The sequence below is a fragment of the Heteronotia binoei genome, chromosome 21, assembly GCF_032191835.1.
Source record: "Heteronotia binoei isolate CCM8104 ecotype False Entrance Well chromosome 21, APGP_CSIRO_Hbin_v1, whole genome shotgun sequence".
Taxonomy (NCBI): Eukaryota; Metazoa; Chordata; class Lepidosauria; order Squamata; family Gekkonidae; genus Heteronotia; species Heteronotia binoei.
The window spans coordinates 84,455,928-84,576,752 of record NC_083243.1 but is presented as its reverse complement, the minus strand read 5'-3'; the positions used below and the strand labels follow the sequence as shown (position 1 = coordinate 84,576,752).

General features: G+C 41.4%; 3 protein-coding genes across 7 annotated transcripts; 2 read left to right on the top strand and 1 right to left on the bottom strand.

The window, feature by feature from the left end:
• The first annotated feature begins 9,211 nt into the window (after positions 1–9,211).
• Positions 9,212–33,021, top strand: DCAF4 (DDB1 and CUL4 associated factor 4). Its single transcript, XM_060262102.1, has 12 exons — positions 9,212–9,350; positions 11,902–12,059; positions 12,496–12,578; positions 12,950–13,052; positions 13,240–13,383; positions 16,281–16,330; positions 18,236–18,315; positions 20,386–20,481; positions 20,555–20,652; positions 31,284–31,460; positions 31,579–31,693; positions 32,361–33,021. The coding sequence occupies exons 1-12, from the start codon at positions 9,212–9,214 to the stop codon at positions 32,612–32,614; spliced, it is 1,497 nt and encodes a 498-aa protein (XP_060118085.1). The 3' UTR covers positions 32,615–33,021.
• A 2,407-nt stretch (positions 33,022–35,428) lies between these two features.
• Positions 35,429–73,985, bottom strand: ZFYVE1 (zinc finger FYVE-type containing 1). Of its 2 annotated transcripts, none has more exons than XM_060261962.1 (12): positions 73,224–73,985; positions 71,886–72,722; positions 66,476–66,980; positions 61,625–61,839; positions 59,107–59,213; positions 51,536–51,644; positions 51,014–51,111; positions 50,789–50,906; positions 48,398–48,568; positions 44,721–44,925; positions 43,118–43,231; positions 35,429–38,208 (listed from the first exon to the last, which is right to left on the bottom strand). In XM_060261962.1, the coding sequence occupies exons 2-12, from the start codon at positions 72,375–72,377 to the stop codon at positions 37,976–37,978; spliced, it is 2,367 nt and encodes a 788-aa protein (XP_060117945.1). In that variant the 5' UTR covers positions 72,378–72,722; positions 73,224–73,985; the 3' UTR covers positions 35,429–37,975. The 2 variants fall into 2 exon arrangements, with proteins under 2 accessions (XP_060117945.1, XP_060117946.1); XM_060261963.1 differs by having other exon boundaries at positions 44,745–44,925.
• A 3,687-nt stretch (positions 73,986–77,672) lies between these two features.
• On the top strand, positions 77,673–116,424 carry RBM25 (RNA binding motif protein 25). Of its 4 annotated transcripts, none has more exons than XM_060261959.1 (19): positions 77,673–77,927; positions 85,448–85,566; positions 85,809–85,858; positions 86,577–86,747; positions 89,078–89,135; positions 90,867–91,027; positions 97,362–97,544; positions 99,555–99,608; positions 99,870–99,953; positions 103,569–103,849; positions 104,551–104,761; positions 105,024–105,113; positions 108,047–108,120; positions 109,178–109,328; positions 109,695–110,013; positions 110,284–110,558; positions 112,994–113,092; positions 114,803–114,850; positions 115,010–116,424. In XM_060261959.1, exons 2-19 carry the CDS (start codon positions 85,461–85,463, stop codon positions 115,100–115,102), a joined length of 2,508 nt encoding a protein of 835 aa, XP_060117942.1. In that variant the 5' UTR covers positions 77,673–77,927; positions 85,448–85,460; the 3' UTR covers positions 115,103–116,424. The 4 variants fall into 4 exon arrangements, with proteins under 4 accessions (XP_060117942.1, XP_060117944.1, XP_060117941.1 ...); XM_060261958.1 differs by having other exon boundaries at positions 77,772–77,940; XM_060261961.1 differs by lacking the exon at positions 99,555–99,608.
• The last annotated feature ends 4,401 nt before the right edge of the window (positions 116,425–120,825 follow it).

The following is a 120,825-nucleotide window of genomic DNA, read 5'->3' as shown; positions in this document are numbered from 1 at the left end:
CAATAAATAAGGCACTTCAGGACAATCCATACCCCATTCCGGTGGTCAGCCACGTACTGGCAACACTAGTGGGCTCTAAGGTTTTTGGGAAAATGGACTTGGACCAGGCGTACCAGCAACTCCCGGTGGACTCCGAGACAGCAGAAGCCCAGATCATTGTGACCCACAGGGGAGCTTTTCGGGTGCGGTGGTGGCTCCGGGGATTTTTCAGAGCATAATGGAGTCTCTTCTCAAAGGGATCCCCGGGGTGCAACCGTTTTTCGATGATGTTTTGATCGCCGCCCGGACGCTGAGGAGTTCAGCAGCCGTCTGCGTGAGGTACTCCGCCGTTTTCAGGCAGCAGGACTGAAAGTAAAGTGGGAGAAGTGTTCCCTCAGGGTGTCGAGGGTGGAGTTCTTGGGGTTTGCAATAGACACCGCGGGCATCCACCTGACAGCCAACAAGACCAGGGCTATTGTCCATGCCCCGGCCGCCATGTGCAAGACGGAGTTACAAAGTTTCTTGGGATTATTAAATTTCTATCATTCATTTTTGCCCCACAAAGTGGCCATCGCAGAACCCCTTCATAGGCTCCTAGATAAAAACGCTCTGTGGGTCTGGGGAAAGAAGCAGGCCGCCACTTTTCAGGCAGTCAAGGACCTACTAGTTTCCAATGAGGTGCTCGACCATTTTGATGAATCCTTACCAGTGATTCTGGCTTGCGATGCTTCCCCATACGGAGTGGGCGCTGTCCTGGGGCACCAACTCCCAGATGGGAGGGAGGTTCCTGTGGCCTATTATTCGAGGACCCTGACCCCCACCGAGCGCAATTATGCTCAGATAGACAAGGAGGCCTTGGCGATCGTGGCAAGTGTGCATAAATTCAACGATTATCTGTACGGTAGGCGTTTCACGATCGCCACGGACCATAAGCCACTACTGGGCCTCCTTGCCCCAGACCACCAGATGCCGCAAATACACATATGCCCTGGTCCACCACCCTGGCAAAGCTATGGGACACGCTGACGCCCTCAGCTGCCTGCCGCTGCCCTCTATGGACCCGGCCCCGGCCCATCATGTGATGCTGATAGAGACTCTACCGGAGAGGTTCCTCCACGCCGCCGAGGTAGCTAAGGCCACGGGTAGAGACTGCATCCTCGCCCGTGTTTTAGACTGGGTGGGAAGGGGATGGCCCGCGGGCAAACAGGACGCAGAATTCGGGGCATTCGCATCACGCAGAGAAGAACTGTCCATGCACAAGGGGTGCTTTCTCTGGGGAAGCAGGGTGGTGGTTCCCCCCCCCCCCCCATTGCGGAAACAAGTGCTTGAAGCCCTACACGAAAGACATCCGGGAATAGTGCGGATGAAGGCCCTGGCACGTAGCTATGTGTGGTGGCTGGGAATGGATGACGAGATTGAAGGGTGGGTTCGAAGGTGCCAACCCTGCCAAGAGTCCTGGCCTGATCCACCCAGTGCCCCTGTCCACGGCTGGGAGTCCAATAGGAGGCCGTGGTCCCGGTTACACCTAGACTTTGTGGGGCCATACCAGGGCCAAATATTCTTTATTCTTGTAGATGCATACACCAAGTAGTTGGAAGTTATTCCCGTAGCTTCAACCTCCACTGCGGCGGCGGTCAGAGCCTTGCGTAGGGTCTTTTGCACGCATGGGATCCCGATCACAGACAATGGGACCACTTTCACCTCCCGGGAATTCCGGGAGTTCTTGAATAGATACCTCATACAACACATTCGATCCGCCCCCTTCCATCCAGCCACCAACGGCCAAGCAGAGTGCATGGTGCGCACCACTAAAGAGGCCCTGGGGCGCATTGTACAGGGAGATTGGGACCACTGCCTGGCAGCCTTCCTATTTGATAACAGAATCACCCCCAACCCCGTCACCGGGTTAAGCCCTGCCGAGTTACTAATGGGGAGGAAGTTGATCATGAGGCTAGACAGGTTGCATCCTGACTGGGCCACGGACCTCCGCAGTTCCCCTGAAACCAGGGAAGCCATTAGGGGGTTCTTTCCAGGGGATCCGGTGTTCACTAAGAACTTTGCAAGCAGCCCGGAATGGTTAGCCGCCCGGGTGACCGGGTCCCGCTCCTACGAGGTCTTTTTGGAGGGGGGCCAGATCCTAAGGAGGCATATCGACCAGCTGCACCGCCACACTCTGCCGGAGGAACCAACAGCAATCGGGGGAGGAGGGAGCAGGGGAGAACTGACAACAACACCCCTGGAAGCTACCCATCCCATGCCGGCTGCACCGACTATACAGGCGGAAGAGCACCACAGCGGTGGGAGAGACTCCTCCGGAGAGAGGATTCCGGAAGAACAACAAGCGGCGGACAGTCCTCTTCCGGCTTCACCCCAAAACGAGGAGCCAGCCATGGTGGCCGCTCCAACTCTCCAAATAACCCCGAGGAGGTCGACCAGGGAAAGCAGGGCGCCAGCCTACTTGAAAGACTTTGTGTCCTGAACTAGGGGGAAGGGAGCGTTATGTCTTGCATTCCAGTCTTGATGTTACAACACAGCGAACGCTACAGAGGCGACCAGTGGAAGCCCACTGGTCCCCGGATGTAGCTCGCTAATACGCCCCGCCAATCAAGGTCTGTGGCGGGAAGTTTAACTGGCTAGGATTGGACCTGGCCAGATGGAGGGTTGTTCCAGGGTATGTATATAACCGGGGCCCAGGCCCGCGTTTCCCTCTCTTGTGATGTACTCGCCAATAAAGTATGTTGCCTTCAACACGTCTCGTCACTCAGTATATTACACACACACACACAAAACAAGAATACCAAAAAAGATTTAGGGGATATAAGCTTTTGAGAGTTAACGCTCCCTTCATCACACATGGCCATGGAGATTTCTTGTATCCCAGTCAGAAGGTGGGAGAGTTGTTGCTAGGAAGGAACTCTGGATGCAAACGTACAATGTGCATATTAATTAGCTTAATTGGAACAGAGGGGAAATGCTTGGGGGCAGGAAATCCTATGTTCCTGTTCAGCTCTGGGTGGTCATAGGATTCTTATCTCACTACAGATGCTAATTTTCATTCACTATTAACAAAAAGCAACATCCAGTTCCATGTAGAGCCTGTATTGTGTAACCAGTACAATTAAAAAGGGGCAAATGTGCTCCTTTTTAGAAAGTAAGATAGAAAGCATTAATAAATGAAATACATCTAATAGCAACCAGGTATGTGTCAGTGGCAATGTTTTGACTTTGAACCATGTGACTGTGAAATTCATCATTGTAGCCACACTTCTGAAATTGAAAAATGAGGATGTTCATTAATGACCTCTTACCAAATTAAATTAAATTAAATTAAACTTTGTTGGTCCTAAAGATATTCTTCAATGGGAATTGATGGCTACCAGACGCTTATTTATATGAGCATCTGAGACTTGTGGTTACTAGCTATCAAACATCCTACCTGTTATGGGGGGATTGAAGGAAATAGTTTTAACAGATGGACCATAACCTATGCAAGAGAAAGAACTACAAGTTTTGAGGTTAGATAGACAGGAACTCAAGGGAAGGATGTGATTTGCTTTTGAGGAAGCTGATTAAAAACGGTCCATTTACATGCCTTCCTATTCCTCTATGCTTAATTTGTAAATTTAAAAATGATATTACAGAATACCAGAAGCACTCAGTCCCTCCTCTCCCAAGGAAACTGAACTGATCTTTTAAAACAAGGACCCTTTGAAACATGGGTGCTGTGGCGCTTGCCGACATCTTTTCTGGTACTCGGCAAGACTTTTTAGGAAGTGGGCAGGGCCAAGGAGGGCTTTTGCCCAGCAAGGCTTCCAACTGACAGGCTGTGCAGATTTTTTTCACTGTTACTTTGACTTCAGCTGCCACCACAGCACTGAAATGAAGCTGTAGTGATAATTTTGTGGCTGGCTCTGCCTCCTGTGGCAGCCGTTTTGTTGCTATGCCCATCACACGAGAATTCCAAATATGCCTGCAGACTCAAAAAGTTTGGGGATCCCTGCTGTAGAACAGACTCCCAAAACTATCTATTGCAAGGGCAGGGGCGGCACTGGAGTTTTTGCCGCCCCCCCCCCCGTCCCTGCCCTTTAGAAGGGGGGAGGTAGGGTTGCTTCTGCTGCCTCCCCCCTCCCATTTAGAGACCCCCACCAATCAGTGGGGGGTCTTTAAATTGTGCAGAGGGGGTCCTGAATGTTGGCATAACTAAAATGAACAAGGAACAGCCAGGGTTGATTTCCTTTAGGATTGACTGATTTGATCTCCTTGCCATCCAAGGGACTCTCAAGAGTTCAAAAGCATCTATTCTTTGGTGCTCAGCCTTCAGAATTCTACTCAAGGCTATTAAATGGGGTTTGCTCCTAGGAAAGTGTTATTTAAAAAGTGTAACCAGCATAGGACAAATCATGCTCACTACGGTAGCTTTTTAAAGAATGCAAAAATTAACCAGTGGAATCACAATTTCCCTTAACTTCGGTTCACAGCTTGACACAGTTTCAGTGAGTAATTACACGTTAAATAAGGCCCTCCTAAAGATGTAGGTCACTAAAGCTCAAACATCATGAGAATGGTGTTGATTGAGAGTGTGACATAAAATATATTAACTATTTTGTCCTTTTGTTGGTTCTTTCTAGCTGTCTTGCTGTGCAAGTCTTCCATTCAACAGCCACTTTGTGTGTATGTACAGAAAAGAAATAATAAAAAATAAACCAGAATGTGATCACTGCATTTACAGAACACCTCCTCCCATCTATCCAAAGTCTATAAGCTGTATGATTGAGCCTCACATGTTAATTATACATATCAACCATTTTTTACAACCCCGCTTTCAAGCCTAAGAGCTAGCTAAGCAAAATACAACACATATGTGAGATACTGCACTTTCTAACAACCACCTTTCCCTTCATGTTTCACTAGATCTTATCAGGGATAATAGGGTACTTCTGATCTAAAGGCACTGAAATAAAGAAGTCTGTCACTTTTGATTGAAAATATATTCACAAGCAAACCACTTTTCCATCAATAAGAGTACTATAGTTTGCATATCCTATCTTTACCAAAATTTAAACTGGTCTAATTCGTTTGCAGGGCTGAAGTTATATGATCTTATCACTAATAATAATGGAGTTAAAAACTTATGATGATATGGAATCCATACCTTACTGTCATTATCAACTCTAAAATTATCTTTAGTATAGTATTTCTTTTGTGATTTTTTTCTTCCACATCAAGGTTTCTCATAGTTATATTGTTTAAAGAAGACACGTTATATGCTGCGTATGGATTATAGGTGGTGGGTTTTTTCCTACCACCTTCCATACTTAACCTATGTTGTTTGAATGTTCATAAAATGTAGTACTGATTTTGTGGCTGCATTGTTGTTGGATATCCTCCACCTGGAAGTGGAGTAAAATCTGAAATACTTTTATAGGCTTGCACTGTAAAATTGAGAATACTGAGGTGTCGCAGTCAAAACTCTTGCATTAATACTGTAATAAGCAATGTCAACAGCAGATTGCAGGACTGAGCCCATGGAATTCTCTTGGTATTTCTGAAAAGGTAACTATGGATGGTTTGTTCAGAGTTTAGATGTTGGCATAACGAACATGAAATGATCTGTAGTTTTAGTAGCATAAATAATTGTACTAGTTCCAACATCAAAAAGTTCCAGACCAATATGCCATTTTCTGTGCATATCAGTTTTGTCCTGAAAGGATATTTACATTAATATGGAATATGTATTAATTGGACTATATATACACTTTTATGTACCAATAGCATTTTCAAAATATTCAATAGTCCATCTTTATTGTTAGTAGATTGCTACTTCATGGCAACCTGAAGCCTCACTAATCTCTTTAGCAACATAATTTTTGAAATAATGACCAGTATATGTTTTGTTGAAATGTGTATTACTATATTACATTCAGAAGAATTTTAATTTTTTTGCCGTCAAGTTATACCTGACTTGGGGATTTCAAGGCAAGAGATGTTTAGAGGTGGTTTGCCATAGCCTACCACAATGCCACAACCCTGATATTCCTTGTAGAGCTCCCTTCTAAAAACCAACCAGTGCCAGTCTTGCTTAGTTTCTGAGAATTTATGAGATTGGACTAGCTTGGGCTATCCAGATCCTGATTTTTATATCAAAACATAAATCTGAGTCATAGGAAACAATCTAGAATTTTGTTTAATCAGCTATTTGATAGTCATGTTTGCATGTGTTTTACATTCTAATGCTCCAAAGATAGTCTTCATAAATTTTCTCTTGTCTCTGATTGCTTCTTAAAGTTCTCAAAATTCTTGTGAGCCATTTATCTACTGCGATTTTACCAAATATTTGCAACATGTCTTATATAGAATCATAGAGTTGGAAAGGACCTCCAGGGTCATCTAGTCCAGCCCCTTCACAATGCAGGAAACGCACATTTCGTGTTGTTAGACAGGAGAGTAATTCTTTCTTCTCCCTCTAATTAAACCAATAATTCAGCAATATTTTGTCGTTATATCCTGCTTTTTTGTTAAATTATCTCCATGGTGATCCAATTTGAAATTACAATAAACCACATTAAAACTAGTATAAGAACACAAGTTATAGATAAGAATGGGTAACATTGTGGTATTTAAGCCAACAAGAAACACAAAGATATCCGTTGTTTTATCCACTTCCATTAAAAGCATTTTTAAAATTAACATTTTAATTTGTCACCTATAATCCATCCATGAAGCACCCAGGCAAAAATTACCACATAGTGACTGGGATCAAAACAATTAATTAGTCCAAGCCAAACTGCCCAGTGGGATTCTTGACTTTTTTTCCTACAGGACAACCCTTTGAAATTTTTCCTGGTTGGCATACTCTCTAATCTTTCATATAGTTTTAACTTTCCCCTATTAAAATATAAATGTTGTGAATACAAATATAATTGGAAAAATATTTTTCTATTCAACACAAGGTGTCTGCATTCAGGAAGTGGAAGTGCAAACAATAAACTGCACAGTTTTTAGGATCCTGGCTAATGTTTCTTATATTCTGAAACTGTAAGCAAAGCTTAAAGTAGTTGAATTATTAGGAACTATGTGCTGATCCCTTCAAAAAAGCTGCAAATCCTCTCATGCAATGTTGAGTAATGAACACTACCGGCCTTAGGGCGCAGGCCGTCCCCGCCCCCGTCCGCCTCCCTCCGTCCCTCCCTCCGTCCTCAGTGTCGCGCTCCGTGGCCCGCCCCCCTCGATTGATCAGAAGAGCGCGTCATGACCAGGCTCAGCCCTATCGGCTTCGACGCGGCCGGCATCTTGATCGTTCTTTGAAGAGACCGCTGAAGGAAGCTTCTCCCCCCTCCTTTCCGGAACCGGAAGTGAGGGGGAAGCGAAGCTTCTTACAAATGAAGAAAAACGGCTGGCAAAGAAGAGAAAATCATGCGCGGAGCAACCAAAGGCAAATTTACAATTCCAGGCCATATCGGATACACAACCACTTGCGCCATGCAGAAAGGCGAGTTTTTGACACAGTATTTTTTAACAGCTGAAACTTCCACCATTTATATTTTGCCATTGTGATCCAAATTTCACTATTAATGCTAAATGGGAACTCTGTGTAAGTTGCAAATACTTTTGTAGTATTTCATGTTTTAATTTAGTAACTACTAATGATAGGGAAGAATCATAAATTTGCAGAAAGGTTGGGGAACAGATTCTTGGCATCTGTAATTGTCCCCCTAACCACTGAAAATTGAACACAGGCCAGATGCTTGTCTAATGAGTCCTTGTTTAAGGAATTGGAGGAAATGTGGTTGTAATATAAAGTTTGACAGTAGACAATGGATTATGCAGTACACTCAGGGTGGTGACTAGAACCCTGTGAATATTTGTAGTAGTCAGTAAGTCTTATGTATATTCGATACATTTTGCAGTTGTTTTCTCTCTCATATGAGAGAATTTAAGAAGAAAATTGCTTGTGTTTTATAGATTACAGCAAAGCTTTTGGTTGTGTGAATTTGGATTATTGGGTTTAAAAGAAATGGGTGTGCCATCTGATTGTTTTGATGTGCAACCTGTACTCTGGACAAGAAGCTACTGTTAGGACAGAATATGAAGAAACAGAATAGTTTCCATTTGACAAAAGTGTCAGGGATGTATTTTATCTCCTATCTGTTCAACCTGTATGCAGAACATATCATAAGGAAAACTGGATTAGATTAAGATTACAGTGGAGTGAAAATTGGTGCAAGAAACATTAACAATTTGAGATGTTCAGATAACACCACATTAGTGGTGGAAAATACTGAGATTTGAAACAACTGCTGATGACAGTCAAAGCAGAAAGTGCCAAAGTGGGATTACAAGAAGGCAGAAGTCATGACTACTGGGGAATTACACAGCTTTAAAATTGACAGTGAAAAAATGGAAATTCTTCAAGATTTTCTATTTCTTGACTTCAACATCAACCAAAATGGAGACTGCAACCAAGAAATCAGAAAGAGATTGAGACTGTAATGGGCAGCCCTGAAGGAACTATAAAAATTCTTAAGTGTAAAGGTCAGTGTTCCCTCAAAACTGAGTCAGTGTGAGCTAGCTCACAATTTTTTAGCCTCTGGCTCACACATTTTTGTCTTAGCTCAGGAAGAATGGCCCCAGAGCAAACTAATTTATACCGTAGCTCACAACTTTAATGCCAGTAGCTCATGAAGTAGAATTTTTTCTTACAAGACTCCACAGTTTACTGGTAAGGATGTGCTACTGGCAACCAAGACCAAGATAATCCATTCCATAGTATTTCCCATTATTATGTATGAGTGTGAAAGCTGGACAATGAAGGAAACTGACAGGAAGAAAGTTGATTCATTTGAAATGTGGTGTGGGAGAAGGCTTTTATGGATACCATGGATCACCAAAAAGACAAATAAGTGGGTTCTAGATAAAATCAAGCCTGAACTCTCCCTAGAAGCTAAATGACTAAACTATTGCACTTTGGTCACATTCTGAAAAAATGAGTCACTGGAAAAGACAATAATGCTAGAGAAAACTGAAGGCAGCAAGACAGAGCAAAATTCAATATGAGATAGATTTATTCAATTCAGAAAGCTGTGGTCCTCAGTTTTCAAGCCCTGAGCAAGGCTGTTAACAATACGACGTAGGGTTGCCATCAGCGGGAAGCAACTTGTCAGCACTTAATGTGTACACACACACATACAAATGATAATTATGTATTCTGTTGTTCAGGTTATATATAGTTTGAATGTATGTTAATGTTGCTTCATTTTTGCCATTTTTAAGTAGGCATGAACAAGAATTGCAAACCTTACAGAATCCAGGTACAAGCCAAAATGAATATCCCTCTACATCTTCTGGCATGTGCCAGAGCAATCCAGTACCTGGTAAGGAATGATATGCCAAGAAACTCCACACTATTGTCATGACCTTTTATTTAACGTTTCAAAGAACATCTGCCCATCTGTGACAGAAAAGTGTTTAAACATGTTACCTTAAACTGGCAAGTTAAATTGACCAATAGAAGATACTGCATTGCTGTAGTTAATACTGTCCAGATTGTGCTAATAGATGAAAAATTGTTGAAATAACAAACTTACATAAATAACATTGTCCCCCTCCTGTTCTCATCTATCAAAGGGTCAAACTGGGTGTAATGATGGTCACACATCTCTATTCATCTTTTAAAGGCAAATTACAGTTATGCATGATCTCAGTTTGAATTGGGTCTTCATGGGGAAAGGAGAGGTGCTTAAACTTTGACCCATATAGTTTGTTAACTGAGACTAGGGCACTGGCACTGCACTTAAAATAAAAAAGATGTACTTATGTGGGGGTGGAAAATTTAAACTGCCTCTCTCTTCCTTTATAACCTCAAATTCAACTCAGTTGGCTCTCTAAGTGTATGTGGTGCTAGACACATTGCCATCTCCAGCAATGGAGAGTAAGGTTCCCTCTTCATCTGCATTCATAAGAACAGCCAAAGTGTTGACATGATTGACAGATAGTTTCATAACTAAATTCATTGTTTAATCTGCTGTTCTGAGAATTTGTGAGACTTTACAACACACAGGCAAAACTTCTATATATGTTTAGAATGTCATTTTTGGATGGAAAGCTAAAAACAATTGCTTACTTTGGAAAAAGTGTGACCTTCCTGAAAACTTTTTTCTTTTTTGCTGTATAATACACTAGACAACTAGACAATTTGTGTGCTAGGTTAACAATAGTAATCTTTAAGGTCTGGAATTACTTTGCCATCTAGTTGCTGACCTACATTTTCTTTTCCCTGCTCTTATCCCATCCCCACCCTACTAGTATTGAATGTATGTAATTCTTTCATTGAGTTCACTAGCAATGTTTGTAACAACAATGTCTTCTTTGAATTAAACTGAGATTATGAAAAGTGTATTTACTGTAAAAAGTCATTGTCTTCTTTATAGGGCTAATTCTGTTTCCAGCTAAGCATATGCAGGTCTAATAACTTCCTCTGTATGATCTTTGTCAAGCAATTAGTCTTGATTGTTACTGATATTTTTGCTGGTTGAGTAATTCAGAAGCTTGTTGTATAACATCCATGCTATTCTTAATTATGGCCTCAGTAGCAGTTCATAGGAGTAAGTCAGAGCTGAAAGGTCACACACAAAAGTGGTGATGAACAATTTCCTTTTGTATGTCTGAATGCAAACACCATTTTGGTCTGGATATTTAAAATTCTATTGAATTGTATACCGGGGTGGCCAACGGTAGCTCTCCAGATGTTTTTTGCCTACAACTCCCATCAGCCCCAGCCAGCATGGCCAATGGCTGGGACTGATGGAAGTTGTAGGCAAAAAAAATCTGGAGAACTACCACTGGCCACCCCTGTTGTATTCTATATTTTTACCCTAGTATTTAAAGGATTCTGCCCCTGTCCTGCTACTCCAGTGAGCAAAGTTTCAAGCTTTCCTCTGACTGAAGTGGGCCACTAGTTGGAGGAAGTTTCCTTAGGCTGGAGGAAGGCTTCTTGGGAGGATGGTTGGATCCACTACACTATTAACAGCAGCCATCTTGGATTTCAACAATCCTGAGTGGATGTTAAAAAAAAGTGTCCTCTGTAGACAAAAAGATCATTACTTCTGACCCCATGGGGACTCTGACGCTTGCAATATTCAGCCATGTGTCTGCAGCATAGGGTTGCCAGCCAGCAGCTGACAACTGGTTGGAATCTGGGGGGTGCTATCAGGTGTCATACTTGTCTAGACAAAACCATAATTCCCAGCAATTCCTAGAGTTGACTGTTGTCACTTCTAGTTTTTTCTGAAACTGGCATCATGCCATTGCCTAATGGCAATTTCCCCCATTATTTTTCTCCTGTTGGCCGTGAGAGCTGGGAACAGAGGATCAAATGGCAAGGTTGCTGGAGCAGGCCCTGCATGTGTATATTTTTCCATATGATTGGGAATGATGAAAATAACAGTGTTTCTAATTGTGACAGTGTTCCCTACATGATTTCCATTTTTGTTATGTGTACTAAGCCCTACATCATAAAAATGGAAGTCATGTAGAGAAAACTGTACTATGTTTAACATGGATGTTGGCAGGAAGGGCAGGGCTATTGAGCCAGTTCATACTCTCTTCTACATGTGCTGGGCAGGTATATGCACTTACTAAACATCTGCATAGAGCTGATGTCCTACTCAGATATTAGATAGAATTAAATATGGTTCATAACCTAAATATTAATAGGACATGAACAAATTACTCAAAATTCGGAGTTTTTATCTATCTGACCAGTAAACATGCCAAGCCACCAGAATGTTCTAAATATTATTTCCAGGGTCTTGTTTGAGTCTGGAATACCACAAACATTTATTTTTCAATTCTTCGTGGTTCAGAACATTAGAAGATAAGATACTTCTGCTAACAGAATCAAGTTGTATTTTATTTCTGTTTAAGAATTACCAGGTTTTTACTATGATCCTGAAAAGAACCGTTACTTCCGCTTGCTTCCTGGGCATAACAATTGCAACCCTCTCACCAAAGAAAGCATTCAGCACAGGGAGACAGAATGTCAAAGACTGAAACTCTTAGAAGAGGAAGAGAAACACATGAGGGTAAGATGCTACATTTAATGTCCCACTGAAACATGGAATAAAGTTTAGAACCACAGCCCAACACAAAGTTTGTTGTTGTTGTTGTTCAGTTGCACAGTCCAGCTCTTTGTGACCCCATAGACCCCATGGAGCCTTGCTGTCCTAACACAAAATTAGATGGAGTTAAACTAATTGATCACAATGGTGTAAGCATGCCTAAATTAAAGTGGTTTTGTGACCTTTGTTTTTTAACATTAATCTAAGCATCTCTTGTTCATAGATATGCAAGTCTTATTATTCAGTTAAAAACCGAAGTCTTAAATTATTTGATGATTATGCAGGAAGATGCTAGAGGTATGGGCAACCACACATTTGCTAGTAATTGTGCATGAAATGTTTCTGGACATCTTTTGGTTTAATCACAGAATATGACAGTATTCTTTTACTCTTTTAATAGAAAACATCCAGATTTGGACTGAACTCATCAATCATCTTACGTAAGAGGCAGTTAGGCTTGTTTAGTTCTCTTAGTTATTGCAGGTAAGATCATTTAAAATCCCTTTTTATGCTCAGAAATCTTCCACTGTATCATTACTCTTAACCTGTTGTCTCAGCCTTCAGTCAGGGAAGAGAACATATAGGATGCAAAATGTCACCAGGATGCCTATTTGATGAAGATGCATAGTTGCAGATCTGATTTTATACTATGCATACCATAGTGGATCTGCCCACTTTTGATTCATCTGTAGTCTACCCTTACCTCAAGCGTCATCTGTTTGACTTGAGGGAAGAGGTAGTTGCTGAAGCGTTTTGTTATCAGATTTTTATAATTCTCCAGCTTAATATGTTTTACAAAAAATACATAGTTGCTATCTTTGTTAGACAAATTTGTTTTCTTTCCTTATTGTTAGGCTGATCCATGAATTAAAGGTGAATTGCATGCAGAGAAGAAAAATAGAAATTGAAAGTCCAGATTCTTCAATTTCTGGGAGCAACAATTTTAAACTGATAGCGGTATGTTTTAAGGACTTATTTTATGGTAGAAAATTAATTTAGTATTATCTTTGAATAAGGGGTGTGATCTTATGTGAAAGATTGGGTTAGATCCAGTGATCTGCAAAAGCAAGAAGTATGGATCATTCTTGCTTCTCTCCTCAAACGTATACTATCTCAGAGCAATTCATCACTTTTGTTTTTATAGGCAGATGCAGCCTGTGAGAGGATATTCACTGTAAATGATGTAGACCATGGAGGGTGTAAATATGGAATTGTTGACCTCAGTGGCTTGGGAAAAGATTCTCTTACTGTGGAGATGTACGACAATCTCTACTTCACAAATCGCAAGGTACTGGTAATTCTGTCATTGAAAATTGGAAGTGATATAGACCATGGATTCCCAGTCTTTTTGAGCCTATGAGCACTTTTAGAATCCTGACATGGTGGTGTGGGAGAAATTTTCCCTTTTCCCACTTAGTACGCACTTTCCCAAACCACGATTCCCAAACAATATGGTGTTCCCATAGAACCAGTACATGAGACCCAATACCACTTTCATAAACAACTGATAAACTTTATTATACTGCAGATCTTCTCACAGAACAGCAGATCTGTACTATTAATAGGAAAGCAAGAACAGTTAGCAAACAAATCCACATTACACTTCCAGTTAGCACCAATACATCATTTTCAGTTAGGAGAAATTCTCATACAGGTAAATCCAGTTAATACAATTAAAAGACTTCCCGGTTTCAGTAGTTAGCAATTTCAGTAGTTAGACTCACTCTGTATTATAATATACTTTTTCTATAACTGTATACCTGCTATCTCTAAATTTTCTAGAAATTCTAAAAATGCTCAATATCTGTTAAAGATCTTTAACCCAGTATTGTGGCTGACTTGCTCAGAGACACCATTTTTGTTCTCTGACTCAAGCCGCGAGTTAGTGCGAGAATTCTAAACTTTATATAGTTTTCTAATCTGAGAATCTAAATTCTTAATCCCTAATAAAATCTTTCCCCATAGTCTGCTACCAGCGGGACACACACAGATGGTGCTGGCTCGTGCCCATGGACCCTCTTATCTATATTTCCATCAACTCCAACTCTGCAAAACCCTGTCCTGTAGTTACTTCTCTTCTACTGACGTAATTTTCTGTTTCAGCAGCTAAAATCTAGGCACTCCTAAGCATTAGTGCAGCTTCTAAATGTTCTAAACCAGGGTTTCCCAGACTTTTTCCCCCCATGGTCCAGTTATTTTTACACTTCTCCTTCATAGCCCACTAATATTCGGAGGTGGAGCCAGGAGACTTTGGGGGAGGAGCTGGGAGACAGGAATTATGTCATTTCCTGTGGGGTCACTTCCAGGTCAAGGGCCAAGTAATGTCACTTCCGGAACACTCCCCCAAACCTGCCTCTTCTTCTGTAGTAACTTCGTTTTTCAGAAAAATCTCTCTGAAACTCATGCTGAGTCAAAATGGGGGTGGAAAGTGGGCAGTCTGCAACTTTTTCATATATTCCCAGGGTCCGCTCTTTTCACCCTCACACCTGTATGCGCCTATCTGTTTGTGTTCTTCTCCAGCTTGCAAGCACTCCTAATGCCCGTGTTCAGTTGTCTGCACCACCTACACACCCCTTCCTCAACAGCACTGGCCACTGTATGCAGTTGGGAGTGCTGTTGCCATTGCCATCAGGAATGGCAGCACTGTGTACCACTCACACTGAGCCCTGGCAGCTGCTGTACCTCAAGATATGCTGACACATTTAGTAGGCCCTTCCTTCAGCTGCTACTACTGGAACCCTGTCTCAAGCTACAACCAAGTTTGCTTGGTTTCAAGAAAATCTTTTGACAGCTATTTTTCATACTTTTCCTTGGCTGAAACACTGGAAAATTGATGTGAAAGGTAGCAAAGAATTGTACTGCAATTAAGGAATTAATTTCAAGTTATATGAAGTTCATACAAGCTTTTCTGCAGTTATCCCAAAAAGGATATCTATGAGGGGCTTGCAGCTTTTTACTGGCTGTGTTTCCCATGCCTTTAAAAGCAGCCCAGCTCATCTCTGCACAACACAGAGAAGTTGGGGAATGGAAGGAAGGAAAACAGAGCTCAGGCTTTGCAGCCTGTGTCAGTCTTCAAGCGTAGCTTTTATCTGCACAACACAGACATTAGGTGGAAGGAAGGAAAATGGAGCTCAGACTTTGCAGCCTGTGTCAGTCTTCAAGCCTAGCTTTTCTCTGCACAACAGAGAGATGAGAAAGGAAGGAAACAGAGCAGAGCTCATGCTTTGCTGGGGTGGGGCTAGCTTTGGCTTTTCTTGTGACCCGGTAGTGAGGCTTCCGTGGCCCAGTACCGAGTCACGACCCTGCAAATGGGAAATGCTGTTCTAAACAATGTAAAGACATAAATTGTGAAATAAATGAACCAATTTCATTTTTTTCCGTGACAAAATGGCTGCAGAAGGAGCCAGAGTTTCATACACAAAGAAAGCCCAAGCACAAGAGAGAAGAGGAGTAGTTTAAAAGCATACAAGGAATGAGGGGTGAGAGAGAATAAAACAAACACCATGCTGGCTGCTGCCACTGAAACAATGTTATTTTAATTTGCATAGCAGATCAGATCTTCAGTGGCCTGCTGGTAACAGTGGCCCAGCTGACACCAGTAATATTCCAATTGAGGTTAACTAATGCACTATGCCTATTAAGTGATTCTACCCAGACAAAATATTCTTCTTACTTTTGATCATTACAAATAAGCTGTCTTAGTAGCAAGATTTCCTGTTGCTCATAGTAGAATGCTGCACATCTTGATTTTAAGAGTGTATTTTATTTATAAGATGTATATGTACCACTTTTCTTTGACAAATGCTTAGTGTGGCATATAAAAAATATAATTTTGGGTCAGAAAATACATTGTGCCTCTTCTAAAGCAGACAGTAATGTTAATATTGTACCTTGATAAAACTAGGCTCTCGGAAAGATTTAGGTCTTCTGTTCATCTAGTTTTTCCTTTCAAAAAAGCACTGAATGGAAAATGAGGCAAAATTCTGTAAGTTTCTACATATTTTTAGAAATGATAATGTAAGGCAAGGAAAATCTCATCCAAGTCTGAGAATTTAATGTTGTCACCTTTTTTGTTCAGGTGATTGTGTTATATACTGTTGTGTTATATATTGATTCTCTCACCCCTTCTTCAATAAATCTTCCTGGTGTAGATATATTATAATAGTCTGTGTTCTTGTTTTTAAGGTGAATTCTGTGTGCTGGGCTTCACTAAGTCATCCGGATTCTCATGTTTTATATCCTTTTTATTAAAATTGGAAGGAAACTCCTCAGGATAAGGAGCCTGTTACCCAGGGATAGATTACATGTAATTTTATGAAAATGAATTTATTTTCCTCTTTGGAAAATAATTATAATTATCCTCTATGCTAAGGCCTGCAGGAGGGTGGGGAATCTGACATTATGGTACAGATAATGTGATTCAAACAGGGGCGACCTGATGCCCCAAGGCGCCCTAGGCAGACTTGCTGCCTTGCGCACCCTGCGCCTTCTCCTCGCTGCACCTCCTCCCCTTCCCCACCCCATGTCGATATCAATGCCAGAACCAGCTCTAGGACTGGCTACAACAGGAGGTGTGGCCTAATATGCAAAGGAGTCCCCGTTACAAAAAAACCCCTGCTTTCCCTTAATACCAAACCCACATCTGACTGCAATGAACGGCCACGTTGATAAGTCATGAAGTTACCAGCAGTGACAAGAGAAAATGTTCAGTTCCAACCTGCCCGTCCTTTGGAAACATTGGGGGAGAGGGAAGAGAGGCCAGTCTAAGTTGGAAGCTGTCACTGACTTAGCCATAGGCCTGGCGGAACATCTCTGTCTTGCGGGCCCTGCGGAACTGCACCAAATCCTCAAGGCCTGGATTTTACTCAGCAGGCATTCCATCAAGTCAGAGCCAGGGCCAAAAAAACAACCCTGGTTCTGGTCAAGGACAGCTAGATGCTTTTCAGGCTGGGGATCACCTATAGGTTATTATCCATAGAGCATAAAGCTCTTTGGGGGGGTATACCAGGAGAAAGTTATTCCATAACTGTGCTATGACAGTCTCAAGCAAAGGAAACTCCCAGTAAATAGTACATTACAGTCTTCACTAACACTTTACCATGTAATCGTATCTAATAATATTAAACAGACATACAATATCAAAATAGTCAGTAAGCAATGAACTTTCAATAGTACAATTAGAAATTAGCCACAACAAAAATGTACAAACATACTCCCAAGTCCATACTTACATAAGTCAAAACTGCTCTCCAAAATGCTGTTACTAATTCTACAGGTAGCTACATGGAAATGTCTCTGATGGTGCTACTCATGGAGATAAAAATATCCATTCAGCTGATGGATCGATGCAAAAGGTCTGGTTTCAGAATCTTGAGCCACAGCTGAGCTTCTCTCACAGAGCAATATCCTCTTAAAGCATCGTTTTAAACAATCTCAACTCCTCTCTATTCTCAGAGAATAGAGCGCCCAGGCCTCAAGTTATTTTTAAATGACCATCCTATGTCTTTCTCAGCAGGCACAGCATTCATGTTATTGAACGTCCATCAAGACTGGAGAGCCAGTTTGGTGTAGTGGTTAAGTGTGCGGACTCTTATCTGAGAGAACCGGGTTTGATTCCCCACACCTCCACTTGCAGCTGCTGGAATGGCCTTGGGTCAGTCATAGCTCTTGCAGAGGTTGTCCTTGAAAGGGCAGCTTCTGGGAGAGCCCTCTTAGCCCCACCTACCTCACAGGGTGTCTGTTGTGGGGGAAGAAGATATAGAAGATTGTAAGCCGCTCTGAGTCTCTGATTCAGAGAGAAGGGCGGGGTATAAATCTGCAGTCTTATACTACTGTGTGTTTTGATACTTTTGATATTGTATGAGAGGTGTCTGTTTGATATTATTATATACTATTGCATGGTAAAGTATTAGTGAAGACTGTAATGTACTATTTACTGGGGGTTTCCTTTGCTTGACCTTGATTACCCCCAGGACCCTGTGTGTTTGCTTTTTTGTGCCATGACAGTGATCAAATGAGCCTTCACTGAGGCCAGCCATGTTTAGCAAGCTGATGGATTTGCTAGAGGGATTTCTCACCTGATCTGAGGTGACAAGCAGGTGTCTTTTTTCTTTTTTAACATCCTTAACGGCCTTTATCAAGCTGTGCCTCATGGGTGTTGCAGAAACTTTGGGCTGTGCTAGTCTACTCCCTGCTTACTTGTTTACCAGCTCTAACTCAGGTAGTGCACACCAGTTGGGTGAGTGGTTGTGCATACAGAGATCCTTTATGTGGGCATCTGTTTTCAGTTCCTCCAGTGGCTTTCTCTTAAGTGTAACAGGAAGAAATATTAATATTGCCTTACATCATGAAGGATTTGAAGAGAACATAGAACTGAGATTGGATAGTAGTTTTCATTTGTGATTGTTGTCAAGTCACAAATCTGGAACTTCTTTCCTATCAAAGGAATTTGGGGGTGGTGAGGGGATGTAAAAATACAGTATCTGTCTGGTTTGCCTTGTCCAGATTATTTGCAAGACTGATGTATGACAGTACAACCTGCCATATGTAACTTCTCTTTTGGCCTTAAGGTTGAGCTGTGAAATGCAGTAGAGCTTGTAACTTGTTTCTGTTTTATTGACTTAATCCTGTTTTATTTGAATGCTCTGCTGTTGAAAGAGGCAAAGGTGTTATTTGAATAATATGCAATGCTCTTAAGGAGTTATTCCCATCCATGGACTGTATTACTTAAAATAGGCACATAGAAACAAAAAAAATTCTTTGCCTGTTTTGAAGCAATGCATTAACTATTAGGCTGTATGAAGAACGGTCAGTTTCTTCAGTGATCATTTTGTGCACGTACCATTCATATGACTGTAGAAAAGTCAAGTTTATTTATTCCAAGTCTTGATTAAAACCTTGTATCCCAGCCACTGGTCACTCAGTGCTGTCTTTTAAGAACTTTATTTAAAATCTCTCTAGTTGCCCTTTAGCAAACAATAATCACAATTATACAAAAACACTAGAATATTTAAATAAGATTTTAAATAAAAACCATTTATGCCATCCTTTCTTCTACCTGTTCTGCATTTAAAAATGAAATGCATTTTCTGAAATTCTTACCAAGCCTTTTCAGAAAAGATAAGGAGTCTCACCACTACTGCGATTTGAGAGATATGGAGGGATTAGGGTGGAGCTATCTTATATAGACATAATTATGTGAGCCTCGTATAACTTTATTAAATTATCTAATTTGATTTCTCTAAAGGCATGATGCTAGACACTTCTGAGCATTCCAAAGGATCATTGTTACAAATTCTGTCCCACTTGTTCTAGTATTTATTCTGGGCACAAAGCCATTGATTCATGTTATTCTTTTCAAGGCTGACAACTGCAAGTTAGCTACCGTAGTGAAAAAATGCATGTTTGCAGATTTACACAAAAATCTTTCCTTTTAAAAGGAGAAAGTGAAAAAAAATATCCAAGCAGCTCAGTGCAGCTGAAGAAGAGGAGAGGAGAAAATTCTGGGGGAACTGTGAGCAAAACATAGAATCATAGAGTTGGAAGGGACCTCCAGGGTCATCTAGTCCAAACTCCTGCAGGAACTTCACAAATACCTTTCCCCATACCCCCTTTCTGACCTCATGAAGAGAAGAATCAGCATTGCTGTCAGATGGCCATCTAGCCTTTGCTTAAAAACCTCCAAGGAAGGGAGAGCCCACCACCTCCCAAGGAAGCCTGTTCCACTGAGGAACTCTGTCAGGACGTTCTTCCTGATGTTTAACTGAAAACTCTTCTGATTTAATTTCAACCCTTTGGTTCTGGTCTGGGCAACAGAATTCTACACCATTCTCTATTTGACAGCCCTTCAAGTACATCATTCTCAGCAGTATTCAGAGACAGTAAGGGAATTTGTTTAGGAATCCTGTTCGCAGGCTGGGCTGGATTCCTGGGTTGCAGAAACATACCCACCTGTTACTGGCTTGATATTATCAATCAAAGTAAATCTGATAGTAAAACTCCCATCCAGATGTTGAGTTGCAGGCTGCAGCTAAATGGGACTACTCTAGAGTAAATGAACTACAGTTTCAATTTTCTGCAGATGTTCATTAGGCTTTATATAGTAAGCAATGGAGCAAAAGTATGTGTGTGTTAGTAATTCAGTGTGTTAGAAGTAGTTCCACTTTCTATTTGCATTTGAATATCTTGAAGTGTGATTTTTGAATGGTGGGGGGGAACCACCCTACACATTTCTGGGAAGCCAGGTAGGAAGCATAATCTCCTATTTTGTATATGTCTTCTGTTCTCTCAGGAGACCAACCTGGAATGCTGTGCAGTTTCAAGATCTCCACTGCCTGGTCCTGTGCTTGGTGTTTGAATCCTCAGGCTGATAACTGCTTTAGCACAGGTAATACCTTTTCCGTCTGCATCTGTTATGGAACTTTATTATCCAATTGTCACTTGCTTTTTGCTCTCCTTAGGTTTAACCCACCGAGTTCTTGTGACCAATGCAATGACGGGTCATCGGCAGACATTTGGCACTAGCAGTGATGTGCTTGCACAGCAGTTTGCTGTCCAGGTAAGACTTGTGAAATAAGCAACACTTGATGAATGCAGTGCCTCTATGCAGGGATAGCTCTGAATCATCATGGCCAGTGTTGGTAACACACAATAGGAAGGGAATTAGAAAAGCTACAAGCGAATTTTGGGTTTGCTTTAAATTTTGTTCTGGATTATGGCACGTTATTCCAGACAAATACCATTATTTCAGTGAGCTCACAGTAACATAATGCCACCAGGTTTTTCAGAACATTTCATCTGGGTTTTTTTTGTCCCCCTCCCTTCCTCAAATGAGCTCGGAGGTCTGGTACATGTGGTTCAGATATATAGTTGTTCTCCTTCAGTGGAGGAAGACATCCAAACCGTTTAGGTCATGCCTCCTCTCAGTCCAGGCAGGGCTATGCAAATTTTTGTGTATTTATTGGACAAATCAATGGTGTCGTTCCAGTTTTGATAGCCCTTCTACCTCAGGAGGTTCTTAGAGCCTAGCTCTAGCCACCAGATCATCAGTTTAAAAAAAGGGGGGGAAGCCTTTCTAAAAGAAGCAGGAAGATTGAGGGAGACCTTCCTTTCCACATAAATGGAGTCAAAGTCCCACAAGAAGACTCCAGATCAGGAAGCCTTGGAATGGAAGGACCTGACCAAAGTAAACCCTACCTTCCCCAGGCCTTGGACAAAGGGGAAGGGCTGCAGGAGGCCACCGTGCCATATACACATTTGGAGACCAAGGCAGGCGACTTCAAGACTTGGGAAGCCTGCCTGGCCACGGCAGAGGGTTTGCCAACATCTTTGATGTCTCAAGTGGCTCTGAAGGCATCTATAAAGCTGCAGAGGAATGAGGAAGACAAACACTGCCTTCAAAGCAACCAAGCAACTCAGGGCACACACAATGCTGCTGCCAGCATCCAAGCTCATTGGGGTTATTTAACCTTGGTGTCCCCAGCAACCAGGCCCATCAAACCCCACCATCATCAGGATAAGACCCCAGGCTGATGGGTTACCCACTTTATGGGAACTCCTCCCCTACAGGCCCAACTGACATGGTGGCTCTGTCGGCAGTTCCAGGATCCAATATGGCAGCTACATCTATTTTCCCCACCTTTTATGGCCAACTCTTTGCTGACTGGGTCTTAAATCCTTGGAAGGTTGCTTGGTGTCCCCAGCTCTTCCAACTGGCCCTGGGGGAAGTCCTTCCAACAGCAGTCTGAGCAGTGGGAGGGAAACAGAAGGCTTCAAGGCAGCAGACCAGGCAGGAGAAAGCACTTCTTTTGTGGTGACTCCAGTGAATCACAACGTTCAAGGAGACACAGTCCCTCTCCAACTTCTGCCTCACCATCTCCATCATCCTCAAAGAAGGAGTGCCCTAGAATAAGAAAAAGACAGAAGCAAAAGAAGGATAGGTCTCAGCCTCAGCATCCCCTGCAAAGAAGCCCAGGACACAGCTTAGGAAGTCTGCTGAAAATCCTGGCTCAGATGTAGAAGGCAACTTTTCTACTGTTTCCTCTGTAGTAATTTGCTCAGACGAGGAGGGTGGGGAGAGGAGTCTGACACAAAGGAGAGCTCTACTAGACTTTTCCAACCTGACCACTTCCTGAGATTGCTTTAAAAGGTAGTTTCTGCTCTTAATGAGAGACAGTTTGGTGTAATGGTTAAGTGTGCGGACTCTCATCTGGGAGAACCTGGTTTGATTCCCCACTCCTCCACTTGCACCTGCTGGCATGGCCTTGGGTTAGCCATAGCTCTGGCAGAGCTTGTCCTTGAAAGGGCAGCTGCTGTGAGAGCCCTCTCAGCCCCCCCACCTCACAGGGTGTCTGTTGTGGAGGAGGGAGATAGAGGAGATTGTGAGCTGCTCTGAGACTCTTGAGTGGAGGGCGGAATATAAATCCAATGTCTTCTTAATGTACAGAAGACATCCAAAACTACTGCTAACCTAGACAGAGTTTTCACGAAACCAAGTAAAAAACTGTCTGGCTTTCCTTTTTGCTGAGAACTTGGAGGAAATGATCTGACCTGAGTGGGCGGTGCCAAGAGGGGGCACTAACTTGTAGAATATTACCAAGAAGTTCTGTGTACTCCCAGGTGAAACCATGGATGATCTGAAGGATCTTCATCGTGGTCTCTGTGCAGTCCCACACATGTGTCTTGCTCTCGGCAACGAATCCTAACTCGGAGACTCCAAAAGCTCGCTTGAGTGTTATTTTTGGCGTGCTTTCCGGCTCGCCCTGGGGAGCAGGCACCGACTGCGCATGCCTGGAGCGAGCGGAAGGCGCCCCTCCCACACAGTTTCTTCCTAACCACCACTTGGACAACACCTACCTCATTGTGTTCCCTCCTTAGCTCGTACTTCTCTTCATCTTTTTGTGTTCCTGTGGTATTGTATTCCTCCTTCTGTATTGTATTTCTTTCTCTAATATTTTCGTCCCTATCTGTTTAAAAAAAAAAAAAAAGAGGAGCCTTATTCTGCGCCTTTCTTTCCTTTCCCCTTCCCCTCCTCCTCCCTTGTCCGGAGCGTATGGAAGAGAAAACTACTTTTAAAAAGTGCTGCAGATGCGGAACTAAAATTCCGTCTACTGACGGTCATTCCCACTGTCTTTTTTGCCTGGGGGAAGCCCACAGAGTCAGCTCTTGCACCCACTGTGCTAGTTTCGGCAAGCAGGTGCAGAAGAACAAGGCTGCCAGACTTCAGAGCTTTCTACTTGAAAAGTCTCTGCGGTTATACCCACTTCCACCGCTTTCCCCACCTCGAGGGAGATTCGGCTGCATCAGCCGCTGTACCATCGCTACAGTCCGACAAATCTGCTTCCCGCCACTCCGAGTCCACTCACAAGTCTAAGAAGTCGAGCCGTCACTTGGAACCATCTGCTTTGGTGCCCAAGAAACATCGGGAATCTACAGTCAAAACCAGCAAGTCTGCTCCTTCGGCTTCGATGGCCTTAGCCTCGCTTTCCACCTTGACTCCGATGGCCTTGACTTCGTCGCAGCGTACCATCCCTACACTGTTGCCTGCAGAACTCACGGCTCCCACTGACATCATCACTGAAATGCCCCAGCTCGCTCGATCTGCAGATGTGATTCCAATCCCATCAAGATCCCCATCGCTCCACGGCTCCTTGCCTCTAGATATCCTGGAACCGGACCCTAGGCATCTTTTGGATCCGAACGCTTTCCGGGACATCGGGGTTTCTCCCCTGTATAGAGAACCGAGCACGTATCGAGATGTCGGGGTTTCTCCCCTGAATAGAGAACTTTGTGAGTCATCCAAGTCTCAACCCAGCTTTATCGAGAATCGTCAATTCAGTTCTCAGCTCGAGACTACAGGGCACCTCTCCACAGGGAATTCTCTCACCACCGCTCTTGTTCACCCATTCCCGCAGATATCTGCCATGACTACTGCTATGACTACTCCTCGGCCTCGAGATTGCCTTTACCTCGGTACCAAAGAGCTTACAGGTTCTCTAGATCTCCCTCACATGAGAGACTTCAGCGCTCTTGGTACCGTGATTACGCTGAGTTCAGGCATTCTCAGAGTCGACATGCTTCACCTGTATATGTTCCTCAACTCCAAGCCTTGGCCTCGACCTCCACCTCTGGTCCGGCTCCTAGGTCTCCGATCTGAGCTCCTCATTCACCGATCGCAACGACTTCCTCGGCTCCGATCCAAGCCTCTCGCTCACCAGTACTAACTATGTCTTCGGCTCCTATAACACATCCGACAGACACCAACAAAGGGCCGTCTTCTTTAACTTCCAACCAGCCTCTGCTACCTCCAGACGACTCCCAACTCCGAATCGATGAGTTCTAGGTCCTCTGGCTCCGATCAACCAGCTTCCTCCGGCTCTGACACGCCTTGCCCAGACCGCCTTTCTTCATCCGATGACTCTGAGGCTTATCTCAACCTAATTTGCACCATGGCGGAGGCTCTCAATGTCACTTTACCCTCTGACACGCCAGCGATCTCTGATGTGGTGCATGACTTAGTGCAATCCGACCTGCCTGCTGGATCTTTACTGCTAATGCTCTCGGTACATCTTGAGGGACTTAAGGAAGCCTGGGACAAGCCAGCCTCCATCACACCTACTCCTAGGAGAGTTGACTCCCTTTACTGGGTCCATGCCCTGGATCTTCTCCTCTCACCCTGCTCCCAATTCTGTTATTGTTCACTAGGCTTTGAAGGCAGAACACTCAGGCAGATTGGTTGGGTCAGGAAAATGGGGACCCAGCCGAATGGTCTCTGAACGGTCAAGTGCTTCTGGAGTTAACCTCATGGTTTGGGACTCCCCTGTTGGACTTTCTCGCTTCAAAGAAAAATTGAAAAGTTCCCAGGTTCTTCTCCAGGTTCACCAAAATGGAGGCGGAAAGCCTGGATACTCTTAACACATAATGGCTAAAGGGCCTATTTATGCACCTTTCCTCCACTCCCAATCATCAACAGTATTATGGAAAATTAGGGAGAAGGGCAAAGTAATTCTGCTAGCACCATATTGGCCAAGCAGAACCTGATTCTCAGAACTGATCCAGTTATCGGTGGGGAAGGTTGGAGGCTGCCAACCCAGAAGGATGTGCTTCATCAGGAACCATCCTCCATCAGTTCCAGGATGGGTGCAATTGACAGCATGGAATCTGAGAGGAAGGACCTATAAATTTCGGGGTTGCCAAGGGACATCTCAGACATTATGTTCCCAGGCACATTGTCTGGCCACAAGATGCATCTACAACTACACTTGGACCGCTTTCACCAATTGGGCAGCTGTCCAGGGGGTGGATCCCATGAAACCATCTGTTCCGGACATTATAGAAACAGTGAATGAACTTGAGGCTCCAAGCACGTCTCCTAGTCAAGTTTTGGATTATTTCACTCCACTCAGCTTGGAGGAAGTTGACAGGGTACTCTACACTGTACGCCCAACTACTTGTAGGTTGGACCCATGCTCCTCTTGGCTAATAAAAGCTGGCCGGGAGGGGCTATTGGTTCCCCTACAAAAAATTGTCAACAGGTCCCTTTTGCAAGGAACCTTTCCCCAGCCTCTTAAGGAGGCTGTGGTATGCCCCCTTTTAAAAAAGCCATCTCTGGACCCGGCTGAATTGGCAAATTACAGACTGGTGTCTAACTTGCCATTCTTAGGCAAAATTATTGAAAGGGCAGTGGCGGTGCAGCTTCAGAGTTTCCTGGATGACGCTTCCGTACTTAACCCACATCAATCCGGTTTTTGTCCGGGTCATGGGACGGAGACAGTTCTGGTTGCCCTCACAGATGACCTCCAAGGGACCTGGACAGAGGCGGCTCAGCGGTGCTATTGGACCTGTCGGTGGCATTCGACACAGTTGATCACCGGCTGCTGACCTGCCACCTCACCAATGCTGGGATTCAGGGGTTGGCCTTGCAGTGGCTTTCCTCCTTTCTCCAGGGTCGGGGACAGAGGGTGGTGGTTGGGGACGAACTATCCCGACGACACCCACTCGTGTGGTGTGCCGCAGGGAGCGGTTCTTTCTCCGATGTTATTTAACATCTTCATGCGCCCCCTCACCTGGGTTGGGGTCGTGGTAGATAATTCACTGAAAATGTCAAGACAGTGTGCGTTTGCAATAAAAAAGGCCAACGCCATGCTGGGAATTATTAGGAAGGGAATTGAAAACAAATCAGCCAGTATCATAATGCCCCTGTATAAATCGATGGTGCGGTCTCATTTGGAGTACTGTGTGCAGTTCTGGTCGCCGCACCTCAAAAAGGATATTATAGCATTGGAGAAAGTCCAGAAAAGGGCAACTAGAATGATTAAAGGGCTGGAACACTTTCCCTATGAAGAAAGGTTGAAACGCTTAGGGCTCTTTAGCTTGGAGAAACGTCGACTGCGGGGTGACATGATAGAGGTTTACAAGATAATGCATGGGATGGAGAAAGTAGAGAAAGAAATACTTTTCTCCCTTTCTCACAATACAAGAACTCGTGGGCATTCCATGAAATTGCTGAGCAGAAAGGTTAAAACGGATAAAAGGAAGTACTTCTTCACCCAAAGGGTGATTAACATGTGGAATTCACTGCCACAGGAGGTGGTGGCGGCCACAAGCATAGCCACCTTCAAGAGGAGGTTAGATAAAAATATGGAGCAGAGGTCCATCAGTGGCTATTAGCCACAGTGTGTGTGTGTGTGTATATATATATATTTGGCCGCTGTGTGACACAGAATGTTGGACTGGATGGGCCATTGGCCTGATCTAACATGGCTTCTCTTATGTTCTTATGTTGCTCAGAGGTATGGGCTGGGTTGTCACCAGTATGCAAATGACACCCAGCTCTATCTGTTGATGGGTGGCCAGTCTGACTCCACCCCAGATGATCTGTCCACGGCGCTACAAGCTGTGGGGGGGGTGGCTCAAGCTGAGTAGACTGAAATTAAATCCGACGAAGACAGAGGTCCTGTTTACCGACTCTTGATGGAGCACACCTCATGCCGGCACCCAAAGTCAAAAGCCTAGGGGTACTCTTGGATCCCTCTCTTACAGTGGAGGCCCAAGTAGCAGCCATTGCCAAGTCAGCTTTCCACCATCTACGGATGGTGAGGCAGTTGGTTCCCTTTCTCGAACACGACGACTTGGCAAGTGCGATCTATGCTATGGTCACCTTGAGGTTGGATTACTGTCATGCCCTGTACATGCGGCTGCCCTTGTCTCAAATCCGGCGTCTCCAGTTAGTGCAGAACGCTACCGCCAGGCTATTAATGGGAGTTCCTTTATGGGAACACATTCAGCCTGTGCTGAAAGCGCTGCTGGCTACCAATAATATACCGGATTCGCTTCAGGGTGCTGGTCTTAACCTTTAAGCCCTATATGGCCAAGGTCCTGCATACCTTAAGGACTGCCTTTCCCCATATATGCCCCAGTGAGCATTTCGGTCTGGATCGCAAAATCTGTTGGTAGTCCCCAGTGTCAAGGAAGTGAGGCTTCAGTCAACTAGAGCCAGGGCATTTTCCACGGCTGCACCTAGCTGGTGGAATGAGTTGCCGGAGAACGTTAGGGCCCTGAGAGAGCTCCCACAGTTCCACAGGGCCTGTAAAACAGCACTCTTCCACCTTCCTTTTCCATAAGGATAACTTACAGCAACGGACTACGCCCATAAATCGAATTTAACATCATTCTAGACTTCCCACCACACTATGGCGTTTTGGGGTCCTATGGAACATCTAACACTGACCACTGAAACTTAATTGCACAATAAACCATAGTACTAGCATCCATTGTTATATTGTTTTAACTGATATTTTAATATTGTTTTATGCTTTGTCTTATGCTTTATCAATGTTTTTATCTTGTTGGTCATAACTTGTGAGCCGGCCCTGAGCATGCTGGTGGGGAGGGCGGGATATAAATAAAATAAAATAAATAAATATAGCCTTCTTGCATGAAGATTGGAAAAGAGGTTTCCCTCCAAACACCCTAAAGAGACAGGTGGCAGCCTTAGCCACAGTTCTGGATAATAGGAGGTTGGGAAGGATTGCTTCTGACAAGCATGTTAAAAGGTATTTAAGAGGTGCCATGTAACCAGCTCCTGCAATCCACCATAAATTTCCAGTTTGGAGTTTATCTAAGGTATTACAAGCACTGACTGGTCATCCATTTGAGCCTCTACCTCCCATTGAATTCCTTCCAAGATACCTTCCAAGATAGATGTCTTTTCTGGTCACAATGACTTCAGCCAGGAGGGTCTTTGAGCTAGGGGTATTGTCTGTATGTAAAGAAATGTGTACCTTTTATGAGGATTCTGTGGTGTTATGGACAGACCCATCTCTTCTGTGCTGAAGATAAATTTGCATTCTTCTTAAATCAGCAGTTGATGTTACCCTCCTTCTGTCCACGTCCCAGGCATCCAAGAGAAGAAATGTGGCATAAGCTGGATGTTAGGAGGGCTCTCCTATGCTATATCTATAGCATTGTGGGTGAAACAGTGCATACGGGAAGCCTGTGAGGTGCAGGGACTGAGAGTTTCAGCAGGTTTTGCTGCCCATTCTACCAGAGCTGCTGCTATGTCAGCAGCTTTTTTGACCAGGGCTCTGGTTGCAGAGGTTTGCCAAGCAGCAACCTAGTCTACATATAAGACTTTTGTCAAGCACTACAAGATTGATAGGCAGTCTTCCATGGAGGCTGCTTTAGGGAGAAGGGCGCTCCAACAGGTGCTAGGTGAATAATTTTTTTGTACCCTCTCATTCTGATCTTTGCTACATAACCAGTTTGGATGCCTTCCTCCACTGAGGAGGAACGAAACATTGGACTTACCTGAAGATTTCTTCTCTTCAGTGCTGCAAAGGCATCCAAAAACTCTTCAGGCCCTCCACTGTTTTTTGTTGACATGAGCTACTGAATTATGTACCTTACTCTTACTGAAATGAAGTTACTTTGTAATGTTTTTTCTTCATGTTTGATATTAAACATTGTAGTTATCATACCTTTGGAGTAGTGTCATATTATTCAGCTAGGCTATGTTAAGTCTGGAAGGACACTCTTGCTCTGTCCAATGAGGCATACACAGAATTTTGCATAGCCCTGCCTTGAGCAAGAGGAGGCATGGCCTTAACTAGGTTAAGCAAAGCCTGAGCCCTGTTTTGCTTCCTTCCATTCCGCAACGTCTCTGTGTTGTGCAGAGAGGAGCTGGGCTGACTCTCCTTCCTTCTCCACTCTCCCAGTGTTTGAGAGAAAACCCGGAGTCCACTGGCACTTTAGACCCATGAAGTGTTCTTCAAGATATGAGCTTTCATGTGCCTTGCAGTATGTTCTTTTGGGGAGATTTCCCCAGGAGGCCTGGGTGGCAAAGAAGGGGAAGATGTTTTTTTCAGCCAGGAGGGGCGGGGAGTGGGCATTCCAGTAGCTATTTTTTTTTTTTTTACCAAATGACCCCTGGACAGAATTGTTGCTGGCTGGGGTCACCTGATGGTAAGGGGTTTTTTTTCTCCCCCCCCCTTCTTTCTTTCCCTGCAAGTGATGATCTGACTGTATTCTTGGTGCTGGGGGTGGGAAGCAACAGTGAGAGGGCTTCTAGTGCCCTGGCCCCACTGGTGGACATTATGGTGCTTTTTGGGCACTGTGTGAGAGAATTTTGAACTGGATGGTTCACTGGCCTGATCCAACATGGCTTCTCTTATGTTCTTGTGTTCTTTCTTTCCATGTCTTCCTTTCTTTCCTTCCATTTTTACTGGATGAAACATTTCTGTTCATCATACTGTTGCTGCAGACATAGGAGCTCTGCCAATGAAAAGTTGGCACCCCCAGTTGTAGTCAGCTGGCCTTTCTATGAGATTTCTGTGTGAATGAGTGAGAATGAGAAGTGTGGGGTAGAAAGAGATTATTGGAGATTACTGCTGTATATCTCAACAGCACTGGAAGTGATAGTACTATGAACTTGGCACCATTTTACTGGTCCTGCTTTTAACCGCTGTCTGACACCAAAATTAAACACCTCTTGTAGATATTAAAAAGGACAAAAGAAGTCCACTGACTAAATATCTGAAGAAGAGGTTGCTTTTAAAGGCATGGGAAACACAGCCAGTAAAAATCTGCAAGCTCCTCATAAATTTCCTTTTTGAGATAACTGCAGAAAAGCTTGTATGTACTTCATATACTGTAACTTGAAATTAATTCATTAATTGCAGTACAAATCTCTGCTACCTTTCACAGCAATTTCCCAGTGTCTCAGCCAAGGAAAAGTATGAAAAATAGCTGTCAAAAGATTTTCTTGAAACCAAGCAAGCTTGGTTGTAGCTTGAGGCAGGATTCCAGTGGTAGCAGCTGAAAGAAGGGCCTACTAAATGTGTCAGCGTATTTTGAGGTAGAGGAGCTGCCAGGGCCCAGTGAAGGTGGTACACAGCGCTGGCATTCCTGATGACAATGGCAGCAGCATTCCCAACTGCATACACTGGCCAATGCTGTTGAGGAAGGGGTGTGTAAGTAGTGCAGGCATTGAACATGGGCATTAGGAGCGCTTGCAAGCTGGGGAAGAACACACAAACAGATAGTTGCATGCAGGTGTGTGGGTGGAAAGAGAGGACCCTGGGAATGTATGAAAAAGTTGCAGAATGCCCACTTTCCACCCCCATTTTGGCTCAGCATGAGTTTCAGAGAGATTTTTCTGAAAACGAAGTTACTTCAGAAGAAGAGGCAGGTTTGGGGGAGTGCCCTGAAAGTGACTTCACAGGAAGAGGTGGAGTTTTGGTTCAGTGTGCCCCGGAAGTGACATTACTTGGCCCTTGATCTGGAAGTGACACCACAGGAAATGACAATTCCTGTCTCCGGGCTCCACCCCCAACATCTGGCTCCACCCCTGAATTTTAGTGGGCCACAAAGGAGCTGTAAAAATAACCGGGCCACGGGGGAAAAATGTTTGGGAAACCCTGCTGTATGGGATTCTGAGAAGTAGTCTTGGACTGCGATGGAGGGAATCTGGATCCAAATCTAGGTCTTGAAACTGACTTGGTTATCTTGGGCTATTACAGTTTCTTTACCTAGCCTACCTGACGGAGTTGTTACAGGAATAAAATGAGAGAGGGAATTATGTATACCAGTATGTCATAAATAAGAGAAAGAGTAGGGTATAATGGTGCTGAAGATTTTAAAAAATGCTGAGGAGATTGTGAAACCTATTCAGTTTCTTTTGTATTTTTCTAGACTCCAGTACTATATAATGGTTGTCGTTCAGGTGAGATTTTCAGCATTGACATCCGTCAGCGCAGCCATAAAGGTCAAGGTTGGAAAGCTGTCCGTCTCTTCCATGATTCAGCAATCACATCCGTTAACCTTCTGAAAACTGAGCAGTATCTCATGGCTGCTGATATGGCAGGACAGGTAGAGATGAGGCTTCTTTCAGAAAATATTTATTATAATATTTGTATTATTGCTTTATCTGTACGTGTCAAGCTTTTTCTTTCAACACAAAGTATTTGAGTGCTTTGTCCACTTGCAGATAAAACTGTGGGACCTGAGAAAACTGAGATGTGTGAAAGAGTATAGAGGCCATCACAATGAACATGCCATTCTCCCTTTGCATATAAACGAGGAAGAAGGGCTTCTTACAGCAGGTATCTCAATACTTGTATGTTTACAAAATTGTGTCAATCTATGGATGAACCAAAGGATGTGGAGTTTGATATTCTGCTCTTGTATCTAATAAGAATATAATGTGATGTAGTCATTCAATGAGCTGGATCCAGATTAATTTATCCACTATAAAAAATGTTATCGCATAAGCAGAATAGAACTTCGCTACCTCGGTCTCTCTTCTTGTACCTCATTGATCTCCCTGACCCTCATGAATGGAATGAAAGCCGATCAGGGATCTGAAGCAGGGAAGGGGAAATTTACAGAAATTTGACTTATTTTCATTGGGCTGAAATTCCTTGATCTTGTAATTAAGGATTATAGCCACTTGAGATATTTTTAAAGATAGATGTCCATCGTTGGCTATTAGTCACAAGGTTCATCAGTGGCTGTTAGCCACAGTCTATTGATTGAACTCTCTGTCTGGGGCAGTGATGCTCTGTATTCTTGGTGCTGGGGAGGCAACAGTGGGAGGGCTTCTAAGGCCCTGGCCCCACTGATGGACTTTCTGAAGACAACTGGGGTTTTTTTGGCCACTGTGTGACGGAGAGTTGGACTGGATGGGCCATTGGCCTGATCCAGCATGGGTTCTCTTATGTTATAAAGATAGAATTATTAGTTTCTTGACAATATTTTTTTTATTTTCAGTGGGTCAGGATTGCTACACCAGAATATGGAGTCTTCAAGATGCTCATTTGCTCAGGACTATCCCTTCTCCATATCCATCTTCCAAGGACTCCATCCCAAGTGTAGTGTTCTCATCACAGCTTGGAGGCACCCGAGGTGTTCCTGGGTTGCTGATGGCTGTCAGACAAGATCTCTATTATTTCTCTTATAAAACAGATGATCCATACTGCTTGGATACCAAAGACATGGTTCATCCCACTTTCATTAGTGACTAAGATGAAAAAAAATGCAATGCTTGCCTGTCCTGAAACTGTTGCACTGGCATGGATTTGGAGCTTTTCATCTTCTGCATTTCACCTGCATTTCTTCTTCTCAAGAACTCTGATGAGCTGATAATTTGGACTATTGAGTAGTTTGTGCTCTTTCCAATCAGTTAATTTATTTGTTTCGTATATATTGTCAATTGCAGATGTTTGAAACTACCAGAATATTTCTATATCCTCTGCACGCTACCCATATTGCGCTCTTGCTCTTTTAATCATGTAATGGGAAACTATATAGAACTTACCTAGATATTAAAACTGAAGTACGGGAGGTAGCATTTAAAGTAATGCATTTCACCATCAATGATAGCAACCTGTAAAAATGTTGTTTTCAATAAAGCAAGTGGTGGGCAGGAAAATGTTTATTGCATAGCTTTCTAATTTCTTAGAACGCTGCACTTAGTTTGCTTATAGAATTTGTTAGGAAGGCTTATTGTTTTTCACAGGCTATATTGCAGTTGAAAACGAAGGATAACCATGTTGTTGAGAAGCTGACTTTGCAACCATGCATTATAACCACTTGCCTTTGTTCTGGCTTCAGTATATTACCTCATCAGAATCTTAGACCAAAAACGTCAGTGTGTTCTGGGGAAATTGCCCATAGGCACTAGGGCAATTTTCTCCACTCTGCTAAGTTTGTGGACCATCAGTGGTAGCATGTAAAATATTTCAATTTCTGGGGAATGAAATATTTTGGTTAGACCCGAATTTTGTTGGAAGAGAAGAACTCTTTTCCCTTTGCTTTATAAGAGCAGGCCATAATAGACAGAATAAGCCAAAATAATTCCCGCAATGTGCTTGTCAGAAGAATCCATTCACCCACCCTCCCTCTGAAGAAGCATTCTTGCACAAAAAAGCTTATATGTGGAATAAAATCTTGTTGGTCTGCCATGGGTCTCTCTTCCTTCTCCTCCCTTTTTTCCCCAAAAGAGGAAGAACAGTCCCAGAGAAGGAAGCAGAAGCTGTGTGTATGTAAGAGAGACACTTGTCTTTATATCTCTCCCACACAAAGCAGGAAGCAGCCACGGAGCTCTCTGTATGCCTGTGTGTGAGAGAGAGGGAGTGAAGGGGAAGGAGGCAAGAGGTAGGAAGCAAAAAGCCACTGAGGGAGCTGGGGGGAAAAGCAACAGTGCAGCTGCAGTAGCAGCCCTGGGAAAGGAAGCAGAAGGAAGTTGCTCGGGGACCAGATTTGGGGTCAGATCCAATTTATGGGCCGCATGCTCAACACACCTGTGTATAGCTGTCCACTATAACCCCAAGATCTTTTTCAGCCTTAAGTCTCAACCAGTTATGACCCCCATATATTAAAAGTTCCCCCCCCACACCCTATGTGCATCTCCTCACACTTACCAGAACTGAACTTCATAGGCGTCCACCCGCCCAATTTTGAGAGATCCTTCTGTAGATCTTTACAGTTTGCCTTGGTTTTCACTGTGCAATAATTTCGTATCATTTGCAAACTCAGCCACTATATTGCTCATCCCCAATTCCAGATCACATACCAATAAGTTAAATAGCACTGGTCCTAAGACTGACTCACTTCCCTTCATTGTGAGAACTGCCCTTTTATTTCTACTACTTCCTGCTGTTCATCCAATTTTCAGTCCATAAAAGGAACTGTCCACTTATTCCATGACTACTAAGCTTACTCTAGAGTCTTTCATGAGATACCTTTTAAAAAGCCTTGCGGAGTACTAAGTATATGCCTGAATTGTATAGAGGTTGGACTAGATGGACCTGGAGATCCCTTCCAACTCTGATTTTATATCATGTCTACTAGATCATCCTTATCTATGTGCTTGTCAAACCTGCTCAAAGAATTCCAGAAGGTTGCTGAGACAGGACTTTCTTTTGCAGAACCTATGCTGATTTTCTCTCAGCAAGATATGCTTAATAATTGTATCTCTAATAACAGTTTTTACTCATTCACTGGAATAGATGTTAGCCTGACTTCTAATTCCCTGGATCCCTTTTTAAAAACGGTATGACATTTACCACTTTCCAGCCCCTTGCCATGGCAGTCAATTTCAGTGGCAAGCTGCTGGATCAACAGGTTCTTATTAGCATTCCTTAAGAACCCACAGGTGTATGCTATCTGGACCTGGAGATGTATTAGGACTAGCAATCTTGGATGGCCCAGGGTTGCTGATCTCATCAGATCTCAAGCTCAGCAGGGCCAGCCCTAGTTAATGTTTGGATGGGAAGTACAAGGTTTCTACTTAGAGGCAGGCAATGGCAAACGACCTCTGTTCATCTCTTGCCTTGAAAAGCCTACAAGGGTCACCATAAGTCAGCTGCAACTTGAGGGCACGCCACATGCAGAGAGAGTGAGTAGTCAGAACTTCATCTCTAGTTACCTCAATTGAACTAAGCAACCCAGCTCCTGCTGGCTTCCCCTCAGGCATTAGTTTAAAAGTGGCTGTGCCACCTTTTTGATATTAGGCACCAGAAGCCTGGTTCCCTTTAGGTTTAAGTAAAGGCTATCTTTAGTTCAGGTTCAGCTGGTCCCAGAAAAGGTCCCTAGTGTCTTTCTTCCCAGCACCTCTGTCTCAGCCACACATTGAAACTCCTATTGTGCCTGTCTAGCTGTCCCTGCACGTGGAACCAATAGCAATACTGAAAAATGCTACCTTGCAGGTCCTGGCAATTAACTTTCTGCCTAGTAACCTAAGGACCACACAGCCAATGTAGAAATTTATATCTCAAGAGGAATGAAGTAGGTTCTCAGGGTAGCAGGAAAGAATCAGACAAGTCAAGGACACAAGCTTACAAGTGAAGATTTTATACAAGGAATGTCAGGGATGGTTTCTGTATGTGCAATAACATGGTAGAATAGCTACATGCATGGAGAACACACAGCATGGACTACAGATTCCAATTGTATTTCCACAATATAGTCAAAAATAAACACTTAAAAGTGCAGTACCTAAATTGAAAAAAAATCTCTACAAGACTTTTAATTCCATATCTATTCCTTGAAAAAAAATTGTCAGTTTCTAGTTACAAAATACATATTCCTCACTGTGGAGATTAGATAGCAGGAATTTACTACTACATAATCCAGTTCTGTTTTGGCATGCAAGCCGAAAACTGCCACTTCTTTCCATAGGCAGAAAAAAGATTAGTTACATTGAAGTCAGCACACTTGTTCAGAAGGGACAGTCCTTTATATCACTTAATTTAATAATACAGTCCTAAAATAGGGTTTAATTAATCAAGGTATACAATGATATATTCTATAAGTGGGAGAAAGAGTGCCAGGATATCATGCCAAACTCCAGTAATGATGAGTGAAGACAGATCTCCACCAGGGGAATGTGCCATACTCATAGGAGCTAACAGGAGGAAAGGCTTTGTTCTTCAGTCTGATGGTATCTTGTTTGTTATTGCAGTAGCCAAGATCCACAGAAAAGTTGAACACTACAGTTTCACTCAGTAGTTTGATCATTCCCTCAGTGGTTCAATGCAGGGCTTGTTGAAAATAATGTTGTCCCAGTATCACCCACTCTTAAACTCATTCAGAGATTGCTGTTTTCAGATTGGTTTGATTCACACAGATCCCTTTAAGAATATATACGTAAGACTGTTTAAAGAAAACTAGTGTCCAAGATTGCTAAGCAAACACTAAACTGCAGGGTATGGAAGCTCATCCAATACTTACCTTTGCCATTAAGCCTGGAGAGTCAATAAAGAAAGTAGAGTCTATCAAATATATAGAAATGTGAGCATGAAATATCAGGCCTTACCACCCCAAAGTGCAACTGAACTAAGCTGCTGGTACACCAGCTTTAGGTTTTGTGACTCATCAGTTGATTTTGATTCAATTCCCACTAAATTTAGTGCAGTGCCCTTCCAAGACCTTAAAAACTATAATCTGTTCTGCAGCTGCACAGACTTTAAACAAGACCTGTATAACTTCAAAGAAAGAAAGTGAGGGAGCAGTCCTCTTTGTTACTCTGGCTGCTTTGAATGGTAAAGCCCTAGAAACAGAAAAATATTGTTCTACACTAGGACTTGCACAGTTGAACACATCTGCTGCATTCAGCTGCACACAAATTTGAAACAGTGGTTCCATATGGCACTTAATATTTAGTGATGGGTTCCCTATTTAAAAAACAAACCATTCTACAGGTAATTTCCTACTACATAGCCCCCTTCAGCAAAAGTTCCACTTCTCCCTACAATTCTCCTTTATTTTCAGCCTAATTAATTTCTTCCTTCTCTTTGGAGCTAGCCAGTTTTTTTAAAATAGTTACTCATCAAGTAGTCCCTACTTGGGAAGGAGAGGGGTTAAATACTACTTTTCTCTTTGTAGCCAATCGTCATTGCTTATAATATTTGCTTTACCTTCGGCATAAATTGGACTATTAAAACAATAAAAATACTAAAAAATTAGTAATGACTTTTGACTACAAATTGAAAAGTATCTGTCACATCCTCCTCTCTGAAAGATGAACTGATATGTTATAATAGACTTATGAATGCCGAGAGAAATTGGAAGTAGCCAATTAAGCTGGAAGGAGAAGGGACAGTAGCACTAAGAAACTGCAGTAATACTTTCTTTGTCCCTTTTGAACAGCATTTTAAGTTTAAAAAATTGCCAAACCCAAGGTCTTAAAAAGACAGAAAAATAAGACTGAAGGTACAAGAATGCAACAGGTTGCCCATGATCTTGTCTGGACTGTCTGTTAAAACTGGAAAAAAATGGCAATTCCAGCTAGATGGAACCATCCAAAAGCAGGCTGGAGTAAAACAAATATGAGTGATGAAACTGCAAGGGGACAAGGCCTGGGACTCCTATTCAAAAGCAGGGACCACCTCACTTTTCACAATATGAACTGTGAGAAACACAATGCTTCACACAAAGAATTTCAAAGGCACTCAAGAGGCTAGGTGTTTGACCCATTACACTTCATAAAATAGTTCCATTCACCTTTCTTCATTTAACTGTAAATAATCAATGCTTCATCAGCCAGCTGCATTCTCAGCATACTAAATTATATAATAGATATAGAGATACATACTTTTAACTGGTATATAATACACTGGATTTGGGATTCCTCATTTTACTGCAAGCTTCTCCACACTCACCCACCTTCAACTTTCAAATCAATTTGAAAACAAGCCGTGTTGGACCTGTTCAACTGAGCTATTCAGCAATCTTATTGAAAACAGCACATGAAAAGAGGCCAGAGTTCATCAACATGCACTCTGACTGTAAAAGGTTAAAAAACTGTTCTTTGTTGGTCATTGTTTTGTTTTTCTAACCCTGAGAAGCTAAGGTGTTATGGAGGACCAGAGAGGAAGCTGGGGTTAAAGGTCACCAGGCTTTTTATTGCAATTAAAGCAGACTCTGACAGGATGGTCCCAGCCACGGGAGGGGACTGCTCTGCGCTCATGGGAGCACTCGTCACAGAAACCCTGGCCACAAGCACGGCAGTGGTGTTTGGAGAGCTTGACGTTGAATTCCTTCCGGCAGTTGTGGCAGTGTAAGATTTCATGGTCAGGCACCCAGTAAGCAGGTCTGGCAGCATCCTTCACAAGCCCTGCAGAGTTATAAAAAATCCACCATGCTGTGACCATTATTAACAAAAAAGAACAAGGACTACAAAACCCATCTCTCCCTTTTCCAATACCCTACTAAAGAGACAGATTAAAATTATTATTATTATTTATTAATTTATATCCCGCCCTTCCCAACAAGTGGCTCAGGGCGGCTCACAGCATAGAATTCCACATAATAACATTTAAACATAAAACAGTTAAAATTAATTAATACATTTAAAATTATAAAATATTTAAAATTATAAGACATTTAAAACATTTAAAACATTAGGGACAGCAACCTCTAATATAACTACACCTGGATTTCTTGTATCAGCTAGTCATAGGCCAGCCGGAAGAGGGTTGTCTTACAGGCCCTGCGGAACTGAGCAAGGTCCCGCAGGGCCCTCACCTCCTCCGGCAACTGGTTCCACCAGGAGGGGGGCGCCACAGAAAAGGCCCAGTCCCTGGTGGATTTTAAGTGGGCTTCTTTTGGCCCGGGGATAACTAGGAGATTTCGAGTTCCCGATCTCAGTACTCTCTGGGGCACATGTGGGGAGAGACGGTCCTTCAGGTAGGCAGGTCCTAGGCCATATAGGGCTTTAAAGGTAATAACCAGCACCTTGTACCGGACTCGGTAAGCTATTGGCAGCCAGTGCAGATCCCGGAGCCTTGGCCGGATGTGCTCCCTTCTTGGGAGTCCTAACAACAGCCGGGCTGCGGCATTCTGCACTAGCTGTAGCCTTCGGGTTCAGCACAAAGGCAGCCCCATGTAGAGAGCATTGCAGTAGTCCAACCTCGAGGTGACTGTGGCATGGATCACTGTTGCTAGATCGTCGCGCTCCAGGAAAGGGGCCAACTGCCTTGCCCGCCTAAGATGAAAAAAGCGGACTTGGCAGTGGCTGCTATCTGAGCCTCCATCGTTAAGGAGGACTCCAATAGTACCCCCAGGCTTTTGACCCTGTCCGCCGCCGTCAGCGGCGCACCCTCAAAAGCTGGAAGGGGGACTTCCCTCCCCGGGCCCCAACGACCCAAGCAAAGGACCTCTGTCTTAGCTGGATTTAGCTTCAGCCCGCTCAGTCTGAGCCATCCAGCCACTTCCTGTAGTGCCCGGTCTAGATTTTCTGGGGCGGAGACCGGTCGGCGGTCCATAAGTAGATAGAGCTGGGTGTCATCAGCGTACTGGTGACAACCCAGCCCATACCTTCGGGCAATCTGGGCAAGGGGACGCATATAGATGTTAAATAACATCGGGGAGAGAACCACCCCCTGAGGCACTCCGCAATCAAGCGTGCGCCTCCGGGATAGTTCACCCCCAATCGCGACCCTTTGTCCCCAACCTTCGAGGAAAGAGGAAAGCCACTGTAAAGCTAACCCCTAAATCCCCGCGTCGGCGAGGCGGCGGGTCAGTAACTGATGGTCGACTGTGTCAAACGCAGCCGACAGATCCAACAACATCAGCACCGCCGAGCCGCCCCGATCCAGATGCCGTTGCAGGTCATCCACCAGGGCGACCAACACCATCTCCGTCCCATGACCCGGGCGAAAGCCGGACTGGAGTGGGTCAAGGACGGAAGCATCCTCCAGGAAAGTCTGTAACTGCATCGCCACTGCCCTCTCGATAAGCTTGCCCAAAAAGGGCAAGTTTGAGACCGGCCGATAATGCGCCAATTGGGCCGGGTCTAAGGTTGATTTTTTCAACAGGGGGCGGACCACTGCCTCTTTGAGCAGCGTTGGAAAATGCCCTTCCATCAGGGATCTATTTATGATATCCCGTACAGGATATCTAAGCTCCCTCTGGCAAGATTTAATAAGCCAGGAGGGGCAAGGGTCCAAATTGCAGGTTGTTGGGCGTGCAGATAAGAGAATCCTGTCAACTTCCTCCAGGCTGAGAGGACCAAAGCCATCCAGAACACAATCTGAAGACAGGCCCGGAGCCTCAGTTTCACTAACTGCCTCAAATATGGCGGGGGGGTCGGGGCGGAGTGACGCGATCTTATCCGCAAAAAATTTCGCAAAAGCCTCACAGCCAATCTCCAATTCAATAGAATTTGGTCTGCCTTGTGGCAGTGTCGTAAGATTCCGAATTATGTCGAACAATTGTGCCGGGCGCGAAGTTGCGGACGCAATCTTAGTCGCAAAGTATGTTTTCTTCGCGGCTTTGACTGCCATCTCATAGGATTTCAAACTCTCTCTATAGGATGTTCGAGTCACTTCGTCTCGAGTACGCCGCCATTGTCTCTCTAGTCATCTGAGTCCCCATTTTTGTTGCCGCAACTCCTGGTTAAACCAAGGTGACGGCTTCAAACGGGGGCGCAGAGGGCGCCTAGGTGCGACCTCCTCAATGGCCGTAGAGAGTCTGTCGTTCCAGGACTCTACCAGGCCATCCAGGGAGTCGCCAGTGGGCCAAGAATCCCGTAGAGCTGTTAGGAACCGTTCCGGGTCCATCAGGCTCCGCGGGCGAGCTAAAATACGCTCTCCGCCTAAACAGGCTTGGGGTGACACTTCTACACGAGCCTTGAGGGCATAGTGATCCGACCATGGCACTGCTATAGTAGCAATATCGTCCACTAAAACTCCCGTCGCGAAGACCAGGTCTAACATGTGTCCCGCCTGATGAGTGGGTGTTGTAACAACCTGGGAGAGTCCCAGTGTCGCCATGGATGACACTAGGTCCAATGCCTGAGTGGAAGCCGCGTCGTCGGCATGGACGTTGAAGTCACCCAAGACCAATAGCCTAGGGTACTCCAACGCCCAGCCCGCCGCAGCCTCCATCAGGGATGGTAAGGCGCTAGCTGGTGCGTTAGGCGGTCGGTACACCAGCCAGATTGCCAACCCCTCCCCAACATCCCACATCAGGCCGGCACATTCCACGCCTGGAATCTCCGGGGCCGGGAGAACGCTGGAGGAGTAAGCCTCTCGTATAAACCGCGCCACTCCTCCCCCCCCCGCCCGCTAGTCCGGGACTGGTGGAAGACCGAGTATCCTGGGGGGGTCATTTGGGAGAGAGCCACAGTCTCCCCATCCCGCACCCAGGTCTCGGTCACGCAAGCCAGGTCCACATCCTGCTCCAGCAGGAAATCCCGAAGGGTCATGGTTTTATTATTAATGGACCTGGCATTACATAACACCAGTGACGGAGGCGAGTACATTTGTCTGGCCACACTACCTGTCACTATCGGGATGGGACACAGGCTGGAAGGTGGCCGAGCACCACTACGTCTCAGTCCCCTTCGCCTATAAATCTGCCTGTTCCCACCGTCATACCTTCCCCTCCCCAGGAGTACCGGAATCCCCAGGCCAATCATCTACTCCTGGTGGGCACCAGTTCAACAGCTGGTGGTAAAGATACCTCTAACCTCTTTTAGTTCTTATATTCTAATTAATCACAAATGCCAACTACCAATCCATTTATTCTCTAATTTAATTTCAAATTTAAGTCCTTCAACCAACTCCCACTAACTCCTTAGCTAAGATTAATAAACCAATAAATCCCTTGGCTCCTTAATTAAAACCTCTACCCCTAATCCTCATCTATTAATTTGCCAGCAATATAACAACGTAGCTAATTAAAACTAGTTAAAAGACCAATAAATAATTAATTATCTAGTGTTACAGAATTGGTAACACTATCAAGTCTATAGGAAAGTTCACATAATTCTCATGGTGTGCTTTTATAAAGGATTAATGAACAAGTTGACATTAGGCATAAGCTTCCCGTAAGTCCACTTTAGGATGCAACCCAAAGCATATCATATCACACCAGACCCAGGAACAAGAAGATATACCATGTTGTGAGGCTTCTCATATGAGCACTTACCCTTCTGATACGAGGAAGAAGAGTTAGTTTTATACCTCACCCTTTCTGAGCAGCTTACAACCACCTTCCCTTCCTCTTCCGACAACAGACACCCTGTGTGTGGGGGGGGGGGGCTGAGAGAGTTCAAAGAGAACTGTGACTGACCCAAGGTCACCCAGCTGGCTTCATGTGGTGGAACGGGGAATCAAACCTGGTTCTCCTGATTAGAGTCCACCGCTCTTAACCACTACACCAAATGAGGAAGGCAGCACTCATGCTGATTTCCAACATCTGACCTCTCAACAGGTCAGGTCCAGTACTGTTTGACTTCATCGGAAACCCCACCCCCACAGACATCTCCATGGAAGTGTACAAAAGACCAACATCATAACCTCTTCCAATCAGAACAATAAAGAAGCAGAATTTCTGGTCTGTTGAGAAAACTTCGGCTTTTCTACAAATCTTCACTTTCCGAAACTATAAACTATGCTATGGATCTAGGCAAACTAGGCTTTGTCTTTTTCTTTGATTTCATGCATGGAATACGAACAAAAATACTGCCTTGCAAATTGGTTTTTTGTTATAGGTGGAACATCTCAAAACTGCTACTATCTTATCTTGACTGTAACCATCAACCACCAAATACAAAGCTGTTGGGAGATGCTTGCCAATGGTGCTCATTCCACATGGCTGGAATACCTCAATATTCCACTACCATGTTGTCAGACCAGTTTACATGAATCCATCTCACCCTACTTGCACCTTCCTTCTCAGAGAGTTACTGATTGGTACAAAAGGTCTATTTGACTAACCCTGCCCAAATAGATGAGCATTCACAGGACATATTACAATCCCATCTGCATGGGAAACAAGTTCCCATGCACCTGTGCGTAAAGGGGATCCGTGTTTAAGAACTACTATACACGCAAGATGCACATTTAGGACAACCTGAGCTGCCAACTGCAACTAGGAAGAAAAATCACAACACTCACAGAACCCTGACTGGAGTATTCCCTTACCTCACCAAATCCTACCTCTCTAAAAACCCAATTCTGCATCCACCTTTTGAACTGAGAAGGCAAAAAAGTTCTAAAGAGAGAAATAACACTTACCTAATGGGATGTCAATGGCAGTCACAACAGCTCCAAGAGTGTTCTGCACAGCCTCACCAACCTTCCTGGCAATCACTGTCCCCCCTTCCTCATCTGTTGGAGCTTCGGGCACATCTGTGTGACAGAAACTGCAGTTCAGAGTCGAAAGACACACATTCAGCCTGACTATTTCAAAGTTTATAAAGACACTGATGCCCCCTAATGAAAGTGCTAGTCACCAGCAGCCAGTGGTTAATATTGCAGAGGGATAATAATGTATAAATGCATAACTATAAAATAACTGCCCGGTTGAAATATAGGAGACTTCATCAGCTAGAAAACTCCCTGGGGCTGTTTTCATATAAACATTTTTCTCTGCTTTTGCTGTTGGTTTGTTTTCTTGAGCTTCCACACAATGTCATCCTCTCATGGTCCAATTTCCAGGTTTTCCCCAACCTGGGCATATTCTTGCTCAAACCTGCTTTACTTTTCAGAAAGAGCCCAGGCCAAATGCATTGACATCTGTCTGGATGAGGAGGTAGACATTTTCAGAGGCCCAATCCATACTTAAAATGCACTTTTACTTTCCTTGTCAGCCCCTAGAAATTCTTCATGAGTCTAAACTGTAGCCAAGTAGACAAGGCATATACCTAGGGTGGTATCCTCCCAGCAGTTTAATAAATATACATCTTGGATCTAAATCAAACTGCATGAATAGCAGATTGGTTGCCCTGAGGTATCTGCTTAGACATCTGGTTTGTACAAAATTTAGGTAAACGGAGGTTTAAGTGAGCCAAACGCACACAGGAGAATCCATCAAAATTAGAAGCTCTTGAATCACCTGTTTCATCTCAGAATAAGAAACTGTGTAAATAACAATTGACCCATTAATATTGGAAAAGGAAAGATGACTGCAGTATTATCTGTAAGACCACAGACAAATCAACTAAAGTATGTGGTTAGCACTCTTGAGATTTCTTGCACATTATGTTTGTGGATTCAGGATACCAGGATCAAGTGTTATTTCCTATTTTAAAAACAAGCCTTTATTATTTTCTTCTTCATCTTAATTCACATTCAAGCTTCTCTGACACACTTTGAAGTGCCATGTTACATAACTAGAACAATTTGCAGCCACAGTGAAAGCATCTGTAAATAATGGAGCAACTCAAGTACTAGAATGATGAGAAGTCATAAATGTTCTTCCTTAGCAGAAGGCACACACTATGTATATTATTCTTTAGGACCATTAAACATGAATGGTATGTTGTCTTACTACTGTTGCATAAATACATTTACTTTGGAATTAACTGGAGGAGATTAAGAAATCAGGATTTTGGCTGAATTCAATTTATATGTTGAGTAGTTTCCTCTGAGAAATAATATTTATATTCTAATACATTGAGAAATTTGGAAACCAAGTTATTCATAAAATCTTTGCAGTCCTGTGTTCTGCTTCTTTACTGTTTTGCTGTGCACTGTGCCCCTTCTTTGTGATTGCAGCCAAGAACACCTAGAGGACCAGTTTACAGTTTGTTCTCAGTGGGGAGATGACAACAGCCATCATTAAAAGCCTAACCAATACCCTAACTGAAAGCTGTAGGAGCCTCCTTGATTCACATACCTAATATGGTCATAACTGGATTACCTAATTGAACACCTCTGCTGTCATGGCAGTTGTCACATACTCGCACAGGTGTGGGTCCCCAGCCCCGCTCTGGAACAGGGCGGGTCTTGGATGAGCAACCATCGCAGAAACCTTCACCACATGACCGACAATGATGTTTAGTGTCATTATCTTTAAATGATATGCCACATTTTTTGCAGTTCTGAAAAAAACAAACAAAAAGGACCTGTTGGGTTATCTTCTTTGGTTTATATGATAAAACAAAGGAAGGATATGGGATATTTTCGGTCTCACAACGGACCAATCTAAATAGTGACACTATGATGTCTGTAGGACTACTGTGGAGAAACATCCCTCCCTAAAAGACAAATGATCTCATTCTGAAAATACCAATAACTTCGTCTCCTGAGAGAATTCAGGGGGATGTATACACATACGAATCAGCGATTAGCATTTACTGCAGTCCCAGATGTTACCTCTTTGAGTGCAAATGCATAAGGCTCAGAATGAGCAACTGTCTTGTAAGGGTCTACAATGCAGCTGCTGGCTCTGGGTTTAGCAATCAAGTCACATTGTACATGGCAGGGACCTGCACATTTTGCAAAACAGGAAGCTGAATGCAGCCACATATGGTGATTTACCTGAGATTCAATAAACCTCCTGGTTTTAGTGTCTCTCTGGGAGCTGAAAACCAGGAGATGGCCAAGCACTGACTAAGGCCCAGGGCATGGCTGGTGAGATGTTGTACAGGCCTGATACACAGTGCCAACTAGTGCCACAAATATAGAACAAATACACAAGCCCCACCACCAGATAGGTGCTCTTTTAGCCAGATGCCAGAATGCAATTCATTCCATGTGTGGGTACCTTTTAAAATCAAAACACAATAGCAGGAATAAAAATTTACACCTGCAGCTTTTCTAGTTGGTATGGTTGAGCTCGTAATTGTGTCACCTTAGTATTTCCAATCTACCCAGTTTCTAGCTCACTAAACCTGAACAGGAAGAGTCAGATTCACCATCACTGTCAACATGTAGAATCAGAGCCCAAGGGTTCAGATTGCCTATATACACCAATGCTGGATCATGGAAGCTAGTACTTCTAGCAAGTAGGTGGACCAGTCACTGGAAAGAGATAGACAATTCACGTAAAATACAGAAACAGCACACCAAAGAAAGGAGATCAAGACAGAGTGTTTCATGCTAAAGTCTCATAATTGTATTAAAGTGGTTTCTACAGAGACAGCAGTGGGTTATCATTTAACATGAGTCTTGTAATTAAGCAGGGCAATATTGGTCACCTATTATCTGATTCATTAGCATAAGATTCCGCAATATTCTCTCCCCCATTCACCCCAACATACTGCCTCTCCCCAGTCCCAGAATTCAAGAGGGAGTCAGAACTGTCTCAGCTCTGGAATATATACAGAGAGCCATGAGAGAGCTGGGCCTTTCCAGCTCAGGAATATGTACAGAGAGCCATGAGAGATGGACAGCTGACACTGATGCTGAGCTCTTTCTCCTGAGAAACACAACTGATTACTGTTCCCTTTCAGAGGTAAAGGAAACAGAAACTAGACCACCAGGAAGCATGAAGGAAACAGAAACCAGACCACCAGGAAGCATTAAGAACATACAAAAAGTCCTGCTGCATCAGACCAGTGGTCCATCTAGTCCAATATCCTGTCTCACATTGTGGCTGTGATGGACTGTCAAGGCTTAATGCCTAACAGAATCATAGAACCTTTGAGTGACAGGCTGTTCAGATGGAATTCTGTTGAGAGAGTCAGTTAAGAAATGACAGTTGCGAACTGACAGTTGAAGACGAGATAGTTAAGCAGCGACTGTGGACTGGGAAGGAGGCTAAGAGAGTAGATTGAGGAGGATTCTCATTCAAGCCAAAAGAGAAATTATTTTTAATAAAGAGAAGTGATCCCTGCCTAGTTAAGAATGGAAATAGCTTCCAAAAAAGAGGAATAATCCCTGATATGTGTATAAAGAAGGATTCTGGGAACTTGGTTGTATGTTCCTGCCTTCTATACATTACGTGTTGGTGAAACTCAGGAACCTATTTGTGAGTGTTTAAGCAGAAAAGAAAGCTTCTCACATAAAAGTTTTAAAGACCTTGTTGAACAGCAGAAACACTTACTTGTTGGCAACAAATTATCTGGCTACAAAGCTGCCTCAGTTTTATTATCTGTTCACCTCACACATCCTATACGTAATTCCACCTCATACATCCTACACCTGATTCCTGACTTTTAAAACATTTTGTTTATTTTGAATCCTCAAAAGCCTCTCATGCTATTTTAAAAACAGAATATAAGAAGGTGATTTTGTCTCTTCCCTCAGTTCCCTGGGCTGGGACAGAATCCATCCATCCATCTTGACTGGGTGGGACAGCCACAGACAAACAAATAAGAAGAAAACAGATAAAAGGGCTGTTCAGCAAGAATTAGAATGCATTTAACAGACCGCTGGTTTTTATGTCTTATGTTTTATTAATTTATTGTTTTAATCCTTACTATGTAAATGTTTTTAAGATAAACTTATGTAAGTTTATGTGTTGTGAGCCGCCCTGAGCCACTTCGGTGGGAAGGGCGGGATATAAGTCAAAATATAAATAAATAAATAAATAAATAAATAAATAAATAAATAAATAAATAAATAAATAAATAAATAAATAAAGAAGATAGAAGGGAAAATCCTGCACATGAGGGAGGGAAGAGGGCGAGATCATCATAGTGGCCATGGCCACCTAGTTCCTGCTATGAAGATACACCATGGGCTTTTATGCTCTCTTGCTAAAAAGGAAAAAGTGGCTAAATGGCTGGCTCAGTCCAGCTGAAGAACATAACAGGTCTGCCAGGAATAACACTGTCTTTCTGTCCCTCTCTCTTCAGCAGGGGGAGAGGGATAGGAAAACAAGCAGGCAACACTACGGGACTTAACCAGCTAGCAAATGCACCAAGCCTGGCAGGTCTCTCCTTTTATTTCTTTTTCTGTCCTACATAGGACAGAGCATTTGCTCCAGAGGTAGCAGTTCTCCGCCCCCCGCCCCTCCTGCTTATCCAAGGAGGAGGAAAGAGCCCACCATCATGTAGCTTTAGATATGGAATGCCTAGCTGTTTCTCTCACTCTTTGGGAAACAGGGGAAAAAGAATACTCATATGGGAGGCTGCATACAGGACTGCCTTGTCCGGGCGTATTTACTCTCCCCAGGCAAGCAGTTATCTGTAAGCCTACAAAACACTGAGGGCAACAGATTTTTAGAACACAAAATACGATCAAATCAAACCATAACTGTCATCATTTTGGGACATGGAGAAATTGTAGAAAATGAATATGCTATCATGTAAATAGGAGCAGGTTTCTTTATTTTTTTTGCTTTTTTGTATTTTTCATGTGTGTTTGTGTGTGTGTGTGCATGTGTCTGCATCTGAAAGTCGTGTCAACCTCAGGTAACTGACCCCGATTGGGGGTCTGGAGGATATTCAGGGAGGTGGCTAAATAAACCTGCCTCTGCCTCCCATCAGGCTCCCATCCAAGGACTAACCACTGTCACCCCTGCTTAGTTTCCCAAGATTTGACAAGATCAGCTTGCCTGGGCTATCTAGGTCAGGGCAATAGGGGCAGGTTTCTGATCAGCATGCAAGTATAGTGGCTGCTAGATACCAGAATCTGGGAATTGGGTTTCCAGTAGGCTGGAGCAATTTGATCTGTAAGCCAAGATGTCACAGCTTTTGTGGGTCCCAGGCTCAACTCTGACACTGACTGAGCCATGAAGTTCATCCCATCTATGAGGCGCTGGGCAGCATTGTTATTGTCCTTCAGAAATCCATCTGTCTGCAACAAAAATGAACACTTAGTACAATCTAATCATGCAAGCCTCCTTCTGATATGCCACACTCAATTAAAAAGCAAACATAGGAAGATGTATGCCATGCTGTGGAGACCAGGGATGGTTTTACTGGGGCAACTGGATTCAAGTGGAGTCCTTGTAAATAAGACTCATTGCTGACCATGACACTTCGCAACATGATGCAACTTTCTTTTGAGGACTTCAAAATAATGGCTCTAATTGAGGACATAAAAGGTTCCAACATATTTTGTGCTCCCTGAACTGGATTCTAACTTCCAAACTGCAGGAAGGGGCTCTTCCTCACTTTCCCAAAAATCCTGTTCAGAGGACTTGGGGACTCTTGAGAATAATATATCAAAGATTTCAGGTTTTCACAGCTGGTAACATCATTAGGGTTTGTAGAATCTTTTGGGCTCAAGTGCCGTGTTCTACTGGAGAAAGTTTTTCTTCCAGACGTTTTCTTCCAGACGCCACTGAGGATGTTCTCCACAGCCGAGAACGAAACGTTTGGAAGAAAAACTTTCTCCAGTAGAACACGGCACTTGAGCCCGAAAGATTCTACAAACCCTAATAATATATTACACAGCAAAGGAAGGGGGAGTTGCAGTAAAAAGTGGAAAGAACAAGTGAAATTTGTTCCCTTTGCATGAGCTGAGGAAGCCTTGAGCCATAGTTGCTCCCCTGTGGATGAATAAAAGGTAGTGATTTTTATCCAATTCTTCCTCCTTACTGCAGTCCCCAAGTCAAGTGGTACTCTGCACAATTTTTCAGGAAATACAGGGGCAAAATCTGCATCTGAAAACTTTCATTTGTAGGAGGATCCAATCCACCCTTCACTTTGCTTTGAAATCCATGTCCTAGGCAAAAAAAGTTGGGCTCTAAAGAGGAGACAAGAAGATTGTGTAATACAGCAAATACTTGTGTTATCTGGGAAACAGAGACTTGTTGGGTTTTCTAATCCATGTTTCGAAGTGGAGCTAAGCTTTTAAACGTCCGGACATGCAGTGTCTTTGACAACTTTGTAAGGCCCCCATGCAACCCTGCAAAGGTACACTGGGAAAAAGACATCCCTCACAACCCTCCACTTCCAATTATTTCATAGTACACGTGCCAGATTTGCTTGGCCCAGGAATGGGCCAGAGTGAGGTCTGGAAGTGTACAGTATAAACCAAGATGGAGTAGGACTAAACAAAATGGCAGCTAAAGGACAGATCTATGCTTGTTATTTTGGGAGGTGGCTGTAGGGTGTCTCCAGGCTACAAGTTTCCCCCCCCCATCTAAAACAAAACTATTGTGGAGACCACAGGAAAGGCAAAATTCCTCCTTAACACAAAAGCTCAACACCTTTGGATCCTCCCTTCCTAATCCTGTCACTTTAATTAATGGTACATCCCCACCACTGGGTAGCCTTTTCTCCCAGCAATCTAGGATCGGCAAACATTAGCATTTTTACCTTCTTGTACAAATTATACCAAGAGACATTTACAGTCCATGTTTACACCCAGAAACCCACCCTCTCACACAGATATAATTATGGCAACTTCTTTGTCTCTTCCTAGGAGCCCCATTCAGCATTCCCCAGCATATCATTTTACTCCCAGTTAATCTAATCCGTACATTGTTTTAGTGGGCAGGTACATCAGCATGCCTCCCAGGTAATGTTTTAGCCTATATCTAGACTAGCAGTTCCCATTGTGTCTGTGTCTTGTCTTGCACCCCCAAACTCTGTTTGGGCCACTTTCCATATTCATATCCTCTGCTTCATGGACTCCTGGACCTCTGAATGGTAACTATGTTTTCCCCCAATCCCTGCTATATCCCTCTCACCCCTATATTTTCTGTTAAACTTGTATGTTTGTTTTCAGTACAAATCTATTTTCTGTATGTGTGGATTACTTTAATATTTTCTATTAATAAAACAACCTCCCTTGGTTAAGCAACAGTCTTCTGAGAGTTCTCAAAGGAACAATCCTGGTAGACAACTGGTGTAACGACCCCCTGTTACTGCCTCTCGCAAGCCGAAGTCTTCTTAAGAGCTAATATCCCCCCAAATATTAGGAGATACACACACACCCATTCCAGTAACAACCTCTGGAATGGCACGGTTTAACACTTAAGGGACAGAAAGCTTATCACTGTGACAGTCTGAACACTTTGTTTCTGTGGGCCTTGGAAAAATAACTAGTCCACACAAACAGACTTACTCCTGGCCAGACGTGCACAATTTCTGTCCTCACTACGGTGTCCACAGGATCTTGGTTCCCAAACCAGTACTGTCTACTGCGGTACACAACTCCACAGTTGGGGCACTCTATCACATACCTGCAGCCAGGAAAAAAGACAATCACTCAAGAACACCTCAACAAGTGACAAGAACAGGGGTTTATAAAGAAAGGAAGACAACAGTCCTTCTGCACCCCCATACTTACCCTGACCAGGCATATTTGGCAAGGCCCATCCAAGGGGAATCAGTGGAAGCAGATGTTTTTGGCACCACCCTAACCTCATTCCCATGTTCGTAACAGGCCTGGAATGGAAGAGATCCATTAAAGTTCAAATCCCAAAGGACAGTTTTTGTATGCACATGAAGAGGAAGTATGCTTTCCAATAAACTACTTTCCAAATGGCGGCAAACTGAAAATCCCATAATGTGAACATTTGTATAAAACCATAACAACATAAAAAGGGTGAAAAGGCTGCAATTTTACCATTCCTAAGCACAAGACAGAAACTGCCTAACTTGTTACCCATCAAGGGTGCAATACTTCTTGGGGGTTTCTTCTTGCCTGCCTGGGGCTGCAGAAATGAGAGGGGATGTGTGTCAAGAATTTGACAGGATGAAGGACCACAATCAGTTTGCTGGGTTACAAGTTATACATGTCTCCTGTAGCTTCTGTACAATCCCCTGCATCTTCCAGCTCCTGGAGTCCCATTTTGCTTGCTCCACTGACCTTGCAGGTATACACCCTGTTATCATATTGATGGGTATATCGACAGCGACTCTTGGCTATATGAGGAACCCCTTCTTTTGCATGGTTCATGCTGTTCTTACATCCACACCTGGAATTTCAAATCAAGCAAAGAAAAGTTCAGAGAAAAGCCTGGGTATTAGCAAAACAAATCTCAGAACAACAGTAACTTGGACTGAGGCTCATTTAGAGAGTTTTCCTCCTGTCATTGAGTCAGTAAATCTCCCTCCTGTGTATGCGTGTGAGACCGGGGCGGGGGGGAATGAAAGATTTCATCAAGTATGAAAAAGAGGGAAAAGTATACACGCTCATTTAGCATGACAGCAGAAAGCAATACACAGCAAAAGCCAGTTGGCTACATCGTATTTTGGCATCATAGTACTTTCTATATGATCTACAGTTAGGTGGGATCATGTTCAAGAAAAAAGTAATTCCTCTTTTGTAGAATGTATGGCACATAGACAGTTGCTAGTAGGCAATGAATGGCTACAGTGAAATGAGGAAAGTTTTGGAGGAGAGTGTGAAAAACATTTCCGTTAACCCCTCCCTTCACCAAAGCAGGAACTGCTCACAAGTGAACATTTGGTGCAGCTTTATTTTTATTATTATAATTATCTGTTTATTTATATTCCACCCATTCCCCATACAGGCTCAGAGCAGAGCACAACATGAATAATAAAATCACAATAAAATCAACATAACAATAAAACTGTATAACAGTAAAAACCGATTACGATGTTCAGTCCAACAGAATAGTTCAGCAGGACCAAGATGGTATAACAATACGATGCAGCCAAACAGCGCAGTAGGATAGTACAGTAGGGGAGGGCAACCAATCTAGTGAACAGATGCCCTCCACCTCATCCAAAAACCTGGCAGAACAGCTCCGTTTTACAGGCCCTACGAAAGGCTAACAAGCCAGGTAGGGCCTGGATCTCCATAGGGAGCTGATTCCACCAGGTTGGGGTCAGGACCAAGAAAGACCTGGCCCTGGTAGAGGCAAGACAGGCACCTCTTGGGCTGGGGATGGTCAGAAGATCTTGGGAGGCCGAGCAAAGTGACCTCTATGGGCATATATGGGAAGAGATGGCCCCACAGGTATGCTGATCCCAGGCCGCGTAAGACTTTAAAAGTCAGAACTAACACCTTGAAACAGATCCAGTACTCTATAGGCAGCCAGTGCAGGACACAGCACCCACCACATGCTCACCCATACAGGCGATGCAGTCAGCAGACTTACTTCATAGAATGGAACTCCATCAACCTTACAAAGAAGCTTGCTCTAGTACAGACTGATATTTCCTTTCTTACAAAATATCAACACCTGGATATTACACCAAAGGGACTGAGAATTAAGAATCCTCTGCAATCCATTTATCCTACGAACTATGAACTATTGTCAACCTGTCACAGCACAGACTCAGCCCAGCAGAGGAATCAGTTTTTTCACATGGACTTTCATTCTGCCTTACCCAATCGACACAGATGATTCAGCTCTGCGGGGACCTGAAGGAGTACTTTCAACATATGCAAAAACAGAACAAGAAGGAACAAGCAGCATCTTCACAACATACCATCACACAATCTACTGGAGAGCAGCTACCATTTGTGCACTCTCCCTGAGTGACCTGAAGGGCTGTCAACCTTCTTGCTTCACAGTAGGCCACAGACAATCTCAGGAACAGTCCAGATATTATAATGAAAGGAGCTGTTGTCATCATGAATAGATTAGACTACAGCTAGGAAGCTCAAAGACAACTCTCAAATACTGCTTTTAAGACTCAGACCCCACACAGGAATACAACAAAGTGAAACAAGACTATAAAGGAATTACCTCTGCACATTCAGGAACGAATCTTTCCTGACAATGAACCAGAGATTCATGAACCATCAACCTGACAATGAACCAGAGATTGCCTTGTCTTTCAGGTTCATGCACATGCATATATAAAACACAAAAACCAGAAACAAACAAAAAGAATCACAAGACTGAGAAATCTGTACTGAAATTCAACCTCCCAGGACATTCAAGGGGTGACCTCAAAGTACCTGTTTCATTGCAAAGGGACTTTAAGAGCAGACTAGAAAGGGAAATTGCTGAGTTGAGTTATTACAACAGTCAGAACAATAGAATCCCCAGGACTTAACAGGGATATTGGTTCCTTATCTCACTACATATTGTTAACCTCATTCAGCTCTTACATCTGTATTCTCACCAATCTCCTAGAAGGGTCATACATTCTCTTTATTTCTTATTTGGAATAATATATTAGAATAGTAGTTTGTAATGTAATGAATAGTAGAATGCAATATAATTTGTAATGGTAGATTGGAATGTATTTCTCTGGTCTGGGGACAAGGGAGATAACTACACAGCCAATCGCCCCACTTCAAAGAAGATGCTGTAAGGTTGACTCCGTGCTTCAGAGGAGATGGCTGGAACGTAATGGCAGGGTCTTAGTTAATTACTGTCAGCATTCCACAATTAAGGATACATCTGCCCATCAATTTCCAATTTTAGCATATTTATTTCCCTCACTATGTTTCCCCCCCAGAATTGAACCCAAACAAATGGTAACCATATAAACTAACCTTGTTGTTCCTGTTCTGACCTTGAATCTATTAAACATCTTCATTATTTTGTATGCTAATTCACTGCTCACCCTCTACCAATATGTATGGACTGGTAATTTCCATTGTATGTGAAGAAGTGTGTATGCACATGAAAGCTTATACTTCGAATAAAACTTTGTTGGTCTTTGTTGGTCACTGCTACTCCACTACTACGCTCTAAATGGTTTACCCAGATTTTTCAGGCCACTGGGTCTTCAAAAGCGAGGGGAGTAGCAATTCTAATTTCTAAAACCGCATCATTTAGTTTGCAAGGCATAAAAGCTGACCCTAATGGTAGGTTTGTATTTGTAAAAGGTATGCTAAACGGTCACTTGATAACTATTGCATCTATCTACTCTCCGAACAGTGGGCAGTTGGAGTTCCTGGAGGACACCTTTGCTGACCTGATGGGATTTAAACAGGGGGAACTCATTATCGGTGGAGACCTGAACTTCATTGTGGATCCTTCTCTTGACAGATCGGGTAGCAGTGCGACTAAACTCAGGTTACTTAAAAAGACTGGTCTTTCTGATCTTTTTCAATCGTTCAATGTGGTGGACGTCTGGAGGTCACTCAATCAGGGAGCAAGGGATTATACCTTCTTTTCCCATGTGCACAACTCTTATTCTAGGATTGACTATATTTTAGTTTCGCCAAAGCTTCTAAAGTCTATCCATAATGTTGATATTGGTTCAAGAAATATTTCTGACCACTCTTCAGTGTCAGGAGAATTGGAGTTTTTGTGTACTGATAATAAAGGACCCTCGTGGACTCTAAACAAACTACTTCTCTCTAAAGAGAGTGTGTGTGGGAAAATTAGGAAATCGATACAAGAATATTTTTTATATAATGGAAATTGTGGAGTCTCTCAACAACTTATTTGGGATGCATTTAAGGCTGTAATTAGGGGTAGTCTTATCTCAATTGCAGCAGCCTGTCATAAGGAAAGGTGCACCAAAATAAAAGAGCATCAACTTAAAATAGCAGAGCTGGAAAAGAAGCATATTAAATTTGGTGGAAAAAAATTGCTAAAAAAACTAACATTGGAAAGGAATAAATTGGAGCTGCTAGAAACCTCTGACATACAAAAAAAATTACTGTATCTTAAACAAAAATTTGTTACCAAAACTCCACAATCTCCGAGATTTTTGAAGTTTAGGTTACATCAAAAGAGTGCATCTACAATAATCCATTCTGTTCGCTCACCCATAGGAGAAACTTGTGTAACACCTCATGATATCACCAAGGTTTTTCAGGATTACTACTCCGCCCTATATTCCTCCTCTATTGAGGATGACCTGGACTTCAAAACTTTTCTAAAAAATACTAAATTTGACAGGAAATTATCAAAAGAGGACTCTGACTTCATGGACAGGTCAATTTCGGAATCAGAAATTATGGAAGCAATCTCGTCTATTAAAAACAATAAGGCTACGGGTAAAGACGGGCTTCCGATAGAATTTTATAAGAAATTTAGTTCTGAAGTGTTGCAACCCCTCTTGAAAACATGTAATTTGGCTATGGAATCGGGTACCCTTCCAGACTCATGGAGGGACTCAAAAATGATCGTGATTCATAAAGAGGGAAAAGATAAACAGAACCCCAAATCTTATAGGCCAATTTCAATATTGAATCACGACTTTAAAATATTTTCAACCATACTTGCCCGTAGACTAAATAAAATTATTTGTTCCTATGTCCATGAAGATCAAGCAGGGTTTATCCCTGGTCGCTCTATCTCTGATAATATCCGGAAAACTCTTAATTTAATACACTTTGGAAAGTCATCTAAATTAACCTCATTAATTCTCTCACTGGATGCGGAGAAAGCGTTCGACATGCTTGAAATCAAATACCTGAAAGCGGTCCTAAATCATATGGGCTTTGGCCCAAACTTTCTTAATTCAATTGCGGCTATTTATAAAAATCCTAGAATGCAACTAACTATCAATAGTTATAGATCAGAAGAAATACAGTTGACCAGGGGTACACGTCAGGGATGTCCACTTTCTCCAATTCTATTTGCCATTTTGTTGGAACCACTAGCACATCTAATAAGGTCAGATCCTGAAACTGAAGGCATTGAAGTGAGAGGCACCTCTCATAAAATCAGTCTCTTTGCCGATGATACTGTTTTTTATTTGACTAACCCGGTGCAATCTCTAACAAAACTAATGAAAACTTTAACCCTATTTAAGAAATTTTCAGGTTTAACTATTAATATGTCTAAATCAGAGTTGTTCCCGATTCATGTGCCTCCCGACATCTATCTACAAATAGAGCAGCTTTTCCCTTTTAAATGGGTGTCTAGATCGTGGCGTCATTTAGGGATTCATATCCCTTTAGAATTGTCTAAATTGTTCGAGGCCAACTTTAAACAGCTGGTCTCATCTATTAAAACCAAGCTAGCTATTTGGGCAAAATTACAGCTCAACCTGATTGAAAAGATCGATGTATTAAAAACGTTTGTTCTTCCCAAATTTCTTTTTTTATTCCAAAATCTACCTATTCCTAACAGGGATATGAAGTCCTGGCAGCAATGCCTATCTTCCTTCGTTTGGAATAATAAAAAACCTAGAATCTCATATAATGTTTTATCCAGGCCAATAGATAAGGGAGGGTTGGCAGCACCGCTTCTGAACAACTATTATGTGGCAGCTCAGCTACGTAATGTTTTGCTTTATGCAAAGAAGGTAAGCCACTCACCCTGGATCCAAATCGAGTCAACCAGTATATACCCTCTACATCTGAGGGAATTCCTTTGGATTTCCAGGGCTGAGAGGAGCAAAGTATTGCTAACTAACCCGTTCTTAGGGCACACTTTGAAGACATGGGACAATTTCAGAGCATCCGTAGTTCAACCCTCCACTCCGATAATGACCTTTTGGGGCCAGCATTGGTTTCCTCCGGGAACTTCTGAGAGTAGTTTTAAAACTTGGAGACGGCTCAACATTATACGAATTGCAGATGTTAGTCTAAAAGGGAAAATGCTTACCCGGTCCCAATTAGAGTCCAAATATAAAACTACTATACCCTGGTATGAATACCATCAACTCCACGACACTCTGCACAAGGTAATTCTTGTCATGTTATCTACAGACCATCTGAATTCTTTTGAAAAACTAGTGTTAAATGAAAACTCAAATATGAGAGGTGTGATTTCAAAAATTTATAATTTATTAAATTTTAAAAACTGGTCACAAGAGTCAAATCAGCAGAAGAGGTGGAACAAGGACTGCTTCCTTGACTTGTCCGCAGAACAATGGTCCAACATCTGGTCTTCTTCAATATGCAAATCCAGATGCACCAACTTTAAGCTTCAACAGTACAAACTCACTTCACGGTGGTACTTAACTCCCTTATCGTTGAGTCATGCTAGATCAGGCCTCACTCCCCTGTGTTGGAAGGGATGTGGTGAGATTGGATCTTTCTCCCACTGTTGGTGGTTCTGTCCGAAAGTACAGGCCTATTGGAAAGTCTTGCTAAACAAAATTGAAGCCATCACTAATGAACACATTCCTTGCACTCCTGAGTCAATACTACTCAATTACTGGCCGAATAATAATTACACCAAACAAAAAACAGAACTTATTTCTCTTTTAATTTTGGCTGGGAAAGCTCTGTTAGCAAAATATTGGAAAACTACAAGAATTCCTTCAATTACCCTTTGGTTTCAGAAAGTGTGGGAAATAGTTATTCAGGATAAAATTGCGTCGCAACTTATTTTTAATGATAATCCCAAAGCAGGGGAGAATTTCATCGAAAAATGGTTTATTTTTTTTATTATATAAATGCTAACTCATCCAAAAAAAATGAAATGCCTAAGAAATATTTAAACTTTGTCTTATTTTAATTTAAAGACTCTTTGATGGGTTCTCTGAGCTTGGCTGTGGAGTTTGGAGCAGTAGTACAAGGGTTTTTTTTTTCTTTTCCCCCCTTTCTTTTCTCCCTATACATTGTGTCAGTGTTTGAATTTAAGTTGTATTTGTATTGAAAAGTGTTGTTTATTGAAAAATAAAAATTTTGAGTTAAAAAAAAAAAAAGATGTCACTGGACTCAAACTGTTCCTTTATTCTTCAAACATTCTTAAAACTACAAAGACCATCACTATCACCAAAGAATGAGACGGTAAAGGTATACAGAGATCTAATTCAGCAGTATAATGGAGAAGATGAACGTGGAAAGAAACGAACAAAAACTTTGCAAGGGGCACAGAAGGAATTAACAATGACTGGACAATGGCAAAATCACAACAATTTGGCAGCAGCATCCACAGGAGAAGATTTTGGAAGGCCACTGCTTTCACTGTTTGCTTCTTGAAGGTTAATGTGCAGTTCTACTGCCATGAACACTAATTAGAGGGGCAAAAGGAATGAGGTGAAATTACAGTAAGGTGTGAGAACAACTGAATGCCCACCAGTCTACAGACCAGACAACAGACCAGGAATAAGCAGCAAGTGCAGAATGTCAAACAAAAGCACTTTTCAGATATTGTATGCATCCTGCATCTTCCAAGAACACAAGGAAGAAGGCATGTAGAAATCTGTTTGAAAAGTGAGCCCTGGAATTTCCTCAACAGTGTTTCCAAAGTACAGTTTGAGGGTGTGATGCAGCAACCTCCCTGAAGCCAAGCAGGTCTGAGACCACCTAGGAAGTCCACTTATATTGCCTCAATAATCATGATAAAGGCGGGACTCAAATACATGTAATAAATAAGATAAGATTGTTAATATAATTCTTTTTTTTGTTTTTTGCAGACATCCCTGCGACTCATTTTTAGCATGAATGGATTGCTTAGAAAAAGCAGTCAAATTTTGAACGCACACTTTAAGAGAACTGTGTTCAAAACTGGATGAAGTCCTTGGTACTACAAACCTTATAGCACAATGAACAATATATTCTTAAGCAAAGAGGTCACTGACAGATCTGCATCCACTTACCCACAGCTGAGACATACAGAGGAACAGGTGAAATACTCGTCTGGAAAGAAGGAGCTGTGAGCCATCTGATCATCTGGGATCTCACCACTGAACCGATCACTCAGTGCCTGTAGGAGAGTGCAAGAAAAGTCACAACATCAAATTAACCTTTAGAGAGGTTTTTTAGAAAGAGAGATATAAATAATACGCTTCCTGTGAGGCTGGTAATTCTTTCATTAATGCCATCTGGGTTGCCTTTTCAAATTTATTTATTGGAAATACTTGTATCCTGCCTTTTAATATACTGTACCTACAACACAGGTCGCAGAACCCCATATCTAATTCTGAATGAGGACCTTGATGTGTGGATTGTTAAATCTACACACCAGGAACAGGAAAACAACAGGAAAACAATAGGGAGATGTATGTACAATCACCTTCCCAAATTAAAAAAAATGTTTAAACATTATGGTGCTGGAGGAAATGGCCATCATTCTGAAGGAATGCTCTTTCTCCTCTTATTGATTGTTAAATTTCTTAAAGGTCTGAGAATTTCTGCCACATTCCTTATCCATTCAAATTCTCCAGCAATAAAATAATGGCAAAGAGATACATCAACCTATTTGCAGCATGTTGCTTCCCTTACATTGTTTAAAGTTAAGGGGAGGGGGGAATCAGAAGCACTGAAAATTACTACTATACTGATTTTATCACTCCCAAAGCATTATATGCCACAGATACAGTTGTTCACTCATCTATTTCATCAATTGATTCTCTTCCACAGAGGTCACACTTGGCACCTCAGATTCACTGTCATGCTTCATAGCATCACTTTCATTACTTGTTATGTTCATATCAGAGTGGTGATTACCACATCCCTTCTACCATATGAGAGGAGCGATATGAAAATGTTAACTTTGATTGGACCTGAACAGCCAATCAAGTGATGTCACAACTTGATTTTTTAGTATTTGTTTTATCCCCCTGCCACTGTTTTCAAACCAATGCAACATAAAGGCATCAGATTCAGTGGGAGTTCACAGGAGCGCAACTCCTGAACCTTTCTGAGAGTTCCACCTTCTCCTTCTGAGAGTTCCACCTCCTTGTCTATTGAATAGTATGTGCAGCTGCATAACAATCCACTTATTTTTCTACAAAACGACCCCTGGCAACATATATATATTTTCCCACATGAACCTATGGATAATCACCTTAAAAATCATTAATTGCAACTTTTAAAGTGCCACACTTGTATTATATTGGCAATGGCAATCAATCCTGGTTGTTCGTTTTATAAAATGGAGAAATTTCCACAGAAACATAAAGCACTGGAAGATTTTCCACCTCACTTCTCTGTCTGTATCTTACAATTCACTCCCTGGTGCAGTTATTAAAGCCGCTGAAGTCACTTTTGATTCAAAAGTCTATGTGAAGAGATGGCTTATGATTAGGATGGACATCTTGTCTCCTCCCACTAAGACATTACATTTTATGGTTAAAAACTGTATATATCACAATCCATCATCCATAATTAAATATTCCACAAATTGACATGAAATAGTACTAGGAAGGATGAATATAACCTTGAGCTGATAAGGGGGGGAGAGAATGAAGAGAAATTAACTAGTGATACCAAAGCTGTATGTGCAAGTAAAGACACAACACTGAACAAGAGAGTAGAGCTGGAGAGCAGACTTTCAAATTCCTTCTTCTCCCATCCTTTGAAAATACACAAGACACTGTTTTTATACCTTTTTTATCAGCTATTCAGACCCTTACATTTTCAACTTAAGAGCTGTGCTTTGAACTGCCAGTAGTTCCAGGTGTTACATCTTTGCTTAACTACATACAAAAAGCATCTTCCCATTTATGGAATCTGAGAAAAATCAAGGTGTGTCAAGAGAGTAAGCTGTTGCCTGGAGACCTTATCTTTACTCTAAGTTACCTTGGCAACAATGCAGGCCTTCCCACTGTACCACCATGGCATGGTCTGGGCTTTCTTATGTGTTTCATAGGGTTAGGATTATCACTAATTTCAAGCCTAAGAGACTAATCTTCTGGGTTACAGAATCTATGAAAACTAATTTGTTGAAGAAAAAAATTACATGGGCAAACCTTACCCAAGGTTTCTTCTAGCCTGGTTCTTTTATCAATTGGAATTGGTATGCAGTTGGAACAATAAAGTTATTATAGAAGCATCGAAAGTAAACATCATTGGTGAACTTGCACACATCCAAGATCCCTTAGAACCAATCTTCGCGCAAGTTTTCCCCAGTTTAGATTGGCTAGGAAGCCTTGGAGCAGGTACATTCTTGTTGATCTGTGGGTACAAGGACTCTGCACCTTAATGCCATGCTGTCCCTTATATAACAATAATATGAGGCTAAAAGAAGTTGCAAATTGGAAGACAGCTATCTGCTACCAGAGCACAAACTGACATAGATGAATAATGGGTAAGAGCTAGAGATTTAGGTCCCATTCAGGGAATCTTGGACAGCTTCTACTAAGTAGCAATAGTGATCCATGATTCCTTACCCACCTTGAGTGCTTTGTAGATAACTCCAGGAGGGCGGGGAGAACGGGTGGTATTATTTTCTAGCTGCTGCTCCACAGCATGCCTGAGTCCAGAAAAGTCTGTTGGTGGGTTGTAAGTCCTTGTTCCTTTGTAATGGATTGAGCTGAAGGCTTCAGGGAAGAGACCCAGTTTCCGAAACCGATCCTGGATGAGTTTCTCAGGCACCTCAGAAGGATGATCTGAGTATATTAAACAATAAGCAACACAAGAACAACTGCTTGTTAAACTACATCATTCTTACAAGTGATACAGACATCTGGTAATCTTTTAAGAGGTAGTTACATGCATTAAAGATTAGCTAGTCAAATTTACACTTGACAACTGATCCTAAGGACTTTTACCACTGTTAGGTTTTGCTTTATGCAAATCTGGGGAATCTGGGGAAATTATCCAGAAAATATCTCTAACATGCATGTGTTAAGCTTAAGCTTTTGAAGGCATTTTCCATCAACAGCCACTATTTTGCTGCCTCTGCACCACCAGAAGGATTTAAAAAAAAATCAGCAATTGAGATTTTGCTGTAATAGCAAGCACTATAATGATCTACTGCCATGATGGGCTGGTTCCTTTAAATTCTCTGCTTTTGTGAAATACTTTCCAAAAATGTAATCTACATTAGTCTGAGAACACCACCACTAGCAAGCTTTTAACTTGTACGTATATTTTGTAATCTTCGCTTTAGAGAGTAGTCATATTGGTCTGCAATGGTATTAGAGTCCAGCGGCACCTTTAGAGACCAACAAGATTTTGGGAGTATAAACTTTCAAGAGTCAAAGCTCCCTCTGAGTATTTGACAAAGGGAGATTTGACTCTTGAAGGCTTGTACCTCAAAACTCTTGTTGATCTCTAAGGTGCCACTGGACTGTTATCTAATTGTTTTCATCTCATTGATAAATTGCTATGATCGTTTCATCTCCTTTTTGTTTTGTTAGCTACCTTGCATTTGAGGTGCTAAGGTGGGATATAAATATTTTAAACAAACAATTGTCTAGCCCCTTCTGGTGTTGGAAAGGTATATCTTTGCAACAGGACTAGATATGTTTTTTAAAATGAAAGCAGAGAATTCCTCATTCCTTGTTGATCACGGCAGTTGATTGTTTTAACATTGAAGAGATCTAGCAATTAGTGTTCACATTAAAAAGAACTGCAAAACTGTGCACCTTCCTGTATGCAATGCATGCAAACACAAGATCATATCATACCACATTTGGAAAACATCAGAGCAAAGCATCGGAAAACCCAGAAAGTGTAAATTCAAAAAAAGGGGGGGGGGACATTCTAGTTCTGGTGACAAAATGGAGCAAATTCATGTGGAAGTAATGTTACTCATAAGTCCTTGTGAGGATAATGCACAAGGTTGCAACTGAATTATTGGGTGCTTAGACGTGAAACTGCTAGTTTCAAGCACCAAATTTGTGAGAGACAGTGCTTACAACATCTGTGCAGATGCCATAAGGAACTTCAGACTTGTTTACTACAAAGGCCAGAAGAGAAGCCCTAATTGAGGGTAGCACCCAGAATGAGGTGCAGATTGCATCCATTTTTCCAGGTTATGTCCTAATGAGGACATAATATATCTTAACACTGGCATGAATCTTTCTTCCAAAATCTAAACTGCTTGTAACTTTTGTGTCCAAAGACTGACAGTATTTGCAGTCTACATATCTACTGTTTATTGTCGCTACTGGTTGTTGGCACTGCCAGTAACAGCATCTGACTATACCTGCCTGCAGGGCCACATTCCTGCCTTCTTGTGTAATTTAATTTTATGGAACAAGAAAAGGACATGGCACCAAACTGTTGGCTAGTTGCTTTCCCAATTATATTTGCTGCTTAACAGAAAAATAAGGGCAGGGAAATACTGAACAAAATTCTTTGGTCTTGGTCTTTGCCAAGAACACTGCGGTCAGGAAGAAGCAGCCACCAGATTCAGCATACAAATGGCTGCTTAACAACAGGAGCTTCTGGAAGCACAGCAAAAAAGGAGGCTTCCCCAACTCTGCACCTATGGAAGCAAGTGCGTTCAGCAGAGAATAAAGGGTGTCTCCTGAAGTAAGCCATGTTATCCATGCACACCACAAGAGAAGGTAATGTAGATTGTATAGAGCAGGGGTGGCCAATGGTAGCTCTCCAGATGTTTTTTGCCTACAACTTCCCATCAGCCCCAGCCAGCATGGCCAATGGCTGGGGCTGGTGGGAGTTGTAAGCAAAAAACATCTGGAGAGCTACTGTTGGCCACCCCTGGTATAGAGATTAATATTGCTAGCGTAGAACTGAATGGAATAAAATTAAACTATTAGTGGGAAGAAACAAGGAATGGGGAAGAAGATAAGGAATAGCCTTCTGAGGGAAACTGTACCTCGACATTACATTGAATCATAGAGTTGGAAGGGACCTCCAGGGTCATCTAGTTCAACCCCCTGCACAATGCAGGAAATTCACAAATACCGCCCCCCTTAATTCACAGGATTCGCATTGCTGTCAGATGGCCGTCAAGCCTCTGTTTAAAAACATCCAAGAAAGGAGAGCCCACCACCTCCCGAGGAAGCCTGTTCCACTGAGGAACCACTCTAACAGTCAGGAAGTTCTTCCTAATGTTGAGCCAGAAACACTTCTGATGTAATTTCAAGCCGCTGGTTCTGGTCCTACCTTCTGGGGCCACAGAAAACAATTCTGCACCATCCTCTATATGACAGCCCTTCAAGTACTTGAAGATGGTGATTCTAATCACATGGATTTTAGTCCTATTGACTAGGCAGATTTATATTATGAAGCTGGGGAGTATCTAGACCTCATTCTTTTGGTAAATCTCCATCCATCACCCCTGCCTTGAGACTCCCTTGGGGCCTGCAGGGACACTAATATGGAGAAGGGAAGGAGTTCTTATCTCCTTAGCCTCTCTCCCATAGACTGCAAAGAGATCAGTTACTGCCCTACTTGCCTGTTCTGCAGCCTGGACCTTGTAGGGCTAGTGTAGTGAGCTGCATGTGCTCATTTGATCCTCTCCACCTCTTGCAAGAACAGAAAATCTCATGGGAGACCAAGAGTGAAGACAATCAATCAGGTTGTAGGGATACCAGCCTTCAAGGGAACCTGGGGATCCCCTGGAATTACAGCTCATCTCCAGACTTACAGAGTTCAGTTCCCCTGGAGAAAATAGATGCTTTAGAGGGTTAATTTTATGGCTTTGTACCCCACTGAGGTCCCTGTCCTCCCCAGGCTCCATCCCCAAATCCACAGGAGCTTTCCAGTCTGGGTCTGGCAATTCTATCCCATCACCTGCTGGTCGCCAGGGGCGACCTGACAACTCTAATCATGTGGCTTTTCCCCGCTTCACCCTGTTTTCTCCAGATTTCAAAGGACAGTAACTGCTCCTGGCAGTGGCAGCAGGGCCTTAAAGTTCCCAAACTGTAGGGTTGTTCTCAGGGTGGATTGCCTTTTCTCCCATGTTGGGCCATTACAAGGTGTGATCCCTTCAAATCTCAGCATATGGCCTCAAACACACATTAAGCAAAAGAGATGGTAACAGGACCCTGAATATGCATTAGGCATTCTCACGGAGGGAGGGGTGCTAGAACAGTGGCCACGAGGCTACTTTCCAATATCTTCAGGACAAAGTGTCTGCTGAAAAATATAAGAAAGTCTCTTGCTTTTTCCTGCGTGAAGAAAGTCCCTAGATGGTGAACAATGGTAAGTTTTATGTCCAGTTCTATTTACCTTTGTGCACATGTTAATTTTTTTTACAGGTTTCTCCATCTTAATTAGTCTTCTTGATCACCACTAGGGCTGCCAACTAGTCTGGAGAAAAGTATCCTGACCCTTTAGCAGAGGCTTAATGTTAGGAAAAGGGAAATTGAAGCTTTTCATAGCATGGACCATCCCATCAAGGGACATTTTTTCTCCAGGGCTGTTGAGTCACCCCACAGACATAATCCAGTGCTACCCTTCACCCTTAGCTAAGCAAAATCAGATGTGATTCTTTACATTTCAGCCTGTGGCTAATAGCAGGAAGCATCATATTATCACTGTTTAGATATAAATTTTGTATCCGTGGCGCAGAGTGGTAAAGCTGCAGTACTGCAGTCAGAGCCCTCTGCTCACGACCTGAGTTCGATCCCAGCGGAAGCTGGTTCAGGTAGCTGGCTCCAGGTTGACTCAGCCTTCCATCCTTCCGAGGTCGGTAAAATGAGTACCCAACTTGCTGGGGGGAAAGTGTAGGTGACTGGGGAAGGCAGTGGCAAACCACCTCATAAAAAGTCTGCCATGAAAACGTTGTGAAAGCAACGTCACTCCAGAGTCGAAAACGACTGGTGCTTGCACAGGGGACTACCTTACCTTACCTTACCTTAACTCCCTCATATGTGACTAGGATAAACTATGCAGATTTACTTTTTTAAATATAATCTGTTCCATTTCTGCTGGTCATAGGGAGAGGCAATGAGTCATAAATGGCAAAGAACCTCGGTCATTGCAAATCACTCAGACCTACCTTTGGTTTCTGAGATTTTACTGAAAACTTCAGTCAAACTGCAATCAGACAAGTGTATTTTTGCAGATGCAGGACTAAACACTTGCAAAAAACACTAGATTTGTGCAGCATAATGTTTGTGCACATAATGTTTGTGTATGATACATGTAATCCAGGCTAACAGATTCATTATTATCTATACAACATCTTTCCACTTCTGCAACACAGACAGTGAACAATCCTAGGACTGAAATCTATATCTTTCACATGGCAAGCATAAGCAATGCCTACCATGCTAAAGATTCATTCCAAATTATCTTCGTTGCACCAGATATTCATCTACTCACCAGCACCAAGTAACTGTGTGTATACAGTCTCATGGAAGATAATGACTCCAGGACCCAGAGTTGATAAGGGAACATCCAGACCACAACGGGCTGTGGTTGCCTTCAGCTCTTTGGTGAAATGCTTTAGGTATGCCTCAGAGGCATCTCCGAGAAATTTGAAGAGATCATTGTGAAGCCTGTCAGCATGTGTTCGGTAGATGATGACATCTGAAATGGCCAAGACCTTCAGAAGCAGCCGGGTCCTCTGACTCAGGTTCACTGTGGCCCCAAGCAGACCCTCTGTGTCAATTGCCACCATTCTGTGGACAGGGTCATAGGCTGCCCAGACACCTACTGTACAGGACTCCTGGGCTGGAGATGTTTTAAAAACCTCACGACCATAGAAGAAAGTGTGGTTAAGGGTATGAGATTTGCCATCCCCAGTGTTTCCAAAAATAGAGACAACCTTGAGGTGCTGGTCAGGTTTGCAGTCCAGTTTCCTGATAAATTCTTCTTCATTAGCCACCTTGTGAGTTAAGAAAAGGAAGTTTATGTTAGAATTCTGAAACAGTAAGAGACAAGTTTCATAGCTGTGCAACTCCACAGACATAACTCTAATGGAAACTGTAACTCTCAAGTTCAGCAAAATTCTAGTGAAAGAGAATGACATCTTTGGAGAGTGCCCCCTCTCCTGTTTTGTGTTTGCTTTGTGCTTAGGACATTACTATCAAGATCTCATCCCTAATCCACCACAAGGTTTTATCATTGAGCAGCTTCACAGTACATATGGCCTTTATAGATTACAAAAACAAAAAAACTTCCCTGAATTGTACCCAGATAGCCGTTACAGACTCACCTGAACATATTTACAGCCTTTGAAACAACAGATAAATTCATGTACAGCACATTCCAAAGATCAGCCCTTCAAAGGACGAAAATGTATAGTTGACAGCTGCTACAGCTAAATTAGGAAGATTTCACAAGCAACTCTGGTCCCAGCAGTGCGTTCAGAAAAATTGCACAGATAAGAACCAGGGAATGGCTCTTTTTAAGCCACAGCTCCTAAGCCAAGGAGGCTGCCACTCACCACAGCCTTGTTTTCGCTTAAGTTCTATCGATTCTGCCACTGGCAGTTTTCCATCTTCAGTCAGTCATTGGAAAAAAATATCACGATCTTGAATTAGAACATTCAACTCTAGAAGTATTTGTTGTTCCATGCAGAATTTCCCACAAAGACAATTATTTTGGGTAAAGTAAAACATTTTTTCCTGATTCTTCTCTTAGCAATAGATAGCATTATTTTGAAAGAATCTATTTCTAGCCTCTGTATCATAATCCCAAACAGTATATTTTCCAGTCAAAATCTCTAGTCTGTAAAATAGAGGCTGGGCATTCAAATGCAGCAGAATTAGATGACAGAAGCTTGTAATGACGGAATGAGTTGTACCAATTCAATCTGTAATGGGGGGGGGGGGGTGTCATTCTTTTTTAAATTATCCCCTGCATAAGAACATAAGAGAAGCCATGTTGGATCAGGCCAATGGCCCATCCAGTCCAACACTCTGTGTCACACAGTGGCCAATTTTTTTTTTATATACACACACACACACACACACACACTGTGGCTAATAGCCACTGATGGACCTCTGCTCCATATTTTTATCTAAACCCCTTTTGAAGGTGGCTATGCTTGTGGCCGCCACCACCTCCTGTGGCAGTGAATTCCACATGTTAATCACCCTTTGGGTGAAGAAGTACTTCCTTTTATCCGTTCTAACCTGTCTGCTCTGCATAGAGTACACTCTGACCTGGATAGGCCAGGCTAGCCCAATCTCATCAGATCACATAAGTTAAGCAGAGTTGCCCCAGTTAGTATTTGGTTGGGAGACCACCAAGGAATACCAGGGTCATGACGCAGAGGCAGGCAATGGCAAACAACCTCTGAACATCTCTTGCCTTGAAAACCCTGTGGGGTCACTATCAATATGCTGTTACTTGACGGCAACAACAACAAATGTAAAAGTTCCCCATGCAAGCAGAAAATTAGTGCAATAGGAAAAGGGCTGGTGTAGAATCTGTCACTTAAAATGACACTTTTCTTCTTGCAGGGAAGGTTTGTTTTACACTGGGCAACATTCAAACACTGTAAACTTTGTATTGCCAGTCACTCTACTGTCTCATTTGGCTGCATGTGTGGATTGAGCTCCATAACCTATATAAAATTTTCTACTATTGAATGGCATTCCTTAGATGTAAGAGTTGCTTAATTAATTAATTCCCCTTATTAACTGCCACAGGAGGTGGTGGCAGCTACAAGCATAGTAAGCTTCAAGATGGGATTGGATAAACATATTGAGCAGAGGTCCATCAGTGGTTATTAGCCACAGCGTATTGTTGGAACTCTGCCTGGAGCAAGTGATGCTCTGTATTCTTGGTGCTGGGGGGAGGGAGACACAGTGGGAGGGCTTCTAGTGTCCTGGCCCCACTGATGGACCTCCTGATGGCGCCTGGGTTTTTTGTGTGGGTTTTTTTACTGTGTGACACAGAGTGATCCAACATGGCTTCTCTTATGTTCTTCATTAAGCTGAGTGAACCAATAAATAGTGAATGGTGTTAAAAAGTGATTATGTGCATATGTCAAATAATAATAATAAACACTCTTACAATGTAAATGACACCACTAGCAACAGGAATGTGCACTAATTTACCATCATGTGCACTAATTTACCATCATGCCCCCAGGGCATTAATCCAGTAGAATATTAATAGTGAATCTTTTCAGTTGGAAAAAAGTGAACAGGTTAACAGCCAGCTTTCAAGATTTCCTTCTTTTCTCTACATTTTAAACATTGACAGGAATATTCATGTTTCTTTCAAGGGCAGATGCAGGAGTTTGAAGGCTTTCTTTTGGCCTCCAAAAGGCGAAAGATCAGCATCCTTTCCTGGTACTGAAGCCAAGGGTAGTAACAACGTATACAGCCATTTGACAATTTCTCATCTTGCCTAAGGATGCCACACCTTAGCAACAAGGCAAAGATTTATTTCTTGCTTTTCAATTTATTTTAATAGTTTTAACATCCACAAATCATTCACAGTTTGGAAACCATAAGTGGCAAACATGGGTTTTAGTTTACTTATAAAGTGATCCAAATGGCTTTCTCAAAGATAATCTTTTTGTTACTGTCATTAGGATTAATCAGCACAACAGTTTTTCAACAGGAGTGAGCCAGTGTGCTTGGGACTTAGCTACATGCTTCTCTTAACCTGTTTGGTCTGGGGAAGTACATAGGACTGACTGACGCTTTGAGGTCTAATTGCAGTGTGTCAGCTTGATCTTCTCTTTAACAAGAAGGTGGGGAATTACAGCATTAAACAACCAGTCACAAGCAGAGTTAAACACTTCTAGCCCATTGATTTGGAATGGTGTAACTTTGCTTAGGGTTGCATTGGCAGAGCTCCTGTATATTTAACAATTGCACAACAGGTAGAAGCTTTTCCAGGTAAGGCAATGGACAAGACAAGCTTCACTAGCTAAATTTCTGCCTATTTTGCAGCCTTCAGAGTAGCATATGGATATGAGACCCAAAGAAAGAGTTTAGGTAGATGCTGATGTGAGAAACCACATCTGCATTTGCTGTTGCAGTTGTGAAGCCATTTAAGACAGAATTTCCAGGCTGCAAATTGGCAACCATAATTGGTAGGGATTCCCATACAAAGCCTTGTTCTTGAACAAGTAACATATGTGCTATAGCCATGACAGACAGCTGACTGGAAATGTTGAAGCCATACAGAAACTGCATATAACCTAATAACCAAGTCACTGTATGGAGTTCTTCTTCTCACATGTGCCAAAATTAACACAGTTAACATTTGTTGCATAAGAAACCAGTTTTGTTTTTTTTACTGTGTGCAATTGGTAGCAACAAGGAAGCTGGCAAAAGCAAAACAGAAAGTTCTCTGTATTACCATCTTTTGTCTTCATTGCTTCAAAATACTTTTATTTTTCCAGCTTTTTTCCTTATAACTTTAACAATATATCAAACAATAGAATTACTAAATCTTCCACATTGAAGTCCAAGCTGCTGCAACCTCACAAGTCTCTACTGAGTAATCTACTGCTGCCCATAAACCATAACCCTTTAATTCCTAACCAGTCCCATTTAAAACCAGCAGAACTGTTCCAGTTTACATGAATTCATTTCCATCCAGGGATGAGGAAACTCAACCACCAGTTTTTGTCCAACAAGCAGGAAAAAAAAAATCAGGAGGGTGTATAAGCCTCTCAAGTTTTTAGACTTTTGTTTCGGTTGCCACCTTACAAGTCCTTTACCTTTAACAGCAATCTCACACCCAGACGCCCAGAGCCTGACAGGGGAGGGCACGATATAAATATGATTAAATAAATAAATAAATGTAGCTGCTTGAAGCTTTTCCTATTTATCTCCAACAGAACAAAACCCTTCAAAAATGTCTACATGCCAGAGGCACAAGACTGGGCAGGGGAACAGCAATCTTCACTGCCATATTCAGGAACAGTAATCAGGTATCCTACATTCCAGTCCCTTGTAGTAGTAAGCAGACAGCACTTCCTCCTCAGTGAGTTATTTATCTTTGCCACATTATTTTGCACTGCCTTTTGTAAACTTACCTATGTACACTATCTGTATATCATGTTTCAGTCATAATAGTTTTTTCCATGGGCAGTAGTTGCAGACTACAGAACTTAGTTTTATGTGGATTAATTAGCACAACAGTTTTTCAACAAGAGTGAGCTGTGCTGGTCTGAAGCAACACAATTTGAGTCTAGTGATCTTAACAGTGCCAGTGCACTCAAATTTTGTTCTACAGAATTTAGTATGGTATATACTTAGTATATACAGAAAAGACTAGGATCACCTTTCTTCACTAAGCCATTGATTTTTTTCACCTTTTCATCCTATGTTTTGAGATGTCAAGAATTTTCTAGCAGCTTGAATTAATGTCTGCTTCTGAGAAACCCAAGGAAAGGTTATTTAATTGCACTGAATAGCAAAAATTCTTGGTTCTGACATTTCTAGTATGCCAGCAGATACAATATGTATTTGTGTTTATTTTTATATCTCAGGTTCAGGGGGATTATTATTGTGAGTAAAATATCCTTGTGGTAGAATCTAATAGTCTCCATAATACAACTACTGTGGAAGTGGTTTTGCTCTTCTAGATTCCATTTAAGAATGATGTATGAAAAAGAGAATGGCCTGAGCTAGTGGAATACAGCAGACTTTGGACCTGGGTCAAGTGAAGGTAAGAGTCATGAAGAAAATCACTGACGTTATCACTGAGTTTATCCCAAGGCAGGGCAGATGTGGGCCTCTCAGGCAAACCAAACAGAACTGAATAGCCAACCAACAGTATCAGAGCAACACTTTTCAAAACTTGCAGTACTTCTTACCTGGATCTCCTCTGTTTCATCCACCAAGAGGAAGCTTACAACATTTTCTGTCATCATCTTTTTCTTGGCCTCTTCATCCATCCCCTCTTCCTCCTCTTGGGGTTTGCTACCATGGTACACAGTAATGGGGTGCTTCCGCTTGTTTCCACCAGCATGAGTCCTCTTCTGACACTCTACACACAGGTTAGTCTTGCAGGCCTGGCACCGTATCACTGCTCTCTGCCTGGAACTTGTAGCATTGCTCTGCATGATATTTCCACTGGCACCCTTGCAGGAGTCACAATATGGAACATGGCCAGCTTTAATACGTGTCCGTTCATGATTTCGTAGTCTTTCTTGCCTGTGCAATTCTTCTTCACACCGCTGGCACTGCAAACTACCACACTCATCACACTCAAAGGTTGCTTCATCTGCTCCACTGCAAGCATAGCTTTCCTGGCACAAAAGGGCAGTATTTAATCCCTTGTCTGCTGTTGGAGGCTGGGCACTCATTTTCAGCAGTTGACTGCTGGCTTTATGAAACCTGTTTTATTTTTTTAGCAAGATTTGCACACTGGTTTTCCAATGGACTAAAATTAGTATTTACCTTAACATGGACACCCAACAAAGGTTGTTTTTCTCTTCCAATAGGTATATATTAATCTCAATTTTATATTAACCACAGTTTTCTCATGATATGCCAAGTGGATTTTCCCCTTAAAACAAATGAAAACACTCCAGCTTTGCACACTAGGTCCAATAATGACCCTGCTAAGTTCTAGGCTAAAAGTTGGATCTGCATAAGAAAAGCAATCTGATGTTTCCAGAATGCAACCTGGATTTTCTTATCTGAAAGACCTAAAAAAGAGAGATAAAAATGATAAAAAAACCCAACACACATTAGAAAAACAAAGGATCTACACCAAACACAAGACAACTTTACAAGATCTTCCACTTTCCTCCCACAGTGAAACTCCTCTTTCAAAAGACAAAGCACTTGCAGGCAATTCTCAGATCTGCTCTTTTCCAAAACAGGGAATGTCTTTGTCCTCTTATAATAATGTTGTCTCATACATAGCCTCTATTTTTAACTACACATATTTTTATAAGAGAGAAGCCCTCACACAAAGTACTCACAGAGGTTTTTACAAAACTAATTGCCACATAACCCGATCTTATGTAGCCTTCCTCAAATGCAAACACTGAGTTCCATAGGGCTTACTCCTAAGTAAAAGTGCATAACTTTTAATTAATTATAATTAATCTTTCACAAACAAATCTGATAAGGGAATTTCACTCCAATGCTTATCATTTAACAGACCAACAGCAGCTTGTTACAGTGGTGACTTCCCCACTTACCTGCTTAAGAAAAGATCACTTATTTAAAATCTTTAAATCCACTTCTTCACTTGTTTACACTTGTAGCTCAACTGCTCTCAAGGCAAGAGGTTATCCTGAACCACAACAAATATCTGACTGTTGTTATAATCCATATCAGGATAGATAATGTATATCACAGCTACTGAACTGAAAGCTAATTTATGTTACTTTGATCCAGAATAAGAAAATGGTGTTTTATATTACACACTATTTTTTTACAATAAAGCTTCCCATAAACAGCAACATCCTGGGGCGGGAGAAGGAATAGACAAAACGATAAAAGTACGCCTAGAAATAAAGCAGATCGCCAATAAAAGGGACTCCAATAGTCCAATCTATTGTTTACAAAACAGCAGTCCTCCTCCTCCTCCTCCTCCTCCCTACAAGACTTCGTGACTAAGGAATCAGATCATAGTCTCCTCCTCCTGTTAGCTAGAAAGGAGGGAGGGAATTGTTCCTTCCCCTCCCTCAGCATTAGGGTATAATTCTCGACATGTCTAAGCCCCACCACGCAGACCTGACACCCCCAGTAGATATCTGGGCCAGTTCCCTGCTTTTCGCCTTCTTTCCCCCTTGTTGTCAGTAGTGATCAGCTGATCGCTGGGAACTTCAGGGTTATTTTTTCTCAGCTAAAACAGGAAGGTGAATGGTCGAGTGGGAAAGGAGGCAGGGATGGCCGGATGCATTCTGGGAACTGTAGTGTTCCTTGTCCGGTACCTGGACGCTTTGAGATCACGAACTGGACTACATGTCCCTATCCGCAGAGGAAATAGTCAAGCCGATGCGCACAGCATACTGGTAGATGTAGTTTCAAAAATACCTGGCGTGCCCGCAGAAATAAGGCTTGGAATAAAAGGAGGGAAGTGCAAGTGTGAGTCAGGTGGACGTTACGGTTGAAACACGTAATGTGGAGGGGGGGGGACATCTGCATGGGGTGGGAGAGTTCTTGGCATTTATGGCATATTAACGTTTACTGTGCCTAGAAGGCTGCTGCGGTTTGCTTGTAGCTGGCGAAGGAAGGAGACAGAAAAGAAGTTCCGTAACTGGAGACTGGCTCCTCTGCAGCGTTATTAAAAAGCTATGTTGTTCTCTGGTTAACAACAACAAAATAGTATGACTTTTTAAAACCTTGTTTTGTTAAATTATTAGCAATGAACTCTTTGATCGTAACCTAGACGGAAGAGAAGGTTGAATTATTGTTTCATGACCAAGAAAGGAATCATACGACCTATTCAGAACATTAATCACAAATCATTTGGATTCTAGCAGCTGACACAATTTAATACAAAAAGACTTTGGACATTTTTCCTGCCTTCCATCTTTTGGCTGGATTATAGATGCCTGCCCAGATGCTAACAGGATTTGTAAATACATCTGAGTCAATGCAACTTGTGAGAAGATTCAGTTTACTATAGCCTTCTTCCCATTACAGATGAATCATCAGACCTTGGAGTCAGCAGGGCAGCCCCAAACCGTGAGGGGTTGTATAGAGACAACTTTTCAAATGATTCATGTCATAGTATTTCAGAAGGAGAGTTTAAATGTTACAAGAGCACCGGAATGGATGCTGTGTACAGATTAAGTACAAAGCCACAGTTCAAATGCTGTCCATATCTGACCCTGCTGTTGTTGTCAGCATTCTCATTTATCATGGAGTAAAGCTCTCTCAGCCTTGCAAATGTGCACTAAACTTTAACAAAGCTGTTTGAGTGCACAAATAGTAAATGTTAGCCTCTCTACTTTAAAAGAGAAATGGAAAAGAGCCTAAGAGAGACCCCTAAAGGCCCCCCCAATGGATTATTCTCCCATTCGACATATGGAACCACATCTCTACTATTAATTATCCTTCCAAAGATAAAATGAGAGTAATTTACAGAATTCATTATTAAAACTGACAAGGCAACCTTTCTCTTCTAAATATTTACTATATTTCTGTTCTATCTCCAAGGAGTTCAGGGTGGCATACATATTTCTCCCCACCTCAAAAAACCTCTTTATAAATTTTATAAATTAAAATATTATGCCACCTTATCAGAGACCTCCTCACAACAATCCTGTGAAGTAGGTTAGGCAAACAGGTTCTTGCAACAAGAGCAAATTCACATGCTAGGAAGTCCTCACAACCCTCATGTATCTGCCCCAAACCCATCAACCAGATTTGTCTTGGGAGTTTTGTGCTTGAAATTTAATTTTTAGACACATGAGGTCCTTATTCAGATTAGGAGAGGGGCTTGAGCCTTCCCTCCCATGCCACTTTCCCCATCAGTAACAGCCTTGGGGAGCTGCTATTTGTCCCACTGGGAAAATTTGTTTATATTAATTGGCTACACATGGCAAATAGTGGCTCCCTGGGATTTGTTTCCATTCAGAAAAATTGTGTGGGGAGGCTTATAGCCAGGGGTTTTTTTTAGCAGGAATGCAGTTCTGGCTGGCTTGGTGTCGGGGTATGTGGCCTAATATGTAAATGAGTTCCTGTTGGGCTTTTTCTACAAAAAAGTCCTATATGAAACAATGGTGCAATCAGAGGGTGTGGCCTAATATGTAAATGAATTAATGTTGGGATTTTTCTAATGCAAATATATCTAATGCACCTTATTTACAGTTTGAATAATGTTGATATTGTTTTGCAACTCCATTCCCTTGCATTAGCCTTTATGCACATTATAATGCTGTATGTACTTTAAGCAGCTCTCACACCAAGGGGAAAATGTTGATTGGCTGCTACAGGCATAAAATTCTTTTTCTGAATTCAGTTACTTAAGCATATTTTTGTTTTCTACTGCCTCCCTATATTGTCCCAGTAGAAAACAACTTTATTAGTAACAAATATTTATACATCACTTCTTTTTAGCTCTTCTTCCATACTCATCGTTTTAACATATGCTGTTACAATCTGTAGGAACAGACAAATTAATGGAGAATGTGAAAGCAAGTCAGCCATGTCTTAAGCTAAACCATTTTTGTACATCAAAATGTACACTGAGTGGATCACAACAGAAAACCACCTATACACAAATCACTTTGAAAAATAGGATTATAATAAAAAACTATCTCACAATAAAAAGCTATCTAAAATTAAAACAAACCACAACACTCAATAAAGTTAATAGTCAAAAGAGATAAAAGCAGAAGCACTGTCTAGCCATTAAATGGGCTTCACTTGATGCTTAAAATAATCTGGGTGTCTCAGACTAGTTTGAAAGGGCTTTTCTATCAGACGTCACCAGGATTCAAATATTTTCTCTTATTGCTGTAAGTTTAGATTTGTCAACAGAACTTTGTCAAAAGTTAAACGTTTCTCAAGGTGTGGCAATATATAGTGTTTTGATTGGCTCATAGTTACAGCAGTTATATATAAAACAAATATTGCACTGTATGAAGGATCCATAAACATATGATTATTTTTATTATAAACTTTTTATTACAAACGTTATATCTTTATATTACATCACAGCAGCTCGTTTTCATTTTTCAGAGTGAGATGTCAAACAAAATACCCAGACCATGTATTAGAGTTCTACCAAACAATTTATTCTAGTAAGTTATTTCCCTTGTCCAGTTCAATATTATGAAGTCTGATTATTACTTTCTATTTATTATTATTTAAAATGGAAGGCAGGACAGAGATTCATGTTTGTTCAGAGTGTTACTAAATGTCTGGGATTCTGATGTCTACTTGTTACAGATAGAGAGCTGCTGCAACAGGAACAGTCCATGACCATGAACATCCAGTTAGCCCTGGGAGGCAAGCATAAAGAGACCTCTCTGTGGACTGTAGTGCAACTTGGCACCATGGCTTTTCAAGTTACCGGTGCACCGAGTTGCTGCCAAGTCAAGACCAAGCCAATGAAGCCATGGAACTCTGTAGTGGTCCAAATAATACACTGTAGCTGTACTGTGTATTTATTTAAAGCTCACACCCTGAATAACTTTGATGGTCTTTAAGATGCCATTGGACTCTTAACTTTGTTCTATTGCTTCAAAGAAAAATCTGAACTAAGTTCGGGAAGGGGATGGAAACGAAGGAAACCGTATTGTCAGTTTCCGTGGTAAGCGAGAATCCAGGAATCCCCTCGTTATTCTCAAGATGTCAGCTCTCGCTCTTCGCAAACTCATGTGCTGACATTGATTGGCCACAGCAAAAAATGGGAGATAGATCAAGATGGATAGTCGTGTTAGTCTATCCCTAGCAGTAGAAAAGACCAAGAGACCAGTAGCAGCTTAAAGACTAACAAAAGTTGTGGCAGGGTATCTGAAAAAGCTCATACTCTGCCACAGATTTTCTTAATCTTTAAGCTGCTACTGGACTCTTGCTCTTTTCTACAGCAAAAATGGAGAGAGGAAGCTATCTCTCCTGCCCACTCTGGCTGGCGTGACTCTATGGTAATGCAGCCCAAACTGTATTTCCTCCGTTTGTGCGGCGGACCTACCATGGAGCTAAAAGAATCCTAGACATTCCCCTCGCATACATGGGAAGGCGTTCTATCTTTAAGTCTATGGTCCGGCTAGCGCGAAGCAGGCCGGTAGTCTGACGAAACGCGCTGAGAGGAGTTTAGTCAGATGACCAGTTGCGTCGAGAGGCGGTGTTTGCGGCTGTGTGCGGTGCGTTCGCGGCCTAGCTGCCTTTGCCGGGCTCAGAGCCATCGAGAGGGACGGGCCCTGCTCCCCCAGCCAACGATTACGGTGAGAAGCGAATGTAGCCCCAGCCACAGGCCCTCCAAGGAGCGGCGGAGGGAGCTCGAAGCGTGCGAGGGAAAGGCAGGCTTTCCGATGGCAGCACTGGCTCCACCAGACCAGGGGGCGGGAGAGGCTGACTCCAGGCTCCTTCTGTGCCCCCCCCCCCCGCGTGTCTCTTTTAGGGGTGGGTCTCTGGGTGGCGGCCGGCTCTTCTCGGATTTGTGCTCCTCGACTGTGGGAAAGTGCGGCGGTGCAGCAGCTTGTAAGGAAATCTTTGGGGAAGGCCGGCCCGTCCGTTTAGAATGGGGGGGGGGGGGCGGTCCTGATTCTGCTGCTTCAGGCGCTCTCAGGGCTTTTCGGACATGCACGTCCAGTCTCAAGACATACAAATAGCTTCGCAGAAGTATTGTGGTATGCTCAGATGCTATTACTGGGGTTCACCAGAAGTGCTTTAACTAGCAGTTAATTGCTCTTTAATATGAGCAGAGCTGTGGGTTTTTCTGCAGCTGATTGGTACATGCTCAGTGGAAGTTCTCTGTTATTTGTGTTTTAAAAACATGTCTACAAGGCTTTTTCGAAACGTCCCGTTGATTTTTGTGGAATTTCCTTTGAAGTAGGCTCGCAGCCTAAGTAATGCTGTGAGAGCCACTGTGAACTCGAAACAGCTCCAGAAAACTTATGGTAAATTAACTTTGTGAATTTATGCACGTGTCAGTGCACATACAAAAATTACCATTTATCCATAGCTTTTGGTTTCCAGTTGCTCTTCAACAGATCAGTTTTTTTAATTTAAAAAAATAGGGGGGAACTCAAATGCATCACATGCAGAATCTATTTTTTTTGTTGCTTCAGCAGAAATATCATTAATTAAACTAAACTGTGCTTCTGTGGTGCAAACTGTTCCCATTGCATAAATTTTGTAGATGTAAATATAAAACCACAAACGGGATGGGAAGAACATAGGAGAACTACTTTAAAGAATTATAGTATATAACATGACTGTTTCTCATTCTGTTAATTCTCTGTATAGTGATGTTCTGTGCTATGATTTGCAAATATTTTATGTGCATTTGTATCTATGATAAACCTCTATCATGTCATCTCCTAATGGCACCTGGTTTTTTTGGCCACTGTGTGGCACAGAGTGTTGGACTGCATAGGCCATTGGCCTGATCCAGCATGGCTTCTCTTATGTTCTTATGATGATTAAAAAAACATTTTTTAAAATACATTCCAAATTATAAAAATCACTTAAAACATGTAAATACATAACATTGTTATAAGGAGTGGAATATTGTGAATGACAACTAAGATACTTTAAAGTTTTGTAGAATTGCTTGATACAATTTAAAATATTATTTTAATAAGTGGAAAATATTCTCTCAGTTGAATTCTTAGCTCTGCTGCCTTATGAAAAGTTCAGTGGGATTCATTTTTCACCCTTCATTTTTCTTTTAAATATTCTGGCTTTATACATCTGTCTTTTACAGTGTTGAATCTTAAATGTATTATCCCTTCTTTGACCTGCTCATATCTATTTTTGCTAACATCCAAAGCTGAACAAGGTAAAGTAATTTAACTGATCTACAAACTACATCTTCTGTTGTATACTTGACTGACAAACTGCTTTGAACGACCTGGGAAAGAGTTTGTGTTCCTTATTTTTCCTCTTGCTGTACTCAGGCCTTTACTAAGCCTTGCCACTAGTACTTCTTCATCTCTGGAATCATCATCCCCGATCCTCTCTGTTTCTGCTGTGAGTGCTTATTGTTCGTCTAAACTTCCACAGTCTTCTCTTCATTGACCTTTCTTCTTGCAGTCCACTGTTAGTTAATTTAAAATGCACCCCTAGCAACTTCCAGTAGTATGATGATACTCCTCAGAGACTTGATTTTCCCCCCACATCCCATTTCAGTTGAACACTCTTAGTCATTACATGTGCTAGACTAGTGATGCAGAATTTTCAAAAACCTTGAAAATGGAAGGAAATTTCCAGTTCAGTGACCCTCTCCCTGATGGATTTGAAGTTTTGGGGGAAATTGATGCATTTGCAACTCTTATCTTTGAGTTCAGTAGCACCTTAAAGACCAATATAATTTTCCAGAGCATAAGCTTTTGTGATTCAAAGCTCACTATTCTAACAAAATGAGCTTTAACTTATAAAAGCTTATATCCTGGAAAGTGTTATTGGTCTTTAAGGAGCTACTGGACTCAATTGTTCTGCTAATACAGGCTAACATAGCTGCCCGCCTGAAATTTGCAATGCTTAAGTTTTGGTTTAAAAAAAATTGGTTTAGTCCTTTGGACTCAGAAAATACTATGTAAAACAGACCTGTCCTTATTCATTCCCATAGTTTGAGAAATGCATTTGATTATATCTATTTAAATGTTTGGCCCTATCCCAAGTGTTAACATTTGCACAAAATTCTTCCCATTCAATCTTTTCAATCAATTGGTAGTCAATTAAACTGGGAGAGATTGAACAATTGAATGCTACCCATTAAGTTTCATGTTTGAGAATGGATATTATGGTAGAATCTCTTGTGGTAGTTCCTCTGCTGACCAGTTTATTAAATATGCTTTCATTACATATTCATTTCTAATCATGCCATTTAAACCAATGTGGTATGAACATTTGTGGTTGACATTCTGATCAGCAACTATTTGAAATATTAACATAAATTGTTTTAACTATTTTATTGATGGATGGAAGGGTATGCCATTACACAGTTTGTGGCCTTCCTATCCCCCATTTATCACTTTTCCAGTATCAGGAATAAGGGCTCCCAAAACCTCCTCCATTAGTGTCTGGATTTTCCCTCTTGAATCCTCCTCCCAATGCCAAAGGTATCTCATTTATTTTTCATTTCCTCTTTTGCTTCCCTGTCCTGTGCATGCTCTTTTGGACTCCCTCACCTGTATTCTTGCCTTATACCATGCTGCTTTCCTTTTTTTATACCAGTTTGTTTTCCATCTGTGTGTGAAATCATGCTTTACACAATAAAGTCATGCTTCTAACCAAGTTCTTCTGCAGACTGTACTGGATTATCAGAGCTTCCTTCCAATCATTAATTTCTCTTTTGCCACTTTTACCACTGTTTTACCACTCTTTGTTAACTCATCCTTAATCTCAGAACATCAGAAGCTGCCTTACATCGAGTCAGTACATTCATCCATCACATCTACTATTGTTTGACTGGTAGCACTTTTCCGGGGCCATAAGCAGAGGATTTACCTAGCCCTGCTTCTGGAGATTCTGTAAGCTGAAGTGCCAGAAATTTAGGGCTTGTCTGAATATATAGTGTGTGTTCTGCCACTGCACTAGACATGATTCATAGGCTACAGTATTTGTATTTATTTAAATTATTTCATATCTACCTTGACACATCTACATCAGTTTATTAGAAACCAATGGAAAAACAAACTATAGCAATTAAAACCTCCAACAAATAACAGAAATAAGCCAAGGCAAAACAAATCAGCAAAACAGCCAGCCAGAAAATGTGAATACAAAAAGAACCGAAACAGCAGTAGCAGAAAATAGATGGAACTCAAAAGGTGTCTTAAAGAGCACTGCTGCCTCTTGGTTTTCTTCAGGAGTTCCTTTGCCTCAGTATCGCTGTTTATTTCACAGCCACTTGCTGAATTTTTACCACTGGGGCACTGAAAGAAAAGAACTTGAAGATCTTAATATGTAGGTAGGTTGTTATGGAAATAAGTGATCCTTTAATTTTTCTGGATCCATTAAACATTAATGATTTTAGGTTAAAAACAGCACTTTAAATTCAGCTCATAAAGGAACAGGAGCTAACTGATACCTGATCCATATGCTGGCACAATTCATAGCTCAGTCACGACAATCTGAGCTAGTTGCAGCTTTCTGGATACTTTTCAAAGGCAATCTCTTATAGAATGCATTATCAGTAGATCTAATTCTTAAGGTGGCCAATTCTTTGGATACATAAATCCAAAGACTGGCACTGTGAATGGACAAGACAGATAGGTTTGCAGAAAAATCTGAAATCTTTAAAACAAAGTTGGAGGAGAGGGTTGCAGAGAGGAAGAAAAGAGGGTACAGGGGGAAATGAGGTGCCTTGTGCAAGTCCTTTGTGTTCTGCACAGCACAACTGGTCCAGGCCAACAGCTGCCTCCACACAACTAAGTTTCCTGGCTAGAGGCTGCAAGGGGAAGGAAGGCTGAAGTCGGGGCACTATATATTATATAATTACAATATAAGAATTATATAAGCAGAATAATATAAACAGAATATAATTGCTTAATATAATTAAGCAGAATAATATAAGCAGACTTATAGAGTTGCAGGGGGCTTCCAGGGTCATCAATCCAACCCCCCTGCACAGTGCAGGAAATTCACAAATATTTCCCCCTGAGTTCACAGAATCAGCATTGCTGTCTAATGGCCATCTAGTCTTTGTTTTAAAACCTCCAAGGAAGGAGAGCCCACCATCCCTGAGGAAGCCTGTTCCACTGAGGAGCCATTCTATCAGGAAGCTCTTCCTAATGTTTTTAACCAAAAACTCCTTTGATTTCATTTCAACCCATTGGTTCTGGTCTGACCTTCTGGGGCAGCAGAAAACAATTCTGCACCATCCTCTGTATGACAGCCCTTCAAGTACTTGAAGATGGTGATTGTATGACCTCTCAGTTATCTCCTCTCCAGGCTAAACATACCCAGCTCTTTCAACTTTTCTTCATAGGACTTGGTTTCCAGACCCCTCAGCATCTTGGTTGCACAGCTTGTCTATATCCTTCTTAAATTGGGGTGCCTATAACCAAACACAGTACTCTAGGTGAGGTCTAACCAGAGCAGAGTAAAGCAATACTTTGTGTGATCTGGACACTATACATCTGTTGATACACTTCAAAATTGCATTTGCCTTTTTAGCTACCTCATCACACTGCTGACTCTTGTTCAGCGTAAGGTCCTCTTGCCCCCTTGTTTGCTAGTACACCTTTAAGAAAGACACTGAGTTTCTTTCAGCCCCTAGCCCAAAAGTGTACATGTACTTCAAACTGTTCTAGTGTACTGATTTCTATTAAATTATGGTAACCATACCAATATGTAAAAATTGCTTATCCATCCACTAAACTTAAAGCAAGTACTTGAGTCACTTAACTGCTGAATGTTTGAAATAGGTTTCCTTTCTCTTGAGTAGTGAAATTTATACAATACGAAGAGTTGCATGTTAAAGGAGAGCTGTACTGACAAGTACTTGTGTGGTTTTAAATCATAAGATGTTCTTTCTGAAAGGGATTGTGAAACAGACTCTTCTTCCACTTGTCATGGTGTAGAGTGGGATGTTGAGTGGCACTGTATTGAATTTTAGGAGGTTGGTAATATCTGCACATTAGATGTAGAACGTTCATATCTTTTCAGGTAAAAATATACTGCACTGTATCTTAATATTCCAACATGTTCATTGCCTTTTGGCAATGAACCAGTTTGGTGTAGTGGTTAAGTGTGCAGACTCTTATCTGGGAGAACCGGGTTTGATTCCCCACTCCTCCACTTGCACCTGCTAGAATGGCCTTGGGTCAGCCATAGCTCTGGCAGAGGTTGTCCTTGAAAGGGCAGCTGCTGTGAGAGCCCTCTCCAGCCCCACCCACCTCACAGGGTGTCTGTTGTGGGGGAGGAAGGTAAAGGAGATTGTGAGCCGCTCTGAGACTCTTCGGAGTGGAGGGCGGGATATAAATCCAATATCTTCTTCTTCTTCTTCTTCTTCTTTCTTGCATCATGATCCACTTTGTAGTAAGCTCATTAGAACAGGGTTTCCCAAACTCCCCCTCCCCCCATGGCCCGGTTTTTTCCCCTGTAGTCCAAACATTAGAGAGGGGTGGAGGAGCGTGCCTGGCTGGTGTGCAGTCTCAGTATCGCTCCCTGAGAGACTGCCCGCTGGCCAGGAGCTTTCCCCATCCTTTTCTGACGTTTCCGAACATCAGAGGGACAGGGGAGGGCTTCTGGACAGCACACAGTCTCAGTATCGCTCCCTGAGCTTTCTCTGGGTGGAGGACGTTCAGCAATTACAGAGACTGCGCGCTGGCTGGGAGCTTTCCCTACACTCTCTGATGTTTCTGAACATCAGAGAGGGACGGGGGAGGGCTTCTGGCCAGCGCACAGTCTCTGTAGTACTCTCTGAGCATCATCCGCCTGGAGGATGCTCAGAGAGTGCTACAGTTGGCAGCAGTGTGGGGGGCAGGGGCTGGAGTGTGGTGCTGCATTGTGGCACCAAAGATAAATAGAGGGGAACAGGGCATTGAGGCTTGCATGGCCTGGTAATGGGAAACTGCATTAGAACATATAAGAGGGGACCTGTTGGATCACACCCATTGTCTATCTAGTCTGGTGTGCCACCCATTTGCCCCAAGAGGGCCAAGGCCTTCCCTTGATGTTGCCTCAGTACTAGAGAGGTTTACAGCCTCAGGATGTGGAGATTCCTTTTAGTAATCTTGGATGATAATCGTTGATGGACCTTTCCTCCATGATTCTGTCAAATCTCATTTTGAAACTAAGCTTGCGGTTATTGCTACTTCCCCCACATTAAGTGAAGAAGTACTTTTTATTCATTCTGGTTCTATTGGCCATTAACTTAACTGGCTGTTCCTGAGTTCTGGTGTTACAGAGGAAGGGAAAAGGTTCTGTCTGCTTTTTCTACCTCATAAATTTATAATCCTCAATTCTGTCTCCCTCCATCCCATCTTTTTTTAAACTTTAAAGCCCAGTTTTTCCAGTTATGTGGTATCTTTTTAGAGATGTAGTAACCAAAACTGTTCACAGTATTCCATATGAGGCTGCACTTTAGATCTAAAGGGCATTACAATCAATGATGTTGGGCAGACCTGATACAGTGTCTGCATAATATTAATCCTGTGAAAGTCTTTCAGAGTTCAAGTATTTTTCTCCTGGTAAATATTGGAAATATCAAGAATTGGGTCAGGAAACCTTTCATATGGAATTAAAATGATAATTTTTAAAGTGGATATCCCTGGTCATGACTGTCAGAATCAGATGAGGGGGTGTATAAACTCCAATATTTATAAGTGGCTAACAGTGCTATTCTAAGCAGAGTCGCACCATTGATTACGGTAGACTTAGAAGAATGTAATTTGCTTAGGGTGGCATTATAAATCACACACACCCTGCACACATATCTATTTTAGGTTTTTTGAGGTATATGAGCAGCCTGAAAAGGGTGAGGATCACAAAACTACCCAGCTGAAGATGATCAAACAAATGACTATTGCAGGCCTGATCTACTCTGTTATGAGACGTTCTGTGTGGGTAGTCTACAAAGAGGCAAACATCTTTCAAAGGAATGTCACCAAAATCTGATTACTTTCATGAGGCACACCAGGTGTTTTGTCTAACCTGGCACTGGGTACCTAAGTTTCAACCTGTTTTCAAAAAGTTGCCCATTCTGAGCTTTTGGGACAGCATAAAGTACAAATGCAAACCAACTGTAGAAAAGCACATGTTTTGAATCTGATTAGTTCCATCTTTTCCCTAGGTTACTACTAAAAATGTCTTTTCCACCTCACTTGAATCGCCCTCCTATGGGCATCCCGACACTACCACCTGGAATTCCGCCTCCACAGTTTCCAGGTTTTCCTCCACCTGTACCTCCTGGTAAGTTATATCTGAATCTGATCCATTAATCCAAATTTTTGTTATTCTAATCAGTTACCTTTGTAGTTCATAGTTCCACTTTTAAATCTACTTTTGGGCCATATTTTATTGGGGAGTACTTCTGTCCTCGGAGCACTTTATTGTTGCAGCTAGTTCTGTTCTGTTTGCTAAATATTTGCTTTGAAAAACAATTTAACCTTTGGTCAACTTTGCTATATTAATATAACCTCTTCTTTTCTCAGGAACTCCGATGATTCCGGTGCCAATGAGTATTATGGCTCCTGCACCAACTGTAAGTGTAGTATAGTATAAAGTACTGGTGGTGACTATGAGCACAGTCATCTCTGTCATGTCTGCTGCGCTACAAATGTAGTAATATTTACCTATACATTATAGTTAGCAAGCTGGGAGTATACTTTTTCCATTCTTTAGTATAGATTCTTACCTCCTAGCTTCTACAGGCTTTTTACAATTACATCTACACCACTGCTGTCAGTTTGATGGATACTCTCTGTTTTGATAAAGAGACAGGTTTTTTTCAAACATTGCTCAGTCTCATTTATTTATCTCCTAACTTAAGTAAAAGTGATAGCTTTGGGTCTGACATTCCCAGTTTGTAAAGGATTCACATAAAATTCTAGATTTAAGGATCTAGCTGTTTAAGAAATCTGATTTATTTTAGATATTCATTTCAGTAATTTAAAATGTTTTCTGGGTGTTTTTCTTTTGCATGAAGTAGAATCAGATCCAGAAATAATTGCCTGAAAATAGTAAGCCTTGTAAACAACATTTGTTCAGGTAAAATATTCAATAGGAAATTACTTAAAACAAGCATATTACTAAATAATGTTGATAGTGTTTCTTTCCTTTTAATGTGTTAAGGAATTAGCGTGTTGAACATATTGTTCTGTTTCCCTTTATTGACAGGTTTATAAGTGTAGTATTTTCTAGCAAGCTTGCCTGGGTGACCTTATTGTAATTAAGTTAAAGTCTTTTCCCCTCTTTTTCAGGTATTGGTTCCAACAACAGTATCAATGGTTGGAAAGCACATGGGAATTAGGAAGGAGCATCCGGGTCTAAAGAATAAGGAAAATGATGAAAATAGTGGTCCCACAACCACAGTCTTTGTAGGCAACATATCAGAGAAGGCTTCAGACATGCTGATAAGGCAGCTTCTTGCAGTAAGTGGAAGAGTTACTTGGTCCTATTGGTGTAATATAATTTTGCATTACTTAATGACATCCTGTCTCACTCCAAAACACCCCAAATACTAATACAAATACAAATACAATCCGCTAATTGGATGAGGTATGAGAGGAAGAAGAGACTACAGTTGATCATATACATGTTCCTGAAATCTGCATGCATTTCCATATGAATAACATAGTAGCCGGTTTGGTGTAGTGCTTAAGTGCGTGGACTCTTATCTGGGAGAATCGGGTTTGATTCCCCACTCCTCCACTTGCAGCTGCTGGAATGGCCTTGGGTTAGCCATAGCTCTGGCAGAGGTTGTCCTTGAAAGGGCAGCTGCTATGAGAGCCCTCTCAGCCCCACCCACCTCACAGGGTGTCTGTTGTGGGGGGAGAAGATATAGAGAATTGTAAGCCTCTCTGATTCAGGGAGAAGGGCGGGGTATAAATCTGCAATTCTTCTTCTAGTTTTGAAGAAAAAGTATCTGTGCTGTTTTTAGATGGTGTGTGTATGTAATACTTGTACTAGGATGGTGCTACTATCTGCAGTTTTTAAAGTTGTTGGTTTATTAAGATTAACATACATTGCCCAGTTAATTGGTATGGACTAAAAGGTTTTTATCAGTTAATTCATTATAGTTGCCTAAGTGCTGACTATGATTACAGCATTAGAGAAAAGAGTAGGGTTGGGATGGGAATAGTTTTTAGGAAAGGCATGAGATAAACTTTGGATTGGGACTAGGGTTGCAAGATCCAGGTTGGGAAACTATTGGAGATTTGAGGAATGGAGTTTGGGGAAGATAGGACTTCAGTGGGGTACAATGCCATAGATTCCACCCTCCAAAGTGTCCATTTTCTCCAGGGGAGCTGATCCCTGTAATCTGAAGAAGAGCTGTAATTCTAGCAGATCACCAGGTCCCACTTGTGGTGTGGCATCCCTACTTGCTAAAAATCCAGGTGATTTAACAGCACAGTCCTAAACAGAGTTGTCTCCTTTTACTTCAGTTGACTTAGGAGGATGTAACTCCGCATAAAATGGCACTGTTGGGCTTAGGAGTAAGTCTCACAAATGTGGGATTTCCTTCCAAGTAGATCAGTTTAGGATAGTTCTCTTTACTGATTAGCATCATTATCTTAAATCAAGCTTCTCATTATGAAAACTTATTTGCTGAATAAGCATGGATGCTACTTGGTTGCAATAATATAGCCATATTAGTTTGCAAATTAATAATGTTTTTATGCAGCCCTTTGCTGCTTGTATGCACTGAATGGAGAGCCAGTGTGGTGTAACAGACTAGGCCTGGAGAGACTGGGTTTATATCCCCAGTTGGCCATGAAGTATGCTGAATGACTTCAGGCCAATCACCCTTCCTATGTCAGAGGCCTGTTGTGGTAATAAAGTGGAAAGGGGAGAACTGTGAGCACTGGAATGGTGGAATGAAAATGTGGAAGGTTGCAGGATGCCTGCTTTGAGACAGGAGTCAGGTTTCCATTAGCCCTTTGTATAAGCAAGGAAGAATATTTAAAGTATTCAGCTGCAGCCTTATTTGTATAGTTGGAATCTAGTTAGCTGAATAAATGCACATTTCTGAACAAATGTACACAAACAGTAGAAGGGGTATGAAATAGAAAGTAAATGTCCATACAGTTTGATTAATAGAGTAATTAATAATATGATAACAAATTGCATTACAGAAACCAGGTAGCTGAAGGGCATACAAGAAGAGTAGAAGATTACCCTTTGTGGGCTCCCAGTCTGATCTTGATAATGCACATAATAGAGTCTCATGGATACTAGAGCCTATGATTACTTGTGAGAAGGAAGCCCAAACACAATGCACATATGATTTATGGTTATTTATCATATTAACCTTTGAATTTGCATATTTTTCTAATGGCTCCCAAAGCTGCTTTTAATCTAGTCTCTTTGCTAGATATTTATGATGAATCTGAAGAGAAAGGAAGTCAGAATTCATTTCAGAGATGTTTACTATAATTTTTAAAAATCAGACTTTTTAGATAGATGCCTATTTTTATTCACACTTCTGGAAGATAATGGAGTATAGGTTTTTAAAGGAGTCTGATGTGTTTAGAGAAGCAAATGTGGAGGCAAAAGGGGGTTGGAGTTAATGAGTAACAGGATGATACTTGCCGCAGGGATATAATGCCAAATAAATGATTCTAACCCATGGCTATCAGATGGAGGGTTTTCTTCAATTAAATCTGTGGAGATACTTTTGAGAATGGTTTCTTGGTTTTGCCCTGATATGTACTGATTCATTGTCTAAGTAAGCATACTTTAAAAATATATGTATTTACAGAAATGTGGTTTGGTTTTGAGTTGGAAGAGAGTTCAAGGAGCATCTGGAAAACTACAAGGTATGTGCTTTATCCCATCAATTTTAAAATAAGAGGATTACAAACTTCATTGGTATTTTTGCATTGCATATGCTTAACCAGTATGGGATTAATCTTTTTTTAGCCTCCATCATTTATAATTCAGTCCTATGAACTGCGCTTCCAGCTATCAAGTATATAAGATGAGAGGCAAAGATTGTTTATTAGTTCAACACGCCAAGTTTGGGCTCTGATCTGGTATTGCTATGCTGACCAAGGTTATTTGGCCCGCACAACAAAGTTTGTTGATGTGCCCTAGCAGATTATTGATCTGCCCTAGCAGATTCACCAGGCATGGGTGTGGGTGGCAGAATTCAGCAGGGCTCACATTTGGTATCCTCTGCAGCCACTTACATTACAAAAACATTGTGTTCTTGAACTATGATTGTTGGATGGCTGTGATTTTAACTGAAAGGCGCCATCACAAGATGGATGTGACTTAAGTAATCTGTAGAACCCATCATCTACAGCTACCAGAATTATAGTATAGTAATTATTTTTAAAGATTATTTTCTAAATGTTCTGAAATATACAGTTTATGGATTCATAAATCATACTGCTAAAATTGTTGAAAAGGCATTGTGTGTGTGTGTGTCTGCATTCAGTTTTGATGATAAATCAAGATTTGATCCAAAGACCTGTGACAGGGGTGGCTAAAACTGAGGCTCAAGAGCCATATGTGGCTCTTTCACACATATTGTGTGGCTCCTGGAGGTCAAGGAGGAACTTAATGCAGGCTTACTCTCAAGTAAGTGAATGTAGCATCAGGACCTCAGTCAGCCTCTGAGCGCTGACCCATAGGTAGGTGACTATTTCTGCCATGTGTGAAGTGGGTAAGGAGGGGGAAATAGGCAGGCTTGCAAGCTCTTCTCCTGTAACACAGATGTCACCCTGAGACCTAGAACAGGGAAAGAGTGCAAGAGCTGAGGAAGAAGAGCCACTGGAAGGAGGAACGGAATTAAAGAAGGCAGCGCAGGGTTCTCCCTTATTTTCAGAGCTCTTGTAGGAAGTGTATTTGCTAACTGTGGTGGTCAGTGATTTATATGATATATGTGTGCCAAAAAATTATTCCCTAGCCTTATGCTGGTTCTATGGGGACTGTTATTCCCAGCTTTTGTTTTTTAAAAAGTCTCCTCCTAGCATGGTCATGTTGTAAAGTGCATACATATGTATTTTATCTTTCTGTGCAAAGGAAGTATTAAGAGTTTTAATAAAAACGTGTGTAATATTTGTTCATGTCTTGTGGCTCTCAAACATGTTTATTCTGTATGGCTCTTATGTTAAGCAAGTTTGGCCATCCTTGACCCGTTAGTTTGGACGTCTTGACTGCATATGGTTCAGTAAACCTGCATTTGTTGCTTGGCATCAATCCAGATTTTAAATTGGGATTTGTAGCCAGTTTGTTAATTGCACTTTGTACCAGTTGTGATTGGTTGTGATTTCTGAATTCATAAATCATGGCTTGTTGTATAGCAGCTCCCTTGCACTTGCCTGGCTACAAAAGTTGGAGGCAGAGAGTAAGGAAGAAGCAGATAAACAATAGTTAATTTGCAAACAAGGATATGTTGCTTCCATCTAGTAGACTAGTCAGAGTTTGTTACACAATCCATGAGTTGTTATGATATCTGAATGCATCCTGTGCATGCATGTACTCCTGGATTGTGTGTAATTCTGATTAAAATATTTTAAAACATCTAAATGATTCACCTCCAGCCTTTGGGTTTTGCGAGTACAAAGAACCAGAATCCACACTACGGGCACTCAGATTACTACATGATCTTCAAATTGGAGAGAAGAAGCTCCTAGTGAAAGTTGATGCCAAGACAAAGGCTCAACTGGATGAGTGGAAGGCAAAGAAAAGGGCTTCCAATGGGGTATGTATATTTTGTATGACTACATTTAATTAAGAGGGGAAGCAACTGAATTACCAGCAAACTTTTTTTGGAATTATGTGCCATTTTTGTACCTGCTTTGCTTATGATGTGCTGCTGTTTTAAATTGCTGTGCTGATATTGTTAATATCTCATAAGACAAGCACTAGGTACTTCCTTTATGGCTAATTTTCATGATCAGAGGAATTTTTTTAGTGCAAATTTCTAAATCCCCCGATTTAGAACAAACTGTATTTTCTTTTTGAATTTATAATCCAGTTTCTCTACTGACAGCTGCATATCAGAGATCAACATTTGGAGGTTTGAGGCCAAATCTGGCTATTAGGATAAAAAGTGTGCACCCCCCTTCCGATTGCTAATTCAGGATTGCAGGTTGTTGAAATAAAAATTTTGGTAGATGGGTAGATCTTTGAGATAGTTTTATGGAGAGGAGCTCCCAGAAAATGCCTTGTTCAGTGAATGCGCGTGAATAACACACATATACAGTATGTGTATCAAGGTATCAAATATTTACAGAGAAGCATTCTGAAAACTTTTATACATGAACACTGAGCTTGAGACTAGTCCTGAGGACAAATGAGTTCATTGCAGAGGTAAATACATAAATTCACAAAAGTTACATCAGAATAACACTTTTAGGTGGTTGCCAGTTAATATGTATGTGAACGTAAAAGTCACTTTTTGAATATATTATGTTGAGATCAGAAAACAATGGAACAAATTCTAAATATTTACTTGATTCATTATTATACCACACTACCAACTTCTCAGTTGAACTGAAGATGGTGTACATTGTTTTCATCTTCATTTTATGCTCAAAACAACCATATAAGGGTTAGGGTAGGATGTGTATGAGACTGCTCTACAGTCACCTGCAGGTTTCATGGCAGGGTGGGGATTTCAAATTGGGTCTCCCAGATTAGACATCCTAACTAGTACACCATGCTGAGTTCCACATTTTAAAAAGAAAATTTGTGGAGGGGGGAGGCAGTGCGTGTTAAATTTGGGATTTTAAAAAAATTGTTCACTTTGATGTAACTTCACAGTAGTACAAAAGTACCTATAGAAAAGTGTAGACAGCTGCACAGAACATTTCATTGCTTATTCCCTTAGTTGCTTAGCAGATCTTAACTAACAAAAGCCAAAACAACCCCCCCTTCCCAAAATTTGCACATATTTACAACAAAAGAGTACAGATATTTGCAGTGGAAAATGTTTGCAGATGTTTGCAGTGGAAAGGCCAAGTCTTGTGGCTATCACTGTGACTTGATTTAGGATTTTTTAGTACTCAGATCAGACGTTTTTTTTACAGGCAGTGGCCCCTCAGTATTATTGAAGTAACTTTTTACTTAGAGTAATCATAAGCAGTCTTGGATAACCTACAAGTAAACCTTCATGGAAAAGCAGTTTCTTCTTGAAGCAGCTATACCGTGTGGCACTTCTGCAAGAACTTTAGTATTCATAACATATCTATCCCAGTGATTACCTTTGAGGAAAGAAAAACGATAAAAGCCACATTCGCAAAGCAGAGGTTGTTTAATGACTGGATCCTTTTGCTGGGTCTGAACTGTATTTTATTTGCACAAATCAGTTCAGCTTGTCTGTCTTCCCCCCCACAATGAACAGGAGGCTTCTACCAGTGACACCCAGGCAGCCTTTAGTGACTGGCCTGCATATTAACGTAAGGATCGAAGAAATTTATCCATTTTATGAATGCACACTTGTGGGTCCATACACACATGTCCCTACATACACACAATTGCATTCTTTAATTTACTCCCCCCCCATGTTCCCCCCAAGCTGCACAGTCTTGTGAGCAAGAATTCTACTTTGTGAGCTACTGGCATTAAAGTTGTGAGCTGCTGCATAAATTATTGTGCTCTGGGGTCATCCTTCCTGAGCTAAGACAAAAATCTGTGAGCTAGCTCACACTAACTCAGCTTAGAGGGAACACTGTCCCCCGCCAACATTTACAAGAGGTGCCCAAATGCATATGTTGGCCTAGAAAGGAAGGTGGCCCAAAAAGTCACCACTTGTCTTTTTCACACAACTGAGGCATCTGTCCACTTCTTGGGGTATACATGAAGCAAACTTGGAAAAATGAATTGCGCAACACAATTTGAGATGCCACAATCAAACTTAAATTCAACCAGATTGGGATCATACTTGATGATTTAGTTTTATTTGATGCTTCTTATATATTCAAATTTATTATGCAACGGCTTATAGATATTGAACAACAAAAACTCGTATCAGCCCAGCCCTCTATACTTGTTCACCCACTAGACTTGGTCTTATTAATCATTTGGGCAGGATGGCCTGGTATCTCCACACTCTTGATATTCCTTCACAGCATAGAGCCTTTTTGTTGGCTAGGGTAATGCATTCCCTTCTAAGATGCTTTCTGGCAGATATCTCCAGATCCCGAGCCATGAGTGTTTATGTCCCTGTGGTCTTAATTCTTTGGACACAATTGATCATATAATCTTGGACTGTCCTTTTTATGAGTGCCCTAGCAAAAGGCGGCTTTCTAATTTGAAACATTCTAATAGTCATTTGAATAATAATCTCAATAATGATCTTATTCCTGAAATTACTGAAGCAGTTGCTAAATTTCTTGTGGAAGTCCTTAAAGTTAAAGAGAATTCCTCATAGTGTTGTTTCTGTTCCTGTATGAAATCTTATATTTGATGGATTTTGTATTTATTGCTTGAATTATTGTCTATTCTGTGACTATTGATATGCCAATAAAGGTATATGATGATGAAGCAAACTTGAGGTAGTAGATAGGTGGAGTGGCAGAAGCCCTCCTGCTTCGGCCATCCCAATTGCAGGCACACTGTCTTGCTGACTTCTACTGTTACCTCCACCACAAGTTACTGTCTGGACTGAGTCCATCCCCCATCCCCCTGTCAACCACTCCCCCTTGACATCCAAAGTGGAGTGAGAATCTGGGAGCTATTCAGAAAGTACAAACAATGGCTGTTTTTTATGCCAATAAAGGTTTTGATTGACTGTTTTTTTATGCCAATAAAGGTATTGATTGACTGTCTCAAACTTCATAAAACTGGTTTCTGGCATGGAACAGAAAAGTAGAATGGTGTAAGAAACTGTTTTGAGTAAGGAGGATTTGTGCATATTTTGCCAGTAGGAAGTACTAAAGTCAGTTTGGACATATTTGTCTACCTTTTGGCTCTTCCAGCTGCTTTTGATTTGTATAACAAACCAGAGAGATTATGCCAGGTTAAATGAGATGTTTTTTAGGGTGAAACTAGTAGTAATATAGCAAGACTCGGCTTTTTGTGCAGAAGGTCAGGAATCTGGCCAGGAATAAAACACCACTTTTTTGTCATCAAGTGACAGCCAATTTACTGAGAACTCTGTAGAGTTTTCAAGGCAATTGACTCGGGTAGTTTGCCATTGGCTGCCTCTTTGTAGCAGCCCTGCTATTCCTTGGTAGTCTCCCATCCAAATACTGCCCAAGGCTAACTCTGCTTAGCTTCTGAGAGCTGATAAGATTGGGCTATAGTTGATCAAGTTTTTCATATGTGATTCATTATGCAGTCACCTCTGAACAATAATCCCCTTTAAACAATAATCACTCAATGCACAGCAGCCAAGAAGGTCTGAGCGCCTGCTCCGGCTGCAACGCCACTGAGGATGTTCTCCGCAGCTGAGAACGAAACGTCTGGAAGGAAAACTTTCTCCAGTAGAACACGGCACTTGATCCCGAAAGATTCTACAAACCCTAATGATGTTACCAGCCGTGAAAACCTGAAATCTTTGATAATAATCCCCTTTCCTTAAATGAGATAATATACTTGTTTCAGTCTGATCTTTTACACATTGTTACATTTGTACACCCAGTTTTCTTCAGAATCCAAATTCTAGGACTAGTATCTTTTTTCAGTCTATTGCTCCTTGACCTCACAACTTCTGTCTCTCCTGAAATCCCCTCCCATTTTCTACCCCTCCTTAGTTGCTGCTGCGCTCTTGCATCCCTTGTCCTTACCCATTCCTCTGTCTGGTATTGGTATTAATTGAGTTTAATTCAAATCTATAGAGAGGAAGTATGGACAGTGTCAAGGCTCTTTGAATAGCAGTTTGGTTATTTAAAAAAAATAACTTTTAATAGTAGTGAAGCATATCTGGTAGAGCAGAAGTAATCTTTTTTTTTAAGTATTGTGATGCAGAGACTTTTATTCTATATTATTAATCTCTTTTGACTGAGAATAGCCACAAACAAGCTGCAGTTACTCAAACTCAGATTTCATTTGTAAATGAGAACATGAATGGTCCAGTTGGCTGGCTATTTGTGAGAAGGAGCTAGGATGTTTTAATTTGCTTTTTGTTATTCAGCATGTGTGCTGTGTTTTGAGTTTAATTTCAGGTTTGGAATCGTAAGTCATGTTGAACCTGCAGAGAAGCAGCCTAAAATGGTTTAGATAAATGAATTTTAAGCAGATACATATTGCTGCTTCATTCATCCTGCATTTCTTGCATGAATGTGTCTTGGAAAACTGCAATTAATTCATTCCTGTGTATAGGACATAGTGTCATATTTTGCATTACTTCATGGACATAAGTTAATATACATATAGGATAGTGTACGTTATGACCTGGATGCAGAGATCTGTTTTCTTTAGCATGTAACTTTTCTGCAGGACTCTGCAATTTATGAAGCAGATTGTAGGGTGGAATGCAGGATTAGAATCTGGGAAATCCAGATTCAGATCCTTGCTCTGCTATAGAAGCTTGCTGAGTAACCTTTGGCCAATCACACATTCTTAACCTAATTCACCTCACAGGGTGGTTGTGAGGAAATAATGAAGGACAGGATGGCAGCATTAAGCCACTTCTGGTCCTTGCTGGGGAGAGAGGCTGGCCATAAATGGTTGTTCCATGGTTGATGGCTAGCAGTGTGCCAAAAAAAAATCCAGGATTTTTTGAGTTCTGGTATACTGAACCCCCAAAATACTTATATTTCCCTATATTCCCAAATCCCAATACTGGTATGGTATGTGAATTCAGGAAATATTAAGGAAACCTCCCTACTGAGTATCATGGAGAATTGATCTAGGGCTCCAGAGGATGCTATTTTTTCAGATAGAGGCAGCAGATTTGCAGCAGATTTGGTGGCTCTCCTCAACCCCTCCCCCCAGTTAAAAAAATTGGACCAGAGGTCCAATTCTGTGGGCCTCTAAGGAAGGTGCCTCCATTGGTTTCAATGGAGGGGGGGGGGGTTTCTCCAAGCAGCATGAGCTGTGGCTGTGACTCGGAGAACTCCAGGTAAACTTGCCATGGCTCAGCTGGGGCTGGCTTCTCTTGCAGCTCACTTTAAACTAAGCTGCAAAAGGAGCCAGCCCAGGATACGAGTGGGGTGGTGGGGAGCTGAGAGCTCTGCACTGCCTCAGCTGGGACTGACTACTCTTACTCATTTCTCTCTGCCCCAGCTGATCTTGGGCTGACTCCTTTCACAGCTAGGTTTAAACTGAGCTGCAAGAGGAGTCAGCCCCACCAAGCCACAGCAAGTTCACCTGGAAGACATTTTAAGGGATTGGGGGGGGGGGGGCGCCTTTAATCACCTTTGAAGTTCTCTAAGCTGCAGACTCACATGACTTGGAGAAGGCATTTAAAGGAATATTTTCATGATTTTTGGGGCTTGGCCATTTCAGATAGGGAAAATGGCTACCCAGCTGAATTAATACCCAAAAATACCAATAAAAAGTATGTTTTGGGGGTGGGGGGCATTAGTTGAACACACACCCCATTGATGACATGTGATATAACTTTAAGTGACAAATCTGTCATGTTGCACTTATTGCTTAGGGAGGTAATGTGAGTTCATACTAAATGATTAAGTTCTAGAATTAATAACTGTTGTAGGGTACAGATCTTTTTTAGTTAGGAATTTGTACAGTACCAAATTTAATGTCTTCATTCTTTTAGTTGCTTTATGAGCTCCCCAGAAGAATGAAATCAGAAGTGAGCTGCTGAAGTACTTTATGCCTTGTGAAAATTAGGGAGGATGCAATGATTAATATAAGGGCTTTTTGTCTTTTTTGTTTTCCTATCTCTTCTGCTGTACCAGATAGTACTAATTTAGTACAATCACTAATTGCATTAATAAAATTCTGTAATTCCAGGATAGAGCAAAGCTTATAGTTAAACAATGTTAGGTACACTTATCATGTACATGTAACACTGCAAAGATCTAACAGCATGTAGTAAAGGTAATACAGAAAAATACCCCTTTTAAGATGCTATTCCTGCCACTTCCTGTATGCTTGACTTAAAAACTTGTGCTGTTTCCTAGAATTCACGCCCAGAACCTACAGCTGAAGATGATGAAGCTCTTGATGAGGAAGCAAAGAGAAGAGACCAGCTAATTAAAGGGGCCATTGAAGTGTTAATACGAGAATATTCCAGCGAGCTCAATGCCCCCTCCCAAGAATCTGACTCTCATCCCAGGAAGAAGAAAAAGGAAAAGAAGGAGGACGTATGTGTTTTGATTTTGGACACAAACAGATTTACTTCATCTCTTCTTACATAAAGGCCAAACCCTGTGCCAACACATTAGCTCAAAGCATCTGATGAGAACACAAATCGACAAGCCTTGATGTTAGCTACAGTTTTTGTTTCATTCTGAAATTAAATCAGTTCTAGATGGCAAACCCTGTGGATGGTGTAGGTATGTAGGCATCAGGGTCGCAATGCCTAGACTTCTTGGAGCTACAGGTTTGAATCTCAGCAGGTTTGATTCAGCCTTTTATCCCTTCTAAAATACATGTATTGCAATACCTGCAGATTGTTTCTTGAGAAGGGAAATGCTTTTGAGACCCTAAAATATCCTTCCTGTTGTGTTCGATATTTTAAATGACCCTGGCACTGGGTCATGGGGGTTTGCATTGGTGTTATTAACCACAACTTGACACCTTGAACCTTTTCACTGTCCTGCTTTAATGATGTTTATGTATATAGTTAAGAAGGTCTTTGTTATCCTTGACGGATAAAGCCATGTTATAAATGATTTGTAAATATCTGGCTATTAGGCCAGCTGTTTTCTTTTACAAAACATCTTAACATTTTGTGGAAGGATGCTATAATGCATCTTTTGTCTTCCATCTTCTGTGGATGACCCTTCTAATGATTATGCTGAAAATCTGTCTGGGGGCAAAGAGGGAAGACCAAATAGTAGTAATGTTGATTGAGTTTTCAGAAATCAGTTTCAGTCACTTCATGGGCTGTGGCACCTACAAATGCTGATTGCTGCAAGGTTTCAGAGGTCACGGTTGGTTTGAGTATGCAAGCCCTTTATTCTTATAAAGCTTTATATCTCTGTGGTACATGTTAGCCGGCAGCAGTGCTGCAGTTGTGGCTGCTATTGAAGTATTGAAAGAGCAGTGCCAGAAATAACACTTCTCACTTGGGGAAACAAGTTTAGAATGCCACCGCTCCTCCCCAATTATTTTTAGCCACAGTTAACCTGAGCAGTAATTCTTGCCTTGAGGTTTTTCCTTTCTTTACCTCTCTAGGAAAGGGCTCCTTTCTCTTTTTAAATGTTTTATCCATGCTATGGAGTATGTTATGTACATAATGGAAAACCATGCAATGTTGTAAAGGCAAGGGTGCTACCAAAGGGTTACTTAGTTTCTTAAAGTCCATTGTACAAGATCTGAATATTGAATTTCTCTGGTGCTAATGCTAGTTTTGAGCAATTTAGAGTTGGCTGGACTTTAAATTAGTGTTGTCTGTCAGCACAAATACCCTGTATCTGTGCCCATAACTATCCACCTCTCTTGCAAGTGGGAGAGTACCTCTTTGATTTCTAGGGATCCAGATGGGACATGGGCGTGATATCTTACCCCCTTATTTCTTAGGAAGGGGGACTAAAGAACCTATATGCATGTGGGGGAGAACAACAAACGGGGGTGGGTGCCATGTAAAGTTTGGTTTTAGGCACTGTTTTCCCTTTATTGAATGCTTGCAACTTGTTCTCTTGCCCATTCTGGTGGCTGAAGAGATGAGGGATAATGTGGGTGATTCAAGAGTGTGGGGAAAGAAATGGCAAATGAAATCTAATTTTTTTAAACTTCAGATGTGGGGGAACCTCGCTAATTTGCAGTAACTTTTAGAAATCCCCTTTATTGTTAAATTTTGCGAATTAGCGAGTAAGAAACAAAACCAGGCTTTAAAATACCACAAAAGGTACTAGCCACTTATTAACAAGCATAGATTAGCTTGCAAGATTTCCTAATATTCTAATGTGCAGCAATTTTACAAGAAAACTTGCCAGTGTGGGGCCTCATGGTGGCACTCAAAGCTCTTGCTGAGAAGTAGATCAGTAAAAGGAGAATTAGCGAGGTTCTTCTGTAATTTTGTTGAGTCAAAGACCTAGGGTCACAGCAATATAATATTGCTTATTCTACAAACATACAGAACATTGTTTTTTTCAGAGTAGTGTGCAATCTATTTTTTAAAAAAAAAATCTCCGTGGATTTTTCCGCAGATTTTCCGCAGATTTCCAGTGGCCCCACTGATACCTTATCCACTCATCACCAAGGTTCGTTTACATTGTAGGCTTTGACAATGACTATGTTTACTGCTAGTTACCAGATTTGTGACTCGTGTCCATCTGATTTTTTTTTTCATTCATTTAACATCAGACTGTGAGGTTTGGTACTGCAGAAGGCCTTTATTTATCTCTTACAAGACTGGTACAAAACATCTAACCTTCAGCTTTCTTTTTGTTCTCCTGTGCCTGTACAGATGGGTTTTAATATTTTATCTCCTGTGTTCTGCCCTCCCTTTTTTTTGTTTGTAGGAGGATATAAATGCTATAGAAATGGAAGAAGACAAAAGAGACCTGATATCCCGAGAGATCAGCAAATTCAGAGATACACACAAGGTAGTGTTGTTTTTCTGTAATTTATACAATTTTAGGTTTTTACAAAATCCAGCCTCCTTTCCCCTGTCCCTTTTAGAAAATTTACAGCACATGACCATATCATTTAATTTTTTATAGTAGGCATCATGTGTGTTTTAAAAGTCAACAACAAAAAAAGAAATTTTCGACTTAAGTGGTCTAATATTTTGTACTTTCTAAAAAAGCATTCTAATGACTACAGTGCAGTCTACTCACTTAACCTGATACATTAAAAATCCTACTCCGCTTTCTGTAATATCCAAAGCGGATAAAATCATATACATAAGACCAGATACTTGAATTGAGCTGTCATGTAACACATATTCTGACTTCCACAATACTCATAAAGCTGTAACACCTAACTCAAGTGAAGTGTTTATACCAAGCTCTAACGCTTAATTTAAAATTTAAGGTTTAATTTAGTAGCTCTAAGATGAGAATGGGGGTAAAATAAATTAGGATAGTGGTTACAAGGCTTGACCAAAATTTAGATGCATGGAAGAACTGTAAATTCCCATAAAAGCTAATCTATTCATTGACCCCCACCATTATGATAGAGATCATATGGTGACTAATGCAAGATGAAACACACAGCTTGGAAAGTAACATGGAATAGGATGTAAGTATGAGCTTCTGTTTTTTTATTATTTATGGATGCCCCCTCAGAAAAATATGCAAAGGGGTAACTGGCTTGGAAATGTGTTTGCACAGCAAATCCTACCTCAGGATTCCCACCTATAGAAGTTTCTGAAATGTGAGTTTGTGAATGCATTCTGGTTGGGAAGGGTGGTTTAAGGGTGGTGAGATGCAAGTAATGCATGTATTGTATCTTGATGTTTAGTTTCTAAGGAAATGAAAATGTTGCCCACCAAAAACTGGAGAACTCCATGTCAAATGATGTGTTCACCCCTGAAATGAATTATTTTGTTTACTGGTGTAAAGGGTTGAAGGTACAAAATGGTAAAATGTACTCCTGATTACAGGATCATTTATTTGCTTATTTACGTATAACTTAAAGGCAGACGTGGATGCACATTACTGGCAATGCATAATATTCCAGTATAATTTGGGAATGAGAACCTGAGGGATTATTGTTCCAGAAGATGGTCAGTGGTGAAAAAGCTTTATTTCCAAGCCCCAACAAGACATAAAAACCAAGAAATCATGCAGTTAAAACAATGCTTCATTGTTTCAGAAGCAATTGGGCAATTCTCTGCCTTTGATCTATTTTATTGGGGGGATATTTTGAATCAACTTTAAAATAGATGTAACTAATTTTAATATAAAGTGACCATTTAATGTATTGGGTGGAATGTTTAAAAGGGGCTTGCTAGTGAGCACAGTGAACCTTTGCATGTTTTTTGGTAAGAGTTTGTAAATCAATCAGATTGTTAGGGTATATCAGTATTGCAGGGGGCGTCCATTTACAGTACAGATGAGTCTGAAGATAACCTAAGGTAAGACATTATTGTTTTTCTATCTATCCTCTTTGCCCATTTACCTTGACATGTCTCTGATCCTTCCCCCCACTTCATGTCCGACTTCATACTCTTTTGTTTACATGGTAGCAGCCTATTACTTAAATTTTCAATATGAAACACTATGCTGATTGATTCTTTCATTGGCTCTTAAGAAAACCACAGGGGTTTTGCTTTTAAAAAAGCCCTTAAGATGCCGAAGTTGACATTATTTTTATCATGATTCTTAATGCAAAAGAAAATTTAGGAGAAAATCAAGGAACTTAAAGACATTTTATTGGAACAGCTAATATAATCTGTAAGTATCCATCACTTCAGTATATAAACTTTTCTATAAAAGTAATATGAAATTTGAGGTAAGTTCTGCTTTTGAAAGTTGATATAGTATGCACTAATATGCCCTATTAGATGGAACTAAACTTTATAAAAGCACTTCATTTAGAAATTCAGTTGTCCTGTCTCAACATTTTATACACTTACACCTTTTCCTCTGCATAATGACAGTTTTCTACCATTCTTGTCCCCTTTTTGTGAGTTCAATTTATCTAACACCATCTTGCTTATATTCAGCTGTTGGTAGCATTTAGTATGGTGGATAGATATATTGATCTCTTGTTTGTAAGTTTTATTACTATATCCCTGTTTTGGTTCTCTGGTCCATGAGTGCATATCAGAAGACAGTCAGGTAAGATGTTTTTAACGTTGTCTTAAATTCTTTGTTGAAACTCAGAAATATATGCATCCTTTACTGTTCCAGCTTGTAACTTATTTTGTTGGTGGTGTCATGGTGCCAAAGGGAATGAACCTTATATGGTTTGATTTTGTTGTTTTTCCTTCTGCTTAATTTGCATAAAATATATCTAGGGCATGATCCTTTCTTGTGTTGGAAGGATGCACATAGGATATAACATGGCCTTGTTTTCCGTTCTTCTACCCTTTAGTGTATGGGCACACACACAGGCCCTGTGCCAGGTCTGTGCATGCCTCATACATCCTATTTTGGAGGGGGAGGGCTGAACAGAGATATGTGAGGCATGTACAGATTCCCAGTTTCCTATAACAGCCTGACAAGACTGTGGGAAAACCAAGGAGGGAGGAGACAAAAATGGTACTGTTATGCCCTGTGCTGATTCCCTCCAGACTCACCAATCTTGTGGGGAAGAATCATGCCTATAATATTGTGGCATCCATTAGGCTGATATTATCTGCTTTTTTTTTTTGTTTATTTGTGAACCATGTACTTGCTCTTCCTCCCAGAACTATAGCTTATAGGCAAGGTTAATCCAGTGTTGGCGGTCCATGTCCTAGCACAGCATCTGTAAGTTAACAAAAAACAATTGCTTCCAGGGATGGATTTATCTGTCACTTTAGTGATTTATTTTTCTATTGTCTTCATAGGCATTTAGTCATAGGCATGTCTATTGCAATTAAAAATGCATTTTTATACAAATCCAATAAAATTGTACTGGATAACCTTTTGGTCTGTCTCCTATGTGCGATTTCTAACCTTTCTTCTTTACAAAGAGTAAAATGAAATACCTAAGTAGTGACTGCTAAAGAAAAAAGCTGGGAGGGGGGGAACATTCCTGATTGCAGTTGCAGTCACAAAGTTCGCTGTACAGTGTGGAGATTTTACCTCCCATCCTTACACAGGATGATTTTGGTTTGGCTGAAACACAGGAATATTTAACTGGCTTGTCCTTGACAGCATCCTACTGAAATCTGGGCAAGATTAACTTTTGTTTGCAAAAGCTCACCTTGCTTATGCTTTAGTAGTTCTTTCCTTTTTGTGATTGTTAGTTCTACTTTGAAGCATTTTAGGCAATGTGCTGTGTAATAATCAGTATATATATATATATATATATATATCAGGAAAGCATTGCCTTTCTATCCAAGGTTGGAGGTTGCTGATCTGTTAGAGAGACTTCCTTTGCACAACATCGAGCTTTAAAGTTACAGAACTTGTTTTCTTTCTTATGTGAAAGCAAACTAATGTTTAAATGTTAAATCATTGGTGATTTTGTTGCGCTCAATACCAGCTTTGGGTGTTGTGCGTGGTGGTGGGATGGGGCCCTTGACTGTAGCTACAAATTAACTTTGAAAATCTCTTGGTTTCTAGAAACTGGAGGAGGAAAAAGGAAAAAAGGAAAAAGAAAGGCAAGAAATTGAAAAAGAACGGCGTGAAAGAGAGAGGGAGCGAGAGCGTGAAAGAGAGAGGAGAGAACGTGAAAGAGAGAGGGAACGGGAGCGTGAACGAGAGAAAGAGAAGGAACGGGAGCGTGAACGAGAACGGGATAGAGATCGGGATCGAACTAAAGACAGAGATCGGGACAGGGAAAGGGATCGGGAGAGAGACCGTGAAAGGAGCTCAGACCGCAATAAAGATCGGAGCAGATCTAGGTGAGAAATTTTGAAGGGTAATAAATGCTTGTCACTAACTTTGCTTATTTCTTTTCAAAGTGAAATAATGATTGGAGACAACCCATCTTTCAAAATACTGGTGTATAATGGAAGATCTGTGTTAAATAATATAGCTTGGATCCAAAGCTTCTTCAAATGAAGCATGTTAATAGAAGCAATTTTTAACTTCTTTTAGCTGCAATCCAACACAGGTGATTTTAGGCAATTTCCCTCTTTTCTCCCATCCCCACCCTACCATGATGCATTGTTTTGGAGGGTTCTCTGAAACTCAATAGCAGCAGCTTACAGATGGAGAATTACCAAAGAAAAAGACAGCACTAAAAATCACATCTACAAATACACTCCATTTACAGAAACCTTGGATCCAGCCCTGTGACTTCACTTGATGTTTTGTTCCTCAGACCCATCTTTATATCAGTTATCAATAAAGTCCCTGGCAAATTGTCAAATAGTATGTGAAGCCAAATATAGTGTGTCACTTCAAAAGATTATTGGCCTCATGACTGCACATGAAGAAGGATGTGTCTATATGAGTAATAAACCTTGGCTTAAAGGGAGCTCTAAGGCAGTGTGTTTGTAATTTGATAACTTTTTTTAGCATTAGTAGAGGCCATGAGGAAAACTATCAGCATTAAATGGTGAAAGCTACTAGCTTTAATAATATAACATTTGTCCTTCAGAGAGAAAAGCAGAGACCGGGAGAGGGAGCGGGAAAGGGAAAGGGAACGTGAAAGGGAGCGGGAGAGAGAACGAGAGCGGGAAAGAGAAAGAGAACGGGAAAGGGAACGAGAAAAGGACAAGAAAAGGGATAGAGAAGAGGATGAAGAAGATGCCTATGAGCGACGGAAACTGGAAAGAAAGCTACGTGAAAAGGAAGCAGCTTATCAAGAGGTATCTGGAGATTATTTCACTGTTTATCTGCAGGATATTTGCTATGTGTATTCTTAGTATAAAAACACACTTTGAATATTTTGTTTCCTTTGGATAAGATTTGGAGCATGCTACAAAAATCTTTGTGCATGCTGGAGCAAAATTCTTGACTGACCTAATCAAATGGTAAATTTGGATGGTAAATTTGCTTGTCCTTAAATGAAATATGGGACTTCCTCGTTTTTTTAAAAAATGGGAAATTAAACCAGTCATTTTGTTTCAGCGTCTTAAAAACTGGGAGATCAGAGAACGGAAAAAAGCTAGAGAATATGAAAAAGAAGCTGAAAGGGAAGAAGAAAGACGAAGGGAAATGGTAAGTTTTTAATAATGTTTTTAGAAGGGGAGGATCTGTGAGGACTTCAGATCCTCTTACCCTGAGTGTTCCTCCTTTCTACCCTCCCTTCCTCCATTCTTTCTTCTGCCTTCATCCACCTTCCTATTATTTAATTTTCCTGTTCCATTCCACCACCACCCCATTCGCCTTCTCTCATTTGTTGGTATCTAGAGCAAAATACCACTTTGGAAGCTCTTTTTCCTGTATTCACAGGCATAGCTTTTATTGCATGCTTTTAAATGGATTGGGGCTTCTTGCCTCCAGTGTTTCTGAAACGTGTTTTAAAACTGCAATTGGGGGGTTTTGTTGTTGTTTTTTGCATGCCTGTTAAAATATAAACACATGGTATGAGCATATGAAGGTGCCTAAATCAGGTTCCAGTTCAACTTGAAATTATCTGGTCTGACTTGCACAGATCTCCAAGGTCTCAGCCACAGGAAGGTCTTTTCCAGAACCTGGTGTCTGAGATCCTTCAATTTAGAGAAGCTATTAAACTTGGGATTCTTTACACGTGAAACCTATGTTCTACCATTGAGCCATGGCCTCTGTCCCACACAAGTGGCACAGTCTTTGTCCTGGCATGTAGGTGCTTTGTGAAGTGTGTCCTGTTGGCAAAGCAGCCTTACACAGAATATCTGTAAATGATTTTGCTTTAATCATTATCTGGGCTGAAAGCTTTACTCGAATGTGGGTGTATATATACCTAAGTGCGCACAGTTATAAGAAAAATCAAGTGTTGGCAGTCATAACTCTCATCTGGTGTCCTTCTCTCCCTCTTTTCTGAAATATTAAAGCTGAAAAGAGTTTTGTGAAATGCAAGGTTAGCTTACTGTTTTCTAACTTTTAGTTAGACATAGTAAAGGCACCAGTACTGTCCCTGAGAGGGTTGGTTGCCTGTATTTTTAAATTTACAGTGCTCAAGTTACCCTCAGCATGTGCTCACTCACATAGGGGAGTGCAAAGATGGAGGAAGGAAACCCCCATGGCATGTGTTGAGTGCCATCTAAGCTGCATTGGACCAGCACATTAGCTTTGCAGGATTGTTTGTAGGCTAAAATATACTTGCCTTAAGGCCTTTCCAGTGTTCAATGCCAACTATTCAGTCTCTACTGATAAGGCACATTTCTAAAATTTGTGTTGTAATGCCAAAGACTCATAGATTAGAGGAGTTAATTTCATAGGACCCTCTAAATGTAGGGAGATTCATAATAGCATTCAGTTGCATGGGTCAAGGTAGGCCTAGGTATCAGAGCACCTAGGCCAAAATTAAAATATTATATGGCATTGCATGCAGAATAGCTAGGAGGTCCTTAGATTGTCTGGCAGCCACAGGCTGTAGCTCTTAGCATTGTGCAGTGGCAAGCTAGACTTGTTTTAGGGGCTGAGAGAGCTCTGAAAGAGTTGTGACTAGCCCAGGGTCACCCAGTTGGCTTCATGTGAAGGAGTGGGGAATAAAAACCAGTTCTCCAGATTAGAGTCTGCTGCTCTTAACCAAAGGCAATTAGACAAGCTCAGTGAGACAACAAAAAAAATTGTCCTGCCTGCTTGCTCTGCCTCTCTTCACATTGTTTGTGGGGGTAATGGCAAAGGAGGGAGGACAAATCTTTAAAAAGAACTTGAGCTATCAGAAGGAGGATTGATTGAAATTCACAGATAATTTTGCCAACAGGCTCTTTGTAAATAACCCTGTAGCCTGATGATGAAACTTCACGTACAGGGTTTGATCAAACAGCTGCTGATTTGATGGATCAGACTGGAGAAGGGTAAAATATTTTTGAATCTTCTGCATTCTCAAAGAGTAAACAGTATTGGCCTCAACTCTCTGATCAATTGAAGATGCTGTCTGAAATGCTGTTCTGTCATTGTGTTTTGTCAGTCTCCTATGGTTTGCAAAGATGGTCTGTCCCTGAAAAAGGGAGATCCTGAGCATGTCTAAGATTGATTATAATGCATATATTATACACTCCTTAAAATAACACAATATATTTGGCTCAGAGAAGGTAGAAAAAAATTATAACAAATGTAGTCTTTTTCGTATGGAGTTAAATTCTGGATCCTTATAGTTAATTTAGATGTGTGTGCCCAGTATGGTCCTTTTCTTTTTATTTGTACAGCAGGACCTACGGCTTTTGAAAGGCTTCTCAGCTGGCTTGCCATATGCCCTGTAGGTTGCAGTTTAAGAAACTCATACCCCAAACCTCCCTCAGGTCTTGCATATCTTGGAGACAGGCTTTTGTTTATACAGTTCAGGCCACTTTTCAAAAATCCTGACTCATTTAAGAAATGCTGGACTCAAATCATTAGCTTGAATCGAAATCCAAATTTAGCACAGAATAGAGTTTGCACAAAGGATGTTTTGTTGTTGATCTTACCTGCTTCTCAGCTGCCTCTGAAGGTCAGGAAACCTTGGGAATGGTGTAGAATGTGTCATGGGGCTTCAGGGAAATGGGGTCAAAATTTCCTGTTCTTTTGTGTGAATGAAGGAGGAGTTCCTGCAAGGGGTGGGGAGTTCTTCCACTTCCCATTTCCCACTGCACCCCCCCCCCCCAATATAATATATGCTGTATTATTCCCAGCCTTCTGAAGCAATTTAACAGGAGAACAGTAAACAAGGGAGGAACCTGATACAGACCTTTTCTGCAAACTATTATTTGTATGTGGTAAATCTGTATCCAAGTTTTGCGAAGACAGAAGAAACCAAAAATGCTGTGAAATTACTCTCAGTATTTAAGAAAGAAGTCTTCCTTCAAACAGTGGGAAAACAAACTATTAGTCCCTATTACACAAACAAGTTTTCTATTACAATAATTTTTCTGGTATTCTATTCAGTTTCTACGCAAGCATACTAAATAGGTAAATGCGCTTAGAAATAAACAGACTATTAAGAATGTTAAATGTTTCAACTTTTATAGGCAAAAGAAGCTAAGCGTCTAAAAGAATTTCTAGAAGATTATGATGATGATAGAGATGACCCAAAATATTACAGGTATGTTTAATATTCACAAAAGCAGATCTTCACTTGCTCTCAGGCTTTGTTAGATTAGTTGTGTTAAACGTATAAGTACTTTGTCAAAGCTGAAGAGCCCCATGGCACAGAGTGGTAAAGCTCTGCTCACGACCTGAGTTTGATCACAGCAGAAGCTGGGTTCAGGTAGCTGGCTGAAGGTTGACTCAGCCTTCCATCCTTCCAGCCTTCCTTTACCTCCTTGGTAAAATGAGTACCCAGCTTGCTGGGGGGGAAGTATAGATGACTGGGGAAGGCAATGACAAACCACCCTGTAAAAAGTCTGCCATGAAAATGTTGTGAAAGCAACGTCACCCCAGAGTCGGAAACCACTGGTGCTTGCACAGGGGACTACCTTTTTACTTTGTCAACATGAAACCTTATTTTCTGATGCAGGAATGGATGTGTTAATCATTTTTACAGTGACCAATATGATTTCAGCAGAGTTTAGTGTCCTTATTGGTTTTGCTGAATGGATGCTACTGGCCTAGTCCTGTGCCCTGGATGGGAAATCTACAACATGTAACAATTTATTTTTAAGGTGTCTAGGCTGCTTTTGTGTCAGGGTGCTTGTGGCAATCTGTACATCATCTTTGTAAGAAATTCTAATGGTAAATTTTCCAAATGTAAATAATAGTTCCTGTATACATTTTGCTAAGGATCAGACTTGTGATTTGGGTCCTCTTTAATATGAATAAGAGGATTCATTAAACAAAGCACACCAAACAGAAAACTCCTTTATGAAAAATAGTATTGGAAGAATGAGGTTCAGCATTTTAAAATTATGATAAATTCACAATTCTTTTGTTTCCTGTTTATAGATTTATTTCTTAATGGCTCTTTCTGTAGAAATCAAACTGCCAATAAGCAGATGACTATTACTGCTCAGTACATAAAACTATTTCTTTGGAGAATAAAACAATATCTTTTGTAATCCAGATTCCAAATAGAGTGATTGATGTGCTTGCTTTTAATGAGCATTCTTGGGGGAAGTTTGTGTTACAAAACTTTGTAAATCAAAAGTGAATGGATGTTACAGGGGAAGTGCTCTGCAGAAGAGACTGCGAGACCGGGAGAAGGAAATGGAAGCAGATGAAAGGGATCGGAAGAGGGAGAAGGAAGAGTTGGAAGAAATCCGGCAACGCCTTCTGGCAGAAGGGCACCCAGATCCAGATGCAGAGCTACAACGGGTAGGAAATTACTTTTTTGGGAAAAGGAATGAATTTACATTCTTGTAATGGTAGACCTTTATTGAGTATTGGTAGTGACTAATCTGTCGGCAGTGTGTGGGTTTATCTGCATGCTTGTCATATGTGTAGTAAAAAACTTTCTGGTTTAGAATCTATATTAGTATGGCAATATTGTTAATCTTAAAAATAAGACTTTAAAAATACTATTACTGTGATTAACTAGGATTATCTGATTATGGGAAATCTGGGGTAGTGTTTTGTCTGTATAATTTGTAAATTCTGTACTGTCCAGATAGTGCAAAAACAAGGCTGTGTAGAATTTGAGTCACTTAGTTTTTCTTCATCAGAATATGTCTTGTTTCACAGATGGAGCAAGAAGCTGAGAGGCGTAGACAGCCACAAACCAAACAGGAGCCAGAATCAGAAGAAGAAGAAGAAGAAAAGCAAGAAAAAGAAGAAAAAAGGGAAGAACCAGAAGAAGAAGAGCCAGAACAAAAGCCCTGCCTTAAACCAACACTCCGACCCATCAGCTCTGCTCCATCTGTTTCATCAGCAAGTGGCAATGCAACTCCTAATACCCCAGGGGATGAATCTCCTTGTGGCATCATCATCCCACATGAAAATTCACCCGATCAGCAGCAGCCAGAGGAGTACAGGCCTAAAATAGGACTTAGTCTTAAATTGGGTAAGTGTTGTGGTTCACATTTATTTTTTCCCCTTTCAGAGGATTTGAAAAGTACCAAAAATAGCAAAACTCTTCAGTGATGCCATAATGGACTTTCTTGAGTCAGATCTACGGGCTTTGCTCTACTTCAGAATTTCCTGAAACATAATAAACTTTTGATCCAGTTCAAAATCCAAGAAATTGGACAGCATCTCAGCAAATGAGTAGAAATATATATTAGAACCAATTTTATTTTTTTAATAAATACAACCTTTTTCTTTTATATTGTAGGTGCCTGCAATAGTCCAAACCAGCCCAATGCTGTAAAAAGAAAGAAACTCACTGTGGACAGTGTGTTCAATAAATTTGAAGATGAAGACAGTGATGACATGCCCCGAAAAAGAAAACTAGTGCCACTGGATTATGGTGATGAAGACAAAGGCTCCTCCAAAGGCAGCGTCAATACTGAAGAGAAACGTAAACACATTAAGAGTCTTATTGAGAAAATCCCCACAGCCAAACCAGAGCTCTTTGCTTATCCTCTTGACTGGTCTATTGTGGATTCAGTGAGTATCAAACAATACAAAATCTGGGCTGCAGTCAGCAAGAAAAATTTATCATAGTAATTTGTCAGCTCTCAAGTTTTGACACTGATAAAAGAATTGTCAAATACAGTAGAAATGATGCTTTGCTTTAGTTAACACCCATCCTGTGTTGCTAACGGTTGTGAATGATTATAGCTGTTGATAGTTGTGACAGGAATACCAAGCCACTACCTAAGTTCATTACATTTATTTCCAGTCTTGATCCTGATTCCATATCTGAATCTATAGCCACCCTGAGTCCGCTTGCGGAGAGGGCAGGATATAAATATGGCGTAATAAATAAATTAAATAAATCTGCCTTGGTGAATGACTTGGAAATCTTTGCCTACTGCTGTATATATAATACCCCAAACCTTTTGCAGTAAAATTATTACTTCAGCATGCCCACAAATACAGCACACAACAACCCCATAGCCACTCACTATATGTAGGAAAAAATTATAAAAATAATTCACTACCATCAGGTCTTTCCCTGGTCACCTTTACATCCTTCTCATTGTTTAGACTGAGAGACAGGGCATGCAGGAGAGAAATGAAGTTACAGGCAAGTTGTTCAGTTTGCAACGTGTCTATAGCAGGGGTGTCGAACATGCAGTTTGAGGGCCGAATCAGGCCCTCGGAGGGCTACTATCAGGCCCCCGAGCAACTGGCTGTCATCTGCTTCCTTCTCCCTCTCTCTTGCTTCCTTCTACAGAACAGCTTGCTTTGCAAGGCTTGGTCAATTGCAACGGGGCTATAGAGCAAAACCTCTATTTTCTCCATTAGCTGAGGTTCCTCCCTTGGGGAGGAATAGCTTGCTTTGCCAGGCTCTCTCAATTGCACAGCAGAGCTACTGAGCTCTCTTCCTTCTATTGGCTGAGGCTCCCTCCTCCAGTCCCTGGGGGAAGGAAGGAAAGAGCCAGAGCTTCCTTTGCCCAGTTCCCTGGATCCCATGGGAGAAATACAAAGAAAGCATCTTTAAGACCAATGAGTGCTAACGTTTTAAGCATGTTTTAAGTTATATGTGTGTGTATATATATGTGTGTTTGTGTTCTTTATAAAAAATTTTATCTCTGCTACCTAATCTTAAATAGGTACACACATGGCCCGGCCCGACAGAGCTCGGCCCCACCAGACATAGTCCGGCCCAACGAGGTCTCATTTATGTCAGATTCGGCCCTCATAACAAATGAGTTCAACACCCCTGGTCTATAGGGAAAAAACAAAAAAAGCAAAACTCCAGCTACCTACACAGGTCTCTTGCGAGCCTGCAGATACTCCTTTGGATCCTGCTTGTCATCCAATTAAATAATTTTTAGTTGGTTAAGCATTAGCCTTAAACCCACTTGTTTAAATAAATATTTTTATATATATATATATATATATATATATATATATATATATATATATATATATATATATATAGAAGGAACTGCAAGATAATTTACAATGCAATAAAGAATAGCTAACATATTACAGTTCCCCTTAAATATTTTCTGTTTCATTACCTGCTACAATTTTAAAAGTTCCAAAATATCATCACACGTAAATTGGTGTGCCCTTGTCAATTAAACTAGTTTTAGAGACTGATCTACTAGAGCTGTAACTGCTTAATTTACCATTAACTGTCTTTCTGCACAAAATGTGGGATTAAGACAGTTTATAATACGTAAAACACCTCAATAAAAATTAATATACATATATCCATACAGATAATTAATGGTGGTTTAAAGCCAAATACATTACCATAACCTTGCAAGACTTGGTATTGCAATTAAAAACACTTTAAAACATGGGTGGGGGGCTGTCTAGCATAAGTGATGAATGGAGATGGAGATGTAGTAGATGAAGGACACAGTGTGCTGTGCTTCCAGGTATTAACAGGCCTCAAGAAACAGTGTGGGGATCAATGGGGGGCGTCCTGCAGTGGGAGGATGCAGTCTCCAAAAATCACCCCATCACATCCTCACTCAAGCAGAAAACTCACTAGGATCTGAACCATAAACTGGAAGTTAAATGTAACGGTAATGCTGCCTGCCTTTGGAAGAGTCATGTAACCATTAGTATGTGTGCACTGGATTGTAGCTGCCAACCCAGTCTGATAGCTAACATTTGTTAACTTCTGAGTACTCATTTTCACAGCTTTTAACTATTCCATCAATCTGTATTCTAAATGTATGCTTAATTAGCAGGGACATTTATTATCCATTAGATAAATACCCTAGAAGAATAGTCTCTCAGTCTTAAACTCAACTATGCTCACATTAAGTGATAATTGTACTGTTTAAACCCTTTTAAAGCTTGGAGCCCAACTGTGGGATCATTTCTTATGTGGCTGGCTTTAGGCACTTAGATGAAAAAAATAAATGTTGAAATAAACAAAGATGATGCTTCTGAAATGCTCTTTTTTATTCTAGACATTAATGGAACGCAGAATAAGACCATGGATCAACAAGAAGATAATAGAATATATTGGTGAAGAAGAAGCAACTCTAGTTGACTTCGTTTGCTCAAAGGTGAACATACATTCTGTTACAAATTTGTTTGGGTGGTTTGTCCTTCTGGGTGGAAGGCAATATATTGTAGCTGCCAACAAAGACCAACAAAGTTTGAATCAAGGTATAAGCTTTCACTTGTATGCACACTTCTTTGGATACAATGAAATGGAAATTACCAGTCCATGTGTATAGGTAGAGCAGGAGGTGGCCAGACTTGCTTAACGTAACAGCCACATAGAATAAACGTCAGATGTTTCAGAGGTGCAATACATGAACAAATATCACACACATGTCCTTGTTAAAACTCTTAATACTTTCTCTGCACAGAAATAAAAATACAAATGTATGCACTTTACAACATGGAGACTTAAAAAAAAAAAAAAAAGCTGGGAATAACAGTCCCCATAGGACCAGCATAGGGAAAGATTGGGGAATTACTTTTTGGCACCAGTGAGAGAAGAAAACACACACGAACCCTATAAATCACTGACCACTGTTTGAATCTTTATGCATCTCTCTGCCTTGGCACCAAAGGTAGTAAATACAGCTCCTACAAGAGCTATGAAACTAAGGGGGAAACACTGTGTTGCCCTCTTACTTCTGAAGCCTAGAACAAGAGTGAGATGCAGCAGTTCCCCCGCGCTCAGCAACCCACAGACCTGTCGGGACAATGGCACTCGCTGGTCACAGCCTCCAATTACCAGTGCGGCACTAGTCAGCAAGCTGTGGGAGGGAGGTAAGCCTCTTCTATCAGTGCTGCAGCTCTCTTGGCTAAACTGCAGGGCCTGCCACTGGCCATCCTGGTGCGCCTGGCAGAGGAGGGGTGAAGGCAGCTGTCACCCACCCCCCAGTCTCACCACCACCGTTGCTCACCAAGCCAAAGGCTACTGTTGGCGCTCGTCCTCTTGTATTCGTTCCCTCATTCACTGCTGTCGATCTTATTGTCCTTCTTGGTGGTGGCTGCATTTGGGTCACTCTGTCCATCCAGCAGAGAAGAGCAGGAAACTCAAGTGCATGTCCAGCTGGACTTGGCAATGCAGCCAGCAACTTCCCTCCCCTACACGCTCTTTTTTCTCCCTTGGCTCTTGCTCTTTCTTTCTCCACTCTAGTTCTCCAAGTGACCTCTGTGGTGGAAGAGAAGAGCTTGCAAGCCTCAGGTGTATTTCTCCCTCCTTCCCCACTTCACATGCAGCGGAAATAGCCACCTACCTATGGGTCAGTGCTCAGAGGCTGACTGAGGACTTGATGCTATGCATGCTTACTTGAGAGTAAGCCTGCATTAAGTTCCTCCTCAGCCTCTGGGAGCCCCACAATATGTGTGAAAGAGCTACATATGGCTCCCGAGCCACAGTTTGACCACCTCTGATGGTAGAGGGTGACGTATGGACTGGTGATTTCATTTTATCCAAAGAAGTGTGCATGTACACGAAATCTTATACCTTGAATAAAACTTTGTTAAAGGTGCCACTGGACTCAAACTTTGTTCTTAATTCAAGTAGTTACAAATGTGTTGGAATGCCTATTCAAAATCAAACAAGGGATTTTAAAAATAATGTTTGTTTATTTAGTATTTCTGCCCATCATTCAGTCTGAAGACTGTGCTTGATACTAGAAGCTATGGTTTTTGTTGTTGTTGTTTTGGAGGGTGTTTTTGCTTATATGGCTTACTACTTTGTAAAGTTTTGCTGTCTTTATGCATAACTCTCTTAAGCCATCTCTGTTTTTCAGGTTATGGCTCATAGTTCTCCACAGAGCATCCTGGATGATGTTGCTATGGTAAGCAGAAGGCAGAAAATATGCCAAATCCAGAAAGTTAATGTATAAATTTGTAACCTCTTCAATATATCTAAAAATAAAATCCACTGAATGCATTCAAAGAGATATGTAGATACTTCATAAGGTATAATTCCCTACTTTGTTGTTTGTTTGTTGCAGGTGCTAGATGAAGAAGCTGAAGTTTTTATAGTCAAAATGTGGAGATTATTGATATATGAAACAGAAGCCAAAAAGATTGGTCTGGTAAAATAAAGAATTATTTCATTTTTAATGGCTGCATTTCAATTTTTGTTCCCCACCACTGAAGAACTTGGAAGTTTCTCTGTCCTCAGACATTTGTGAGACCTGTATTTTTAAATGTAGAAAATGTGAATTTTTTTTTTCATCTTCTGTAACACTGAGACCCTCTCCCTGCCCTCTTCACTTCCCAGCTTCCTTGGTTGTAATTATCCAAATCCTGCATTTGGTGTTTTCTCATTAGGTACAGTTACAAGTATGGTTTATAAACTACAGCTGCTGTACACAGTCTCTGATCTTCATCTTCTAAACTGTTTCTTGTAAATAATTGCCCCATGTTTTAGAAAACATCTATGCTTACTGCTTACCAAAATAATTTGGATTTTTATGTAAATACATCAGCCTCTTTCCCTTATCCATTTTTAAATATTGGAATACACTTTAAGAGTATGAAGACAGATGAGAGTCATTGCTGGCACCATAGTTTTCACCTGCATGAATGTGGACTTGTTCTCTTGTTGGATTTGGTAAAAATAGAACAAACTTGCATTATTTGTAGATGAATCTGTAGGGGAAATGATGGTATTGCATCAACTCAGGCATCCTTGTAAAGCCATTGATAATTTCCTGCTCATTACATGAGGCCTTCTAGTCTTTAGTTATTCTGATGACAGAATTTCACACATTTGGGTGTTTAAATCAAAGATAACTACTGTACAGATTATTTGAGTTTTGCCGTCCTTCTGAAACAGATTTGGCATTTTAAACGTCTGTTATTTTTTCCTGATTTAAAATTAAACTCATTAGCCAGTAGGATACTTGGGGAAAGAAAAGGTTTAAAGACGTAACGAGCACAACAGTTTACGATATTAAATCATATGTTTTCAAATGAAGGGGAAATTTGTTTTAATGTAAGCCATCAAGTCAGCTGTGACTATTCTTTTTGTACTGTAAGCTGTATGTTGGATTGATAAGAGGGCAATATTTTCTTCCCTCTTTCTCTGTATGAGTTTTATACATACGCTGATGTAACAATGTACTGTAAACTGCATTTTTTTAATCTCATACACAAGTACAACTGTATGCTGTGGGCCTTCTTGACTGCAGGATGAACACTTTCCAGGAAGCAACAATTGATCACTTTTTTAAATGCCGCTCTTCTGATATTTCTTTACCTGAAAGATATAGGTTCATCTGTTTAGAAGGCATAACTATGATCCCGAGTTACTGAATTCTTGCATTATACGAGGACATCTGAAAACTGTTCTTAACCAATGGGATCATTATCAAGGTTCCAGTATGTAAATATTTCAGATATTAAAAATGTATATATTTGATCTGGACTATGTTTATTTGAATAATGTCTTAAGGTATTTCATGTTAATGTTATTTCATTTTAAAAACTAATGAATATTCATATTTCATTCATATGATCTATGCCTTCTCTCTTGGTTTGCTTTTAAAGAGAGAATGGGAAAGAATTAAAGGTGCTACAGTTACTGTTCTGTAGATCCAGCTACAAGTTTCTTAACAGCAATGTAAATCAAAGAATTGTTAGAATTTCCACTTCAAAGTAAAGATACAAATCAGTATCTTTAGATAGTGTTTTTTGTAGATTGCAATCTTTGAAAAGTAATGAATATAAGTAGTGAATATCAGAACTACAGTAATTTTAATAATAAACTTTAAATGACAGGATTTTGTTTATCACACTATGGAAAAATTAAGCAGCTCTGCTAGAGTAAAAAACAAAAACAAGTAGGTTCCTGAAGACTGAAAGACTTCCACCATTTTTAATGGAACTCCTAGGTGTAATCTGCCACTCAAATTTAACTGTACTGTTTATAACCTAATTAGCTACTTGAGGCTGTTACCATATAAACAAACAATGGTTTATTTTTACTGTACATAGAAACACACACACACATATTGAGCAACTTCAGGCCAACTGCATAATTGATTTCATGCTCATTCTAGAAGTGCATATAGCCTTTTTGAAACTGTTTATTAACAAGCGAAGCCATGTTGGATCAGCCAGTGGCTCATCCAGTCCAACTTTCTGTGTGTCACACAGTGGCCAAAACCCCAGGTGCCATCAGGAGGTCCACCAGCAGGCCAGAACTCCAGAAGCCCTCCACTGTTGCCCCCGAGCATCAAGAATTCAGAGCATTTACTGCCTCAGTTTTCCATTTATACTTTGTGGCTAATAGCCATTGATGGACTTCTGCTCCATGTTCACCTATTCCCTCTTGAAGTTGTCTATGCCTATAGCTGCCACCACTTCTTACAGCAGTGAATTCCATGTGTTATACTTTGAATGAAGAAATACTTCCTTTTACCTGTCCTAAGCTTACTGTTCATTAATTTCATTGAGTGCCCATGAATTCTTATATTGTAAGAAAAGGAAAAAAGTACTTCTCTTTAACTTCTTTATCCCATGGATAATTTTGTAAACTTCTTTCATGTCACCTCTCAATCATCATTTCTCCAAGCTAAAGAGCTCTAACCTCTTTAACATTTCTCCATAGGGAAAGTGTTCCATCCTATTAATTGTTTGTGTCCTTTCCTAAACTGTACACAGTATTCCAAATAAGGCCACACAAAAGATTTATACAGGGGCAATTTGATACTGGCTGATTTGTTTTCAGTTCCCTTCCTAATAATTCCCAGCATAGTACTCGCTTTTTATTTATTACAGTCACACACTGAGTTGACATTTTCAGTGATTCCAAGATCTTTCTTCTGGTTAGTTACCACCAGTTTGGACCCCATAAACATATTTATAGACAGGATTTTTTTACTCCAATGTACATTACTTTGCACTTGCCCATGTTAAACCTCATTCACCATGTTGATGTCCACTCGCCCAGCCTCAATTGCTCTTGTTCATCAATGTGCCTACTAATTCTGTCTTTGGTAATGGATTCCACCAATTTACTAGTATAAATGTTAGACTGACCGGCTTGTAATCTCCTGGATCTCCTCTGGATACATTTTTAAAGATGACAGTTACGTTATCTACCTTCCAGTCTTTGGGAATGGAGATAGATTTTAATGATAGATTGCATATCTTTTGTCAGGAGATCCATAGGTTTATATTTGAGTTCTTTCAAAACTCTTGGATGTACATCATCTGGGCTTGGTGATTTGTCAATTTTAATTTGTCTATCAGTTGAAGGACCTCCTCTCTCGTTACTTGAATCCAACTGAGGTCCTTCAACACCCCTCCTAAAATTGGCAGTTCTGGAATAGGCAAGCACATACCATCTTCCACAGTGAAGACAGAGGCAAAAAATACATTCAGTTTATCTGCCATTTCCCTATCTAATCCTTTCACCCCTTGGTAATCCAGCAGCCCCACTTCTTCCTTGGTTGGTTTTCTGCTTCTAATGTGAAGAACTTTTTGTTGTTCTTTATGTTTTTTGCAATATATTCCTCATATTCCCTTTTTGCCTGTCTGAGCACCAACTTGCCAAAGCTGACTTATCTGCCAAAGCCTTTTCCCCTTTTATTTACCTCACCTGGACTAGCCTTCCACCTCTTAAAGGTATCCTTACCTTTACTGTTTCTATTACTTTTGTTCATTAACCATGGTCTTTTTTATACTTATTCATACCTTTCCTAACCTGCAGTATACATTTTATTTGAGCTTCCAATATTGTAGTTTTAAATAGTCTCCAAACTTCCTGAAGGGATTTGACCCTCCTTACCTTTCCTTTCAGTTTCTTTTTCACAAGCTGCCTCGTTTGAAAGAAGTTACCCCTTCCAAAGTTAAAAGTAGTTGTGTTGTAGTTTTGGGGCAACTCCTTATATTTACATAAATGCTAAACTTAATAGCATTATGGTCTCTGTTCCCAAGCAGTGCTATCATGTTTACATCTCTCACCAGGTCTGAAGCGTTACTTAGGACCAAGTCCAGGATTGCCTCCCACCTGGTATGTTCTGCATCCGTCTGCTCTTAGGCACAGTCACTGGCAGTGTCTAGAAACCCAATCTCTTTCTCTCGGCTTGACCCAATGGATGTGTGGGTAGCTAAAATCACCTGTTATGAAACAGTTATTTTATCTAGCTGCTTTCCTTTATTTTGCTGTCTTTAAATCACCCTCTAACCTTTGATCTGGTGGGTAATAACAAACTCCCAGAGTTAAGCTTCCTTTTGGGCCAACTATTTCCACTCATAGCATTTCTATAAGCAAATCTATTTCTCATGGATTCTCTTTTACTGCACTGTATACTCTAACATACAGAGCCACTCTGCCACTGACCCATCCCTGTCTTTCTGATATTTATATTCAGGAATCACTGTATCCCACTGATTATCCTTATCCCACCAAATTTCTGAAATGCCCACAATGTCTGTGCTGTCTTCTGACACTTAAGAACTCTAGCTGCCCCATTTGCATATAAACATCCAGGGGGTTTTTTGAGCAGGAATGCCATTCCAGCTGGCTTGGTGTCAGGGTATGGCCTAATATGCAAATAAGTTCCTGCTGTGCATTTTCTACCAAAAAGCCCTGAGTAAAACAATGGCGCTATCGGGGTGTGGCCTAATATGCAAATGAGTTCCTGCTGGGCTTTTTCAACCAAAAAAGGCCCTATAAACATCTGTAATTCTCCAGACACATTAGGCCTGCAACTATCCTTCTGTGGCCTCTAGACCTTGTCAGGCAGTCAATATTGTTTGTCACCCTCTCATTGGCCAGTCCTAATCAATTTCCCTCTAGAGCCGTAGCAGCCATGCCAAACCAGATGAGCCATGCCAACGCAGACACATTTGATTTCATTCCCCCCTCCCCCCAAGATTTACTTTTAAATCTGCTCTGCCACCTTTTTAAGCGCCAACAGCCTGGTTCATTGTTGGGACAAGCGGAAGCCATCTCTTGTACAGGTCCTGCTTCTTCTGAAATGCATCTCAGTGTATAACAAATTTAAACCCTTCTTCCCTACACTATCTCATCTATGCATTGAGACTCCTAATTTGTGCCTTTGTGTATTATTTAATTATACCCTGCATTTCTCCCTATGGAAGTTCAAAATGGCTTGCATTTGTTGTAGTCTCCATTGTATCCTCATAACAGCCCTATGAGCTAGGTTAGGTTGACTGAGTGCAACTGGCCCAAAGTCACATCATTGCAAAATTTGTATGAAGGCTGTTGGACTAATGGAAAAAGACAAGGATACAGGCTGGCCTGATCTTGGAAGCAAAGCAGGGTTAGCCCTGGGATGGGAGACCACCAAGGAAATCCAGGGTTGCTACACAGAGGCAAGCAATGGCAAACTTATCACTAGAGGTTAATCTCTTGCCTTGAAAATGTTGGGTCACCATAAATTGGCTGCAACTTGATGACATTTTTCACCACATTGTGTATCCTAAATACCATGCCTGCGGCAAGACCCATGTGTGTGACTGCACAGATGATGACTCGAAGATCATTAGTTACAGGTAAGCAACCTGTTTGTATAATGGCAAATCGATCTGGGACTCGGGTGTGTGTGTGTGCTGTTTGTTTAAATAGAAGCATCAAATTTTCAGCATAGCATCTGGTGTCTCCCCTCAGGGAGTCCAATTCTATGAACCCCCAAAAGAAGGTGCCCCATCCTCCATTATTTCCAATGGAAGGAAGGCATTTAAAAGGAATGCAATCCCTTTAAAGGTGATGGCCAGAACTCCCTTTGGAGTTCAGTCGTGCTTGTCACAGACTTGCTCCTGGCTCTACCCCCAAAGTTCCCAGATATCT

Excerpts from the sequence above, each read along its gene's own strand:
- DCAF4 (XM_060262102.1), top strand. The coding sequence starts at position 9,212 with ATGTATGTTAATGTTGCTTCATTTTTGCCATTTTTAAGTAGGCATGAA. Across the intron at positions 13,053-13,239 it reads ACAATTTTAAACTGATAGCG|GCAGATGCAGCCTGTGAGAG; the intron begins GTATGTTTTAAG and ends TTGTTTTTATAG. Across the intron at positions 31,694-32,360 it reads AGAAGGGCTTCTTACAGCAG|TGGGTCAGGATTGCTACACC; the intron begins GTATCTCAATAC and ends TTTTATTTTCAG.
- ZFYVE1 (XM_060261962.1), bottom strand. The coding sequence starts at position 72,377 with ATGAGTGCCCAGCCTCCAACAGCAGACAAGGGATTAAATACTGCCCTT. Across the intron at positions 59,214-61,624 it reads TTATCTACAAAGCACTCAAG|GCACTGAGTGATCGGTTCAG; the intron begins GTGGGTAAGGAA and ends ACTCTCCTACAG. Across the intron at positions 51,645-59,106 it reads TCTGTATGTCTCAGCTGTGG|GTGTGGATGTAAGAACAGCA; the intron begins GTAAGTGGATGC and ends TTGAAATTCCAG.
- RBM25 (XM_060261958.1), top strand. Across the intron at positions 97,545-99,554 it reads AAAAGGAAAAGAAGGAGGAC|ATTTTCCGCAGATTTCCAGT; the intron begins GTATGTGTTTTG and ends ATTTTTCCGCAG. Across the intron at positions 114,851-115,009 it reads TCCTGGATGATGTTGCTATG|GTGCTAGATGAAGAAGCTGA; the intron begins GTAAGCAGAAGG and ends TGTTTGTTGCAG.